Source organism: Gossypium hirsutum, chromosome D09 (assembly GCF_007990345.1).
Source record: "Gossypium hirsutum isolate 1008001.06 chromosome D09, Gossypium_hirsutum_v2.1, whole genome shotgun sequence".
In the NCBI taxonomy this organism is placed as follows: domain Eukaryota; kingdom Viridiplantae; phylum Streptophyta; class Magnoliopsida; order Malvales; family Malvaceae; genus Gossypium; species Gossypium hirsutum.
Genome location: NC_053445.1, coordinates 32,697,509 through 32,841,687, shown reverse-complemented (window position 1 = coordinate 32,841,687; position 144,179 = coordinate 32,697,509). Strand labels below are relative to the sequence as shown.

At 33.4% G+C, this 144,179-nt stretch overlaps 6 protein-coding genes, 1 non-coding gene and 1 pseudogene across 14 annotated transcripts; 4 read left to right on the top strand and 4 right to left on the bottom strand.

The window, feature by feature from the left end:
* Positions 1–14,380: 14,380 nt before the first annotated feature.
* On the top strand, positions 14,381–14,486 carry LOC121221462 (small nucleolar RNA R71). The gene has a single exon (XR_005918855.1). It is a non-coding gene; the product is annotated as a small nucleolar RNA R71 (small nucleolar RNA).
* A 38,078-nt stretch (positions 14,487–52,564) lies between these two features.
* On the top strand, positions 52,565–54,284 carry LOC107892662 (uncharacterized). The gene is made up of 2 exons (XM_016817723.1): positions 52,565–53,207; positions 54,280–54,284. Exons 1-2 carry the CDS (start codon positions 52,565–52,567, stop codon positions 54,282–54,284), a joined length of 648 nt encoding a protein of 215 aa, XP_016673212.1.
* Positions 54,285–66,453: 12,169 nt separating this feature from the next.
* LOC107891943 (enhancer of mRNA-decapping protein 4) lies at positions 66,454–74,529 on the top strand. The gene is made up of 12 exons (XM_016816868.2): positions 66,454–67,672; positions 67,775–67,824; positions 67,905–68,061; positions 68,198–68,416; positions 68,911–69,039; positions 69,224–70,735; positions 70,892–71,251; positions 71,811–71,930; positions 72,663–72,833; positions 73,591–73,755; positions 73,838–73,963; positions 74,075–74,529. The coding sequence occupies exons 1-12, from the start codon at positions 66,881–66,883 to the stop codon at positions 74,378–74,380; spliced, it is 4,107 nt and encodes a 1,368-aa protein (XP_016672357.1). The 5' UTR covers positions 66,454–66,880; the 3' UTR covers positions 74,381–74,529.
* Positions 74,530–77,917: 3,388 nt separating this feature from the next.
* Positions 77,918–84,774, top strand: LOC107891944 (CBL-interacting serine/threonine-protein kinase 1). Of its 2 annotated transcripts, none has more exons than XM_041100347.1 (12): positions 77,918–78,710; positions 78,852–78,914; positions 81,759–81,830; positions 81,937–82,044; positions 82,157–82,237; positions 82,328–82,507; positions 82,587–82,799; positions 82,899–83,003; positions 83,098–83,214; positions 84,104–84,166; positions 84,270–84,344; positions 84,436–84,774. In XM_041100347.1, the coding sequence occupies exons 1-12, from the start codon at positions 78,516–78,518 to the stop codon at positions 84,502–84,504; spliced, it is 1,341 nt and encodes a 446-aa protein (XP_040956281.1). In that variant the 5' UTR covers positions 77,918–78,515; the 3' UTR covers positions 84,505–84,774. The 2 variants fall into 2 exon arrangements, with proteins under 2 accessions (XP_040956281.1, XP_040956282.1); XM_041100348.1 differs by having other exon boundaries at positions 78,178–78,710; positions 84,475–84,774.
* A 2,476-nt stretch (positions 84,775–87,250) lies between these two features.
* Positions 87,251–89,473, bottom strand: LOC107892661 (mitochondrial outer membrane protein porin of 34 kDa-like; annotated as a pseudogene).
* Positions 89,474–97,134: 7,661 nt separating this feature from the next.
* LOC107891941 (probable sugar phosphate/phosphate translocator At3g17430) lies at positions 97,135–101,773 on the bottom strand. Of its 4 annotated transcripts, none has more exons than XM_016816864.2 (11): positions 101,508–101,773; positions 101,182–101,279; positions 100,949–101,050; positions 100,569–100,676; positions 100,151–100,182; positions 100,004–100,054; positions 98,890–98,951; positions 98,540–98,801; positions 98,056–98,321; positions 97,865–97,959; positions 97,135–97,632 (listed from the first exon to the last, which is right to left on the bottom strand). In XM_016816864.2, the coding sequence occupies exons 3-11, from the start codon at positions 101,030–101,032 to the stop codon at positions 97,462–97,464; spliced, it is 1,131 nt and encodes a 376-aa protein (XP_016672353.1). In that variant the 5' UTR covers positions 101,033–101,050; positions 101,182–101,279; positions 101,508–101,773; the 3' UTR covers positions 97,135–97,461. The 4 variants fall into 4 exon arrangements, with proteins under 4 accessions (XP_016672353.1, XP_016672355.1, XP_016672354.1 ...); XM_016816866.2 differs by having other exon boundaries at positions 100,949–101,044; XM_016816865.2 differs by having other exon boundaries at positions 101,513–101,773.
* A 1,437-nt stretch (positions 101,774–103,210) lies between these two features.
* LOC107891940 (protein GFS12) lies at positions 103,211–111,156 on the bottom strand. Of its 3 annotated transcripts, XM_041100345.1 has the most exons (16): positions 110,721–111,135; positions 108,526–110,622; positions 108,016–108,343; positions 107,858–107,930; positions 107,715–107,779; positions 107,518–107,590; positions 107,222–107,427; positions 107,066–107,128; positions 106,280–106,488; positions 106,084–106,195; positions 105,438–105,959; positions 104,613–104,923; positions 104,261–104,504; positions 104,107–104,180; positions 103,830–103,962; positions 103,211–103,677 (listed from the first exon to the last, which is right to left on the bottom strand). In XM_041100345.1, exons 1-16 carry the CDS (start codon positions 110,939–110,941, stop codon positions 103,528–103,530), a joined length of 4,881 nt encoding a protein of 1,626 aa, XP_040956279.1. In that variant the 5' UTR covers positions 110,942–111,135; the 3' UTR covers positions 103,211–103,527. The 3 variants fall into 3 exon arrangements, with proteins under 3 accessions (XP_040956279.1, XP_040956278.1, XP_040956280.1); XM_041100344.1 differs by having other exon boundaries at positions 107,715–107,930; positions 110,721–111,156; XM_041100346.1 differs by lacking the exons at positions 103,211–103,677; positions 103,830–103,962; positions 104,107–104,180 and having other exon boundaries at positions 104,274–104,484; positions 107,715–107,930.
* A 2,250-nt stretch (positions 111,157–113,406) lies between these two features.
* LOC107891939 (kinesin-like protein KIN-12E) lies at positions 113,407–126,579 on the bottom strand. 2 transcript variants are annotated; one of them, XM_016816862.2, is made up of 35 exons: positions 125,862–126,579; positions 125,614–125,769; positions 125,423–125,506; positions 125,197–125,316; positions 124,999–125,112; positions 124,818–124,910; positions 124,553–124,713; positions 124,403–124,477; positions 123,589–123,676; positions 123,442–123,500; positions 123,286–123,349; positions 123,105–123,170; positions 122,868–123,029; positions 122,675–122,779; positions 122,307–122,542; positions 122,167–122,236; positions 122,036–122,089; positions 121,881–121,939; positions 121,359–121,425; positions 121,211–121,270; positions 119,008–120,916; positions 118,852–118,913; positions 117,417–118,709; positions 117,231–117,338; positions 116,847–117,010; positions 116,676–116,763; positions 116,477–116,551; positions 115,703–115,942; positions 115,346–115,444; positions 115,177–115,251; positions 115,038–115,096; positions 114,776–114,887; positions 113,983–114,081; positions 113,727–113,902; positions 113,407–113,543 (listed from the first exon to the last, which is right to left on the bottom strand). In XM_016816862.2, exons 1-35 carry the CDS (start codon positions 126,360–126,362, stop codon positions 113,510–113,512), a joined length of 6,987 nt encoding a protein of 2,328 aa, XP_016672351.1. In that variant the 5' UTR covers positions 126,363–126,579; the 3' UTR covers positions 113,407–113,509. The 2 variants fall into 2 exon arrangements, with proteins under 2 accessions (XP_016672351.1, XP_040956277.1); XM_041100343.1 differs by lacking the exons at positions 125,197–125,316; positions 125,423–125,506; positions 125,614–125,769; positions 125,862–126,579 and having other exon boundaries at positions 124,818–124,905; positions 124,999–125,092.
* Positions 126,580–144,179: the final 17,600 nt, after the last annotated feature.

Here is a 144,179-nt window from a genome sequence, read left to right as displayed (position 1 = left end):
ATATGACATCTTGGGTAATATCTTTTACCATTAAAAAATATGTTTGATATTTTATACCTTTGTTGGATATTTCTGCATTGGGAATTTTGTAAGTAATTTTTAATTTTTTACCATTTGCAGCCTTAAGAGATTCTGATGTTTTATTATAATATTTTGTTGGAATTATTCCTTCTCTAATGCAGTTTTGGTCTGCTCCTGTATCAAAAAGGGCTATTGTTTCTAATTGAAATTCATTATTTATGACAATATTTATTTTTATTAAATATCTTTGAATAGATACTTCAGTTAGAACCATCATATATTCTTGTGTATTTTCTTCAGGTTCAGGTTCAGTTTCTGATGAACTTTTTTCTGAGGTTTCGTCTTTTAAGGATCTAATTTGTTCCTTCGTTTCTTGTTGTTCTATTTTAAGCGAGAAAGTTCTGATTTAATCTGTTTTATTTCCAACTGTAATTCAGAGTTTGTAATTTGTCTTGGTTTTATTTTTTCATATTTATTAAATATTATATCTTGTATATTATACATTTGTGATTGACTAGAAATGATTTCTTTTTCTTTTTCTGGTTTATCTTTTAATGAGGATTTTAATTTCAAAAGGTATTCTCTTTTAAGCTCTAGGTCTTGAATTTTATCAATAACTTCTATCATAAATTCTTGATCTTTAGTTAGCATATTAATTGAAGGTTCATTCTCATCTCCAGAAGACTGGGATGTTGTATGTAATTCGTCTATTTGTAATTCATCTGTTTCAGTAGATGTATCATTTTCAGAAGAAGTTGTTTCTAATAGGATTTCATTTAATTTTTGTTCTATCTCTTCTTCTAAATTTAAGTTATTGATTTTTCTTTTGATTTTACAATATTTTGAGATATGTCCTGGTTTTCCACATCTATAACATTTTATTGTTTTGTCAATTTTGTTTTCTGTTGTTTGTTGTTTCTTCCCTTTTCTGTATTTTTTATATTTAGGTTTTTTATAATATTCTGAAATATTCTTTTTCCTATTTTTTGGCTTTTCAGGGCAACATGTTTTTGAAGAAGAAGGCTCATTCCTGATGTCAAATTGGTGGCAGAATTATCCTAATTCCTTTCTACATTGATATCTTTCTTTCTTGAGTTGTTTTTGTAATTTTAAATCTTGGCAAATTTTTAATCCTTCTTTTTGGGTGAAACTAATTAGTTCACCATATGTAAGCTTTTCATATGGAATAATACCTTTGTAATTTTCTCTTATTTGATTCCTAACTTTTTCTCCTAATAATGTGGGAAGTCCTGCTAGAAATTTTTCTTTCCAAAATGGTTGCTGGTTATCAGATCTTTGCATGACTCTAGTCATAAAGACATCTTTATACCATTTAAATATTCCCCAAAGATTTTAGCCATGAATACTCTAGTAGATGTATTCATCTGAGGACCGGATTGGTAATGATATATTTTTAAGAAAATAGTTTAAGTTTGAAAACTTAATTTTGTAAATGCAATTTGAGAAAATATTATTTAATTTGAAATTTTGGAAACTTAAAATGAAACTTTGTTAATGCGAAAGTTTTGAAAAACTTTGAGAAACTTTTGGGAGAAACAACTCAAATGGGTAAAATCGAGTTCTGCCTTCCATTCACAAACTGATAGCCTTTTATAGAGGGCTATTCTCTCCTTACATCATCTAAATCGTTTAATCATTACATTTGAAACTTTTGAAAATAAATTTTCAGAGAATATATTCTCTGGTTACAAAATACAAATTACATAACTATTCACTTGTCTTTTCTTGCAGGGAATATTTCCTGTTCACGCATTATTCTGTTGCAGGGAATCTTTCCTGTTCAGATCATTTCTTGCAGGGAATCTCTCCTGTTCACGCATTATTTTGTTGCAGGGAATCTCTCCTATTCACACATTATTTTGTTGCAGGGAATCTTTCTTGTTCACATCATTTCTTGCAGGGAATCTCTCATGTTCACGGATTATTTTGTTGCAGGGAATCTCTCCTGTTCACATCATTTCTTGCAGGGAATCTCTCCTGTTCATGTATTATTTCTTTTTGGACCTGGTGATGGTTACCGAAGTGGTATCATCTGCAAGATCCACCGTTTTGATTGAGGATGCTGGAGATTCATCTTCAGATTCGGAGTCCAATGAGCTGAGCATTTCAGCCATGAGTTTTTTGTATTCTTTTTTGGTCTTGGCTTGAGCTAACATTGCACTGGCTGTTGACTTTGCTTGAAGAAATTTTGCTGTGGTTTGATCCGGGGCTGCAGACTTACATAATCTTGGATTCTTGTTGAAAATATTATCCAAATATTTTGAATCATTTTTCTCATCATTAAATTTGTCCCACCATTTAGTCCTATAATTGCGAACTAATAATGGAATTCCAGTGTGTTGGTCTTGCTCATAAGAATAATTCCATGAGACAATCCAGGAAATGCATAGTTTTGAGAAAAAATGGATTGTCCTGTAAATGTGTTTTTGATCTGGTTCAGGATGAAATTTGTCAAAGAATTTGGGCCATAAGTTTTGAATTTTTTCTGGTAGTATCTCAAAGGATGATGGTCCATACCAATTCCACCACTCTTGGAACCAGTTTGGGAATTTGAATTGGGTGCCATATTTGAAATATATAAGCCACGAATGTCTCATGTGTTGGTTGTTCATTAAAAAGGCATTGCACCATGCCATTTGGTAATCCCAATATGTAAAATATGGGTAATGGTCTATTTTGGTGGTAAATTTGGCTGGGAATTTCTTTGAAGCATTTGGGTTTTCACTCCAATCTCTTGGTCGGGGAATTTTTAATATTTGGGCTGTTGAATGGGTAATAAAATTTGGATCTTTTGGATCTGTGTAATGTTTGAACAAAACAGATCCAGTTTGGACCAGTATATTTTCATAATACTGTTGGGGTTTTTGAGAATCCAATGGTTTGAAATGCCATCCATTGAAAAGTTCTTTTGCCAGTATATGTGGAGGTTTTTCTGAAAATTCTTCCTCCATAACAAGAATTTTTTCAAAATATTTGTTTGGAAAATATTGTGAAGATTTTTGTGTAGCAGTTTGTGAAGATACCGCTATCTCTTTTGGAAAAACCTCTTGGAGAGAAGTCTCTTTTAAAACATTTTTAAGAGATTTTGGTTTGTGTAAAACAATCTCTTTATTTTTGAAACCTTTGCTGCTTCAGCAGCAATTTGTTTGAGAGGAGTTTCCTCTTTCATTTGCAAAAAGGCCAATGCTACTTCTAGAGATTGAGATAGGGACTCAATCCATTTTTTGATTTGAGAACCAATCTCATTTGGATCTTGTGCATCTTGAATTATTGTATTTTTGGAGGATTTTGACGATGATGATGATTTCTCATCTTCTTCTTGGCAAATTTCATACCATGTTTTAATTGGTTTTGATGTGATTTGGGTTTTGGATGATTCTTCTATTTTCCCTTTTCCTTTGTCTCGGAGTTTGGGGGGCATTTTTGAAGAAACTCTCTGGTGAGAAAATCAGGCAAAGAATTAGTTTCTCCTTTGATGTATTCAATATCAAAATCAAATATGCTCAAAATTGCCTGCCATCTTGCAAAAATCTGTTTTGAGGCAATGTTTTGAACATCTTTTTGTAAAACTTCTTTTGCTGATTTGCAATCGATTCGCAAAAGGAATTTTTTATTTAATAAATCACTTTGGAATTTTGTAATGCATAAAACAATTGATAAAATTTATTTTTTAATAGTACTATAATTTTGCTGAGTAGGATTCCAGTGTCTGGAAGTAAACTGGACTACTTGCTCTTTTCCTCCTTTAACTTGTTTTAGGATCCCACCATACCCTATTTCAGAAGCATCTGTTTCAACTATCTTGGGGGCATTTGGATCAGCTAAATATAAACAAGGAAGCTTAGTGATTTGTTTTTTGATTTGGGTGATAATATTGGTATGGTTTTTTGTCCAAGGTTGTGGATTCTTTTTGAGTCTATCATATAATGGTTTACATAATTTGCTAAGACCTGGATAAAAGTCTATAACATAATTGAGGCTTCCTAAGAACCTTTGTAATTGGACTTTATCAAGAATTTGGTCTGGGAATTTGCTAGCAAATTCTATGGATCGTTCTATTGGGGTAATGGTTCCTTGGGTAATGTAATAACCTAAAAACCTTACTTTGGTTTGGAATAAACTTATTTTGGATTTAGAAACTACTAAACCATTATTTCTTATGACTTTTATAAAGATTGATATATGTTTAAAGTGTTTTTCTAAATTTTCTGAAAATACTAATACATCATCGATGTATACTATTGTGAATTGAGAATATTGGTAAAAATATCATTCATTATTCTTTGGAACTCAGATGGAGCATTTTTTAACCCAAAAGGCATTACATTCCATTCATATTGTCCAAATGGTACAGTAAATGCTCTTTTATATCTTTCTTCTTCTTTTATTTGGATTTGCCAAAATCCAGATTTCATATCAAATTTTGAGAAAATATTTGCATTACAAAGTTTTTGTAGCAAATCTTTCTTATTTGGTATTGGGTATCTAATCCATTTTAAGGCTTGATTGAGAGGTTTGTAATTAATTACTAATCTTGGCGTTCCTCTTTCAAGTTCTGCATTTTTTATTACATAAAATGCTGAACAACTCCAAGGGGAACTGCTCTTTCTAATTAATTTTTTATTATGAAGGTCTTGTATTTCTTTTCTACAAAATTCTTCCATTTCTTTGTTCATTTGTATTGGTCTTGCTTTTGTGGGTATTTGTCTTTCATCAAAATCGTTTTCGTATGGTAATGTTACTTCATGTTTCTTTCTATTCCAAAAGGCATTAGGAATGTCAGAGCAAATTGTTGATTCTATTTCCTTTTTTATTTGATCTATTCTTTTTTGTATTTCTCTTTTTCTTAATTGTTCATTTAATTTTTTAAAACATATTTCTTCTTTTAGGAAAGAGATTTGCTTCTGTTTGTAATTAATTAAATTATTAATTTGTCCATTATGAATGGATAAAGATTTTAATAGGTTGAGGTTTCTTATTTTCGATTTTTCTACAAAAGGAAATTCTACCTTAGTGTTTAAAACTTTAGTGGAGATAGAATTATTTGTTACTTTATAAGGTTTGAGCAAGGATATGAATGGGGTTCCTAATATGACATCTTGGGTAATATCTTTTACCATTAAAAACATGTTTGATATTTTATACCTTTTTTGGATATTTTTGCATTGGGAATTTTGTAAGTAATTTTTAATTTTTTACCATTTGCAGCCTTAAGAGATTCTGATGTTTTATTATAATATTTTGTTGGAATTATTCCTTCTCTAATGCAGTTTTGGTCTGCTCCTGTATCAAAAAGGGCTATTGTTTCTAATTGAAATTCATTATTTATGACAATATTTATTTTTATTAAATATCTTTGAATAGATACTTCAGTTAGAACCATCATATATTCTTGTGTATTTTCTTCAGGTTCAGGTTCAGTTTCTGATGAACTTTTTTCTGAGGTTTCGTCTTTTAAGGATCTAATTTGTTCTTTCATTTCTTGTTGTTCTATTTTAAGCGAGAAAGTTCTGATTTAATCTGTTTTATTTCCAACTGTAATTCAGAGTTTGTAATTTGTCTTGGTTTTATTTTTTCATATTTATTAAATATTATATCTTGTATATTATACATTTGTGATTGACTAGAAATGATTTCTTTTTCTTTTTCTGGTTTATCTTTTAATGAGGATTTTAATTTCAAAAGGTATTCTCTTTTAAGCTCTAGGTCTTGAATTTTATCAATAACTTCTATCATAAATTCTTGATCTTTAGTTAGCATATTAATTGAAGGTTCATTCTCATCTCCAGAAGACTGGGATGTTGTATGTAATTCGTCTATTTGTAATTCATCTGTTTCAGTAGATGTATCATTTTCAGAAGAAGTTGTTTCTAATAGGATTTCATTTAATTTTTGTTCTATCTCTTCTTCTAAATTTAAGTTATTGATTTTTCTTTTGATTTTACTATATTTTGAGATATGTCCTGGTTTTCCACATCTATAACATTTTATTGTTTTGTCAATTTTGTTTTCTGTTTTTTGTTGTTTCTTCCCTTTTCTGTATTTTTTATATTTAGGTTTTTTATAATATTCTAAAATATTCTTTTTCCTATTTTTTGGCTTTTCAGGGCAACATGTTTTTGAAGAAGAAGGCTCATTCCTGATGTCAAATTGGTGGCAGAATTATCCTAATTCCTTTCTACATTGATATCTTTCTTTCTTGAGTTGTTTTTGTAATTTTAAATCTTGGCAAATTTTTAATCCTTCTTTTTGGGTGAAACTAATTAGTTCACCATATGTAAGCTTTTCATATGGAATAATACCTTGGTAATTTTCTCTTATTTGATTCCTAACTTTTTCTCCTAATAATGTGGGAAGTCCTGCTAGAAATTTTTCTTTCCAAAATGGTTGCTGGTTATCAGATCTTTGCATGACTCTAGTCATAAAGACATCTTTATACCATTTAAAATCGATTAATTTTTTACATTTTAAATTTGATAATAATTCTGAATTTCTATCTTTAAGATGAGAAGGATCTCCAATGAAGTGTTTAGAGATTGAGAAAATTAAAGTTGCTACTGCATCTTGGATTTCTCTTCCTTGTTCGTCTAAAATAATTCTATCTTGGTCATCTTTTTTTATTGCTTTTAAAAGTTCTTCCTGTTGGGTTTTAGTCAGTGCATGATCCCACCATCCTTTTAATTGACTAGTAAATCCAGCAACTAAAAGATTAGCTATAGCATGGTCATTGATTAATCCATTTTGATTTTGGGTTTTATAAACATTTGAAACCATTGTCATTTGTTGTAATAAACTAAGAATATTATATTCGGACATTCCATCTATATTCCATTCATAGATTGTATTAGCATTGTATTTATTTTGGAAAACAGGTTTTTCTTCTATGTTAAGATCAGGTGCAGTGATTTTTGGATAATATAATCTTTTTGGTTCTTTCCAAGCCATCTTGTTAATTTGTTGTTCATCTGACTGATCCGAGTCAGATTAGGAGGATTGGTGTAATGTATTTACTGAATATTGGGTTTGTATTAGGGTATCAGGGGCGATTAATTCAGACTTATGGTTTTCTAAAGCATTAAGTCTATTTTGGATTTCTGTTAGGAAATCATTTTGGGATTTTTGGAAAGCTTTTAGAATCTCATAAGGTGTGAATATTGGTTCTTTGGAACTTTTTTCGGTTATCTCTTTTACTGGTTCTCTCTTGATTGGTTGACTTTCTACCAAATTTTCAATATAATCTAATTGTTTTCCTATTGTATGAAGATTAATATTTGTATAATTGTTTTGTTCTACTATCATTTTGATATCCTTTGATGAGATTTGTTCTCCTGCATCGGGAGCTCTCATTCTTAAAGGGTTTGCTTTTATTCCAGTATTCTTATGAAGATATTGAACCTCCATTAAAGGGGGATGTCGAGATTCAACTTCTCCTTTATTAGTTTGCCATCTAGTATTATATCTTATTGTATTAACAGATCCTAAATAATATTCTTCAAACCATTCAAAGAATTTTATATGGACTCTATGAGTATTCATAAATCTATAATATTCTTGAAGAATATTTTCTTTTTTATCATTATAATTTTTAAAGTAATCTTCTCTTTTTGCTTATTTTTGTTGGAATAGAAGTGCTTTCTACACCATTCTTTATTTATTTCAAACAATTTTTCTAAAACAAATATTTCTGAATTTTCTCTTTGTCTTGCATTATTAGTCATTGATGAATAAGTTGGTGACATGTTAGGTGAATTTTGGGGACTCTCTTCTTGTCTGGCATAGATAGGTTGAGCTATATTTGAGGAATTATCTATTCCTTGTAAATTGGTCCTAAATGTTGTTGGGATAGAAGAGACAGAGGCTCTGGCTGTCCTAAAATCTACTGTTTGTGTTTCTGGATTTGACTCTTCTTCTATATTTAACCTCCTAAAAGCTGTGCTGGTACTTCCTATTTCGAAGGAGTGTCTTGGAGGCATTCTTTGTGGCCTATTGAATTTTAATTCAACTGTGCCATCTTGGTGCTGAGAAATTTCACTTAATGAAGTGTTTCTTATGGGGGTTGGTGCCACAGGGTCTGTAGCACCTTCAAGTTTCCACTTATCAGGAAGGTTTATCTCATGCCATTGTATTGTTCTGGGGATTGTAGTATGAGATCTTGTGGTGTCTGTCTCTATTAAGAGGGTTTCTCCTTTTGGGCTTTAGAGTAAAACCTTGGTATTAACTACAGAATACATGGCTTTTAAATGGAGTCTATAAACCAAAGTTAACACTTCTGTACCTGGAAGCATTTTGTAGTTATGGGTATGTATTTGAAGTGTTAAAGATTGTAAAATGTTTTTATCAATCAAAGAAACCATAAAATTTGGATAACAATTAAAATGTATTGGGCCAGTACATAGGCTTGTTTCTATAGTTCCTAATAATGAGTCATTAAACATGATGTGTCTTTGGTCTCTTAAGACTACTAATATTGAGGTATTTTTAGTGGCTTCAACACTAAGAGGTTTGACTCCAACTTGGACTAATCCAAAATGGATGTATTTGTATCTTTGTTCTTTGAGTTTATTAATGACGACTTTATCTAATAATTGGATTGTTTCATATTCTTTTTGAATAGGTAAACTCCTTTCTTTTGTTTTTATAACATAATTGCAAAAAGCATTTAAATTTTCAAAAGTTGTTTTTTTGTAAACTTGGTTTGTTGGAACTCTTGGAAGAGTCCAATTATCAAATATTTGGGGAATATTTTCATAATGTCTTCTTGTTCATTAACAGTATTGTTTGAGGTTTGGTCAGATTCTTGGGATTGATTAGAAACAAAGCTAGCAGAAGAATTGGTTCTTCTAAGGAAAGGAAACATTCTTTGTTTTCATATTTCCTACAGGGGGTTCTACTATCTGAATCTCTGAATTAATTAAGTTGCCTACGGGGATACTTAGTCCTTGACACGCCTAACCCATGGCTAACTAGACACTGTATCAATTCTCAGCAAAATAATAATACGATAATAAAGATAGTTAAACCAGAACTCAGAAATAACGAAAACAGATTGAATATTTTCTTAAACTTAAGAATACCTGCTCCTCATTGGCTCTAATACCTGGTATCTAAATTAATATATTAAATGAAATTATTAATTTAGATCAAGATTGGGTGGAAAATCAATGAGAATGAAAATTACCAAAATGCCCTTATACTTTGACATTTCTTTAATTTAACCAGGTAAGTTCGTACATTTCAATAGCATTTTAAATTATGTTTTAAATGCTATCATTTTATAATATCAAATTATGTCTCGGTGGAAAAATCCAACAATTATCTGCGATCATCAACCAATGAAAAGGGATAGCTTCGGCTATCGATTATGAAAAGGGATGGTGACGACCATCAACTATGAAAAAGGATGGTGACGACCATCACCTATGAAAAAGGATGGTGACGACCATTGAATATGAAAAGGGATAGTTTCGACTACCGATTATGAAAAGGGATAGCTTCAGCTATCGAATTATGAAAAGGGATGGTGATGACCATCAACTATGAAAAGGGATGGTGATGACCATGGATTAATGAAAAGGGACAGTTACGATCATCGTTTAGCACATTGTGTGAGCTCTGGTAAAGGTTCCAATTGACTTCACTACGAAAAATATGGAAAGGTATGATGTACCAACGATCAAAGCATGAATATTCATGTTTATGAAAGGTATGATATAAGCAATGTTATATTATGTACCCATATCTTACCATGTGACGATATTGCTAAGTTATGTGTTTAATCACTAGCTTGTGGCTATGGTTAATGTTATGTTTATGTCTTATGTGTATGCAAATGAAATGGTAAGTGTTCGATAAGAACTAAGACATGTTTAAATGAAACTCAATGGAATGGTGATACATGGAAAAACACGATATGTTGTGATGGATGATAAATCCAATTGAATCATACTCAAGTATAATGGTTATCCATGTCAAATTCATATGAATCATGTTTAAATGAACTAACATGTGTGGTTGATGTGCTAGGGCTTATGCCAAGCTTATGGATATGATTGATGTTTATGATTATGCTTGTACTATGCATATGAAACGGGTAAGAAAAGGAAATGAAATGGAAGATACGTAATTGGGATGTATTATGATGTATTATATATGAGCAAATTTCTTATGTTATGGATAAATACACTGAATCGAGAGTTAATAATGTTGTTTAGGCTTATAATAAGCATTGGGGACGGAATGGAAAGTAAGTAAAGGGATTGATGATATATATTATGTGTCATAAAATTCTATCATGTTATGAATGATCAATAAATATGCGACATTAATAAACATACTTATTTGTGAGTTGATGATCATATCGATTTGAGTCTTATAGCATTGGAATAGATTTATGTTTATTTTATAAAGTTTAATATTGAAATGAAATATTATGCTTAAAGTTTATACGAGCTTACTGGGCATTCATTGCTTACATAGTTTTTCTTTTACCTTACAAATTATCAGAAGCTCGATGGGATTGGAAGCTAGTCGGAGATACATCACACTGTCCATTGATTTTAGTGGTAGATGTTTATGCTTTGGTCGTGGTTATAATGGCATGTATAGGTGTTTTGTGCTTGATGATATGGCCACTATGTTTGGCTTGTAAATATGGTTTTATGATTGATGACATTTTGGCATTTTTGGACTTGATGGCTAATGTTGAAATGGTTTAGGGATTTTTGAATGGCCAAATTGGAATGCTTGTGTGTGATATTGGCATGTAATGTTGCTTTGAATTTGTGAAACTTATGTTATTTTGATGCCTTGATGGTTGGTGTGCTTTTGGCATTTTGATGCTTAATGGTTGGTGTTATATGATCAAATTGATGCATGATTTATGGCTAAAGTGGTATGTGTTGGCATGTTTGCAAAGTGATCATTTAGGACATGTTTTGATATAGGATTTAATGAAATATGTTTGGTTGAATTATGACCATTTAGACCTAAATTTGGTATGTATATATATTGGATGTTGTAACCATTTGGTAATGATTAGTTTTGTGTCATTTATATGGTTTTGATACATAAGGGAAGTGGTTCAAAAGGTAAAGTTATTTTGTTATGGTATGAATCTAAATTTGTAAAGTTGGTATGTGTCAAAAATGGTATGTTTTGGTATGGAAACAAGTTAGTTGCTAATTGGTTAAATAAACACATGTTTAAGTATATTTAATGTGTGTGTTTGAGGTGCCTTTATGGCATATTGGTTGAATGGAAATTGGTCATTTTATGCATAGTTGAACATCTTTCGATACCTTGGTCATATGTGCAAATGACTTGTTTAGGTATGTTTTAATTGGGTGAAAGAAATTGCTTGAATTTGGCCTATTTCTTGTCCACACAGCCTCAGACACGGGCGTGTGTCTCAGCCGTGTGTGACAGACACGACGTGTGTCTCAGCCGTGTGTGACAGACACGGGCGTGTGTCTCATCCATGTCTAACACATGGCTATGCGATATGGTTGTGTGTCCCCTATAGGTGTTTAAAGGTTGCATTTCGAGAGTTACACAGCTTAGCACACTGGCATGTGACTTGGCCGTGTGACCCAAGTCAGAGAGTTACTTGAGCAAGGACACAAGCTGCAACACGACAGTGTGTCCCTATTTCGAATGTCCACATAGCCTGAGACACAGGCGTGTGTCTCAGCCGTGTGACCCCTATAGTGTGAACTTTTCCATCTTTTTCCATGTAATTGTAAATGCTTTCGATTTCGGCCCGAATCGTTTCTAAACTGTTTCTAAGGCCTCAAAGGCTCGATTAATTTGGAATGAATGTTTTGATGTTAATGGAATATGATGTGATTCATGAAGTAATTTGGAATGAATGTTTTAATGTTCCGATTTTACGATAATGCTCTATAACCCTATTCTAGCGACGAATACGTGTTAGGGGTGTTATAGCTCATGTGAGCAAGCCCATTCCACAGCTTGTGTGCGCACTATTGTAAAGGAAAGGTTACGGTTATATAGAAAGACAAACTATGTGTGTAAGTATTCCCGAGTACCTGATGCAATTCTAAATGGTTCAATGGGTAAGTAAATGAAATGGCATGGTAAGCATACAATTGAAACGTTCATGATATTATGAAATGGTTGATGAGTTAAATGATGTGTATATGAAATCTACTTACTATATGATTAAACTCATATGTATCATGGATGAACCTACTAACTTGTGAGTTTGATGGTGCTTATATAGGCTTTTACTAACCTTATGGTCTTGTTAATGAAATTTGCATATTTTATAGTTTGTGCTAAACAAATGGTAAGTTATGTTTAAGTTTATACGAGCTTACTAAGCATTAGTTGCTTACGTAGTTACTTTCCTTTGTTTCATAGATTATCGAAAGCTCGACCGGCTGGAAGCTTGTCGAGGATCAATCACACTGTCCAGCAACCATTTTGGTAGTTCTTGTGTATTTTGGCCAATGTTATAAATAGCATGTATAGGACCTTCTGTAATTGTATTTCTTAAATGTGTAATGGATGTTTTGGTATGCATATGATTTGAAGTATATGTTTGGTTTGATGGACTTTAATGTCTTACCAAGTTAGGTCATTTTGGCCACTTTTAAGTGCTTGTATAAAATATCCTTTTTGGTATGTTTGTGATGGCATGTAAATGGCCATATGTGTTATTATTTGGTAGACAAAAGAACTAGGTTCTATGCTTGAAATGTGGTTATGTGGCTTTGATTTGATCAATGATGTTTTGACACAAATGGGGTGCCTTTGACTGGCATATTGGTTAGATGAATTAGGATGTTTGAAATGGTATGTTTAGGTGTATTTGAATGATGTTTAAATATCTTGAATGTGTGCACAAATGGGATGGTTTGTTAGGTGTGTTTTGGCCCTGAAATGGCTTGGTTTTAGGGTTAAATTATGGATCACACGGCCTAGGACACGGGCTGTTACACGACCGTTTGACACACACAACCTGGCTACACGGCCGTGTTTCATTTGTAAACTTCTAGTGTATTAAGTCAGTGAGTTACACGACCTAGCACACAGACACGGTTGTGTCTTGCAAGTCAGAGAATTACATGGTCTGGAACATGACCTACAACACGGCCGTGTGACCCAACACAGTGAGTTACATAGGTGGAGACACAGGCTGGGACACAGCTGTGTGTCCCTTTGTTCGATTGTTAGATAGCCTAAGTTATGTCACACGGCCTAGTAACATGGTCGTGTGACCCCTGTTTTCAAATTTTTGCAATTTTTTCTTAAATCTTCTATTTGTTTCAAATTAGTCATAAATTGCTTCTAAGTTATTTTTAGGGCCTAGAAGGTTCGATTTAAGGACCAAATTCATATGTTTGATAGGTTTTTAACTGAGATTAATTTATTAAATGATATAATGTTAAGTAATATTCTGATTGTTTGGTAATGCTCCGTAACCTTAATCTGATGACGGAGATGGGGTAGGGGTGTTACATTCTTCTTCTAGGGACTTATCTTGAGGTTCATAGTATTATCCACAGTTACTTCTGGGATAGGTATTTTTGGGCTACCCAATACTTTGCCCGGTCGGAGTGCTATAGCTTTCACGTGCTCCTTACCTTCCCTTCGTGCATTATCCTCTGTATTACTAGGGATACCTATGCCAATTTGTCTTTTAATGTCACCCATCATGCTCATCAATTGGCTCATTTGATCTTCGAGCTTAGTAAATGTTCTTGTTGAGTTAGTGCACTTAGATTGGATCTGTTTGGCATCAGTTCTCATTGACTGCATCTCTTCCTCAATTCTATCTAAACGTTGACCACATGCAGTATGGTCGCTTGGGTTGGTTCTATCTTGAGGTTCCTACAAGTAAGGATGTTGGTAATTAGTATTTTTAACTTGATTTGAATTGTTACCTCCCCATTGGTTTCCTCCCCATCTCAAATTTGGGTGATCTCCCCAGTCGGGATTGTATGTATTTGAATAAGGGTTTCCATCCTTATTCCTGATGTAATTTATATCCTCAGTAGAATTATTAATTTAATGGAAAAGTGACTTGTCTCCTCCATGCATAGACGGTGTAGAAGCAGATTCGATACGGTTGAGACTATCCACTATTTGTTGATACTTATCATCCTCTTGAATAGCTTTGATCGTAACAGGTTTCAGGCCATATGTGAATCGTTCATTCGGCCATTGACAGGAGTTGAATGCCATATTTTCAATAATTTCGTACCCGTCCTCGTACGTCCTATTCATAAGGGCTCCGCCTGGTGCTCCATCTAATCCAGATCGTACGTTTGCATCAACCCCTTTCTAAAATATTTGCAATCTCATCCAATCAGGAAATTCGTTGTGCGGGCATTTTTTAATCAACATCTTGAAACATTCCCACACCTCATAAAAACTTTCTCCCTCCATCTATCTGAAGATAGCGATCTCTCTTCTTAGTTGAACTGCTTTACTGATTGGGAAAAACTTCTGCAAGAACTTTCCAGCGAGTTCATCCCATGTCGTGATAGATCCTAGTGTCCGCAAGTCTAACCAGGAAAAAACATTATCAATCAAAGAAAAGGGGAACAGCCGAAGATGAATAGCGTCATCACTCACCCCATTGTACTTGAAAGCATCACAGAGTTGAAGAAACTGCTTCAAATTTTGATTAGGGTCCTCTATCATAGTTGTAATGGTCTAAATTCAGGGTTGTCAGAACAGTGGTTTCGTAACCACAAACTCGATTTAAAGCAAAATTTAATTTAATATTTTTGCATGAATATTAATCTGATAAGAAAATAATATGAAAATATCGATAAAAAATTACCAATTTAGTGGTAGTTAAATAAAAAAAGAAGAAATTATTGAATAAAATTGGGTAAAAACAAAGTATCGAGACCTCAATCTCGTAAAACAGAGTTAAAAATATTTTTATAAATATTTATGAAGTGTTAGTAATATGGTATTAAAATTTCGTTAGAAAATTTTTACGTTTTGGTAGTTAATTAAGTGAAAAGGACTAAATTGAAAAGGGAGTAAAAGTTACTAGAAGGATTAAATAGCTCAATTGTTAAATAAAGAGGGACATAAATTGTAAATAAGCCCAAAATCTTTGGGCTTCATAAGCTGAAAAAAAGGGAGAATTGGTGAAATAAGGGCAAAATGGGAAAATAACAAAATTTACTAAAATAAAGATCGGACCAAATTAGAATATCTAGAATTCTCATCATATTTTCTTCATTATCATCAGCCAAAAATGTCCTAAGGGTTTATTCAAGCTGGTATTTCCTAATTTTTACACCAAGAGAGTTAATCCTTGCCTTTTTCTTGTAATTTTTGTGTTTCCAAGACTTTTACAACTATGTCCTATTACTAAATTCATTAGTTTTTGATTTCATGGATGAAATTGAAAGTCATCATGGTTGAGTGTTGTAAGTTTATGATGAAATAGCATGAAATTGAAGCTTTAATTTGTTTATGAGATAATTTTATTAGGTAATTTCAAAAGAAATTGATTTGTAGGACCTAATTGTAGAAAAGTTTAGAATTAAAGTCTAGTCCTAAAATTTTGATTTCCAAAGGTTATAAAGTAGTTTAAAGTGATAGAATATAGTGTTAATTAATAAAAATAAGCTCAATTGAGAGGTTAATTGAGTAGGGATGAAATTATCATTTATTGAAAGCTTAGGGGAAAAATGGTAATCAACATCATGCACTAAAACAATTTTGGACAGTAGCAGTAGATTCACTTTGAAAAATCACCATGAATTGTGGAAATTGAATTAGAGGATGAAAAAATATATGGAATTAAAGCTTATTGAGTTTAATTTCTAATAGAAGAAACGGTGTAATCAATGGAATTGTAAATTATGAGATATAATAAATTTTGTGAGACATGGTCAGAATGACTTCGAAATCTCCTATTCTGACTTCTGAAAATAATTAAAAATTGTAAAAAAATAATTATGGGTTAGAATTTATATTTTTAAAATCCTTAATGAGTATATTTTTAAAAGAAACAAATGGGAACATCATCCAAATCTCGTACTCGGAGAAAGTAAATTTTTAGTGAAGAAGGGTTGAAAATGTCAAATAGCAAAACAGGGAGTACTTTAAAGAATTAACTGTACTTATTGGCTAAACCAAAAATTATAAAAATTTTATGGTAAAAAGATATATGATTCTAGTTTCAGAGAAAATTAGTGGATATTAATTTGAAGTTTCATAGCTCAAGATATAAATAATTTAGTGACTATAACTCAAGGAGACAGCTCTGAATGAACTATAAATAGTAATGGAATTATATAGAATGTTACATATGAACATGAAACGTATTAAATTAATGATTAAATTTATTTATTTATTTAAATCCAGAAAATTCAAATACGAAGCTAGATCGAGGAAAAGAAAAAGTTCGGGATTAGTAGATTTTTGTATACGAACAAGTATCGAGGTAAGTTCGTGTAACTTGAATTATATTCTTAAATGCTTGAAATATATTTTTCTTGATCTGAATATGATTTCGATGTTTATTGTATGATAATTGATGAAGTATTGATATTCTTGATGAAAAGTGAAAATAAATCTCGATTGAATGAAAGGAAAATTCGATAGATCTCTAAAAGGCAATTGATGGTAAAAAGGATCTAGCTCGGACGGGTGATCCTATCCTGATATAGCCCTCCTGAAGAATATGTGGATAATGGATTCAGCCCGGACGGGTAATCTGAATTAGGGTCTGAATTTAGCCTGGACTGGTAATTCAGATCCAAACTCATTAGAGTAATTGTCATTGCAGGGGATTTAGCCTGGACTGGTTATCTCGACAATACTCTATGAGTTTATATTACAGAGGATTTTGTCTGGTCTGATAATCTCGCTGTAAGGATGAGGTTCGGGGGAGTGTGCTCTCTGAAATGGAAATGTGCACACATGAATATGAATTAACGGACCCGGATTTGTACACTAAAGTGTACCCCTAAAAATCCAGCGAAATTTCGATAAGTTCAATTGGATAAATATGGAAAAATAACAAGGGAATAGAAATCATGGTATTGATGAGCTCATCAATCATGATATATATTATTGGTACATGGAAATTATTGAACTAACTTGAATGTTGAGTTTGTGCATGTTAGGGGAATAATGCATTGAATGGATGTATGAATGTTTATTACATTGTATTGAAAATATTAGGTAAGTATAATTCTTGTTACCTGAGCTTACTAAGCACAAAGTGCTTACCCTGTTTCTTTTTTCCCTGTTTTGTAGTGTTAAGAGCTCGGAGGTCGGATTCGGTCGGAGACACGTCACACTATCAACGTCAAGATTCCGGTATATAAAGAAACTTTATTTTGGAAATCAATGGCATGTATAAGCTAATAAAGTAAATGTTAATGTGAAATGAATGTAAGCTTAGCCATTGGTATGGCTAACAAATCTTGGTTTTGGTATGTGATGAGGTTATCTTAGGGATATGTTTGAATCTATCTTGAAAATATGTTGAAATGGATTGGTTGGTTTGGATTGGTCTCAGTTTAAAATTGCAGGGAAGGTTAGATATTTATAAAGGGGTTATATTGAGTTCATAAAAAAAAACTTTGGGATTTTGTGAAAAATTTCTTATGGTTTTGGTTTAATCTCAGTTTGGTCTTGATGTATGTTTTGGGCTTCGGAGGCCCATCTAAGGGACGTCATTACATGTTTTGATAAATTAATAGTATTTAACTCGTAATAATAGAAAATTAATTCGGTAAAATCTGGTAATGCCTCGTACCCTATTCCGACGACGAATACGGTAGGGGGTATTAGATTTGTTGGTATTAGAGCTACAGTTTAGCCAATTCTCGAATCGACGTAACAAATACGGGATTAGTTATATATGTCATTTAAATTATTATTGATAGTGTGATATCTCCTGACCATTTGAAATGTGATTTTCTTATAGTAAATGCCTGCCGACCGAGCTCAACCTGAGGAAGCCGGGAGTTATGCTCCGAGTCCAGAACAAAGAGAATTTGAAGCTACTAGTAGTAGAAGGTCTGAGATACGGGACCAAAGTGAAAAGGCTAAAATGGCCTTCTATCAAATGATGAATGAATGGTTAACTTAGTATATAAGAACTAACCTTATAGTGCAGCAAACTCAAGCTCCTCCTCTTCCACCGATTCCTGAGATTCCACAGGGTACAGGTACTGAATCTATCAGAAAAGAGAAAGCTCCGATTGATAAAATCAAAAAATATGGAGCAGAAGAATTCAAAGCTGCAGTAGATGATGATCTCAAACGGGCTGAGTTTTGGTTAGAAAATACTATGCGGGTTTTGGATGAATTATCATGCACACCAAAAGAATGTCTGAATTGTGTCGTCTCACTATTAAAAGACACAACTTATCATTGGTGGAACACTAAAGCTTCGATGGTTCTGAAAGAAGAGATTACCTGGGAGTTCTTTCAGAACGAATTCAAAAAGAAATATATCAGCCAGAGGTTCCTTGATCAGAAAAGAAAAGAATTTATTGAGCTGAAACAGGGAAACAGATCAATATCTTAATATGAAAGAGAATTTATTCGGTTGAGTAAATATGTTCGAGAATGGGTACAATCAGAAGCTGAAATGTGTAAACAATTTGAAGAAGGGTTGAATGAAGATATCAAGCTATTGATCAGAATTCTTGAAATTCGAGAGTTTACTACCCTTGCAGAGCGAGCTTATAAAGCAGAGGAATTGAGCAAAGAAAAGAAACAAGCTGAAAGAGAAGCTCGGGTTTTCAGTAAAAGATCGATGGGGAAATCTCAATCATCTTCAGTTTCAAAGAAATTAAAGAGGTATTATGATCATCGTACTTCAGTAACAGGATATTCTTGAAATGAACGGGGCTTCCAACGCACTAACCCGAGATCTCCCACACTGCTGTGACTAATATGGCTAGTGTCGGCAGTTCTAAATAGAGATGCCATTATTGTAATAAAACCCATTTTGGTAAATGTCGATTAAAGAGCATGGCTAGTTACCAATGTTGTTCTTTCGACCATTTCCTCAGAGATTGTTTAGAAAGGGGCGAAAAAGAAGCTGAACAGATATCGAAGTTGAGTAATCAAGTTTCGAGGGGCAGACCACCTCGACCATCCGGTAATGTCAGTGGTAGTCGAGGAGCTACGAAAGATACTACAGGCAGGTCTGAAATACCAGCACCTACTATGACATATGCCATCTGTGCCAGAAAAGATGCGTCATCACTCGATGTTATTACTAGTACATTTCTTTACTTGATACTGATATTACTGCATTGATTGATCCTGGTTCTACGCATTCATATATATGTGTTAAACTTGCATTTGTTAAAAATTTATCTGTTGAACCTACTGAATTTGTGGTTAAAGTCTCGAACCTCCTGGGCCAGTCTGTGTTAGTGGATAAAATTTGTAAAAATTGTCCACTGATTGTAAGAGGTTATTGTTTCTCGACTGACTTGATGTTGCTTCCTTTTGATGAGTTTGATGTGATATTGGGTATGGATTGGCTAACTCAGCATGATGCAGTAGTAAACTGTAGACAGAAATATATTTTGTTAAAATGTCAGAACGGTGACTTGCTCCGGGTTAAATCCGATCAGACAGAGAGATTATCTGATGTGATTTCAGTTATTACTGCTCAGAGGAATGTCAAAAAGGGGTATGATGCTTTTCTTGCTTATGTATTAGACACCAAGGTATCTAAGTCGAAGATTCAGGCAGTGCCAGTGGTATGTGAATTTTTTGATGTGTTTGCAAAGGAATTACTAAGGTTGCCACCAGAAAGAGAAGCGGATTTTTTTATAGATTTGGATCCAAGAACTACTCTGATTTCCATAGCTTCGTACTAGAGGTGCTCATGGGTTGGGTGGCCCAGCCCGGCCCGACGGCCCGCTCGAAATATGGGAGGGTTGGGGTAAAAATATAGGCCCGAAATATGGGTTTGGGCAAAAAACAAGGCCTGTTTAAAAAATGGGCCGAGCCTCAAGAAAAAAAATTTAGCTCGGGCCCGGCCCGGATATAATTAATATATTTTTTATTTTTAAAATTTATTATTACATTATTTATATTTCCCATTTCCCAGTTCCCCTCCCCATTTCCCATTTACCCGACCCTCCTCCCTATCTTTCCCCCAAATTGAAAACCCACCTCCACCGATCCACCATTCCACCTCCAGTGTCCAATCCGCAACGACTCCACCTCCGCTCTAACGATGCTGGTGCTTCTATCCTTCTACGTCTTCTACCTTTGAATTTCAAAGGTGAGTTTGTTGTTAACCCTATTTCCTGTTAACCCAATTTGAAGTAGTTTATTGCTTTTTGCTTTTTGATTTTGATTGTGATTTTGATTTTTGCTGTTAACGGTTTTCTGATTTTGATTTTGAGACACTGAGTCTTCGAGGGGGATTTTGATTGTGTTTACATATCGAGGGGATTTTGATTGTGTTTTCAAACTGATAAGAACATTGAATGCCCAGTTTTTAATGTCTAATGGAACATTTATAAAATTATTAAAAATTACTCAAAAAATAAAAAAATTATAATATATATATATATATAAAAGCACCACCATGAACTCTACTCTTTGCAACCTTTATTCCCCTGCCACTATCGTCCCATGCAAATCCATCAGCCAAGTAAAAAGAATTACTACTTTAACCAAGAATCATTTGCTGATACAAAACTAACCCAAGAGGAATTAAGTAAAAAATACCAACAAATTTACTGCACTTATATTTTCCTAAACAGATGTCCAAATTGTTGTCCCAAGATGTTGGAACCAAAAATGGAATAGAGGGTTTCTACATACAATGTAAAGAAATATTGAAACAGAAAATGTAGATTCAGTGTTTTGGACTGCTTAGGTCTCAACAATGGTAATTTTGGAGTCTATTGCATTTTGTATACAATAACGGCTGATATGTCTTAGTCTGAATGCTCTTTCAAGTTTATGTTTTACTTACAAATGGGTGTTTGTTGGTAAGTCCTTTATTTCAAGTTTTAACTAAGAATGAAATTTAATGTCTGATGGCTCCCTTAGCTATACAAATAAAACAAATTAAAATAGTTCAGTCAAATGAGTTTTCCTCACTTAATTTCTTCTTTATGTTTATTTTGTTTTCCTCACTTAATCATATGGTTACTCAACATATGCCACCTTGTATCAGTTTCCAAATAAACCTAAAATTTTGGACAATGACGGTAGATCTTTTTGAAGGCTCTTTCTATTCTCTTTCTAGTATGGTTGAGAATTGATTTATGTTTTATAGAGCATGTAATTTGCAAGGTTGAGATCAAAAGCTTAGTTTCTTCATTTAATCTCTTTTTTTTTTTGTGTGTGTTTGCTTTTTTTTATTGCAGAAACAAGCTATTTAGTGAGGCAGAAAAAACAATAGGCCTAGGCAGGTTGCTATCACTATCTCACACCCTTTCCTTCGAAACAATCAACCTTTGCGACTTTTCCTAAATGATGTGTGTTTTTTTAGTATTACTTAAAGACATGTGACAAGTTTGATCTTGTATCACAAGGCTAGCATAGTTAAATAACTAGTTTATTATCTCATGCAATATATGAGTTCGGTATTATACTATTATGTAATATGTATTTATTTTTATATGAAAATGGTCGAATATCATTTTATCCCTCTATTATGCTTACAACTAAACTTTAATCTTTATATCATTTTACCAAAATGATTAAATTTTAGTTTCTATACTTTATTTTTTAACATAAATTGGTGCTTATATTTTTATAATGTTATTAACTCAATAATTAATATTGTTAATTTTTTGATTAAAAAATTAATTTTTAATGTAATATACTGTTATAAAATTTGTAATATACTGTTTTAATATACTGTTAAACGATTTTAATATACTATTATAAATATACTATTTTAATATACTGTTATAAATATACTATTTTAATATACTATTTTAGTATACTGTTATAAATATATTGTTTTAATATACTGTTTTAATATACTGTTATAAATACTACACCTTAATTATTAATGTAATATATTGTTTTAATATATTGTTATAAAATTTGTAACTTTTTGAATTTTTCGTTTTAAGAAGTATTTTTCTACCAAAAAGAAATTCACACATGATGTCCTAATGTATTATAGTGTTACTTGTCAAACATTAAAAATATTTAAATTTAAAATAATTACTTGTCGTTTTTAATAAAATACTAGAAAACTATGTCATTAATTGCCCAAAATGAAATTTAAAATCCAATATTTTTATGATTAGATGTCGTAAATTGTAATTTACCTACAAATGTAGTGCTATTTTGAAGGTGCATGGCATTGATTAAATTTAAGATTATTTAATTTTAATACATGAATATATATAATATATTCAATAATCGAGTTATAAATAATATTATTTTTGGATTTCAGGACTTGAATTTTTATGAGTATGGCTAGTTCGAACACTCCTATACCTGTGGACGATGGGTTTAATGAATATGAAAGTGCTCTCAAACGTCAAAAGTCTACCACTTTAAAGGTGTGGGATGAAATGACAAAGCTTGAATGCGAGAACAAAAACAAATTGAAGGCACAATGTAATCACTATAAGACTATCTTCTCTGCTAAGTCTTCTAGTGGAACCTCTCATTTAAGACGTCATCTAAATAGTTGTTTGAAAAAAGTTAATAAGGACATCACTTAATACACCATAGGCATTCAACCATCACCAAAAGGTGTTCCATCTATAAAAAACTAAAAGTTTGATGCTGATGAGTGTCGTCAAGCTATTTCTACTTTTATTGTGTGTGGCAAGCATTCATTTAGAAAAGTTGAAGAACCGGGATTTAGATACATGATGAGAATTGCTAGTCCTAATTTTAATAATATAAGTAGACATATAGCTGCTAGGGATGTCCTAATGTATTATGCAAAAGAGAGAGATCATGTTAAAGAAGAGTTGGCTAAAGCACCTGGTTTAATTTGTCTAACTTCTGATAATTGCTATTCGGAGCATACTAATGATGAATATATTTGTGTTACAGCTCATTGGGTTGACAACTATTGGAAGTTACAAAAGAGAATCATAAGGTTTAGAGCTTTATTTCCTCCTTATGATGGTTTGAACATAGCGGATGAACTTGATTTATGTTTATCTCAATGGGTTATAGATAAGAAAATTTTTAGCATCACTTTGGGTAATGCTTCTTATAATGATGTTATGGTTTCTTGTCTTAAAAATCGTTTTCGTGCAAACCGAGCTATTTTGTGTTATGGTGCTTTTTTTCAAGTTAGATGTTGTGCACATATATTGAATCTTATAGTTAATGCTGGTTTGGAACTTGCTGATGATGTTGTTGGTAAGATTCGAAATGGGATTAGGTAAATAAAAAAGTCAGGAATTTGTAGGAAAAGATTTTATGATGTGGCCGACAAAAGTTTTCATTTGAATGTGACCAAAAAGTTGCGTCAAGATGTGTGTGTGAGATGGAATTCTACTTATTTGATGCTTGAATCTTCTCTTTACTATAAAGATGTGCTAGATTATTGGGGCCAACGGGATAAAGATTATCAAAAGTTTGCACTTTCTAACCAGGAGTGGAGAAATGTTGCTATTCTTTGCAAATTTTTGAAAGTCTTTTATGATGTGACTTATGGTTTTTCTGGTTCTAATTATCCAACGGCTAATCTTTATTTTAGAGGGGTTGGAAGGTTCACAAGGTATTTCTTGATACAGTTAAAGGTCCTTATTCATTTTTAACTCCAATGGTTAAGCAAATGCAAGAGCAATTTAATAAGTATTGGGCTGAGTATTCGTTGATATTGTCATGAGCTGCAATTTTAGATCCTCACAAGTTGAATTATGTGCAGTATTGCTTTAAAAAAATCTATGGTATTCATGCTTCAGATTTTGTTGAGACCATTCTTAGCAATCTTAGACTCTTGTTTGATGAGTATGTTAAGAAATCCAAATCCATGTCTTCCTCTTTGGCTGGGAGTTCTAATGTTTCGAATTAAAATCCTGTTGATTCTGGTTTGGAATTGGATGAACACAATGTTAATAGTGCTGATTTTGGGGGATATTTTAATGAGTGTGATGATTATAAACAATATTTAGATGAATTTAGCACTAGGAGTGAAAAGTCACAGTTGGACATTTATTTGGAAGAACCGGAGCTTGAGTTGAATAGTCAAATAGATGTTTCAGATTATTGGAGCAAAAGTTCAGTTCGATACAATGACCTTTCATTATTGGCTCGTGATCTTTTGGCAATTCCAATATCGACTGTAGCTTCCGAATCAGCTTTTAGCATGGGTAAGAAAGTTATCACACCTTTGAGGAGTTCACTTAAGCCAAAAACGGTTCAAGCCATTGTTTGCTTGGATGATTGGATGCGAGCTAAGGGATTTTCAGCAGGTAATTATTATTCTCGTTTTATTGTTCAAATTTTATATTATTTTTTCATCAATTTGAGTATCTAATTATTTATTCTTATTTCATGTTAGAAATTGGTTGCAAAAAGGACGATGAGGATGATGTTTTTGCGGTTGCTTTTTAAGATACTTTCTTTCTAAATGTTTAAAATTTAATTTAGCTTACAATTTATATTTTTTTATAAAATTAAATATGTTGATGGATTAATGTATGAATATTATGGTTTGTTGCTTATTGCTATAAAATTAAATATGTTTAAATACTTTGTTATAAAATTTAGGTGACAGGATAGAATTTCAATTTTTTTTATCTTTTTATCCTTAGTGTCGATGGCATTCTTAGCGTCAATGGCATTATCATGATATGTGCAAGTACTAGGATTTGGACTAGTTCACCTTATGACCTTTTTTAATCACCTTTTGAATTTGATATTGAGTTTTGGAGCTGGCGACCATGCTTGATTTCTGCAAATCTTGTTTGCAATATTGTTTTCATCCATTTTATGGCTTTTATTAAATTAATTTGAGTTAATGCAATTTTGGATGAATTTGCTTGCTTCTTCTTCTGCTCAAAAGCTCTAATTTGTCTTGAAGTACTTCCAAGTTAATTTCTTTCTTTCTTTTGCTACTTCCTCTATGCGATTTGCTTTTATTTTCTATAAAGTTGTTAAAAAAACAATAGTAAATGGTGGACAACAGGTTCATTATTTATTAAGAATCAAAACTTAGAGTGTAATACTACATCAATTCTAACATAATGTTTATAGATAACATGACAACTATGCACTTTGTTCTTCAAATTCAAGGTTGCAAATACAATTGCTATTCTTCAATATATTATGCATTTTTGCATCTAAATGGACTTTATTAGTATTACTTAAAGACATGTGACAAGTTTAATTTAGCTTACAATTTATATTTTGTTATAAAATTAAATATGTTGATGGATTAATGTATGAATATTATGGTTTGTCGCTTATTGCTAAAAAAAAGAAAAAAATAGACCAGGCAGGGCTCGGGATTCATATTTTTTCCCCGGGCCAGGCTTGGGAAAAATCTCAAGCCCATATTTTGAGTCGGGCCAGGCCCGGGCCTAAGAAGCGGCTAAATTTTTTTTTTGGCCCAGCCCAACCCATAAGCACCTCTACTCTGTACCAGATGGCTCCTACAGAATTAAAGGAGTTAAAGACACAATTACAGGAACTTGTTGATAGGGGTTTTGTTCGTCCGAGTCACTCACCTTGGGGTGCTCCGGTTCTGTTTGTGAAAAAGAAAGACAGGTCTTTGAGATTGTGTATTGACTATCGGCAGCTCAAGAAGGTAACTATAAAGAATAAGTACCCGTTCCCCAGATTGATGATTTTTTTGATCAGCTGAAAGGTGCCATAGTATTCTCAAAGATTGATCTCTGATCGGGCTATTACCAGCTACGGGTAAAAGAGCCATATGTGCCAAAGACAGCTTTCAGAACCAGGTATGGGCATTATGAGTTTCTAGTTATGCCGTTTGGGCTGACTAATGCACCTGCAGTATTTATGGATCTGATGAACCGGATATTCAAACTGTATTTAGACAGGTTTGTAGTAGTTTTCATTTATGATACTCTAGTTTATTCTCGAGATGAAAATGAGCATACAAAACATTTGAGAATAGTGTTGCAATTTCTGCATGAAAAGAAGCTTTATGCTAAATTCAATAAATGTGAATTTTGGCTCCGAGAAGTGGGTTTCCTTGGACATATTGTATCCGCCGAAGGCATCAAGGTAAACCCGAATAAAATCTCAACTATTATTAATTGGAGTCCACCGAAGAATTTATTTGAAGTTAGAAGTTTCTTGGGTTTAGCTGGTTATTACCGGAGATTTGTACAAGGGTTCTCTACGTTAGCTTCTCCGATGACCCATTTATTACAAAAAAATGTTAAATTCGAGTGGACTGATGAATGCCAGCAGAGTTTTGACCAATTAAAAGACTTGTTGAGGAAAGCACCTGTGTTGGTACAGCCTGAACCAGGTAAAGAATTCATTATTTATAGTGATGCATCATTAAATAGTTTAGGTTGTGTCTTGATGCAAGAAGGCAAAGTAATAGCCTATGCTTCAAGACAACTTAAGCCACATGAAAGAAATTACCCAGTACATGATCTTGAATTAGCTACTATTGTATTTGCATTGAAAATATGGCGGCATTATTTGTATGGTGAAAAGTGTCATATTTATACTGATTATAAAAGCCTGAAATATTTGATGACACGGAAATATTTGAATTTGAGACAGCGCAGGTGGCTTGAACTGATAAAGGACTATGATTTGGTTATTGATTACCATCCGGTTAAGGCTAATGTTGTAGCTGATGCTTTGAGCCAGAAATCTATGTTCACTTTACGAGATATGAATACCCAGTTGTCACTGACTGATGATGGTTCAATCATAGCTGAATTGAGAGCTAAACTGAAATTTCTACAGCAAATATGTGAAGCTCAGAAGAATGATGAGAAGTTACAGGTTAAACAGGCACAGTGTGAGTCAGGTATTGATTTAGAGTTTCAGATTGGTTCTGATGGTTTTTTATTATTCAGAGGTAGAGTATGTATACAGAATGATACAGAGCTCATATAAAAGATTCTACACGAGGCTTATAGCGGTACTATGTTTGTACATCCGGAGAGTAATAAAATATATAATTATCTGAAAAAGATGTACTCGTGGCTGGGTATAAAACGTGATATCTCTGAGTTTGTATCAAAGTGTTTGGTATGTTAGCAGGTTAAAGCTGAACATCAGGTACCTTCGGGGTTACTTCAACCAATCACTATACAAGAATGGAAATGGGAAAGAATCACTATGGATTTTGCATCTAGGTTACCGTTGTCTCCGAAGAAGAAAGATGTCATTTGGGTGATTGTTAACCAATTGACAAAATCAAAGCACTTTATTCCAGTATGTATGGATTATTCTTTAGATAAACTGGCTGAATTATACATATCTGAGATAGAGAGGCTATATGGAGTGCCTGTCTCCATTATATCAGATAGAGATCTCTGATTCACGTCTCGTTTCTGGGACAAATTGCAAGAAGCCTTGGGTATTTAGTTGCATTTCAGCACTGCATTTCATCCTCAGAAAGATGGCCAATCTAAGCATGTAATTCAGGTATTAGAAGATATGCTCCGATGTTGTATATTAGAGTTTGAAGGCAATTGGGAGAGGTATCTACCTTTGATTGAATTTGCTTACAATAACAATTATCAGTCCAGTATTAAAATGGCTCCGTATAAAGCTTTGTATGGTAGAAAACGTAGAACACCATTATATTGGACAGAGCTCGGTGAAAAGAAGATACATGGGGTTGATTTGATCCAGGAAACAGAAGAAAAAGTAAAGGTGATTCAGGATAGTCTAAAAGCAACTTCCAATTGTTAGAAGTCATATGCCGATCTTAAACAAAAAGAGATTGAATTTCATGTGGGAGATAAGGTAATCCTAAAAGTGTCTCCTTGGAAGAAAGTTCTCCAGTTCGGTCGAAAGGGTAAATTGAGTCCAAGATTTATCGGGCCATATGAAAATCATAGAAAGAATTGGACCAGTCGCTTATCAATTGGCATTACCACCGAAACTCGATAGAATTCATAATGCTTTTCATGTGTCTATGCTACGATGGTACCGATCAAATCCTTCACATGTTATTTCTCCGACAAGTGGACATTCAGCCGAATATGACTTACAGTGAAGAACTGGTCAAGATATTAGCACGGGAAACAAAGGAGCTTAGAAACAAAAAAATAAATTTGGTAAAAGTATTATGGCAAAAGCACGGGATTGAGGAAGCGACATGGGAACCAGAGGAGACAATGAGGAAACAACACCCAAACCTCTTTACTGGTAAGATTTTCGAGGACGAAAATCCTTAAAGGGGGAGAGTTGTAATGGTCAAAATTCAGGGTTATCGGAACAGTGGTTTTGTAACCACAAATTTGATTTAAAGAGAAATTTATTTTAATATTTTTGCATGAATATTGATATGATAGGAAAATCGTATGAAAATATCGATAAAAAAAATTACCAATTTAGTAGTTAGTTAAAAAAGAAAGAAATTATTGAAGAAAATTGGGTAAAAACAAAGTGTCGAGACCTCGACCTCGTAAAACTGAGTTAAAATATTTTTATAAATATTTATGAAGTGTTAGCAATACGGTATTAAAATTTCGTTAGAAAATTTTTTACGTTTGGGTAATTAATTAAGTGAAAATGACTAAATTGAAAAGGGTGTAAAAGTTACTAGAAGGGTTAAATAGCTCAATTGTTAAATAAGGAGGGACATAAATTGCAAATAAGCCCAAAAAGAGATATTTTGGGTGGCATAAGCTAAAAAATCAGGAGAACTGGTGAAATAAGGGAAAAATGGGAAAATAACAAAATTTACTAAAATAAAAATGGGACCAAATTAGAATATCTAGAATTCTCTTCATATTTTCTTCATTATCATCAGCCAAAAATGTTCTAAGGGTTCATTCAAGCTGGTATTTCCTAATTTTTACACCAAGTGAGTTAATCCTTGCCTTTTTCTTGTACTTTTTGTGTTTCTAAGCTTTTACAGCTAGGTCCTATGACTACATTCATTAGTTTTTGATTTCATAGATGAAATTAAAAGTCACCATGGTTGAATGCTGTAAGTTTATGATTAAATAACATGAAATTGAAGCTTTAATTTGTTTATGAGATAATTTTATTAGGTAATTTCAAAAGAAATTGATTTGTAGGACCTAATTGAGAAAAAGTTTGCAATTAAAGTCTAGTGCTAAAATTCTGATGTCCAAAGGTTATAAAGTAGTTTAAAGTGATAGAATATAGTGTTAATTGATAAAAATCAGCTCAATTGAGTGGTTAATTGAGCAAGGATGAAATTATCATTTATTCAAAGCTTAGGGGAAAAATGGTAAGCAACATCATGCACTAAAACAGTTTTGGATAGTAGCAGTAGGTTAACTTTGAAAAATCACTATAATATGTGGAAATTGAATTAGAGGATGAAAAAATATAGAATTAAAGATTATTAAGTCTAGTTTCTCATAGAAGAAACGGTGTAATCAATGGAATTGTAAATTATGAGATATAATAAATTTTGTGAGATAGGATCAAAATGATTCCAGAATCCCCTGTTCTGACTTGTGAAAATAATTAAAAATTGTATAAAAATAATTATGGGTTATAATTTATATGTTTAAAATCCTTAATGAGTCTATTTTTGAAAAAAATAAACAAGAACATCATCCGGATCTCGTACTGGGAGAAAATAAGTTTTTAGTGAAGAAGGGTAAAAAATGTCAGATAGCCGAACGTGGATGACATTAAAGAATTAGGTGTACTTATTGGCTAAACCAAAAATTCTGAAAATTATATGGTAAAAATATATGTGAGTCTAGTTTTGAGAAAAATTAGCAAATATTAATTTGGAGTTCCGTACCTTAAGATATAAATAATTTAGTAATTATAACTCAAGGAGACAGCTCTGAAAGAACTATAAATAATAATGGAATTATAGAGAATGTGACATATGAACATCAAATGTATTAAATTAATGATTAAATTTATTTATTTAAATCCAGAAAATTTTAATACGAAGCTAGATCGAGGAAAAGAAAAAGTTCGGGATTAGTAGATTTTTGTATACGAACTAGTATCGAGGTAAGTTCGTGTAACTTGAATTATATTCTTAAATGCTTGAAATATATTTTTCTTGATGTGAATATGATTTGGATGTTTATTGTATGATAATTGATGAAGTATTGATATTCTTGATGAAAAGAGAAAATAAATCTTAGTTGAATGAAAGGAAAATTCGATGGATCTCTGAAAAGGAATTGACAGTAAAAAGGATCTAGCCCGGATGGGTGATCCTATCCTGATATAGCCCTCCCGAAGAATATATGGAAAATGGATTCAGCCCAGAAAGGTAATCCAAATTAGGGTCTGAATTTAGCCTGGAATGGTAATTTAGATCCAAACTCATTAGAGTAATTGTCATTGCAGTGGATTTAGCCTAGTCTGGTAATCCCGACAATACTCTATGAGTTTATATTACAGGGGATTTAGCCTGGTCTAGTAATCCCGCTGTAAGGATGAGGTTCGCGGGACTGTGCTCTCTGAAATGGAAATGTACGCACATGAATATGAATTGACAGACCCGAATTTGTACACTAAAGTGTACCCCTGAAAATTCATCGAAATTTCGAGAAGTTCAATGGGATAAATATGGAAAAATAACAAGGGAATAGAAATCATGGTATTGATGAGCTCATCAATCATGGTATATATTATTGGTACATGAAAATTATTGAACTAACTTGAATGTTGAGTTTGTGCATGTTAGGGGAATAATACATTGAATGGATGTATGAATGTTTATTGCATTGTATTGAAAATATTAGGTAAGTATAATTCTTGTTACATGAGCTTACTAAGCACAAAGTGCTTACCCTGTTTCTTTTTCCCCTATTTTGTAGTGTTAAGAGTTCGGAGGTCGGATTCTGTCGAAGACGTATCACACTATCAACCTCAAGATTTCTGTATATAAGGAAAATTTATTTTGGAAATCAATGGCATGTGTAAGCTAATAAATTAAATGTTAATGTGAAATGAATGTAAGCTTAGCCATTGGTATGTATAACAAATCTTGGTTTTGGTACGTGATGATGTTATCTTATGGATATGTTTGAATCTATCTTGAAAATATGTTGAAATGGATTAGTTGGTTTGGATTGGTCTCGGTTTAAAATTGTAGGGAAGGTTAGATATTTATAAAAGGGTTATATCGAGTTCATAAAAAAAACTTTGAGATTTTGCGAAAACTTTCTTCTGGTTTTGATTTAATCTCGGTTTGGTCCCGATGTATGTTTTGGGCTTCAGAGGCCTATCTAAAGGACGTCATGACATGTTTTGATAAATTAATAGTATTTAACTCATAATAACAGAAAATTAATTTGGTAAAATCTGGTAATGCCTCGTACCCTATTCCAGCGACTAATACGAGTAAGGGGTATTACAATAGTGCCCTTAAATTGAATATTATTTTGGTTCATTTGTATCATTGCCGATTTGATCTCGAAATTATTAGCTATAATCATCAATCATGCTATACTTTTTTGAACCATGTCTAGAGTTGGTAGGGCATAGTCCCTTAGTGTTCTCTCATTTTGAGCTATATGCACATTTGCGGGTAGTTGTGGTGCTGGTGGGTCTCCCAGGGCGTTATCATCAGCGTCGTCGAACAATGGATTGTCACGTAGGACATTACCCGCAACGGGTGGTGATTGTTCTTGCATCTACTATTGCTACTGTTGTTGTTGCTGTTAACGATTCCTTTGAATTATTTTCTCTAAATCTGTGGCTACTACAATTTGTGTGCCCCTACTACAAGTCATACACTAAACCCAGAAAAAGGAAGTTAGTAGCAATAAATGGAAAAAAATCATATCTATAACTACAAATTTCTTAATTACTCATTTATAGTGCAAAAATTCAAATTAACCTAGTGATATTGCCTCCCCAGCAACGATGCCACCAACTTGACCGCCTCCAGACGTACTAACGTCCAGAGTGTGAATACTGCAATAAGATATAAAATGATGAGGCGGTATCCGCAAGTATACGGGTCGAGTTGTAATATAGTTTTACAACGAATTAGGTGATTACTCCGAGTATCATACCCGAGGGAGGTAAGTGCTTGATCAATTCTAACCTAAACACTAAAAGAACAAATCTAAATATGGGTGATTAGCTTGCTGCCACAATCTTAATCAACTGTCGTCTCAAGTTCTTCATCAATCAACTAGTCACTACCGTAGTAAGATCTTCCGATCTTCCACTAACATAACGAGTCAGCAAGAACTACTTATCTTCCGATCTCCCAGTCCAGACTTGTTAGGGGTCAAGGTTTTCACGAATGGGCAATACCAATTTTTGGGTTAATTCCCACCTTGATGACTTCCAAAGGTTGTCATACCTAGGGTTTGTTTCACGTTATTCCTTTCTCAAACAATTGCTTCGTTGAATAACCCTACAAAATAGTTAACAAATCATGCTTCCACTCGCTAATCCTCCATTGAAGTATAAGTTCCTCATGGCTTTCATAAATAACATGTAATAAATGGAATAATTAATCATAGGGAATGGACTGAAATAGAGAGTTTAAGAAAAGCCTGATTGATATTGATAATAAGCACGAATCTACAGAAGTTGATCTCCTTTACAATTAGATCTCTTAAAGAAAGAAAATAACTAAAACCAAGAAAACCTAAGAAGGAAAGAAAACAATACTAAATTTAATGGAAGAAAACTAGGTTAAAACTTATATGTCTTTTACATGTGCTAAAGGGACTTATTTATAGTCTTCAAGTGGTCGTGGTCCTTAACCCTAGGTTAGTTGATGCTTTCGAGCTTAAAGTTCAATTGTGCAAACCAAAACGCCCGTGCTTCGTGTTTTATTCCCGTCATAGAGTCAATGTCGTGACACACCAGGACTTGTGTCACGACATAGCAACTAGCATGTTCCTCTATAGTCATCTTTATGGATATGTCGTGACACCCTCAGCCTATATCTTGACATAGAAGGTAGTTTTACACTTTCTCCATTCTTCTCTCTATATTGTGACATTGGATCCCCCATGTTGCGACATAGCATCCATTATTGACCCGAAATGCCCTCTAATGGTCTCCTGCAAACTCACAAAGTACGTTAGCACTCCCTTAGGCCTTATTCGGCCTTTAAGGTTAATAAAAGACCCGATGCACATTTTATTTAATGTAATCAAAACAAAAGAAATTGAATTAAAAACATAACAAAAATGCTTGTATTAAAGTTCCTTACATATAAAAACTAGTTTAATCTATTGCACCAAATTACGACAGGTCACGAGCTAGAAGTGAGTGAAAATTGAAAAAATACTTAATAAAAAAGTCTTAGGCTCAAATCAAATCCAAGTCGAATAACAAAAAAATAAACTATTTAAAACTGAAATAGAAACTAAATTAAAAACCTAATTAATTCTAAATCTACTAGTTAAAACCTAATTTGTGGCCTCCAAGCCTATTCTCTCTAATTGAGCATAAGCCTCCTATTTATAGGCATGGTTGATTACTTAATTAGGTCAAATACAAGCCTTAATTACTCTAAATATTGATTGCGTGGATGTAAACACCCTTGATTATATACAAGTCAAATCCATGCAGTGTATCACCTAGGTCACATAAGACTTTTCGACTTGAAAAGTTTTGCGGCTTATGTTGGTTCAGATTTCAATAATCAACACAACAAAACGAGTTAAGCACGAAAATAATTTGGTACATTATATTGTTCCCAATACTCCCCCAATGTCCTAATTAAGCTCACCACCTTATAGTCACTTCTCTCACCTTCCTTTTCTCTTAATTTCCTAAGGTAAAATATAGTATTTGTGAGTACAATCATCTTAGCAAGTCTTTTGTGCAAAAAAAACCAGTATATATTTTATTTTTCTGTTTTTTTTCTTTTTACACCTTTTCTTTTTCTTTGTACTCATTTTGCTTTTATACATTCAAGGTTTTCTCACTTTGTATTTTAGCCTTCACAAAGCTTTTCTTTCAATTGATTTTTTTACTTAGGCACAAGCTTGCAAGAATCTTATGCTCATTATACCATATCGTTCCCTAGGTTCACTCTTAACTTTTCTATTTTTTATTTTGAAACCACCGTTATGTATCTTCCTAACCCTCAATACCAATGGTCTGACGTCTAAGTTCATGTTGGGACCAAGAAAAAAAGGACCAAGATAATCTAAAATAGGCCCATGGTTTCAATTACGGTTCATCAAGAAAATAGAGTTACGCTTAAAATAAGGTACTAGAGAATTAACATATCGGGTTAGCTTTTTTTCTCTAATATGTCTACCAAACAATGTCTTGGGTCATCCCTAGGTGTTTCAATACATGGATTCAATTAACTGAGTTTATCAATTTTTACAACCTATAATTCAATTCACATGCATGCCTTGTGTATTCATTTATCATAGGTATGCTTCACACACTTTAACCTTTTTATAGTGTAATGAAGTGAACTAATTAGTCTAAAATAACCTAGAATCAATTAATATAGAACTAAATTTACAGTTTATTCACGTAATCCTATTTACATGCTCTTAACCAATCACTTGTATTTCTACAAGCTCGAGCACAAACAAAACACATCATAAAAAATTTTAACTAACACAAACTAATAAATCTAACGAAAATAACCATAAATTTTAAAAAATTCTATGTCACCTGTAACACCCCACACCCAGCCTAGACGTTATGGTCGAATCTAGAGGAATTCCAGAAGTTTGTTCTAAAACAAGATTTTTAATTCAAAATCGTGTAATAGAACAATGTTAACTTTGTTAAATCACTTTCCAGATTTTAGGAAAATACTCATTAAAACTATTTATTTTATTACAGAAAAGCACTTGAGTGATCACCTCGTTTTGCAGCTGAAATTTTCTAAGTTATAAAAATATTGAAAACCGTGGGTTGGTTTATAAAATAAATAATTTTGTAGTTTAAAAATATAGCAGTTGCTAAATCCGTTAAAGCAAATCAAAAATAGAAAATAAAGTCCCAAAATAATTTATAGTTCAAAAAGTCCATAATAACCACAAAGTCTTTAAATAACCATTTTTCAGAAAATCCAACCCGAGCTCCCGCACGTCGTCCGATCCTAGGTTTGTTGATTACCTGAGAGGATAAAAGTAAAGGGTGAGCTAACAAGCTCAATGTGTAACTCAACCTATACAAACAGCACAGATACAATAACAGTAACAAATACGAATACAGATAAGTTACAGATATAGATACAAATACAAATACAAATACAGATACAGATACTAATAAAGGTGCAGATACTGATATTGATACGAATCCACCCCCATCCGCTACACACCATCTCCATCCATCCCTACACACCAATTAGGTTAATAAATACTCATCCAACCTCACACACCTATAATTGAGCGAATATCACTTTCAAAATAGTACAGTCAAGCTACCAAATATAGTGCGGTAATCTACCAAAATCAGATAAGTGTGGTCAAGCCACCAGAATAGATATGTGGTTTAAACCACCAGAAAAGGCATATCATTAAACTGCCAACACTTCCTCCATCATATCATTATCCCACCCTAATGCACATGCAAACACTAATCATATTACAGATGCATATATATCATACATTCTATACATATCAGAGCATACTGTCACGTTTTTAGAAATTGCACCAACACACACCTGGTCATTTTTTGATACCAATGTAACAGTAGTAATTTCAGAACCCAAAATGACATCCAATTTAACTGAATTAGAAAACAGATACAAAAAACAACCCTTGTCTCTCTAAAATTTTAATCAAAACTATAGGGCACTCGGCCCTAATAACCAAAACAACCCAAATTGTCTTTTGATCTCTTACCCTTAAAGAAACCGCAACTTCCAACAGAAACTCATTCGTCAGAGGATTTGACGTCTCATGATTTTCACCCAGAAATCAACACGATTAACGAATGAAGTTCATAGCACACAAAAATGTCAACTGAGCACAAGGAAAAACTACAAAAACCATCAAATAAAAACAACGATGCTTAAACTAAGATTTAATTACGATCAAATCTATTAAAACACCATGCAAATAATCGACAAAAGGCGGTAAAAAAACAAAAATGATGGCCAAAAACAGAAAACTAGAAAAACAAAAAGGAAAGAACAAGAAAAGAAGAAAGAAATGTGAGAGAGAAAAGGGGGAAAAAACTTGGAATGACAAGGTAAGGGAAAGAAAGTGTGGGATTGGACCGTGATAGAGATTTTGGGAAATTTTTAGGGATAATTTCAAAATAAAATCCCACTAAATCCCATTACCAACTACCTATAAGATTCTCCTGAATTCAAATTCAACCCAACTTCTACCTCATGAGCGGCACAGACAAGAAATAGCAAAAATATTTCTGTTTTGCACATACGAGATTTGAACACAGGACCTCTAGGTAAGTTGAAACCTTACCACTGAACCAGCAGGCTCATTCTAATTAATGGTTGGATAAAAATAATATAAAAGCCAGATATTCACAGATAGGGGTTGGAATAAAAATAACAAAAATTTAAGGGAATGGATTTGAACACAAGACATCTCACACACAAACACAACACTTAACCACTAAACCAGATCAATTTATTTAACAATTCAAAAACAAAACCCCCACACACTTTATTTGACACATTGTCTCTAATGTGCACCAAATATAATTAAGGAATGAGATTACCCATTTTGGCTTGAAAATGCCCCGAGTGTTGTCAGGCTGTCCCCTCCTTGCCGGTTTATCTCAAACGTGTTGTGCCGTAAAAAATACGGAGTTCCTACACAAAAAAGAAACATTTTTTTCATTAAAACAGTTAAAGATAAAATCTAAGTAAACAAAAATAATAAAAATCATCTAAGTAATAAATATTTACAATGCCCCAAAATTTAAAATTTGTTCATAATTAGTTGGAATCAATCTCCCACTCATCCATCACCTTTTCCTTGCCTCAATCATGGTCGCAGTTGTTTTTGTAGCCCTACTACCCAAATATTGAGTTGAGCTTTATTATCCTAGACTACAGAATATGACTCCTTGTGTCGATGGTAGTCTCGATTAGAACACTTGATTAAAGTCGTATGTCGAGAAAGGGGCATCATCATCATCACTGCCCTTATCGTCGTCATCGTTATTGGCCTCATCTTCCTCCTCTCGATCTCGTCGGATGGTGAAAATGGTGCATACATGCTAGGCGGTGTATTTGGAACACGCGTTCCAAATCTGTGTATGTAGTCAATGCCCAATGGGCCATCTCCTACTCCATGTCTAATAAATCTGTCAATCCCGTCAATAAAGGCTCATTGGCTTTACTATTTCTCTTCAAAATTGGTAGGGCATCTATCTTTTCCTTTCGCCTTTGGTTGCACTCCTTCACCTTCTTCTAAAGGTCAAAAAATTGAGCATACAAGTTATTACCGAGTACGCTTTTCGATGACATTATAAATTGCTCAATAGGTGATATGGGAACCTTCGCCCATTTGCATAGAGTCGTCACTAGGTGTGGGAAAAACATTCCCTGCTTCTAACCACTAATGCAGGTGAGCATTGACTGGTATATCAAATGTCCCATACAGACCTGCCTTTTCTTCAATATAGAACCAAGTAAAATCACTCTAAAGGTATGACGTGAGACATGCTCTGATTAGGGCAGATGCTGGTGCAAATGAATTGTATCCACATCTTGTCCATTGAAAATTTTATGGCCTAATTGAACTTAACAAGAATATTGGTACTGGCTTGGCGGGTCCACTCGCCACGCCTCTATGTCAAATATCTCAAAATTGTGTCCATATCAACGCCTCTATACACGTTTAAATCGAAAGACTCTAAAAAATTGAAGACATAATACGAAGCATCATAGTATAAGGAAATTTCTCAGGGTGTAACCAGTACTTGTTTACCCCAAACTGTTACATAATTAAGGTTATCACTTGAGAGTTTACGAATTTCTCGATCCTTTAGGAAGGAGTAAAACTCATAAACTATTGTGTTGACCGTCGATTCATTTGGGGTCGAGCAAAATTTATACCGATGGTAAAAACCCACGAACTCTGAAATGGTATCATATTTAGTTAATGAGGGATCGAAACCCCATTCTAGAATAAATGTGTGACCATTCATTTGTAAATAATATTGTTCCATTTCCAAACTATGGTGTCAAAATACATCGATGCCTCTTCGGTATGCCTTGCTTTTCAGGGTACCATTGAACAAATTTAATCAAGTACAATAAATAATAAAGTACCCAAACAAGTAATAGAGAATAAAATCGAAACGTCTAACCTTGTTTTGCGTTGGGTTGTTTCTTCTTGCTAAATGGGATGCTTGTTCTAGAAAAAAGAGAAGAAGAACCAATCAAAACGAACAAACAAGTAAAGAAAAGAGGAGTTATCGACGAAAATCAGATGCTTAGATGTGAAACCTTCAAGCAAAGGATCAATGAGGGAGAAGTAGTGGCTCTAGGATCTGTTGGGGTGTTCTGAAAGTGACTTTTAGGATAGAAACCGTCTGGTTTAAGTAGGAAATCCAACAGGCCCAGCATCGAAATTGGCTAAAAGTTGCAAAAAAATGATATCGTGTCGCGAAAAAGGGGTGTGTGTCGCGACACACAACCCTAATTTTCTAGATTGTTGGTTCAAAGTATCGTGTTGACCAACTCCAGACGTACTAACGTCCAGAGTGTGAATACTACAACTAAAAATGTGGAACTGAAGCGGTGTCCACAAGTATATGGGTCAAGTTGTAATATTTTTTTCCAACAAAATAGGTGAGTACTCCGAGGATCATACCCAGGGAGGCGAGTACTAAATTAAAGTTAACCTAAATACAAATAGAATTAATTAGTAATCTAAATAAATTATATTACGACGAAACATAAAGAAGGGTTTTGGGGTTTTTATAAATAATAATCAAAATTGCTTAAATAAAATAGATTTCTGAAAACTAATTTCTAAACCTAATCAAATGTAGGCATGGGTGATTAGCTCGCTTTGTTGATCGTAGCCAATTTCTATTTCAGGTTTCTATTCAATCATCTAATCATTACCCTAGCAGGATCTCTCGATCTTCCATTAAACTAATGAGTCAGTAAGAACTACTTATCTCTTGATCTCACAGTCCAAACTGGTTCGGGGTTAAGGTGTTCACGGATAGGCCATATCAATTTTGGGTTAATTCCCACCTAAATGACTTCCTAGGGTAGTCAAGCTTAGGGTTTAAGTTCTTCCTCTCCCAAACAGCTGATCCGCTAAGAAAACCCTACATAACAATTAGTCAATCACACCTCCACTCTTTAATCCCCTATAAGAGGATTAGTTCCTCATGGAATCCATAAATATAATAACTTGATAATAAAGATATGCATAAAGAATAAATCAAGAATAGAGTTTAGAGAATCCTGTTTGCATTCGATTGATGAAGTGCAGTAATCCTCAAATGTTTGATCGCGTTTACAAAGCAAGTTCCCTAAAGAACACGAACAAAAAAGAACTAAAAATAACCTAAATCCTAAAAGAAAGAAAAACTAAAACTACAATTATAGAGAAAAACTTATAATATTAAAAGTTGTCCTTAAACAAGTGCTAACTAAGCCTATTTATAGAATTAGGGTAGTCGTTGTCCTCAACACTAGATTAGTTGGATTTTTCGCGTTTAATTCCCATTGTGCGAACCAAAACGCCCCTAGCTCATAGTTGTTTCCCGTACATAGCCGATGTCACAATTCCTAGTGTTTTTGCCGCGACATCAAAGACGGTATGCTCTGGTTCAGGGGTTGCTTTAGGGATGTGTCGTGACATAGTGTGTCGTGACATCCCATGGCTATGTCACGACACCAAAGGTAGTATGGTAATTCTTATATTATGCTCCTTATGTTACGATATTAAACTTCTCGTGTTGCAACACAACGACCAGCCTTAAGTTCCTATGCTTTTGAATGGTTTCCTACACACTCACTAAGTTTGTTAGCTTACCTTTTGGCCTCATTTGGCCCCTAAAGTCAATAAAATACTCAAACTACATTTTTTTATTGAATTTAAACTAAAATAAGAAAACGAACTAAAACCTAATGAAAATGCACGTATTCAAACTCCATAAATATGAAAACTAATTTAATCTGCTACACTAAATTACAAAAAATCATGTGTCACGGTATAGCCCATGCGTATCACACAACGGGTCTTGAATTTTTTTGAATTTTTGCTTCAAAGTCTGTGTCGCGAGACAAGCACAACTTGGAATTTTTAGATTCTTTTAAGTTTGGAGTTCTATGTCGCAACACAAAAGAGTCTATGTCGTGACACATACTGGAAAGTTCAAAATTCACCCTTTCAGGTCATGTCAAACTCTTTGGTTTATGACTAATCACTTCAAATAACTCCTAAGGCCACTTTAGCTACTAATGAACCTTATTCCTACCCTAACAAAGTTAATGATCAAAAGTTAAAAAGTTCTAAAATTTGAAACATACACCATTTTACAATATTTACAAAATTAATAACGTTTGACGCTCAATTTTAGGTGTGGCTACCAGATTCGTCTAGTAACCCGTTAATTTTTGTCATCGGCTTTTTATTTCTCTGTCGATCATCGCAATCCGTCCAACAGATACCTTTCCATCCTGGATATTTCCATTTATCGCGCTCCTTTGAACCGTACATTCTTGCACACATGAAACTACAAAAATACCTTTGATTAAGGTTGTCAGTGATGATACAGTATAATGTAAAGCAATTTTCCTTTAATTTTTTTTCTAATCCCTCATCTTGGGAATCACGACTGCATTTGAATACATCTATTTCATCATCGATTTTCATAATTAACTCATTTTTTTCAAAATCGATGGTTGATCTAGTTGTGGCAAAAAATAGCCTACCCAACAGTATGGGGATCTCTTGATTCTCTTCAAAGTCAACGGCTACAAAGTTGATTGAGATTTTAAAATTCATTACTTTAACCAACATGTCCTCAAGTACACCTTTTGGGCGTACTAAGGACCTATCAGCCAACTGTAGTGTTATCAATGTGTTTTTCAACTCCTCTAATCTGAGTTTCATGTAGGTTGATAGGGGCATTAAATTAATAATAGCCCCTAAATCACAAAGGGTCTTACTAAAATATTTATCTCCTATCTCTACTGGGATTGTAAAGCTACCCGGATCTTTTAATTTTGGGGGTATCTTTTTAGCAATAATATAACTACAATAGGCGGCTATGTTAATTTGCTCGCCCTTTTTCATCTTTTTATGTCTCGACATAATTTCTTTCAAACACTAGGAATATTTGGGTATTTTATCAATTAATTCTAAGAGTGGCAAATTAACATTAAGCGGCTTAAGTAAGTTAAGAAAACTTACAAAGTCTATTTCATCCCTTCTTTGTTTGTCCTCTAGTCTTGACAGGAATGGTATTTTCAAAATTATCAGATTAGGGTTTTACGTATTGTTTGACTCAACTATCAGTTTGACTATGTCCTCAATCAGCTCTTCAGGCTTAGTTTCATTCAAAGGTTCATCGATACGCTTTTACACATCCTCATCTTTTTGGATGGGAGCATCACGGTTATCAAGTATCTTACCTGATCGTAAAGCGATGGCATTCACATCCTCCTTTTCATCCTTTTGAGGATTATTTTTCGTATTGCTCGGAATTCCAATATCACTTTTCCATTAAATGTTACTCATTATTTCCATCTTCTTGCCCATTTTTTCCTGAATCTCCATTTTCATGTTTGCATCTCCCCTTCTAGTTTGTCAAGCCTTTGACCACATACAATATGGTTGTTCCCCATAGGTTTTTCCTAAGATCTTTGTAAGTGTGGAGGTTGGAACGGGAGATTCGTCCGATATTGCACTGGGTTTACACCTCCTTGGTTACCTCCCCACTTTAGGTTCGCGTGATCTTTTCAGCTAGGGTTATAAGTGTTTGACTAGGGGTTTCCACCCCTATTGTGCAAGTAATTTACCTCTTCTGAATGACTCTCAAAGCATGATTGTAATAGCTCATTTTTCAGTGGTATCAAAAATAGTGGTTTTTTTACCATAATTCCGATGAATGGGTCTGTAAATATTATTATTTAATATTTACGAGTCAAGTATTATGATATAGTAAATTTTTATTTGTTAATTTTTATGTAATTGGATAATTAGTTAAGTAAAAGTGGTTCGACCTAAAAGTCAAGTGGTTTTGAAAAATATGGTATCGAAACCTCGTTTCTGTAAATCGAGGCTGTAAATATTTAATACTATATAGGTGAATTAAAGTTTGGTCTAAATATTTTAGTGATTGGATGGTTAATTTCAGTACAAGGACTAAATTGAAAAGTGGTAGAAGTTAATCACTATGGAATCTTAATTAATTGGAGGACCGAATGAGTACTTAGACCATTAGTAAATGGTCAAACGGTGGTGATAGCCAACTATCATCCCCAAAAGTGTTCATTAAGATTAATGTTAATGGATTAATGATTTATAAAAACTAATTATGATTAATTAATAAGTTAATCATACTATATAAGTTAAATTTAAAAAGAAAACAAACATGCTCTTCATCTTTTTCTTATGAAAAGCCGAATGTAAGAGAGGAGAAAACCCTTGTTCACATTGATGATTAAATCCCTAAATTGGTAAGTGATTTCAATCTCGTTTCTTGTAATTATTATATTTTTATATCGTTGCAATTACGTCTAGCTAACTCATATCTCCGTTTTCAAAATTGTTAAAGATTTTAAAACTTACCATTAATGAATCTTAGATGTTCTTGATAGAAAATGGTAGATTTGGAAGCCATGAATTGTTCAAAGACTATTTTATAAAGTGATTTTTATTAATTTTGAACAAAAGGACTAAATTGTTAATATCTTAAAATTGATATGTATTTTCTATGAATTTTTTATAATAGGTGCCTGTAATTGAATGTATTTTAAATTGGTATAAAGTTTGAAGTCCAAATTTGGAAGTTATGATAATTTTTATTTTAGGGACTAAATTGAATAAAATGTAAAAGTTAAGGGAAATTGTGTAAAATGAAATTAAAAGATTATAAGCATGAAATTGAGTATTATTATGAGATTGGTATTGATATTTTGAATCTTAACTATTATATAGATCAACTTGTTGACTTTGGAAAAAATGGAAAATTGTGGAATAGTCCTTATTAGCTAAACTGCTACGACTTTGTCATATAAGTTCATACTATCTTTCATAGTTACAATTTATTGTTAAATATGATTAATTATTTGTATATAAATTATTGAAATCAAAATCAAACTATGTGGTAATAAATTGAATTTTGAGATAATTCTGATGGATTGAGTAAAAGTCTCACACACGAGGTTTCTGAATGATTCCTATTTTGGACCAAGCTCCAGCATTTGTTGTAGAATTGGATATACATATGACACAAATTTAGCCCGAACTGGTAATCTGTTTTCATTTTAAATATTTAGTCTGGATTGGTAACCTTACATGTATATATAGCCCTAGCCAGGCTATTTTTCTATGTTGTCAATGGTTTAGCCCGGGTGGGTAACCTGACACATGTATTTCTATACTCGACTAGCTCGAACGAGCATTAAATGCTTCTCGCACTCATGCATTAATTTCTTTTACAAACTTCCATCGATAAATCAAAGGATATACAGTGTGAATTTGTAATGTTAATGTGGATGAGATATGAACTTAAATATATGTATGTTCATTATTTATTGACCTAGATTTGTTGAACTGATGATAGGGAAAATACTTATAACCATTACATTTAACTATGAAATTAGTATGGTAAGTATTGAATTGAATTATATGAGTTTACTAAGTATTTTATATACTTATTTTTGTTATTCTGTTTTGTAAATTTTGGATACTCTGAATGTGTCGATCGGATCAACAGGAGCTCACACCTACCATCTTTTGACTCGTTAGATGTTGAACTTTGAAAGTTTGGTTACTTTTGGCATGTATATAGGATGTTTATTTTACAAGTAATGATCATGTTCTGGTACCTTGTTTATGAATGAATTTATACATAAATTTGATGTATGTATTGCCTAATGCATATTTGGTATTTTGGTAATGGGTTGTTATAAGGCAAGTTTATATTATAGCAAGTTTTGGTATGAATATTACTAATTTTTTTATGCTAGAATTAATGAGTTAAACGATTTGGATGGTAGTTGTTTCATGGTTGTATTGTGGTACCATTGTGGGCATATTGGTTAGGCATTTAGGTTGTATGATATGGATTGTTTTAAGTATGTTAATGTTTTTTGAATATGTGAAAATGGTTACAAATGGTATAACTTGGGTTCTAAGGAATGGCTGAGAAGATGGCTTGTTTTTTAAGGTATTTTAGGTGCACACGGCCTGTGACACGGTTTGCCACACACGATCACTCCATAGCCGTGTCGCCTATTTAATTTTGGTGCAGGTTTTCCCACACGGGCACAAGTTGTTACGCAGTCTAGCAACACGATGTGAACCTATATTCGAATTGTACACGATCTAAGTACACGAGTGTGTGGAGTAGCCACATAGTCAAGCTTGGGGCCACACGGGCTGGTCTCTTTCACATGGTCTTGTGACCCCTATTTACACATTTTACTTAATTTTTTGTAGAATTTTCATTTTAACCCAAATTTGATCCCCATTTGTTTTAAATGTTTCGTAAGCTCGATTTAGGCCCTAAATTGATTGGTTAGCATGGAAATGATTGATAATGAATTATTTGATAGTTATTAAATACTTTTATGAAACTTTTTCAAAGATTATCATCGTAACACCTTATAGCTCAAGTTGGGCAATTGGATCGAGAATAGGGTGTTACAGTGTGACCTTGTTTTGCCTTTATGCCTATTAATTTTTAAATGTTTTAGATTGGTCCTGATTTAGTTTCGAATTTGCTCAAAGGCTTTCGTAAGCCTAACTAAGACTTGATTTTGATTGTAATGCATGTTTAACATGAAATTAGTTTGTATTTATTGATTATTGAGCATTATTGAATAAATTTCTTGTGAATGTTCTGATTTACTATTGTAGCATCATATAGCTTGGGTCTAACAACTGGACCGAGTACAGGGTGTTACAATGATACATAACTTCGAGCTAGCTCCCTCAAGGATCGTTTAACAGTTGTTTCCAAATGGTTCAGCTTTTCTAGTATTTGTTGATATTTGTCCCCTTCCTAGATAGCTTTCACCGTTTGTGGTTTTGGGTTATAAGAAAACCTCTCGTTGGGCCATATATATGCGTCCATAGCCATGTCATCAATTATTTGATAGGCTTACTCATACATGTGGTTCATAAGGGATCTTCTAGGTGTGCCATCCAATCCAGACCACATATTACTGTCCAAACCATTATAGAATATTTGCATTTGGATCCATTCTTGCATTCCGTGATAGAGAAAGTTCCTTAACAATAAATTAAATTTCTCCTAAGCCTCGTACAAATTTTCTCATTCGATTTTCTTAAAATTCGCAATATTAGGTCTGAGCTGGATGAATCTGCTTATAGGAAAAACAATTTGTGTAGAAATTTTCTCGTTAAATCATCCCACGTGGTTATGGAACCTGGATCTATTGAATCCAACCAATCAATTGCATTATCACATAATGAAAAGGGGAATAATCAAAGATGAACGGCATCATCGCTTACCATGTTATATTTAAAAATGTCATAAAGTTGAAGAATTTTTTTATATATTGGTTTGGGTCATCCATCGTGTTCCCTCGGAATTGCTAGGTGTTTAGGATCATTTGTATTGTAGTCGTTTTGATCTCAAAATTATTGGTGTTGATTGTCTATAATACCACAAACCCGGCCTAGACGTTATGGCCATATCTGGTGTGTCACATTGAAGTGTCTCTCAAAACTTAGACTTCTTGATAAAACTCGTTTCTTAAGTTTAGAAACCTCTTTAGTAATGTTTAACGAAACGCTTAACCAAATGTTTTCCTTATTAACTGCTATTATTATATTCAGTTCAATTAAAATGTGGAAGCATTTGAAAACTCTAACGTTTAAAGTCCGAGTCTTTGAAAACCATAGCTATTTTTAAAATTCGTTTTCACCCAAATAGTAGTATAAATTTTGTAAGCAAAGCCCAATTAAAGTTTTTAAAAAATATTAAAGGCCTTATTACAAAAACAAAACCCAACAAATTAATAAAATTAGAAAAAAAAAAGGCAAATGTAAACATCAGCAGTAATTGTGTGGCCACCTCCGAGTCCCTCGCAGCCCCAAATCGTTTATGGCTAAGGATTACCTGCACAGTTAAAAGGAGAGAGTGAGTTTTTGAAACTCAGTGTGTAATCCCCTACCAAACAGTCCACATACAACATGCAGTAACAGTCTGGGCCTGAGCCCTATTCAGTAACAGTACGGTGTGGGCCTAAGCCCAGTATAGTAACAGTGAGTAGGCCCTTGCCCAATGCAGTAATCAGTACAATGCAATTATGCAACCCATCCTAATCCAGCCAACACACCACTCCATACCACTAACACACCATGTGGGGATAAAATCGACCCACCCAGCTAACACACCAATATCGCAGTAGAGTTGCCAGTAATAAGACGCAACAAAGCTGCCAATAACAGTAATGCAGCAAGGCTGCCAGTAACAGTATATGTGGAAAAGCCACCAGTACAATATACTTCCCCTATATCAGAATCCCAACCCCATGCAGTATGTCATGTCATAAATCATACGTGTATGCAGTATGTCATGCTCCGTAATAGTCATATATATAACATAGAGCAAATCAGTCATACACTCATTTCAACTCCTAGGAGTATAACAGTCATTTTACCCTTCGGGGGTATTTCGATAATTTTACCCTTCGAGGGTATTTCCGTAATTTTACCCTTCAAGGGTATTTCGATAATTTTACTCTTCAGGGGTATTTCAGTAATTTTACCCTTCGAAGGTATTTCGATAATTTTACCCTTCGAGCGTATTTCAGTCATTTTACCCTTTGATGGGTATTTTAGTTATTTTACCCTTCGAGGGTATTTTAGTAATTTTACCCTTCGATGGTATTTTAGTCATTTTACCCTTCAAGGGTATTTCGATAATTTTACCCTTTGAGGGTATTTTGGTTATTTTACCCTTCGAGGGAATTTCAATCGTATTACCCTTCGAGGGTATTTCAGTCATTTTACCCTTCGAGGGTATTTCAGTCATTTTATCCTTCGAGGGTATTTCAGTCATTTTACCACGAATCATAAGTCGGGCTTACCACTCGAGCGTTCGCACGCCCGTGTGGTCTCAAACATCACGTTTTACGGCTTTTCAACTTTTTACCGATCTACGATTGCAGTGGGGTGATTACACACCTAATTGCGAAGGCGCACCTAGATCCACGAACACCCAAAATCTCGACTAACAGAAATGGATTAGCCCACTTTTACAACCGATGAAGATTGACTTCAAACTTGTTAACAGATATCTGCAATACAACAATCTCATTAAACAGTATTGTTTAATCATGTGGTTGAAATCCACACATGATCATATGCAGAACCATAGAACATTCGGCCTTCACATAAAAGAAGACCAGCCTACCTACCTTGACCGAGGAATGAGAGAGTGATTTCGACAACTTTACAACACTTACACTGCACCACTCCTCAAGGAAAACCTTAATACCGCAACAAGTAGCACATCGAGAGAAAGCATCAGTAGTTGGTAATCAAAGATTACAAAGGATGGTATTTGGTTTTAAGATAAGGAAAAGAAGAGAATAGGCTTACACAAGAGAGGAGTGTAACCACTTACCGATAATCAGAACCCTGTAGCACAGGAACTGCAAGAAGCAGCGGAGAAAGATCAACGTAGAGAACAATACTGCGAATGATAATGTTCGACTACACCACACTCAAACAAAAAGGAGATATGTCTTGGTCAAAAAGAATAAAAGAAGGTTGAAATCACAAACAGTAAAAGAAGGTTATTCGGTCAATGGAGAAAAAAGGATAATAGGAAAAAGATTCGGCACACAAAGTAAAAAAAAGAGGGAAAAGAGAAGGGGGAAAATGGGCAACAAGGGAAGAAGAAATCGGAAAGAAAGAAGAAAAGAAAAGATGAGGGAGGAGAGTGTGTTCAGCCGAAAAGAAATTAGGTAAAAACAACCCGAAAGGTACCCAAAACTAACAAAAAGCGGCACCTAGAAGTAGAGAAAAAAATATGCGAAACCGACCAAAACCACACAAGCAGAGGAAAAATAACTTCAACAAAGCCGATTATCTCAGTGCCACAGACCAAATTCGGCACAAGCATACTCCATTCGGCACATAACTCCTTCTCTCCCACAAACTCCTTGATTTTCTCCTAAAATCCCTCCCCTTATCCCTCCTTGATTTTCTCCATCTAATCATCCCCAACTCCCTCCATGACCAGTTCAAACTCCCATAAGCAGTATTCTAATCCAACTCCACCACCTACCCAGCTCAAGCAGCAAAATAGATACTCTATTGCGCAACCCCGGACTTGAACCTCAGACCTCACAGTTACACAACACACCACCTTGCCACCAGACCACAAGCTCTTTTTGTGTCATAAAACCAACACTAATATTTATAAGACCAACATGCCTATGTCCAGGTTCATTTAAGAGCCAAAATTAAAAATTCTGCAGAAGCCAAGACTTGAACCCAGGCTTCTCGAACACTCCCATACACACCCAAATCACTTAGCCATTAAAGCAAACAAGCAATTTGTCAAAACATGCAAAAGAATTAAAGACTTAAATTTTAGGGTGTTACATTGTCAGTCGCTCAATACTTCCTCGCACTGCATCTACTGTCAGTGATGCGTAGCCACGCGACATCATTTGTTGAGCCATCAATAGCTCTCCACAGATTTGTACTTTTGGTTCAAGTGGATCATTAAACAAAGGATTTTCCCAAGGTAAGTCAGCTACCATGGGTGGATCCTTTTGCATCAATTGACGATTACTGTAACACCCCAAACTCGGCCTAGACGTTATGGCTGAATCTAGCGATGTCACATGGAATGGGATTTGAAGACAAGATTGTCGAGTTAAAACCGTTATAGTTAGTTAGCTTTTATTTAATTCAGAAAAATAAGTACTAGTTGATTTAAAGTCCCAAATTTAAAGTCAACAAGTCCATAGTCCAAAAGTTACATCAAAAACCCCAAATAAGTAATAAATTCTAGAAATTAACAGAAAATAGTCTAAAATTTAGGTGTGGCCACCATCGAGTCCTCCGCTGCACCAACCCGTCAAGTCTGGGGATTACCTGTACAGATTAAATAGAAAAAGGGTGAGTTTTCGCAAACTCAGTGTGTAATCCCCACAGAAAACATACATACAGATATTCAACAGAATTCAGTTAGATACAGTCTGGAGCCTAGGCCCATCACAGAATCAGTTTGGGCCATATCCCGTTCAGATACAAACTCAAAAATACATTAGGGACTTGGCCTATATCAAATACAGAATGCAAATACAATAAATCTGTAATGGCCCAAATTTGAGGTTATCGGAATAGTGGTTTCGGGACCACAAATCCGATGAGAAAAATTTTATTTTTCTTATGTTTTTATGGTTTACAATTTCACAAAACGATTTCGTAAAAATTTTGTTCGAAAATTTCGACGTTTGGGCACTCAATTTAGTCAAAAGGACTAAATTGTAAAAAAGTGCAAAAGTTGAGTTCTACATGTTAGAGGTGTCCAATTGTTATGAAACTTTAAATTGGAGGTCCTTATATGGTAATTAGACCATTGGTAACTTGGTAGACAAAAATGGACATGAGATAAGTGAAATAGAAAAATTTTAAGTTAGGGGTAATTTGGTAATCTAGTAATTAAAAAGAATTAAAAGGGAAAAAGATGGAAAATTATGCTCATCTTCTTCATATGAATGAAATCAGCAAGGGGGAAGCCATAGTTAGGGTTTTCAAGCTTCCAAGCTCCATAATCAAGAAGTACGAAACTCGAGGTTAGACAAAGGGTAGAATAAAGTTGAAGACTAAGTTGGTGAATTTGGCTATAATTGGTACCGAGGTAAGTTTACGGTAAATAAATACAATATTTTAATAATTATTATTAATGTTGTTACTTTCCAGCAATTATATATTTATTTCATGAATTTATTTGATGATGATCCAAGCATGAAATGATAGAATTAAAATTAAAAAGTCTCGTTGATACATAAGGATGGTACTGGATATGAATGTCATGACATTTGGGTAAAGAGATCCCATGTAAGACCATGTCTGGGGCATGGCATTGGCATCCTTAAGATCATGAGAGGTCCCCTGTAAGATCATGTCTGGGACATGGCATGGGCACCAACATGAGAACATCCCATGTAAGACCATGTCTGGGACATGGCTTTGGCATGTTATTATCAGAAGAGACCCAAGTATCCTTATTATTCCAATGTAGCTCAACGGGCTTGTAAACGAATCATGTTCATGAAAGTTCAATTTAAAGCATAAATGGCAAGCTCAGGTAAGTTATAAGAGTTAAGAACTTATTATACTATCAATTGATGTTCAACGATGCAGCAAGAGATGAGTAAGTTATGCACACAAGTATATTAAGTAAACAAGCAAGAGAACTAGTATGAGATTAACTAAAGAGTAAATTAGAGATATAGACATTTGAGTTTAACTATTTGAGTTAAATATTGTTATTTATTTGCTAGTAAACATACTAAGATTTATGCTTACGTCTTTTATTTCTCTTTCTCTTATAGTATTACAAGGCTACTTCAAGGATCCTAAAGAAGTCGGAGATCGTCCACACTATCAACCACAGCAACTCGGTATTTTTATGTTGAACCATGTTGAGTATGGCATGTATAGGGATATAGTTATTCTAAATGTTTGTATTTATAATTTTGCTAAAGAATGATGTGTAAGTATTTGATGATGAATGGTTGCTAAAATGGTTAAGTATGGAAGTGTTTGTTGTTATAAAAGTTTAGGTGATAAACTATGCATGGAAATCATAAAAGGGTAAAATTTTGCAAAGAAACAGAATTCAGATAGCACTATGACGTGACTTTAAAAAATCACCTAGGATGGTATAAAATGAATTAGAGGGTGAATTATATATGGAATTAAAGCTTGTTTAGTCTCTTTTCATGTAAAAATAACAGTGTAGCAAAAGGAACTTTATATTTTAAGATATGTGAATTTTAGTAAGATAGGGTCAGAACTGTTTTTGGAGTCCCCTGTTCTGAGTTTAGAAAATAATTAAAAATTGTAAAAGAATGGTTATGAGTTGAAATTTACATTCTTATATTCCTTAATGAGTCTATTTTCTGTAGGAACAAGTGGGAATAGCATATGAAAATCCTATAATGAGAAAAGTTATTTTTAGTAACAAGAGGTCAGAACAGTCGAATGGTGAAATAGGGGAGGCTTTAACTAATAAAATGTACTAATTTGCTGAACCAAAAATTCTGAAAATTTTATGGAAAGTAGATATATGAGTCTAGTTTTAGGAAAAATTTACGGAGTTAAATTTAAAGTTACGTAGCTCGAGTTATAATTAATTTAGTAACTACTGCGCGATTGGACAGCTTTGCTGTAAATAGTGAAATTAAATTGCAAAGTAAATTTTTTTTATGCTCCGAATTAGTAAGATAAGTTAAGTAATGCCTCGTGCTCGACTCTGGAAACGGTCTCAGGTAAGGGGTGTTACATTTTGTTGGTATCAGAGCAGGTTTAGTCGATTCTCGGAAATATACAGTATGAATAAGAGTCTACCTATACATGCCATACTTATATATTTTGATAGTGTGACGACTCCTGACAATTTTAAAATGTTTTCTTTTATAGTTATGGATCCTGAACGAGCTAGTACAGATGAAGTAGAGAGTAATGCGCCTATTCCTGCAGAAGGGATGATGCCATCAGATGTTAATGTTAGTGAAAGACCTGCATCAAATAGACAGGGAGAAGGAGCTAGAGAAGCCTTCTTCCAAGCCATGACTGATTGGTTTGCCGAGTTCGTTCGTACGAATCCGGCTATAAGACCTCCACCCCCTTAAGAATCACAGGTTCCCCATGTAGCTTCCCCAGCTGCAGGTATAGTTATCAGGGAGAGACCACCTGTTGATAAGATTAGGAAGCAAGGGGCTGAGGAATTTCGGGCTACAAAAGATGATGATGCAGAAAAAGCAGAATTTTGGCACGAAAACACCATTAGAGTTTTTGAAGAATTATCTTGTACACCGGAAGAATGTATGAAGTGTGTGGTTTCACTTCTTCGAAATTCAGCCTACCATTGGTGGAAGACCCTTGTTTCAGTAGTACCGAGTGAGAAGATTACTTGGGATTTCTTTCAGGAGGAGTTCCGAAAGAAGTACATCAGCCAGAGATTTATAGATCAAAAAAGGAAGGAGTTTCTTAAGCTAAAACAAGGTAAGATGTCCGTGACTTAATATGAACGTGAATTTGTCAGACTTAGTAAGTATACACGGGAATTTGTGTCCACTGAAGCTAACATGTGTAAGAGATTTGAAGAAGGACTTAATGATGATATTCGATTATCCGTGGGTGTCCTGGAAATTAGAGAGTTTATTGTTTTGGTTGAGAGAGCTTGTAAAGCAGAAGATTTGCTAAAAGAAAAAGAGAAAGGCAAAACTGGAGCTGAAGCGCAGGATACAAAGAAGAGACAGATGAGTAAATCATTTCAGTCTATGTCTAAGAGGCCTAGGGAGCTCTCTAGCGGATCATATTTTCCAGCTAGATATCCTGGCCGAAGCAGGGGCAGAAGATTTGAGGGTTCTAGAGCTCAAACCACTACAGTTGCAAGTACTGGCAGTACTCGACCTCCTAGGCTGGAATGTCCTCAATGTGGGAGACGCCACCCCAGAGAGTGTAGAGCAGGTGAAAATGTTTGTTTCAAATGTGGAGCGTCCGATCACTTTATTCGGGATTGTCCTGAAACAGCTAAAAGAGAAGAGATAACGAGTGTGAGATCAGGAAATGCTCCTACCAGAGGTAAACAGCAGAGAAACCCAGGAGTGGGAGCGAGTAATAGGAGTGCATCCAGAGATTCAGCAGCGAGATCAGATGTTAGAGCACCCGCGAGAACACATGCTATTCGTGCTCGTGAAGAGGCGTCCTCTCTTGATATAATTACGGGTACATTTTCTCTTTATGACACTAATGTTATTGCATTAATTGATCCTGGCTCTACACATTCATATATATGCACGAAATTAGTATTTGTTAAAAATTTGCCTGTTGAACTTACTGAATTTGTGGTTAAAGTCTCGAACCCCCTAGGCCAGTTTGTGATGGTGGATAAAGTTTGTAAAAATTGTCCACTGATGATAAAAGGTATTTGTTTCCAGTTGACTTGATGTTATTGCCTTTTGATGAGTTTGATGTGATATTGGGCATGGATTGGTTAACTCAGCATGACGCAGTAGTAAACTGTAGACAGAAATATGTTGTACTGAAGTGCCAGAATGGAGAATTACTTCGGGTTAAATCTGATCAGACAGATGAATTATCTAATGTAATTTCAGTGATGTCAGCTCAGAGGTGTGTCAGAAAAGGGTATGATGTTTATTTGGCGTATGTGTTGGATACTAAAGTATCTGAGTCAAAGATACAGGAAGTGTCAGTTGTATGTGAATTTTCTGATGTGTTTCCAGAGGAATTACCGGGGTTGCCACCTGAAAGAAAAGTGGAATTTTCTATAGATCTGATTCCGAGAACTACCCAAATTTCCATAGCTCCATATTGTATGGCTCCTACAGAATTAAAAGAGTTAAAGGCACAGTTACAGGAACTTGTTGACAGAGGTTTTGTTCGTCCGAGTCATTCACCTTGGGGTGCTCCAGTTCTGTTTGTGAAAAAGAAAGACGGGTCTTTGAGATTGTGTATTGACTATCGGCAGCTTAATAAGGTAACTATAAAGAATAAGTACCTGTTGCCTCGAATTGATGACTTACTTGATCAACTGAAAGGTGCCACGGTATTTTCAAAGATTGATCTCCGATCGGGTTATTACCAGTTACGAGTAAAAGAGCCAGATGTGCCAAAGACAGCTTTCAGAACCAGGTATGGGCATTATGAGTTTCTGGTTATGCCGTTTGGGTTGACTAATGCACCTGCAGTATTCATGGATTTGATGAACCGGATATTCAGACCGTATCTAGACATGTTTGTAGTAGTTTTCATTGATGACATTTTAGTCTATTCTCAGGATGAAACTGAGTATGCAGAACATTTGAGAATAGTGTTGCAAATTTTGCGTGAAAAAAAACTTTATGCTAAATTCAGTAAATGTGAATTTTGGCTTCGAGAGGTAGGTTTTCTCGGACATATTGTATCCGCAGAAGGCATCAGGGTAGATCCGAGTAAAATTTCAGCTATTGTCAATTGGAGTCCACCGAAGAATGTATCTGAAGTTAGAAGTTTCTTGGGTTTAGCTGGTTATTATCAGAGATTTGTACCGGAGTTTTCTATGATAGCTTCTCCAATGACCCGTTTATTACAGAAAGATGTTAAATTTGAATGGACAGATAAATGTCAGCAAAGTTTTGATCGATTAAAGGAGTTGTTGACGAAAGCACTTGTGTTAGTACAGCCTGAATCGGGTAAGGAATTTATTATTTATAGTGATGCATCATTAAATGGTTTGGGTTGTGTCTTGATGCAAGAAGATAAAGTAATAGCCTATGCTTCAAGACAACTTAAGCCACATGAAAGAAACTACCTGGTACATGATCTCGAATTAGCTGCTATTGTATTTGCATTGAAAATATGGTGGCATTATTTGTATGGTGAAAAGTGTCATATTTATACTGATCACAAAAGCTTGAAATATTTGATGACACAGAAAGATTTGAATCTGAGACAACGCATGTGGTTTGAACTGATAAAGGATTATGATTTGGTTATTGATTACCATCCGGGTAAGGCTAATGTGGTAGCTGATGCTTTGAGCCGGAAATCTCTGTTTGCTTTACGAGCTATGAATACCCGATTGTCACTGACTGATGATGGTTCAATCATAGCTGAAATGAGAGCAAAATCAATATTTCGTCAACAAATTTGTGAAGCTCAGAGAAATGATGAGAAGTTAAAAGCTAAACGGGCACATTACAAGCTAAATGATTCAGAATTTCAGACTGGGACTGATGGTTGTTTATTATTCAGAGGTAGAGTATGTGTACCGAAGAATTCCGAGCTTATACAGAAGATTCTACACGAGGCCCATAGCGGTACTATGTCTGTACATCCGGGGAGTAATAAAATGTATAATGACTTGAAAAAGATGTATTGGTGGCCGGGTATGAAACGTGATATCTCTGAGTTTGTATCAAGATGTTTAGTTTGTCAATAGGTTAAAGCAGAACACCAAGTACCTTCGGGGTTACTTCAGCCAATCACTATACCAGAATGGAAATGGGAAAGAATCACTATGGATTTTGTATCTGGGTTACCGATGTTTCCAAGGAAGAAAATGTAAAACACCATTATATTGGACAGAGCTTAGTGAAAAGAAGATACACGGGGTTGATTTGATCTGGGAAACAGAAGAAAAAGTAAGGCTGATTCGAGATAGTCTAAAAGCAGCTTCCGATCGTCAGAAGTCATACGCCGATCTTAAACGAAGGGAGATTGAATTTCAGGTGGGTGATAAAGTATTCTTAAAAGTTTCTCCTTGGAAGAAAGTTCTCCGGTTCGGTCGAAAGGGTAAATTGAGTCCAAGATTTATCAGACCATATGAGATTATAGAAAGAATTAGACCAGTTGCTTACCGATTGGCTTTACCACCGGAACTCGACAAAATTCATAATGTATTTCATGTATCTATGCTACGACGGTATCTATCAGATCCTTCACATGTTATTACTCCAACAGAAGTAGAAATTCAGCCGGATATGACTTATAATGAAGAACCGGTTAAAGTATTAGCACGAGAAACAAAGGAGCTTAGAAACAAAAAAGTAAATCTGGTGAAACTGCTATGGCAAAAGCACGGGATTGAGGAAGCAACATGGGAACCGGAAGAGACAATGAGGAAGCAATACCCGAATCTCTTTACTGGTAAGATTTTCGAGGACGAAAATCCTAAAAAGGATGGGAGAGTTGTAATGGCCCAAATTTGAGGTTATCGAAACAGTGGTTTCGGGACCACAAATCCGATGAGAAAAATTGTATTTTTCTTATGTTTTTATGGTCTACAATTTCACAAAATGATTTTGTGAAAATTTCGTTCGAAAATTTCGACATTTGGGCACTCAATTTAGTCAAAAGGACTAAATTGTAAAAAAGTGTAAAAGTTGAGTTCTACGTGTTAGAGGTGTCCAATTGTTATGAAACTTTAAATTGGAGGTCCTTATATGGTAATTAGACCATTGGTAACTTGGTAGACAAAAATGGACATGAGATAAGTGAAATAGAAAAATTTTAAGTTAGGGGCAATTTGGTAATCTAGTAATTAAAATGAATTAAAAGGGAAAAAGATGGCAAATTATGCTCATCTTCTTCATATGAATGAAATCAGCAAGGGGGAAGCCATATTTAGGGTTTTCAAGCTTCCAAGCTCCATAATCAAGAAGTACGGAACTCGAGGTTAGACAAAGGGAAGAATAAAGTTGAAGACTAAGTTGGTGAATTTGGCTATAATTGGTACCGAGGTAAGTTTACGGTAAATAAATACAATATTTTAATAATTATTATTAATTTTGTTACTTTCCAGCAATTATATATTTATTTCATGAATTTATTTGATGATGATCCAAGCATGAAATGATAGAGAATTAAAATTAAAAAGTTTCGTTGATACGTAAGGATGGTACTGGATATGAATGTCATGACATTTGGGTAAAGAGATCCCATGTAAGACCATGTCTGGGACATGGCATTGGCATCCTTAAGATCATGAGAGGTCCCCTATAAGACCATGTCTGGGACATGGCATGGGCACCGAGACGAGAGGTCCCATGTAAGACCATGTCTGGGACATGGCGTTGGCACCGAGATGAGAGGTCCCCTATAAGACCATGTCTGGGACATGGCATGGGCACCAACATGAGAACATCCCATGTAAGACCATGTCTGGTACATGGCTTTGGCATGTTATTATCAGAAGAGACCCAAGTATCCTTATTATTCCAATGTAGCTCAACGGGCTTGTAAACGAATCATGTTCATGAAAGTTCAGTTTAAAGCATAAATGGCAAGCTCAGGTAAGTTATAAGAGTTAAGAACTTATTATACTATCAATTGATGTTCAACGATGCAGCAAGAGATGAGTAAGTTATGCACACAAGTATATTAAGTAAACAAGCAAGAGAACTAGTATGAGATTAACCAAAGAGTAAACTAGAGATATAGACATTTGAGTTTAACTATTTGAGTTAAATATTATTATTTATTTGCTAGTAAACTTACTAAGCTTTATGCTTACGTCTTTTATTTCTCTTTCTCTTATAGTATTACAAGGCTACTTCAAGGATCCTAAAGAAGTCGGAGATCGTCCACACTATCAACCACAGCAACTCGGTATTTTTATGTTGAACCATGTTGAGTATGGCATGTATAGGGATTTAGTTATTCTAAATGTTTGTATTTATGATTTTTCTAAAGAATGATGTGTAAGTATTTGATGATGAATGGTTGCTAAAATGGTTAATTATGGAAGTTTTTGTTGTTATAAAAGTTTAGGTGATAAACTATGCATGGAAATCATAAAAGGGTAAAATTTTGCAAAGAAACAGAATTCAGACAGCACTGTGACGTGACTTTGAAAAATCACCTAGGATGGTATAAAATGAATTAGAGGGTGAATGATATATGGAATTAAATCTTGTTGAGTCTATTTTCATGAAAAAATAACAATGTAGAAAAAGGAATTTTATATTTTAATATATGTGAATTTTAGTAAGATAGGGTCAGAACTGTTTTTGGAGTCCCCTGTTCTGAGTTTAGAAAATAATTAAAAATTTTACAAGAATGGTTATGAGTTGAAATTTACATTATTAGATTCCTTAATTAGTCTATTTTCTGTAGGAACAAGTGGGAATAGCATATGAAAATCCTATAATGAGAAAAGTTATTTTTAGTAACAAGAGGTCAGATCAGTCGAATGGTGAAATAGGGGAGGCTTTAACTAATAAACTGTACTAATTGGCTTAACCAAAAATTCTGAAAATTTTATGGAAAGTAGATATATGAGTCTAGTTTTATGGAAAATTTACGGAGTTAAATTTTGAGTTCCGTAGCTCGAGTTATAATTAATTTCGTGACTGCTGCGCGATTGGACAGCTTTGCTGTAAATAGTGAAATTAAATTGCAAAGTTTTTTTTTATGCTCCGAATTAGTAAGATAAGTTAAGTAATGCCTCGTGCTCGACTCCGGCAACGGTCTCGGGTAAGGGGTATTACAAAATCAGAATCCTACCCACCAGCCTCTACACACTATCTTCGTCCAACCCTACACACCATGTGGGAATTAAACCAACCCACCAATCCTTACACACCATGCTATACCGAAATGCAGCACATAATCAAAGGTTGCAGCTGAGCTACCAGATAATAGGCTTAATAGCCTTTCAGACACTTCCTCCAAATATCATCAACCCACCCCGATCCAATGCAACATACAAAATATGTCATGCCATTATGCAATAATAGTACATACATTCAAATATCATAAGTCATGCTCGGTATAGCAATTAGTCAGACAGATCACACATATAGGGATCTAAATAAAGCTTACCGACCCTACAGTAGGTCCACAGTCGACTTGGGCGACTCATGCAACCTTATAGAACTTTTCAGAAAAATGGGCTCACATGCCCATGTGGCCCACTCAGCCAAAATTTGCCTTGGCCGCGTGATCCATTTTTAATGTAACACGTGCTAGTTAATTATTCATATATATTTTCACTATTTACTTATATGTTCCTTCAAAGCTATCTACTTGAGTCACTATTACTAAATTATTTATATCTTGAGCTACAGATTTCCGAATTAAGGTTCACTAAATTTATTTGAAACTAGACTCAAATCCTTTCTTACCCATGTTCTACTGTCTGACAGCTTCGACCCTTCTTTGCTAAAAATTAATTATCTCTTAGTAAAAAATTTGAATGAAGTTTCCATTTGTTTTATTGAAAATAGACTCATTAATAATTTAAACATGTAAATTTTAACTCCTAATTATTTTTCTACACTTTTTGATAATTTTCCAAAGTCAGAACAGGGGAACCCGAATTCATTCTGACCTTGTCTCACAAAGTTTATTATATATCACGATTTACAATTCCATTACTTACACCGTTTCTTCTATGAGAAACTAGGCTCAATAACATTTAATTCCATATTTTGTTCATCCTCTAATTCGATTTCCACAATTTATGGCGATTTTTCAAAATTAGCGTACTACTATTGTCCAAACAGCAAGCAATTTTGACTTTTCGTCGAATCCTTTTTTTTTTGTATTTCGGGTACACACCTGATTTTGTTTTATGCTAAAATAGTCCCCGAGCACTCCAAAGCCTATAATCAAGATACTCAACATCAATTTAACGGATTTAGAAGAGAATTGACAACCAAGAACGAACAGAAACCCAACTTACCACCAACGATAACCCTCCGTTTAACTATTGTTAAGATGAGAACACTGAATTCACCAGTTCGAGCCTCCCCTTACGCCTAAATCGCAGAGAAAAAACATTACCACTTCAGTCACTAAGATATTCATGACAAAAACGAAGAGAAACATTTACCGAAACTTAGCGAGCACTAACCGCGTACGAAAACGAAGGAAAATAAATGGATTAGGCAAAAATCAAGAAGAAGAGAAAGATGGAAAACTTAGAGAATTTAGGCAAGATGAGAGGGAGAAGAATAGACGGCAAAAATTTTTTTTGAAAAAGAGAGTCAAAATTCGATTATGGGAAAAAAATCCCGATAACCCCCAAAATCCCTTAATCTTCTCCCCTAATTCCCACTACTCAGAATCCCCCTATTACACAACTCTATCTCGAAATTTGAGCAAAAAAAATAATACCCTTGCCTGCATAGGGATTCGAACACAAGACCTCCACCATAATAACACACCATTTAACAACCAAACCAGTAGCCCATTCTAATTTAATTTACCTAAGAATCAAATAAAAGCCTACTAAACAAGAGTAAGGCCTAATTCATTCAAAATACCAAAATTTTCCCAAGCGAAGGCTTGAACTTGGGAACTCCCAAACACTCCCAAAACATATAACCACTAACGCTGATAGATATTTGTATCATATTTTCACAATAACAAAATTAGAAATTTTGGGGCGTTACAGTTACATCTTAGAAATCACTTTGAATTAGGATGTGACTAGATTAGAGTGCTTCCACTTCGGGTCATATATTGAAATCAAAGACAGAAGAAAAATCAGTAAATAGAAATTAAAATTAAAATTAAAAACGGAAAAAATAAAATAAGATAAAAACCATTTCTATAATTTTCAATTTTCCTATTTATCCTACTAATTGTAGAAAATAAAATTAACTTTTATGTCAAAACCCCCCCGGCAACGGCACCAACAACTTGATCACTGCCAAACATGCGAACATTTGGACTGGAAATACTACTACAAAAGATAAAGAATTAAAACAGTGGTGTCCGTAAGTATATGTCGCAACTTAGATCGATAGTGAGCGGCGTTGAGACGTAGAGTTTCCTGAAGTCATGACGGTACTCAATAATTGATGAAATCGCGATGCGAAAACTGTGATGTCGTGACGTCAACCGGTAAATCTAAAAACTTTTCGATTAAGTCATTAACCAATCTCGGGTTAGCAAAAGAGCTTTCATAAGCTCTTATAAAACCTAAAAAAGATTTTACAACATATCGAGGATGTGTTTTCAACTTGAAAGCATGCTAGAATTGTTGAATTGTATTGAAATTTATTGTGGTTGCTTCGGTAATTTGACTGCTGCTAGACGCACGAACATCTAGATTGGAAATACTACAAAAAAAAAGATATAAAATAGACATCGGTGTCTGCAAGTATACGGGTTAAATTGTAATATAGAAAAGTTTACAATGAAACACTTTGGGAAGTATTCCAAGGATCATACCCAATAAAGGTTGAATTAAACCAAAAACTACTTTCTACACTAACAGGGCTAAACAATAATAATATAAAATTATAGTACGAAAAACAAAATCAAAATTAAACAACAAATATAGCATAAATCAAACAAAATTAACAATCGAAATTCACTCAATGTTCATAATGTCGACCTCGCAATTTAAACTAAATTAAATTAAGAGGTGCTCGATAAATTATTCTCGACCTTATTTACCTAGATTACTTCCTAGGGTTTAAGCATACATAATTCAAGCAAACTAATTATTAGGCAAACCATAATTCTTCCGTTAATTAATCCCACCTCTGATTGTTAATCCCCCTATGGGTTTAACTACTCATGGATCTAAATACAAGATTTCTTAAATTCAATTTAAATGTGCAAAGCAAATATTAAACTAAAGAGAAGGGGAAAGAGAAATTGATATGTTTCAATATGGGATGCACTTAGAAGTCAAAAATCTTTTTACAGTCATCAAGATAACGTCAATTGCAAGTGAAAACCAAAGAAAAATTATAAATTACTGAAGAAACGAAAGCTTGGAACCAGTCGAATCCAAGTCTGAAACAAAACTAGAAATTCTATTGAGAAACTAAAACTCATACATATTCACACAGTCTCAAATACATGCAACCATCGTCACTTTCAAATATTCAGAGGAGTAATGAGTCTTAATCATCTTAGGCAACATTTAAAATGACTTAACATACCTTAGTCAACATTAGAAATAATTTAAAAAACATGCGTAGGGATTATTTGATACGTCATCACAAGTATCGATATTTTGGAAGATAAGTATTGATACTAGTAAGAAATCGATGCCAAACTAGATTCTGTCAAATTTTAAACAAAATCATTTTATCGATACATGGGCAAAAATATTGGTATTTTCACCCCAAGTATCGATACTCGTGATTGAGTATCGATACCAAATTAAGCTACTGACTTCACAAGTATACAATTCCACTCCAAGGTATCAATTTTTATGTCCTGAGTATCAATACCTTTGCTCAGATTCGCAAAAGCACAGCAAAATAGAGTATTAAACATGCTCAACATATCTTTATTCTAACATGCATTAACCACCACAGTGTGAAGCATCAAATTTACCAAAAACACCGTCCAATGCAACATCTTTACCTTGTCGATCCAAATCATGGTAATAACAATAAAAAATAGTAATAATTACCAAAAAAAATTCTAAAAGTTCACAATCATACTAAACCAACAAGAACATAATAATAACCAGCCAAAGTTTTAACCACATTGCATTTATTTCCACAGTTCAACGAATAATAATAATATTACCTACTTAAAATCTAAAGCCTAACTTGGATCACTTCCTTGGAACTACACCACACACCACCAACGCTAAATATCTGCAATGGTTAGAAAGAGTGAGTGAGCTTAAACAAGCTCAGTGAATGTCGGAATAACCACAAAGCATACATAACATCAAAAGTTAAAACAAGAGTACGCTACAACATATTCACAACCATATTCTAATCAAGTCAAAATAACATATTGACGCTTCATTAAATCATAAAACTAGCATATACTCTCACATGCAATTACACTCAACTCGTATATATATGATCCATTTAACAATAATTCATTAAGACAAAACAACGTATTCATGCTTTAATGACCCTTAAGTCTAGCTTATATATTCACATGCATTTACACACAACATTTTCATATATTAATCAATTAATGATAATTTGGCAACTTGGATACATGAAACATAAAAGTGGGATCTATACCACATATTGGATACACGTATCTCTATCACACTAATTACTTAAAGAGTCTAACATATTCCATAAGTGTAGTATTAAGCTAAACACTCTTCAACACACCAACATATCTCAGTGAATGGAGCTTGGCTCAACATTCCCTTATCCCTCCAATCTGTCTCGGAGCCTCAATGCCCAAATCACAAAACATAAGGGTGAATACTCACAATCCTATGGCATGCCAACTATATCCAACGGTTTTATGAGATCACAAGACCAAAGTATCCACAAATACATACATTTAATTAATGTTCTTATGCACTTAATCTCTGTTCATAACATCAATTCACATCATAATTTGTACACATAGCACACTTATTAGATTCATATTTAATTACATTGTAAGTGTCACAACTTTGCTCATTGAGCCATCACATAGCTATTTACATATGAATGCATTAAAAATTAGATTATCATATACCACATACCAATATTCACTTACTTTACCTGTCACATCATCATCACATTTCACAATTCAACACATATGTACTTACCGTTTTCTACACACTTTCAGTGCATATTTATATTGCTAACACAACATCATCACTATCATTCGGCAAGTTTAATATGCCTACAACTAACACATTCACAAGAGCTATCACAATATATATCACATGTCTCATTATCACAACTTAATACTCAATCCACTTCACAATATCACATACTTTACATTAAACAAGGGGTATAAGAAAGCTTACACTCGAAACTTAGGATAGGGGTTTAGGCTATTCCTAAGCTTTCGATTAACACTAAATCATGTCTACAAGCAGTGATTCCAAACACTCACTATTCATCCTTTTGCCTAGATGCCAAAAGCCTAAACTAGCTTTTTCTTTCCTTTTGCCTTACTAGTTGAAGGCTCCAACGGTTCCAAATCCTCGCCAAAATTGGCCACACAACAAACATAATTAAATTACAGCTATATACACACCCAAACAATCAAAAACACAAGTTTAAGGTTTCTTCCTCTTGGAATTGAAATTTTCGACTTGCAAATTCAAAACTCAAATATCTTAAATCCTACTAGTTCTCAATGCTTACAATTGATTCCAATATCTAATTATTTATCTCAGAATGATTCTCAACCTTCAAACCACTCTAAACTACTCTAACTACTCATTCAAAATCCCAAATTCCACCATTAACAACTCAAATTTTGACATCTATTCAAAACTTCTGATTCAATGAATAAAAACTCAATTTAAAAGGCTAAATATCATTAGCAACTAATAGAAAAACGAAACATTACCTTCCTTGAAAGAAAAACAAGCGTTTGGTTGACAATCCAAAAAACCCACAAGTTGAAAAATGGTAAAATCAGTGATTTTTTTATGCTTTTCTTGGAATTTTAGGAAGGTTTAATGCTTGGAAGATGATGAAAATCAAAAGAATTGAAGTTTGGAAATTCAAATTGGGTGAAAAGGGATAACAATAAAAGATGAGGGGAATAGTTTTAGTGAGTTTAGTGTAAGTGGGGGAAAAGAAAATAGGGCAATTTTTAAACTTTGGTATATTTACCTTTGTGATACTCCTAATTTTAGCCCCTTTCCAAAATAGTCCATATTTTAAAATTAAAGTTCTTTTCTATATCCTTTTCAAAAATTGATTTAACTTTCAAAAAGCCATAAATGAAGATGTTTTTGGGTTACCACATTCCAAATTTCCAAACTCATTTCGTACCATAATTCCAAAATTACCCTCAAAATTTCTAGACCTAATTTTGGGATGTGACACACTCTTTATACTCTTATACTATGCAGGTAATCTGGTTAAGTCATTAAGAATAATTCCATCATATTGATTAGGGCATCATGTATATTTTTATCCTAATCGCAAATTAACTCGTTCATCGACACTAATCTATTCCTTTTAGAACTTAACCTTAATCCTAAGATAAATTAAGGTAATCAAATTAATACGACTTGATGATCAAACATGCAAATTAAATAAGTACAAAATTGAATAAATAATTAACATAAATAAAAATAATTGAAGAGATAAATAATCAATCAACTAAGATGTAATCCATCATCATCCGAGGAAAATATAATTTAGTTCATTTGAAGTTAGAAAACATCGCAAAGAGATACTCATAACAATCTTGCATTAATAAAATGTAAAAGAAAGAATCTAGAGAGAAAATATATAAAGAATTTGTACTAAACTCTCCGGATCCCCTTTTTTCATGCCTTTGCAAGCTTAAAGTTTCCTTTATGTGAAAAAGTTTTCTTTTTGCCTCCAAGTAAGTTCTTACTCTTATTTTTCTTCAAAGTTTTTAATCACAAAACCCTTAAATTCTTTTTTTATTATGGTGCTCCATTGAATAAATAATTGTAGTGGAATGGGTTATTGGTGGAATAGAAGACATCTTTTCACCATCTTTTAGTTTATATTCTATCTCTTTCATTCTTCATTTCGAGCCTCAATGGAAAAGAAAAAGGAAAATAATAATTAATTTCGACCTAACCCTAAAAATAATGAAAAATAAATAAAAATGTAAATAAAATATAATTAACCAAAAATATATAAAAACTAACCTAAAAGCTAGAAAGTACTCTTAATATATTATGAAAATTATACTAAATAACTGGCCGAGAGTTATCATCTTAAACTACAACCTCGAAATCATTAACCTTAGTTAAGGCATATGTAGAGGTTAGACTATAGGACTCAAATAATGGAAATGAACCCAACACTTTAAGCCTCAACCCGAAACCTTAAAACTATTAATCCTTAAGTCTTGACCCTTGAACATCGACTTAAGTCTCAAACTTAATTTTAAACTTCAACACCTGAACTTTGAATGCAACCGATGAATCTCAAACACCTATCTTCAAACCTCTAACTTTGAACATAAAACTTAAATCCTAAATAAAAATCTTAAACATAAAATCCTAAACTCAAACCTAAAATCTTAACTAATAATCCTGTTTCTATCCCAAACCTCAACTTTTGACCCTAGCATTATATCTTTAGACAATGTGTAAGGAAGGAGGTAAGGTAGGATCCATTTTCGTCCCTTTGTATTGTCTTCTAACTTTTTTTAATATTTAAGTATTTTTATATTTAAAATAATAATAAAAATATTTTGACCCAAAATTTATAATTTAATTATTTTTATTACAATCAAAATAATAATAATAATAATAAAACTCTTCCCTTTAAACCTTAAATCTCAACTCAAAATTAATGTTATATAAATCGAATCAGATCGATTAGATGGATGAAGAATCAATTCAAATATTAGTTTTGAGAATGATTTTGAACCAGTTGATTTGGAAATCGGTATGAACTGATTAAATCGAATAAAAAAATTGATTGAGCTGAATTTTTTAATTTTTAATTGAATCGATTGAATTGATCAAACCGAATGGATTGAATTGATTAAACCGAAGAAAAAAAATTGCCCAAAATCCTAAACTATTGAGTGTTTCCTTTGAGCTTTAAATCATTGAGTTTTAACTAGCAACGTAACTTGGAAATTTAGTATTGAAATAACTTGATTATATGATATTTAACATTTTGGGTGTAGTATCGAAATTGCTTGATACCACTTTGGGTGTAGTAGCGTTCATCCCTGGTTTTCTACAGTCCTGAAATGGTCTACTAATAAAATTACTTGACTAATAAAACTGAAAGCCTCGCCTCCCCTGTTGGTGTTTTTCATTTTTATATAGTTTATTGGCGTCTTCGAGTCATCATCCAGTCTGGGCCACCCAAAGGAGAAGAAAGTGGGGAGCAAGAGATTCAAGATTCGATATAATCTAAAAACTTGGATTCTGATCTGAATCGAAGCAAGCGGATCCATGAAACCCTCTTGTTCCTTGTGTTTCACATAAAGTAAGATCTCAACAAGCCTTTGATTTCATCGTTTTCTTTTTATTTTCTCTTTTTTGGATTTGGGATTGGATGGCTTCAAATCCCAATCCTCAACCGCAAAGTGGCGGTGGTGGCAGCGGTGGGTTTGATTTGAACAAGCTGTTTAAACCCAGTTCTAGCCCTATGTTGCAGCACCAGCATCTTCAGAACGTGAACGTGACAGCAACTTCTCCAAGTCCAACTCCAAGTCCTAACACTTCAAACCTTACTACATCCCCATCTTTCCCAGCCCAATCCTCAACGCCGCCTCCACCGCCCTATTTGACGCCTTCTTCCTCTTACCCTCCGCCTACTGGGCCTTACCCTTTCCACCACTACCTTCCTTACCCTCCTCCTCCTCAACCCCAACACCCTTTGCATCCTCATCCTAATCCTACTGGACCCATTCCTTATCATCCCCAACCCCAACTCCCCACCCCTCCTACTTCCGGAAACGACATTTTGATGGCCTTCTTTGGCACTCAAGCTCAGTCACTAGCTCCTGCTCCTGTCCCTTCTGCCCCGCCTCTTAATATGACTGTCACCCCATCTGCTCCTTCGCCCTCTCCCTCACCTGCCCGACTGTTGAGCAGCAAGGTCCCGAAGGGCAGGCATCTCTCTGGGACCAATCTCCTTTACGATATTCATGTCAGGCTACCCAGTGAAGTACAACCCCAACTTGAGGTCACTCCCATTACCAAGTACGCATCTGATCCTGGCCTTGTTCTTGGTCGTCAGATTGCTGTTAATAGGAATTACATTTGCTATGGTCTCAAGCTTGGGAATATACGTATCCTCAACATCAACACTGCCCTCCGGTCCTTGCTTCGTGGCCACACTCAGGTATATATCTCTTTATACCCACTTTTCTATTATCAAGTTCCTATTGTGAAACATCTTATTACCAGCTCAACCTTTTCATTCATTTTGTTTCTCCAAATATAGAGAGTAACAGATATGGCTTTTTTTGCTGAGGATGTCCACCTTTTGGCCAGGTACTCTTTTCTACTTATTTCATGGGATAAATTGACTTCATTTGTGTCATCAAAAAGTGCTCATCTTTCATTTTCTGCAGTGCAAGTGTTGATGGCCGGGTTTTTGTATGGAGGATCAATGAGGGACCTGATGATGAAGATAAGCCGCAAATTTTTGGCAAAGTTGTTATTGCCCTTCAGATCGTAGGGCAAGAATCATCAAAACATCCACGAGTCTGCTGGCATCCTCACAAACAAGTAATAAATCGGTTTGTATTTGATGTTATCAGATAGTAACTATTATGCCAAGTCTTTGTATATCTTCTATAGTCTTGCTTTTCCTGTCCATATTTTTTTTCCGTGTTGTAAATGTTCAACAAATATTATCTAACAGGAGATTTTGATGGTTGCTATCGGAAATCGTATCCTGAAAATTGATACAATCAAAGTTGGAAAACTTGATGGATTTTCAGCAGAGGAACCTCTTAATTTCTCTGTTGATAAGCTTATTGATGGGGTTCAGTTTGTTGGCAAACATGATGGTGAGATTACTGAGTTGTCAATGTGCCAATGGTTGACTACCCGTATAGCTTCAGCTTCAGTAGATGGCACGGTTTGTACTTACTCTTCTCCTTATTTACTGATTTATTCTCTCTATTTTAGTTCTTAATACAGTTGCTCCTGGAAAAAAATAAAGAAGGAAAAATTGAAAGTTGAATGATTGTCATATCTCTAACACAGACAACCTCTTTGAAGTTCAATGGTTTTACTACCATGACAGAACTTGACATGTAAACCTGATAATGTTTTATTTCCATCTAACATGATGGTTGTAGTGATGCATGTTGAGCCATTTTAACGCATGTAAAAGGTTTTTGGCTGTCCAAAGCGATTTTCTCATTATGACCATAAACTACTATTAATGCGGCAATACTGCAAATCAAGTACCTGACAGCTATTGACATTTAAGGCCCAGAAAATTGAAGTTTTTGGTCCGACTTGTGCAGTTGTTCCATTAAGCAGTATGCTTAGATTCACAGCAGGCCATATGTATTCATTCTTCAATTTGGTAATGATATTTATGGAAACTGTAAATTTCTGTGACAGGTGAAAATTTGGGAAGATCGTAAGCCCATACCACTTGCAGTGTTGAGGCCACATGATGGACATCCTGTTTACTCGGCAACATTCTTGACTGCCCCACATCGCCCTGATCATATTGTTCTTATCACAGGAGTAGGCCTCTGTTTCTTTTCCTTTTTAGATTGTCTTTACCTTTTTTATAAAACATTTTCTATGACCATATGAAGCTTTTGTGATTTCGACAGAAAATTACTTCTGCTTTTGTGTTGGTAATGTGGCATAAATTCTCTTCTCATTATGCCAAGTGTCTAATTTTCTATTGTCTTTTTACCTATAGGGCCCACTAAACCGTGAAGTGAAGATATGGGCCTCTTCAGGTGAAGAGGGCTGGTTGTTGCCCAGTGATGGTGAATCATGGCAGTGTATGCAGACATTGGAATTGAGGTGTTCTGCTGAGTCTGAGGTTGACAATGCATTCTTTAATCAAGTTTTGGCACTGCCCCATGCAGGCCTGTTTCTGCTTGCAAATGCCAAGAAGAATGCTATATATGCTGTACACATAGAATATGGGCATAATCCTGCAGCTACCTGCATGGATTACATAGCTGAATTCACTGTCACAATGCCTATATTGAGTCTCACGGGAACAAGTGATAGTTTGCCAGGTGGAGAATATACTGTCCAAGTCTACTGTGTTCAAACACAGGCTATTCAGCAATATGCTTTGGACTTGTCTCAGTGCCTACCACCACCCCTGGAAAACACAGACTTGGATAAAACTGATTCTAATGTTGCTCATGTTTCTGATGCCATGAACTCTGATGGTTCTGCTTCTCAGGAATTATCTCATGGATATAAACCAACTGAGAAGACTATAAACTACAGTAGCTCTGAAAGCGCTGCCATGGCGAGCTGTCCACAAAACGTAGCTTCTTCAGAGGTTACATTCATATCTGAGAGTGCTGTGTCTGGCATGGAAATTAAGCCAAGTGCTTTGCTGTCTGGTAGTAGTGCTGAAAATGTGCACATTGCAACACCTCCACTTCCATTAAGTCCAAGGTTATCATGGAAGTCTTCTGGTTTTGGAAATCCATCAAGTGTTGATCATGTTAACCGCTCAGCACCTGATCATTCTGTTGATCACAAAGTAGACACGGTTAGAGAGAATAATGTTGAAGTGCCCTACGCAGGTGAGAGCTTGCAGAAAGGTGAAGATATTGCAGTGTTCAAACATCCAACCCATCTGGTAACACCATCAGAGATATTGTCTACCGTGTCTTCATTGACAGAAAATGCACAAATCAGTCAGGCTATTAATGAGGGTGAGGCAGCAATCAAAGATGTGGTCAAGAATGATGCTGAAAGCGTAGAGGTAGAAGTTGATGTTCTTGGTGAGACTAAATATTCACAAGTCTCTCGTACTACAGTTGGAGATAACAAAGAAAAGGCCTTCTACTCACAGGCATCAGATCTTGGCATTCAGATGGCTAGAGATTTTTGTGTAGAAAGTTATGGCATTGAGGGAGCTCAACAAGCTAATCACTTGGGTGTTTTGGTTCAAGCAGATAGACTAACTAATGCTGGTGATGGGGGTGACCAGAATGTGATTAAAAATGCCCCTCCAAAGGTTGGTGAAACAGACACTGCCATCACTGGTTCCCCATCTCCAGCTTCTGCTAAAGGGAAAAAGCAGAAGAAGAAAAATTCTCAAGTATCTGTCCCATCTTCCCCTTCAGCTAGCCCATATAATTCCACGGATTCATCTAATGAACCAGGTTGCAGTTCTGGGGCTCTGTCAGCTGATGCTAATTTCCCCCAATTGCTGGCCATGCGGGATATGCTTGAGCAGGTAGTTTTTTAAAAAATACAATAAACAACTTTTTGAAGAAAGAATCGTTTCTCTTAGAATAAAATTGAAGAATCTCCTCTTTAAACACGCTTATTTGTGTGTGTTAATGTTTGTGGTATAGTCTTCTTACTATAATGTTTTTGTTGCACCAAGCAGTCCCTTAGCGTGCAGAAGGAAATGCAGAAGCAGATGAATGCAATTGTCTCTGCTCCTGTTAACAAAGAAGGGAAAAGACTGGAAGCATCCTTGGGCAGGAGCATTGAGAAAGCTGTAAAGGCAAACACAGATGCTTTGTGGGCCCGTATCAAAGATGAAAATGCAAAACAAGAGAAGTTAGAGAGAGACCGCATGCAGCAGATAACAAATTTGATCACCAACTGTTTAAATAAGGACTTGCCAGCCATGTTTGAGAAATCCTTAAAGAAGGAAATAGCTGCAGTTGGCCCTGTTGTGGCTCGTGCTATTAGTCCCACTCTGGAGAAAAGTATATCTTCTGCTATTACAGAGTCATTCCAGGTAAAAACAAAAATCCAAATTCTGTTGACATATCAGATTGTTTTGTGTCCCATAAGACTGCAGTGGTCATTTATTTGGACAGAGCACCATTATAAACGATGACATGATAGGAAATGCAGCAATTATATCCTATGGGAAATGCTAACAGGTGCCTCTTGGCTTGGTTCAATGTGATATTTATAGTAAGAATTTTATATTTAATATATTGTTTTCTGTTGAATTTATGATACTGATGCGTTAAAGAAAAATATACCTAAACACTCTTTTGTTTGGGGAAACACATGCTAAATAACACTTTAACTGATCTTAAATAGAGCTGATCTTATTATTGAAAATATGCTGTAAAGTTCGTTCTTGTCCTATCTTCTACCTTGTTTCTGGGTAAATTTTGGTGAAGCCTCAAATGTTTCTACACAATCTGTTGCTGTTCATCTTTCAGCTTCATTCATAAGTAGTGAATTTTGTCCTCTAAATGCAGTAAAATGTGGTATTCAATTGCCTTAAGCCACTAAAATTGTGTTTGTTATATTAATGGGGTTTTTAATTGGGTATTTTGCAGAAAGGCATTGGGGAGAGGGCAGTGAATCATTTGGAGAAGTCAGTCAGTTCAAAACTTGAAGCAACAGTGGCCAGGCAAATCCAAGCACAATTTCAAACTACTGGAAAGCAAGCACTTCAGGTGATTTCTTGTTCAACTATTTTCTTTCTTATGTAGTTGGTTGTTTTTCATTATTGAGCTGATTTGAACCTTGCCATGCTTTTCTTTTTCCCTCTTTTACAACTTGATAATGAAGGATAATTTATTTCTAGATGATAAAGGTTTATTTATAAGAATTTAGATAGCTAGGATTGGTGACTGTATTCTTGTTTGGCAAATAAGAATTCAAATTACTTATGGACAGTTCTAAAAGTAATTCATAACCTTTCATAGAGATGTCTACCTTTATTGTAAAATGCAATTACATGTACTGTCCAATATCACCAAATTCAATAGATCAATTTTACCTTACTAATTGTATGAGCTTCCCTTATGGACTGGTAGCAACTCTAAATTCCATTCTGCATAAAATTCCTGTTCCTATTTTTCCCTCTAGTTTATGTTGATATAGGTGGTTGAACTTAGACTACTCTGATTTAAAGTTGAATAGTTGATAAGAGAGGTGGGTGGGGTGGGGGAATAGACACCTGCCTAGTGTCTCCTAAGGAAAACTTTTTGGCTTTAGAATCCATCAGATGAATGTCCAAAAACTGTGCTGAGTTTTCTAGTTATTTCTTTTTGTTTTTAGTCTCTAATGGTCATCCTCCCTAGTGACATTCTGCTAACTTTTTCTATTGGAATGAATGTTCATATATCTTAAAATTTAAAGTTGGATAATGTTGCTGATTAGAGAAATTCTGGATTTGTCCACAGGATGCACTGAGATCTAGCTTGGAAACTTCTGTTATTCCAGCATTTGAGATGTCATGCAAATCAATGTTTGAGCAAATTGATGTCACATTTCATAAAGGGCTAATAGAACACACAGGAACTGCTCAGCAGCAATTTGAAAATTCACATTCTTCCCTTGCTGCTGCTCTACAGGTATGGTAGATTGTTGACAGTTCAGTGGTTTCTCTCATTGTGACTTAATTCCCACTTTAATGTATTAAAAATGTCAAAGGTTACCTTTCTTGTAGCATAACTATGATAAAATATAATTAAATATCCTTCTCATTTTATATACTAATTTTACTGGGCTTGGTTACAGTTGCCAACTTAATATCTTTTCTTGGACAAGTTGCATGAGAGTATTTTAGCCCTTTTTCTTTATAGCTAAGATTGAATGATTTTGCATAATGAGTTGCATACAGCAATAGAGGTTGCCTTTAACCGAACATATTCCGGGAAAATCTTATTGCCAGCTTAACCATGTGTGCTACCAAGATAAATTCTGAATGGGAGATTCTAGGAATATAGTATCCTAACATGGTTCTTTTACACTGACATGCATAGAATTGAACCATAGAAGGATGGCCTTTAATATTTATGGAGAGTATTAGGCTTTAGGGTACTAGACTTCTTTGTTCCCAAGAGCTTTACATCATTAATGGATGATTGTTTCGGGAATATAATGTCGTTACCAGCCAGCTTTAATGATGTCCAATATGATGAAACGTACAAAGGCAACCTTTCCTGTTTATGCAAAGTTTTTGCCTGTATTACTGACTTTGCTGGTACAGCTAACTCTTTTAAGATGACCTGCTTTATATTTGCAGGAAACTATTAAATCTGCAACTTCAATCACACAAACCTTCTGGTACAGCTAACTCTTTTAAGATGACCTGCTTTATATTTGCAGGAAGCTATTAAATCTGCAACTTCAATCACACAAACCTTAAGTGGTGAACTGGCCAACGCGCAACGAAATCTTCTAGCTATAGCAGCTGCAGGTGGCAACTCCAATGCAGGAAATCCCTTGGTTTCACAATTGAGTAATGGACCACTGACTCATCTGCATGAGATGGTATGCTCCCCTCTCTCTGTTTCTCATGAATCTGACAGTCACTATCCATCTGCCTCACACCGATGTTATACGTGTACCGCAGCCTGAGGCACACTTAGATCCAACTAAAGAGTTAGCAAGATTGATAGCTGAAAAGAAATATGAAGAAGCATTCACCTCAGCCCTGCATAGAAGCGATGTCTCTATAGTTTCCTGGTTGTGTTCTCAGGTAAGTTCCAATAACTAGTTGTACTCTTTGACATTATTTTCCAACAACCCTTGTTGTGCATGACAAGAAAACTCTTTGAGACCTGACATTGGTCTGATCTGAATTAACCAGGTTAATCTGCAAGGGATATTGTCAATGAAACCATGTCCACTGAGCCAAGGAGTATTGCTGGCACTTTTTCAGCAACTGGCTTGTGATATCAACAAGGAAACAAGTAGAAAGCTTGTATGGATGACTGATGTAGCTGTTGCCATAATCCCCTCGGATCCGACAATAGCCATGCATGTGGTATCAATCTTTAGACAGGTGTCTCAGATTGTGGATCATTTACAAAGCATGTCCACGACATCTGCCTCAGAAACCGCCAGCATCCGGGTTCTTAAGTTTGTCATAAACAGTGTGTTGAACTGTAAATGATTTTTGTGCTAATTTTTGCAAGAAGATTTTCCCTTTTTTTTCCCCTTTACATATAGAAATTTAGGAACATACGGTGAAAAAGGTGGATATTTCGTAAATTCAGTTGTATGTTTCAATGTGTGAAATAGTTGAGTTTATTTGTTTATCAATTTTCAGATTCTGGCCTTTTCATGTTGAAGTTTTTTCGAGCTTGATATTTTCTCAGGTTTGATTCTTTTCGTGTTTAGGATTCAGGTTCTTTCTTTTTTCGGATTTGGATTTTTTTGGATTCTATTAAGTCTATGCCAAGGTTTATTAATGGCCGAACGGTTTTTAATTTAATTGATTTGTACGATTTAATTGAATAAATTATTAAAAATAAAATCTATATATATATTTAAAAAGTAGAGAAAATCAGTTCAATGGGTGTAATTATTGGTTTAATTGATTTTTTTTAGCTCGGTTTAATTGATTTGACAGATTTGACAAATTAGTTCAATCAGTTTGTAGGTTGGTTGATCCAACCTTTTATTTTAAATTGATACCTTAATAGGTTCTTGAGTCATTCAACTAGTTGGTCCAATTTGGTTATGAAACGTGGCCTATGCACATGCACTGCACTGAAATAATAATAGTTGATTCAATTAGTGCATAGATTTTATGCACCATTAGTTAGTTAATAATAAAATGATATATCATTAATGTTGTAAAACAAAAAAAAATTGAAGACTTTAAAAATCAATATAAATAACTTTATTTTGAAAATAAATATTAATAATAAATATTAAATCAAACCTATAACCCGAAAGAGAAATAAAATAATTATAATTAATATTAAATTATGTTTAAATAAAGCTAAATGTATTTATTTTCAAGTTCTTCAATTTTTTTTTAATTTTACTCTAATGATTGATGTGTCTAGGGTGAGCGTTCGATCGAATCGAGTGAAAAAATTTTGAGTTAATCGAGTTGACAAGTCCTATTTATCATCCTTTTTTCGAATCAAGTCGTGTGAAATGAAATTATTCGAGTTAAATTAAAAAATTAAGCATGTCAAATTAAAATCTTGTTATAATATAACTAATTTGATATTAGAGCACATAAATTTGAAACCATATATATTTGAAAACTTTTTCAAAGCAAAATAAGAAAAAAAAAGATACTTTAATATGTTTAACTTGAATCATTAATTTACCTATTTAGGTCCCAAAATTATTGTTTTAGAAATTTTTAAAAATTTTAACTTTCTTTATATGTTGTTTAAAAAATTTAAATTTTTTATTTTTTAAATATAAATTTTAGAATTTTTATAAATATTTTGAAAATTTGAAAATTATTTTATCTTTTTTTTGTAATTTTTGTTAAGAGATACTAATTTGCTCATTTTCAAAATTGATAGGGATCAAAGGGGTATTAACACTAATCTATTACTCAAATTGTAAAATTCAACCTGACTCGAACTCAAGTTGACTCGAAAAAATCGAATAACTTGATCAATTCGATCAACTCGAAATTCGATTTTTTCAATTTTTTAGAATCGAATCGAATTTTGCTTACCCCTTAATGTGTCTGTATGAGACGTATGCACTGATAATGCATTAAATAATAATAATAATAATAACGCTTTATTACCTAATTGATTTCCAAATTATACCCAATTTTCATAATGGTATTTGAGGTATTTAAAAAAAGAGTGGTCAATAAAAAAAGTGAAATTAGAGTATAGTTTAAATATTAATTTAAAAATTAAGATATGGCTAAGGGTGATTTGGGCAATGCGAACCTGAATTGATAAAAACAAACTTTGATCCTAAAATAGGATTTTAATAGACAATATTTTAAGTTGTGTGCACTCAATTTTCATTTGTCTATCAAATATAAACTTAAGCAACCACACCAATTCCTGGCTGCTCACCAATCTTTGTCTAATTGTTCGTTCATTTATGGCCATATCACAGGTCAAGGTGTCTTCATTCTCTGTTTCTATTTTATTTTATTTTTATACTAACCTTTTCTTTTTATATTTAATTTGAAATATTTTAAGCCAAACATTTAATAATTAAAATATGATTAAAAGGAATTATTAAAATTTTAGATAAATATCTTATCCTCAAAACATTTATGACGCAAAATAATATGAATCCATCGACAAATAATTTTATATTTTCAGGTATAATGTAATTAGCGACGAAGTTAGAAATTATCTTTAAGAGGTTGAAATTGAATTATGAATTTTTTTTAAGAGTTAATATGTAATTTTATCATTTTATTAATTTATATCTTTATAATTTTGAGGATAAAGTACAATTTATCCATTTACTCATTTATAAGCTTATAAAATATAAATAAGTTAATGTAATATTTTTTCCAGGTGCCACCCCTGAATGTAATTATCTAACATACGAAAATAATTAAAACACCGCATAACAAAAATAAATACAACATAAATCCCACACAAATAATGGCTGAGGTCCTAAAATCTTAATACTCTAGGTTTGACTTCCATCCTACACAAATTATGTCCCGGCTTAAATCCCACTATAGGTGGGTCATCGCCGAGATCTATTTTGGTTTGATTCCGAATATTAGTTTGTTGCGTTTTATAATTTTATTTTGTCGTCAAAACAAAATTTTGATTTTGTAAATCAAAATTCAATTTTTTTTCCTCCAAATAGATCAAAAATTGCGGAACCAATAATATTTTTTCCAACAGCAACAACAAATGCATAGCATATAAGTTTGATCTTTTGGTAAGTGATTGACGAAAAGCTGGAATAATTAGGATAAGAATGCAATTATTATGTAACAGTACCACCGTTGTTCTTTCCTTTGCTTAAAAGCTACCAAAATGGGTAAGTAAGCATTTAAACGTGGGCTTGGCCTCTTTGTCCTATATCCATGGTCTAATTGTGGTTTTAATCCTTCTATTATACTGAAAAATTGGATTTAACTCTACTATTTTAATTTGACATAATTTGGTCCTTTATGTTTATAATGTATTGTTAGTTCCCGTAGTTAAATTGAAAACTTGAAATTTTCTCTTTTGTTTTTGTTATTCAATCTTAGTTAGGGTTAGATGAAAACCTGATCAACCGTATTTAATTATTAATAAATTTACATATCAGTTGAATACTTATTTTTTCTAAAAACTCCTTGTCAACACCGTAATGAAAGCAGTTAACAATACTATCAAATTGGACCTACTAGTAAAGTTATAGGAGTAGAGGAATCATCTATTGAATGTTGGGTGGATGTGGGAAAGGACTTGATACCAAGTATTCAGTTGACACTAATTTTGGGTTTAATCATTGAACAATAACTTTGTAAGATCGAAGTGATGGTTGAACAATTACACCATTAAACCACCGATTCAACAATAATTAGATAAAAAATGGATTGAACCCTCTATTTTTTTTGTCTCAATTTTCAATTTTTGCTAATTGATAGCAATTTACTTTATAGTTAGTTATATACCACTAGTTTAATTGATCAAATCACTGGTCCTTAGTTCAATCTGTTTTGAAAATACTTACCCTTTTCCTCATAAAAAAAGGAGGCAAGAACCAATTTATGTGAAATTAAAGTAGAGATTAGTAATTTGAGCATTAGTTCAGTTGGCATTGTTACTGTTACAATAATATAAAGATTATGACTTCAAGTGCACTTAAGCATGCAACATTATGGATGGAATTTAGATTTTGTATAAATTAAAGGAAATGGAGGGATCAAAACTCAAATTTTAGTATAGTAGAAGGACTAAACCAGAATTAGATATACTTTTATATTAAAATGTTTTGTGTAATAAAATATTTTAAACGAGGAGAAGCATAAAAAGGAAGGTTTCAACGGTTTCATAAGTTAAAGAACAATATTTTTGGCGTCTAAACTCCTCTCTTCCCCTTTCTCTCCTCCATTATCTTCTCTTTCAAGGCTTCCTTCGTTTACCACTATTACTTTTCCTACTCGTTGCTTAGACTAGTATTTTTTTCCATTTATATATTCATTTTTCTCATAGACGTTCGTTTATAACAAGAAATTAGATAACAGTGCGAGAGACAAACACAGAGAGAGAGAGAGAGAGAGAGAGAGAGATCTTTGATTGATTGATAGTTTTTTTATTATAGATTTAGATTTACAGAGATCAAAGGAGGAGTGAATGGGCAGCAAGAGAACAGCGGAGGAGAACAAGAAGAAAGGAATTTTGCAATTAGGAAATTACGAATTAGGGAGGAATCTCGGCGAAGGAAATTTCGGCAAAGTTAAATTGGCTAAGAATCTCCATTCCGGCCTCACTTTCGCCGTTAAGATCCTCGAAAAGTCCAAGCTCATTCAACTCAGCATCGCCGATCAGGTACCTTCCTTTCTTTCAATTTCTTTCCGATTGATGTTTGTTTTGGTTAATTTCTGCTTGTGATTGTGTTCTCTGATTTCTGTTTATGGCATTTTTCAAATTACAAATTTCGAAAAATCTTGAATCTGGAAACTTGCGCAGATAAAGAGAGAAATCGCTACTTTGAAACTCCTCAAACATCCTAACGTGGTTCGCTTACACGAGGTATGTCCTTTTTGTTTATCATATCTCAATCATTTGTGGTGTTGTTGAATGCCGATTAATTTATTATTTTACTCTCTGTGATAAACGCATTTTCTTGTTTGGACTTTTGATTACGTGGTTAAAAAAGATTAAATTAATTCCTGATTTTGTGCCGTAATTTTGATGGATAAGAATCCATTAGTACTCTGCTTTCAAACTTCAATTTTGTATTGAAGTTTGTATCCAAACAACTTCCACCACCTATAACCGGAAATGCAGCACCATAGATTTAAAAAAAATAAAAAATGGACCGTCCAATAAAGTTATATAAATTTAATAAAAAAAATTAGAGAACCGGTTAAAAATAGATAAAATCAACATCTTTGTTTTTTCTTTTATTATGAATTTTGGAATTTTTGACAAAAGGAATTTGAGTTGCATATTGGTTTTTTTTTCATTAAAATTTCCGATTTTTATTTATTTATTATTAAATTTTATAATTATTATTCATTTATGTTTTAAGATTTTTCAAGATGATTAAACCAATTTTTTCCCCAAATGGTTGAAAGTTTTAATTTTCCCACTTATTTTAAAGTCGATTTTTTAAAATTATTATTAATCAAAGTGAAACTAGGAATTTCATTTAATGGGCGTAGATATAATTATAAAATTAAAAACAAATGTATTAAAATAGCTTAAAGTAATTATTAATATTTCATAAAAACTAAAAATGTCATTCTTTTATTTAATGAAAAGTTAAAGAAAAGAACATCAATTTAATGTTTTAATTTTTGGGGGCCTGCCTGCCCCCTTCTACACCCCGTTATTAATGTATGTTTCAAATTTGTCTAAATGATTGAACTTGTTAGATCGTTTTATTCAAAAAATTTATTATTTTTTAATTATTATTAATTTATATTTTAAAATTTATAAACCATTCTAATCCATCTATCAAATCAATTAAATAGAAAAATAAAAATTTAATCCTATGATTTTATTTTTATTTTATTTTTTCTAATCATAACAATCGCACTCATATGATACAAGCCTTGATCAGACAACCTGCACCAGATAAGAATTGGATTGCCTCGACTATATTTGACGGGGTATCAAATTGGACCATTCTTCCGTCTTAATCCACTTTACTTTACCACACGGATCATTTTTCTTCTTTTTTTTTCCCTGACCAACTAAAACAAAATTATCGCCCACTCAAATTAAGCCACGTGTAAAGAAAGTCACATCACGCTTTAGTTATGCACGTGAACTACATGTCTCATCTGAACCTCATACCCATAAAATCTGGTCGGTTAGTTACTATTTTTTTAATCTATATTATTTATTTATTGCTACCGTCGCTGTTTTTACTATGGACCACAAATACGTGACGGTGAGATACGCAAGCGCTAGCCACATATTTAAAACCTACTCTTTAATTTTTAAATAGGAAATAGCCAATAGGAGAATGGCCAGCAGGTCAAGTGGGGCCCATTTCTCTCGTTATAATTATTATTTTCACATATATCCAGTTACACGTTTTCTCATGACTTTGATTCCTGTACTTATGAAAACATCTGTTTGTATTTAAATATAAAGTAGAGTAAATAATATCTGGTACAATACATTCGTAGCAACATAAACTAGCCAACTACTGGTCAATATCAGACTTATTCTAAACGAGTCTAAGGGGGAGTCGAATTGAAATGCCAAATAGGGAAGTTTTGTATACAATTAAAATTTATTATTGATTATAAAATTTTCTAATAGATGATAGAATCAACTGGTCCGATTAACTTTTAATATATATGTATATTTATTTATTTTTTAAATATATAAAATATAATATTTTAATCAGAATTCCAATTCAACTTTTAATTTATTTAACTAATCGATATTAAATCAGGTTAGTTAAATCAGTTAAGATCTAAATCAATCGGTCAATTAAAGTATAAGTTTAATTAAATTTACTATCAAGTCTTGAAAGATTTAAGTAAGTTATAAAATTTTTCTACTTTGTATTTCAGAAATTTTTTTATACAATTCCAACTACTACTTATAAATCAGAAGATAATATGTACTTAAGCAGACTTAATCCATATTCTTCCTTTTGTTGTAAAAATAACAGAGCCAATTGATTCAATTAGCTTAATTAATAGTATCTGATGTCATACTTTATGAAAATTGAAAAATTAATCTTTTGAGTAACACCACTAAATCTTACTGTTAAATTAGTAAAAATTTGTATTTCAATAATTTATTTGTATTGAATTAATATCATCAGTCCCCCACCAGCTGGTAGCCCACAACAATCACCACTTATTTTTTCTGGGCAATTTCTATTTGTCTACACAGTAAATAACAAAATAATTAGAATCATTAAATCGAATTTTGGGGGCCGCAATTATGTATTTGAACCCACCAATTTTGCAAGTGGTAGGCGTTTTCGTAATGGGTGTCATTTTCTTCACTTGTTTTCTTGGTTAATTTTTACAACATATCCTAGGCTCTATGTTGTTATTTTATTTACATTTCCACCAGGAAGAACAAAAAGAATTCATTGATTAATTTGTTGCAAAACTAATGCTAGAATCATAGAATGTGATTTAGGTTCATATGATTTACGTAAAAATCTAAGTATTCCATGCCATTCCATTAGTCAATAAAAAAGGGTAAAGGTCAACTTGTTAAATCATCAAAAAGAACCGATCCCTTTTATCCTAATGTTTTGCTTCTAGATTTTGACAATGTATGTGATATTTGTCCTAATGTTGTTAATCTCTTGTTAATGATGACAATCACAATCATAAGATTAAGAGTGGTACTTAGTTGCTGTAATGATGCCTTTGCTTTATAATAAACATGCAGGTGTTGGCAAGCAAAACCAAGATTTACATGGTCCTAGAGTACGCAACTGGAGGGGAATTGTTTGTCAGAATTGTAAGGGACTTGTTGAAATTACTTTTAGGGGTCCTTTCTGCTGCAATAATATTATTTAGTTTACATTGATTTGTTTTGCTTAGCTGCTTTTTTAAATCATGTACAGGCATCCAAAGGGAAGCTATCAGAAGCAGAAGGAAGAAAGTTCTTCCAGCAATTAATTGATGGTGTTAGTTATTGTCACAACAAAGGTGTTTTCCACAGGGATCTTAAGGTCCTTTCATTACCTCTAAACCTATCATATATTTGATTTGTTAAAGCATTAAACAAAGGTCCTTTCATCACCTCTTCTTTCCATTATTAATATATATGTTTATTTATTTCAGCTGGAAAATGTTCTGATTGATGATAAAGGGAACATAAAGATATCTGATTTTGGCCTTAGTGCATTGCCTCAACATATTAGGGTACGTAAAGTGCTCATCATCTAAAAATGAAAATCACCCAAAAATAATGATATTCTTCTATTTTTAATTTCGTTTTCAAAATATTTTCAGGAGGATGGCTTACTGCATACAACATGTGGAAGTCCAAACTACGTCGCGCCAGAGATTTTGGCAAATAGAGGGTATGATGGTGCCACTTCAGACATATGGTCATGTGGTGTCATCTTATATGTCATTCTCACCGGTTATCTCCCTTTCGATGATAGAAACCTTGCAGTTCTTTATCAAAAGGTAATCGGATTGTGCTTTTTTCTTTAAAAAAATATTAATTTCCTTTATGTGTAACCCTTTTGTGAGATTTGGATTTCAGATTTTCAAAGGGGATCCTCAGATCCCGAAATGGTTGTCACCTGGGGCTCGGAACATGATAAGAAGGATTCTTGACCCAAACCCTGAAACCAGGATAACAATGACGGGTATCAAGGAAGATGACTGGTTCAAGCAAGACTATACTCCTGCTGTACCTGATGATGAGGAAGAAGATATATATATTGATGATGAAGCTTTCTCAATGTGTGAAGTGGTATGTACAACCCCCCCTCCCCCCAATATATATAATCTTTGATGAGTCATTTGTTTGCAAGTTTTGAACATAACGGAGAGAAACACTATTTTGATGAAGGGTTGTGATGGAGGTAGGAGTCAAGAATCACCTACTCTCATTAATGCTTTTCAGTTGATAGGAATGTCATCGTGCCTAGACCTTTCTGGTTTCTTTGAGAAGGAGGTACCAGCCAAACTAATTAAGGCCTCCTTTCTTTAATGTAAGCACTGTATCATGCAATTATATCTGATAGCAACTAGTTGTTATGAATATGCAGGATGTATCTGAAAGGAAGATCAGATTTACCTCAAATCGTTCGGGTAAAGATTTGCTTGCAAAGATCCAAGACACCGTGACAGAGATGGGATTTCGAGTCCAAATGAGAAACGGAAAGGTTAGTAAACTGATTTATATAGTTGCTTTGCTTAATGCACTGCATTTCTCTGTTTACAAATTAAATGCATGATTGTGAGGCTTAATTTAGTATAGTTTGGTGAATAATGCACATATAAATTGTTTGAAAAGAACCATTATGTTAAAACTGGTACTGTATTAGATTATTTTTAATAGTAATTGAATAAATTATTAGCATTAAAAATATATAAATATGTTGTGAAAATTTATGTAAAAATATAGTTTTAGATTTTCTTTAAAAAATTATTTCATTCTAATAATTCTTTTGTTTTTAATATTATCATCAAAAGTTAAACATATGATTATTTAATGAATATAAAAAAATCATTAAACATTCAAAAAGTGTTTATGGCAACAGCAAAAAAAGCGCGTCTTTTAACAGCTTTTGCTTTTGGTTCAAGAAGCACGAGTTTTTTTGGTAATAGTTCAAAAAGCACGAGTTTTGGATGATAAATTCATCTTGTTTAATACTTCGGCTGCACTTTTTTGAATTTTGATAGCCAAAAGTACTACTTCATATGTTTTTTCCAATATAAATTAAATACCTCTTAGATGGTTTAGCTTCAATCATATATTACATATACCTATATTTATTATAAAGTTTTTAATTGAGAGAGTATAATTTTAACTTGTAAGAGAAAAATAAAAAAGATAATAGAATTTTGAATCTATATTCTTTTAGTTTTTTTTCCATTTATACTTATGATTAACCAAAACTTTAATTATTATTTATATTAATTTTTTTATAAATATATTTATTATGTAATTTTATGGTTGACCCATATCATACATATGCTATAATCTAATTTGGTATATATGCTTGATGGTAATGGCAACAATAACACTATAAAATTTCATGTTGATTTCAGTTGAAAGCAACGCAAGAGCACACGGTCCAAAAACGTCTTGCCAGTCTTTCAGTTGCAGCTGAGGTATAAATTCTCGTGCTAAAATACGAGCAAAATTCGTTGTGAGCTTTTGATTCAAAATTCACTATATCAAAGTGTAATCGTGTGATTAAATTATGCACGCCAGGTGTTTGAGATAAGTCCGTCATTGTACGTAGTTGAATTAAGAAAATCATATGGCGATTCTACAGTTTATAGACAGGTACACGAAAGTATACAGTATTTTGCTCTGCTTTAACCACATATATTTAAATAAAATTAAGATGTGACATTTATTATGTATATAATTGCAGTTATGTACAAAGCTATTTAATGACTTTGGCGATCCTCAGGGCCAAGGCCTGGTGTCCACAGAAGCTTGAGTGACACACAGGTTGGGTTGGCTCCACCAACATTTAAGGATCTCAGTTAGATCTGTGAGCCTTAGAGGGGATGAATTTATTTAGGCTATATATTTTATGGTATAGGTGATGTTTTTTTTTTTTTTTGAACTTTCACAAAACAGAGATTCAAAGTAATAGTATTTATGTCGAGGAAGCAGCAGTTTATGCTCTAGAGACTGCTTTCCGCATGTTCATATTAGATTGCTTATGTTTTATTGGAAATAATTTTCAATTTTTTGAAAAATGTTATATTTTCTGGTGTTTAAATAATTTTATGTAAAATATTTTTTTTGTTTAATAATTTTTCTTAAAATCATGTAGCTAAATAAGCCAACGTATTGTTGAAGAGCACCAATATAAACCTCCTCAAATATTAAGCTTTGAAAGGTTGAAGGGCGCATTACCAAGAATTCGTACTGCCCTTAATGTGTTTTAAAAGTTGTTCATCTTCATGCATTAGATTTTTATGGTAGCCCGAACTTAAATAATTGACATGCCCTATTAGAGGGATATGGTGAGTTGATTGAGTTGTCATTAGTTCACACACAATCTCCAACTCATATCCTCCTCCTTAACCATCACTGTAGGTGATGCAGAAGACCTAAACCCTAATCCCACCATCTCTCTAAACCAATCTTTCTATTTCATTATTTTGTATGGCAGGATATTTATGGGGTCAAATTTCTTATAATCCTTCAAACGAATTTTTTGGTCTTACGGCCTATTAGTATAAAGTCCTTGTGGCTCGAAACAGCTCCTTAAATTCCTCTAGCAACTAATCTAAATTAGTAGCATTCCCCTTCAATGGTGCTAGAAATTTGTTTAGTAACCGAGTTGGGGATTATTGTAAGTACAAGGTCGTAGTTGTTAGAATCAGGCCAACGGTTGGACCGAGAATCAATCGATATACCAGCACAAATAAATGGATTGAATTGGTTGGACCGTAAACCACTTTAAACCGGAATAAAAAAATCAATTGAGCTAACAGTTAAACCATATTTTATAATTTTTCAATAATCTATTTAATTGAAATTGGACTGAGAATAAATGACAACTACCTATCTAATTCTAAAAACCTTTGGACAAGGTTTATACTCCTTCCTATTGGTTAAGGACAAGTAACAATGGAGAAGGTTGTTCGGAAGGAATTAGTTGAGCTGCATAAGGATTTATTCCCTGCCAAGTAAGCCATCACCATTCCGCTGGAACTCACAAAATCCCACATGATGGGTCCTAGGGTAGCCAACCATTGCATGCCTGGTACTAAATCACACCCTGTCAAAGGCTACACTATAAAATTACAAAGTATACGACTTGTGCACTTTCTAAGGAATATTCTGACATTTTTCCTAAGTATAAAGAATGCCTCCCTTCATAATGGTAACATTAAGCTTGCGTCCTTGCCACATGGGTTGTATTTGTCTTAGTGCCTTAGCAAGGTCCTATCAATGAAGTTATGGGTGCTTCATGAATGAACCAGAACACTAACGGCACGTTCAGTTTATTGGAATAAAATAAAGTTGTAATAGAATAGAGTTGTAATCAATAATTAGATTGTTTAGTTGAATGGAATGGAACTGTAATAATATTCTTGTGTTTGGTTGAATAAAATAGATTTCTAATAGCATAAGGAAAAAAGCTAAAATAACTAGAATACCCTTAGTAGAATTTTTTTAGATAGATGTTTGTTATTATTAAATTTTAATAGTATTATTATTAAATTATATTTAATAATAATAAATATTTTAAATATATTTTAATATAATTATTATTAAATATAATTTAATAAAAATAATATATAATTTAATAACATTCTTAATATAATTATTTTTGTATAAAAGTATATTAAAATATTTTTTATTTTTATATAAAATTACATTAAAATATTTTAAATATTTTATTTACTATATTTTAAAACACTATTATTTGAATCCATTGCTTCTATGTTCATTATAGTTGATAGACAACAAATACATTCTAAAAGCTTAATTGTTAATGAATTTAAAATCTTTAAAAATATTTTTGGATTCGAAAATTTCATATCTTTAATCCTTTTTTAATCTAATTTTATTTGTTTAAAAATATATACATTTTATTCTTATTATTTACACCTTCCTTTTGTTTTTAAAAATAATTAATATTAATTGTTAAAAAAATGTTTAAAATTTATATTTTATATATCAAAATATTAATAAAGAGCCAATAATAAATTATTTTATTTTATATCTTTACTAAAAAAATATAACATTAATAATTTAAACATTATATAAATACATATTTTATATCATAACATCACGTTAAAAGTAAACGTTTTATCTATTAAAACTACTTTTTGATAGCAAACTAAACACTTTTAAACTAAATTCTTTAAAGTGTTCATCCTCTTTTGTAACACCGTTATTTCGAATTGTGCCGTAAAAAATAATTTGCTCTTTACTTAAACATAAATATACTAATTTGTCTATTTCTTAAATAGAGATCAAAATACAAGTCGACTCATAATATAAGAGCCCCCATGATAGTTCTACTTTTAGCAATCTCACCGCCAATAATGAAAGCTTTCCATGGCCGAGTTTTATAAGCCGATCCAATGTTAGACTTTATGCCTATACCTGTTACCAAGTTCTATATCAAGTAAAAATTGTCCTCAACAAAAAAAAAGTACAACCTTATTTTTCTTTATTAGCAAATTTCATGAAAAAATAAAGAGAGCCTCTAAAAAAAATTTATGGGGCAAACCAAAGGTACTTCACCTCATTTAAATAAGGAATGACTAAAACCAGTTATCACATTTTTTTCACTTTATTCTTTTTTAAAATGAAAAACCATTGACATAAAAGGGAAGATGGCAACACCATGAAAGTCAACAACAAACTAAAACTTCAAAAATCTTTTTAAGTCTATCATACTCTTACTAAAATGAGCTTCTCTTTTTTTTTTAAAGCTCTCAAGGCTTGAGTGCCAAAGCAAGTCCGACCTTGGGGCTCTTATCGATGGACTCTGTATCCACCTCTCCAGAAATGGTAAAGAGGGATTTCGAGTGCCACTCGTGCTGGATGAGTGCGTTTGCGTTGTCGACATTGTTCACCCGTACCTTGACTGTGGTTAATGGATCTAATGCATGTTGTGTACCCACGGTGATGATGTTCACATTGGTAGAGAAGCAATGGGTCACCTCAGCACCAACAGCAGTGTTGGTCGATGAATTTACAATATGGTAGTAAGATGCGTTAACTACATCACCCTTTTCATTCTTGCATTGACAAACAAGGTACTAAACTTGAGATTATATCATTTGGAATGTTCAGCCGTAGATAGGTATATAGAACATAACCACATGCAAAGCCAAAGAAGCAATGAGGTCTGCATTGGTGAAGCTCAATCACGCGTTGCATTTGGTGAAATTCCCAGTCTTCATGTCGAATTAGATATCGGTACCTAGTGCAATAACATTTGTTCCAAGCACAGCCGAGAAGTTAACTATCGGGTTGACAGTCAATCCAATGCTTGAGCTTATCCCAACATACTCATGCAAATACTGGAGTTCAATCTGGTATACACAAAAGCGAAAAAACAGACATGTCCAACAGCATCTCAAACACATTCTAAGTAACACGTTCTCGCGACAAAAGCCAAAACAAGAAGGAAGTTTCGAAGGATGCAAATTGAAATATGAGATAGAATTTTGTACCTTGTCAGACCTCTGATCAGGGACTCTGAAGCCAAAGATTGCATTTAGCACGGGTGCAGGTTCATCAACTGTTATGGTGGTAAATAACTGATAAACATAATGTACTTTAGTACATCAAACGATTTTCAAAAAGGCTTACGAAAGATGGCAAACATATATATCAACAACAAAGGAATATAAGAAGGTAAAAAAGGAACTACGAACTCAACCAAAGAGATCCTTCAATTGAAAAGCATTTCCGCCAAATAGGACAGGTCCCAAGCAGTATGATGTTCTAAACAATGTTATAAAGCAGAAATTCTCCTGGTTAAAGCTCGAGTTTCAAACATAGAGGGGACAAGACATGATTACTAATTTTATTATAATAGAAGTCGGATGAAGGCCAAAGAATATATGATGGAGGAAAGAGCATCGTATCTAACTTGCAAAAGAGAAATTTCGACCAAGAATTCAAACTTATGCATAAAACTAGAAACCAACAGAAGGAGCAGATGAAGTACTTACATTGGAGCTGGTGTCCACTTTGATATCAATTGTAACATTCCTAAACTTCAGCTGAGTATTAACATTAACCAAGAAAAGATCACCTTTCTTTGTTCTGGCAGAGGTAATTGCCTGAAAATAAAGGGAAAAACAACAAAACAAGGCCAAATTAATTTAAGTTCTCATAGCAGATTGAGAAATCGAACATCTTCCATGATACATTGCAGTTAAAAGATTGAGATAACCATGATGAAATTCAAGAAAAATAGCTGTTATTATACTTCAAAAATTGAACACACACACACACATGTTTGAAAAGCATACACCTTACCTTTAATTTTAGCTTAAATTAAACATTCTTTTTTGTAATTAACATAATTTTACAATAAGACATGCATTTAATATAAAATTAAATATGACAAAAATCACAACTTGAGTTTCACACGACAAAGCATCTCAAATGTATTCTTTAATAATAATTAAAGAAAACATAATCTAGGCAAAAAAACTTTAAACAAACCTAGAAAATATGAACCAAACTTACCACACCAGTGGGAGAGCTAGTGGTCAAAGTAAACTTTTGGTCAGTCTGATAATCCTTGTAAAGAAGATCTATAAAATCCCAAAAATTTAAAAATTAGATATAAATATTACAACTTTAAAGCTTTCTTGTTTTAAAAAAAGTGGTAATTTTATACCTCTGGCTTTCTTGCCGATTTTCAGTGTAGAGGCCAAGACTAGACCTGTCCATGGGCCGGGCCGGGCCCATAAAAAATTTCATCCCGTCTACCAGGCCCGGGCCCGACCCCAAACATAGGCCTAAAATTTTGCCCAGGCCCGGCCCGATGAAAAAATAAGAAGCCCAAGCCCGGCCCGGCCCTGCCCGTTTTTAATTAAAATTATTTTTTTAATAAAATTATAAACAAAGTTAACAAGTTTTTATTCTTTTTAATGATTTCTTCTGTACATTTGTTTTCAGGGTCTAAAGTTCAAATATACCCTTTTCAAATTCAATTTTTATATTTTTATTATTAGAAATTTAATTCATCTCCTTTTCGGATTTTAAAATCCAGATGTGATTGTTAACATTGTTAATTATTTTTTGTTAAATTTGGGGATCTGATTGTTAACAATGTTGTAATAAAGTTAAATTTAACAAAATAATTTTAATATCATTAGCAATTGAATTTAAATTCCGGAAACGTAGTAGGTATCAATTTGAATATTAAAGTAAAACTGAGGTGCCACATTGAAAAGCCTCTGATTTAACTCGGTACCCGACTTCTCTTATCTTAAACCTCACTGAAACACTCTCTCGACTCTCTAGCTTTGTCTCAAAACCCAAAAATTTTCTCAGAAATGGCTTCACTTTCTCTCCAACCCAAATTTTCTCTACATCCAAACAACTCAATTCTCCATTTCCACCCCCAAAACAAACCTCAAATAATCTTCTTCACCAGAAAAGTAAAAATAAAAACAAAAACAAAATGCTCTTCTATAGACCCCCAACAACAACAACAAAAGCAACGAGAAAGTTTCACCAGGAAAAAGAAAAGTGTGACTGAAACTGAGAAAGGAGTTGACCCAGTTGGGTTTTTGACGAAATTAGGAATTACCCATAGGCCTTTATTTCCAAATATAAACATATAAACAAACAAACCCAGTTGGGTTTTTGGCGGTTCGAAAGTTTCGATTAGCCATATTTGATCATACAATCACAAGGATTCATCAACAACAACAACATTAATATAATTTCCTTCCCAAAGTGTCATTAACAAGGAAGATAACATAATCGTAACCATTGATTCAGAAGAAATGAAGTATCTTAAAGAGAATGAAAACGAGGAAACCGAAGAAGATGAGCAAACTCGTACCTGTACCAAACTCCTCGTTCTTGTATGCTTGCTTCTACTTGGCTATTCGAGAATAAACAAACCGACCGTAGGTGGATCGGTGGAGGTCTTGACGGTGGAGGTGGATCGGTACTAGAAGACTGTCGATTTTGGAAATGGGATTTTGGGTGAGGCACAGCACAAGGGTTAGGGATTTTGGGTGATTCTTCTGACGAGGAAATGAAAGTAAAGTATTAAAATAAAAAAAAACTATTATATTTTAAAAATAAAAATATATATATTTAATATATTTTCGGCCCAGGCCAAAAAAATTGTGCCCGAGGCCCGGCCCGTTTTCTAAACGGGCCTAATTTTTTTTCCAAGCCCATATTTCGGGCCTATATTTTTACCCAAACCCTCTCATATTTCGGGCGGGCCTTCCGGCCGGGCCGGGCTGCCCGGCCTATGGACAGGTCTAGCCAAGACCCTTGCCCATGATATTTTGTTTTTTGCTTCGAATTTCAGTGATAAAGAAAGGAAAAAGAAATGAAGTTCAAAACCATAGAGGTGGACAAAATAAATAGGAGAATCCAAAAATTGAAAAAGGCTATCGAGTTGAAGTGTCACGGGGCTAGACCTTTCGTCTCTCAATCCATGCGGCCTTAGGCAATCCGTTCGTCCCAAACTTGCCTAAGTCAGCCTTTACGCCCAAAAGTGAGGATTCTTTAGAACTCCTCCAAGGCACCAATTTGTATAGCGGAAGCGGTTGTGCCAAAAGAAGCTATAAGTGAACAACAGAAAGCCAAAGAAAGAATGCACACAAAGTGTTTAAGTAAATGCTCAAAGAATTCTATTACTCTTAAGAATTCAGCTTACAATGGATGAGTACAAATGAGGGGGAGGCTCTCTATTTATAGTTGAGCTCCCCCAAAACCGACGGTCAAGATACATTTACATTGACGGGCGAGATTCACTATATCCCTTGATTTTAGGGATTTACAAGATTTGCCATATCAAATCTAATCTAATCTTTACAAGATATGATTCCCTCTATCTTCTAAGATTAGTTACTAAAATTAGCCTAAGTTGCCATGTCTTCATCATCGGGCCAACCAGGCTTCAATCTGATAGGCTTTTTCAATAGTTCTCTGAATCGGGCCAGTTCTCGTGGGCTAAATGATCCTCATCTAATCGATAGACCTCCATGGGGCACTTCTTGTGCCATGGTCACGGGCCTTGCACTTTGGCCCGTGACAGAAAGAGGAAGGTAAAGGTGAGGGCAAAAATTGAAAAGGCAAAAAAACAAATCCTATTCAACAACTATTCAGTGGTGAGCGAAGGGAATGACTATGCAGCCTCTTCCTTGAATAGGAACGGATTCAGTGTAGGCCGTAATAAGCATTACAGCCAACCAAACATTAGTTTGGTGGTGGGCCCATCGAATTGGGCTATAATTTATTCCTATTCCTCCCAACCAAACATGCCTTAAGGGAACGCTTGCCAATCGTGCATTGAATCTTCATTGTATTGTAATGTCAAACATAACATTCAAATATAGAATGAGCTGCTCAAGAACATGGTCATGAGCTGTCAATTTTTCCTAATGCTTAACACAATAAGAGAACACCTAATGTTCCTTGTCATCTTCATCTTGTTCCGTAAGAAATTGATATAATTGTGATTTCACACAATAATGGAAAACAATGGACTTGTTTTCCACATCAACAACAGAGTCAACGTTTCCTTCTATCCTCCATTTTAGCACTATTAAATCCTTTAGATGTAGGCTTAGGATAAGTAGTTGAAGTTGCCTTAAAAGGTCTCCTAGAAATTAGTAAAGGTAGTAAGGTATTGGCTCAGTAGTAAGTGTTTGTTATATTGGGGGTAGGATATTATGAAGCATCAACACTCTCACATTAGAATTTTCAAGTATCTTCTCTCTCACAAAGTATTACTCAATTTTTATTAGTTATCCTTTAAAATCTCTATCGTTAAATTTTATGCATTCCCATTTGTAAGGTGTGGAATATGGGTACTCGAATAGATTAGGCTACAATTGTAGAAGAAAACTTATTCATTATAATTGTTTCTTTGCCCAAGCCGCCATGAGAGGAATCTTCATGGGTAGATGAATCCCTTGGAATTCTACTAGTCATAAGCTCAAAATATTTCTTGAACTTAGACCTCACCTTCAACCTTAGAGCATTCACCTTCTCATTAAGTTGTTTGAGGCCTATTTAGGTACATGCTAAGTCTTGCTAAGTTTGATGAACATTTTGTAATTTCGTCAAAGATGGTGTCAAGATTGTAGTCTAATACCAACTTGATGTAGGATAATTTTCAAAAGGAAGAATCAGAATGATTTTTGAGAGAATAAAGAAGGAGAAACAAAATAGGGAGAATTTTAGAATAACTGAAAGTACTTGTGTATATTTCCTGTCATCATTCAAACATTAACATCTCTCTCTCCCCCCCTACTGGAGATTATCGGTGACAAGTACGTATTACAAAATAAAATATAAAAGAATGAAATAAAGAAACTCAGTTGGACTAAGCGTAAACCCATTCCAAATGATAAAGCATTAAAACATATCTGCATCATAATCCATGAAGCAAAGTGAAAAATTTCATACTTAGATAATGAGAACGATAGGCAGACTCGAATTGTCTTCGATGCAAATCTAACGTTTTTTATGGAGAAGAGGGTCTTTAGCTTTATGAGAAGATATTACTTATCTTTTTTTTTTCTTTTGTTATTGTGCTTAATTATGTAAATAGTTTATACATACGTTCATCTTTCTACATGTGAAAACAAGTAATGTCATTGCCAACGCATTACGCAAGTTCTAGTGGTTGAGATCTACAAACGACTAAAAGATCAAGATAGATCATGACTTTAAGGAGTTTGATATGAAGAAAAATTTTAACTTTTGAACAAATTTAATTGGTTGGAATGTAAAAAATTGTTTGCTTTTCTTAGAATGTAAGTTCCCATAGGAGTTACTTCCTCACAAACAATAGAAAGTAATTCTCTTGATAATAGATGAGAAAATTACTTTTCCACATTTTTCCAGGTAGATGAAAAGTAAAATAAAAATATAGTTAGGCAAAATTATTTACAATATTAATTTCTTTAGTTTAATAATTAAAAATAATAATTAGTGGCAAAGTTACTCTGCATTGTTTTTAAAGTATATAAATATATATGGTTATATTTAAAAAGTATACATATGTTTATTTATTACTGCAAGAAAAATAGAATTATAAAGAAATGTCGTCAAGTAAAATTATAAGTTAAAATGATAATTTTTAAAATTATCAATTAAAATATATTTAATACAAATATTTATTAATAATAAAAACTATTGAAAATATTAAAATACATGAATATTATCTTTTAATTAATAACCACAATTTCATAAAAATTTACGGGTGCAAAAAGCCCTCAAACTTTTTCAAAAAAAGTAATTAACTCCTTTTTTTTTCCACTCATTTAGGTACTTGAACTTTCAAAATGCATCAAAAAGACTCTCAAACCTTTTAAAAAAATAAGTAATTTAGCACCTACTTTTTTTTACTCAATTGGGTACTTGAATTTTTAAAATGCATCAAAAAGACTCTCAAACTTTTTCAAAAAAAAAAAGTAATTAAGCCCCTGATTTTATTAAAAATTAGAAAATAAAATTTATAAAAAAATTAAAATCTATAAATATTATTAAATGTTAATAAAAATTCAAATATTAAATTTTTCTTAAAAATTAGAAAAAAAAATATAAAAATGGTAAATTTTTATAAAAATCGTAAAAGATTATAAAATATATAGAAATATAAAAAATTATTAAATTTTATAACGTCGTAAGAAAATTATAGAAAATTTAAAAGAAATATAAATTTCGTAAAAAAATTTATAAAAATTATCGTATCAAAAAATTTTCATAATTTTTCTATAACTTTTATTGATTTTTTTTAATTTTTTGCTACATGTCACACTATGTTGTGACACATGATGACTTTAATTTAAACAAACTAGGGGTCGTTTAACTTTAATGATTAACAATTAAAGTTAATTGTTAAGAAAAAATTATAAAAATTACCATACCAAAAAAACATTTTATAATTTTTCTATAACTTTTATTGATTTTTTATCATTTTTTGCTACATGTCACGCTGTGTTACGACACGCAATGACTTTAATTGAAAAAACTAGGGGTCGTTAACTTTAACGATCAATAGTTAAAGTTAATTGTTAAAGGGATTTTTTTATGCATTTTATAAATTTTTTATTATTTTTATAAAATTTTACATTTTTTTATTTTTTACAATTTTTATAAAAAAACTCATTTTTAATAAGTTTTACATTTTTTATTTCTATCAAAATTTAATAATTTTTCTAAAATTTATTATTTATTATTTATTATTTATAAGTTTTTTTTTCTAATTTTTAATAAGAGCAGGGGCTTAATTGCTTTTTTGAAAAAATTTGAGGGTCTTTCTGATGCATTTTGAAAGTTTAAGTACCCAATTTAGTGAAAAAAGTGTGCTTAATTGCTTTTTTTGAAGAAGTTTGAGGATTTTTTTGATGTATTTTGAAAGATCAAGTGTTTAATTGAGTGCAAAAAAAAAAGAGCTTAATTGCTTTTGCTTTTCTTTTTTTAAAGTTTAAGGACTTTTTACACCATTAAACCTATATTATCATCAAATTCTCAAAAAAGTATTTAGTGAGCCCAATGTGTTAACAACTTTCGTGGAACTTTAATCAATAATTTTCATTGCATACCAAACATTGAACAGTATTTTTTCCTTCAATATGATAATCACATTTCATTGAAATCTTTTTATGGGAAAGTACCAAACACTACCTAAGTGCAACCTCTAACTTACATAGCTTAGAATCTTATGCATCTAAATTGGTAAAAAAAACCTCTTTGATCCCTCACAATTTCGATTTTGAGTACTCTAAGAAAAATTGGAGCAATTTAATTCTTATCAAATTTGAAAGTGCACCCTAACAAAAATTAATCATATCATTAATGTTTTTCATCAATTTTATATAAATTTTATTGATACAATAATAAATTTAGCCATCGAAGCTTATACATTCTATCTATTATACATATATTTGAAGCTAAAGTATTTATACATATCTTTTTTGAATTTTTATATATATATATATATTTAGATAATTTTTAAAATCAAGACAAAATTGATAAAATATATAAATATTAAAGGCCCAATTCATTATTATATCAATCAAAATTATGCATTAATGGGAAACATTAATTGTTGTGATTAATTATTTTTAGTTGCTCACTTTTAAAATTAACAAAAATTAAATTATTTTTTGTTGGAATGGGCTCGACTGTGAATTCAAAGTTGTGAACGATTCTACATAGCTTAGAAATAGCATAGATTAGAGGCCACAACAAGATTATTATTGAAACTGATTGTATGATTACAATAAAATAATTAGAAATTGATTGGAAAGTACACCTTCAATGACTATTGTCAGAAAAAGAAAGGCAATATCTTGATAATTTGCATCTATCAAATTTCAATTTGTGAACGGGAAAAGAAACATGGTTGCTAATTGGTTAGCAAGAACATGTCCCCCTAGTGAAGTTAATTTAGCTACTATTGATATTCCCTCATTCCACATTAAAAGTTTACTTTTAGAAGATAAATTTAGTGATTCTCGTGTAAGACAATATGATATCTTCTCCAAAAAAAATAACATTACTCTTTTTTTTATTACCATCAAATAAAGAGAAACCGAAAAAATACTCTACCCACGAAAACGGTTTGGATCCTCACCTTTTTAAGCTTTTTTTTTTCCTCCTTTTGGTTTTTTTCCTTAGTTTGCCTTTAAATATTCACTCTTAGAAAAGAAAAAGCCCTATCTTAATGTACCATAAAAAATACTCGACTTGTGTTTTTATGTTGCATAAAAAACCTTATTCCATAAAACGAATGATACTTGTGATTAAAAAAAACATATTTTTATTTTTCTTTCTTTTTCATATTATTTTAAAATATGACAAATCAGTGTTTTTTTAATGTTCAAATATATTATATTGTTTAAAGTTTTACCTAAATATAAAGACTAAAATAATTGCTTTTTTGTAATGTCAATGTAGACACTAATTTACTCTAAAACCTATATTACAATGACATGCCAGATAATTTACAATGTCACATTTTTCTGTTACATGACTACAGAGTATTTTATTTATTTCAAAATATTTAACAAATAAGAATTTCAACAGTGTTAACAATTAGACCTGAATTTCAAAATTTGAAAAGTAGAGGGACTAAGTTCTTAAAAATAATCATAGAGAGGCTAAACTCAAATGTACAAAGAGTTTAGGGACTTTTTAGTATAATTTTAACCTTATATATACACACATTATGCATGAATTTCCATCTCTTCACTTAGAAGCCATGCAATTGCAATCTCAGTTGCTAAATGAACCATAATCACAACCAAATGTGCTAATGTGAGTGAGCCTACAAAGTATTGATATGGGAGTTTTAATCATACATGCATGAGATGACCGTGATTCTTTTTGAAGGAAAAGAAAAAAGAGAGGGAAAGACACTGTCAACTTGATGAAGATAATAAATATCGCTACCATTTCTAAATCCATAAAATGTTTCAGCATCACCGTCTGTCAGTTAGCAGAACAGAGGTCAAAGAATGCAATTCTATCAAAATATGCATCAACTGCTATATTACTGTAAAATCACTTTTAATGCGAAATGATCGGTACCTCTTCTGAAAAAAGGATTATCTCCCTTACCTTACCTTACCTTTTAAGTAAGAAAGGCAGGCCCTTGCCAACTGCTTCAATTTCACATATCCTTTTGCTGTCCAAATAATTTGCTCTCCACATTCATTGGTGGTGCACTAGACTAGAGCCTTCATCTCGTCACTCATTTGGTATGGTTGCTGAATGAACGTCCAAAATGTGATAGCCTTGATGAAACTAGAGGCGCTTCTTCATCATTCATTTCTGACCCATTGAAGTTCCCTTCATTGCTATCACTATTGCTATTGGGGTTGATTATGGCTGATGATCTCTTATCCAACTTCCAATCCCGATCCTTTATTTAACAACATATAAAGAGATGATGGATGTGAGATGTTCTCTCTTTCTAACCTTATAAACTGTTGACTTAATATTATCTTTATTCTATAACTTGCTCATTTATCTCAATCTCAAATCTGCACTTCATATTGCTTAAGCAGGTAGGTTTACTGGAATTATCTTTTATCAGAATAGGTTCTACTCCCAAGAAATAAAGCATTATATCAAGGGTTTTTGAGACGACTAACCTTCGTGAATCTCTCTGGGATACTATCCGAAGGTAGCTGAGAAGCACGACCATCCTTAACCTTTATGTAATTATACATAACAACGCCACAGAGAGCTGGGCAGAGAACAAAAAGAGTTTTCATTAAACTAACTGCTAAAAGAAAGCGGAAAAAAAAAAAACATAACAGCATGATACTGAGTTGAGAAGTACCGATGGCATATCCAATTATATTGAGCCCAGTTATGGTAGACTCCGGAAAAATAACAGTGGAAAGGGCAATCAGTATCCAGTCTTTTAGAACACCAGCCACCCTGATGGTGACAGCTCCAGTTCTTCCAATTACTAAGAATGTTGACAAGTTCAGAGCTAGAGCACAAAGAGCATTGGAGAAGAAGATCCAAAAATTGAACTGTATCAGTGAAACTGCCATCCCAGGCTTCTCCAGTAAACACCAAGGCACAAAAAGAAATACAAAACTGCAAAAAGTAAAAAAGAAAAGAGAAAAGGATCTTATATTGTCTCTTGTTGTCATGCAATAAAACATCAGTTGAGCAATAGTTGCTCTTATATCCAACATTAAATATTATATGTAAGGGAAGTCAGTCATGTGCTAAACATGTCTCTTTGAAGAAGTACAAGTTGCAGATAGTGAAAGTAAAAATAGAAAAAAAACAAGGGGAATACATAAGTGTACCTGCATGGTGCAATGTAATATAAACTGGTAATTGGATTTAGAGTCAAGCCCTTCTTTTGCAGGAGTACTTGAGTTAAGACAAGCCTAAGAGCTTCAGCAAAGATGCCCGTGACCTGATAAACTGTGCCAACTATATTAAAATGAATTTCCCCATATGAGGAAATGACAACTCCAACGCTGACCAGCACCATGTTTAAGAACACATCGCACCTTGGTTTGTCAGTGCCACACAGAACACCCATGGAAATGGTTGCCACTGGCACTGTAACATAGAAACACAAATAGCCAGTCATTAGAACTGGAGTGATTTTGTGCAGTGAAATTAAAAAATGCACTTTGTTTCAACTTACTTAGAGCTTTGAGCATCTGGATAAAAGCCACAGATATATGCAAATAGGCAGTGTTACCCAACCTGTATGGACCATAGGAATAAAAAGTGATGCTGAGCACATACATGACACTACCCACAGTGAAGAAACATAAGAAAGCTGTCAACATTCTTTACAGCAAACTCACAACAAGCTCTATTTTAAGCAATCTGCAGTCTATAGCAGAAACCTTTAGGAAACTAAATAGAATAAGTGTATGACCTAAAAACTAATCATCTAGGTTTAGTGGGTTAAAGTTTAACTTCGAATATTAACAAATTCACATCAACCTAACTACTTTGGTTGTGGTAACTCCTTCACAATTTCTAGAAAAGACAAGAAAACAGATCCATTCTGGATCAATTATATTAAAGAAACAAAAAAAAAAGGTCTAACACATCAAACGGGGGGTTGCTCAATGTAGGGGTTAGCATTCGATCAAGTCGAGTCGAATCGAGTAAAAAAATTTCAAGTTAGTCAAGTTAATGAATCCTATTTTAGCAATCGAACTCAATTTGAAATTTTTTCGAATCGAGTCCAAAAATTTCGAGTCGAGTCGAGTTAACGAATCCTATTATTTATACTCAATGTTGCATTTACATGGACTAATTATTTAACTAGTAGATGAAGTACTAGATTATTTAACTGCATAGGTAAACATTTATCAAAACGACTAATGGTTTTGACTTTTAACTTTGGAAAAGGTAAACATTTATCAAAACAACGTAGTTTTGCCTTTTCTTATTTGGATTTTTGGATAATTTGAATTGTGTAATTCATAGTCGAGTTAAACCAAAAAATTTGATTTTTTTATTCGAGTTTATCCGAATAACTCAAACTATTTAATTCAAAATTTGAATTTTTTATCGAGTTTTTTGAATGGAATCGGATTTTGCTCACCCCTAGCTCAATGATACAAGCTGCATAACAAATACCTAGAACAAATTAATCAAAAATGATGAGCAGGGTTCTCAAGCAATGTGCTTGGGCTTGTGACCCATAGAAATGACTAATTACGCAAGACAAATCATACCATCTTAATGAGGAAAACGCTATATCACACAACAAACAAGTTCAGTCATAATTAACTGCTTACCAAAGACTTGATGCAAAGAAGGCACTTATGGGTACTACACATGTTGCATATCTGCAACACCAAGAAAATTTGTTTAAGAAAGCAAAGATGAACACCGTAGCAAGAATAAAGAATGATCATGGAAATTCAGATAAAGAATGCACTTACATTTCAAATGTCATTTTAACAGGAGCTACAACCTGCATGTCGAGATTGAAGAGAAGAAACTTCTTTATCAAGCTAAGCACAACTATGAAAATGAAGCTTGCAAAGAAATATAATAATAGTCTGTAGTAACATAATCACTAAAAAGAAAGGACCTATAGTCCAATTCCAATACATTGAGATGCTACTATCTCCTAGAAATGAGGATAATGCCATCAACAAACACTACTTAGTTTTCTTTTCCTATGGTTATTTGCATATAATGACGAGATGGGAGATGATGTGGAGGGTGTTGTTAAGAATTGACTAGTTTATCATTAAGATATTCCTTAGGATAGAATACTTAGCAACATTTGAAGAAAAAGGAAAAATAGATGGATGAGGGAAATGACGAGGAGAGAAACGTTGAATTTAGTCATACCTTGAAAACACGGATAAGAAAAAATGCAAAGAGTCCGGAGAACGCCATGTGAAACATTGTCAACGTTATAGGGAACGGAAAATTGAAGTACTTGGGAGAGAGAACCCACTGCAGTAAAAGTGAAACCGACGAATTACATAAAAATGAATGGTCCCTTGCTAAAATTAAGCAGGAAACTCATAGTTTACTTCAGTTTTAGCCTAACCATTACAACAAAAGTTTCAAAAAAGCTTGATCAATTTTGGGTTTCTTTAGTATGATACCACTGAAACGTACTCCAACTCAAAAATTACAGAGACCAAAAAAGCAAGCAACAATTACATTTGACATAAATAAACACACACATAGACAAACAGAGAAATGGAGGAAGGCGGCGGTACCTTGTTGTACAGTATAACTCCGGAAGAAAGCAAAACGTAAATCAATAGGTAGAGATAAGTCAATACAAGCGGCTTGTTTATCATTTCTGCTGCTTTCTGTTCCTTTAACCAAAATAAAATTAAAAAATTATTATTTAAAAAAAAACTCTTAACTGTTCAGCGAACCATCATCATCACAAGTTCTTAAACACAGAGAATATATAAATAGCCGAAAACAAGATAAGAATACTCACTAGCTTTTGCTTGCAGTGTAATAAATCAGAAAGCAACGCAAACTATGTTGGGCGTGCGTCCAAAGCAATTAGTGCTAATAGTAGTATAGCATTATCACCTGAAAATGATAAATCCAAGAAATTAGAAAGCGAAAAAAAATGCAGAAAGCATTCATAATAAATTAAATCTAAGTTCGTAGTGAAAGAAAAAATAGTGAAGTAGATCGTATTTGACCTAATTAACTAAAAAAAATCTTTATAAATATAAAAAGAACAGAATGGGGGAGGCTGAGATCGGTTCTGATATAAGAAAAAAAAAAGGAAAGAGGGAGGGAGAGAATTGTTACAATACAATATAATGCAAGGAGCTGTTGTGTCCTGCAAAACTGAAAGAGCTAAATTGGGTGAATTGATGATCAAAGTGAAGGAATTAGGTTAAGGGAAGTGGAGAATTTGTGATTATGAATTTGATGGGAAAAAGAAATGACCAAAAAGAGAAGATTGAAGAAGGAAGGAAGGAACAAGGATTTGAATATTCAAAGATTTTCAAAACAATATATATCATTTTCTTATTAATTTTACAATTCCCATAAATGATATCAACACACTCAAATACCTAAAATAAAGATCAGATAATATGTATATATAGCATAGAGATAACCAACGGAAACTACTGTATTCTTACCGGTCCAATTCGAATATCAATAGTAAAACTTTAATTTTTTTAAATTAAATGAGTGGTGGAATAAGTTAGACTGTCGGTTTGATTAGTCTAATCGATTCAATTGGTTCGATTAAAAAATTATTTAAAAAAATAAATAAATTTTATTCAACTGCTTGCTTCAACTAATTTTTTATTCGATCCAATCGTTTCGTACCAATTTTCGAATTAAAATCTTTTTCTGAATTGATATTTCAATCAATTTTTAATCTAATCAATTTGACCGACCAGTCCTTTTATATTCTAATAACATTCACAAAAAGAGAGAAAATAAAAAGAAAATTGTCAATTAGTTTTGTAGTTCTCAAGTTTGGGTTATATTGCACCAAAATTATGTGTACATTCTCTCTCATATTTTAGTTTTTATTTATTTATTTTATTTTAAGTTTGAATATAATTCAATGTTTGATCTATTGTGTTTAGACATGTATTACTTGTAATTATAATTATATTTTTATCAAAAATTATGTTTAAACTTGAAGCTAACATCATAGTTAGAATTTGAAAAAATTGAATCGAATATTGATCCGATTCAACTTTTGAGTTAAATTCAGTTCGTTGAATTAGATCACTAATTATTTTAAAAAATATATAAATTAATAATAATTTGAAAATGTAAAAATATTTTAAAATAAAAAATTACTATTATATTTATAAAAATACTAAGGATAAAAATTAACTTGGAAAAAATAATTTTTTTGTTAAAATTTCAAAATTAACCCAAAAAAGAAAACAACTTTATCAATTTGCATGGGGAATTTGCCATAAAAGGTGAAGGCGGCTTTATGCTTTCTTTTGTCATTGTATGATTCAATTATTAACTCAAGAAGAGGACAACTATATCCTCTTTTGCCACTCATCATGAATTTTAAATAAGGCATAATTTCAACTTTAGCCTTGAATATTTACATTTTTTTATCAATTTGATCCTTATTTTTTTTAGCCAAAATTGACTATAAACCTTTCAAAAACAATCAAATCACTTTTTTAACATAAATCCCAATTAAAACATTAATTTTTAGCAATACTAGCTTGACAAACCATGTGATAATTCAAAGGTACTTCATACTAACATGGCACTAATTATCTCATATGCCACATCAATAAATAATTTAAAATTAAAAAAAATTAGTAAAAAATAAAAAATTGATATGAAATATATACAAATTGTAATGTGAGCTGTCATATTTAAAAATTTTAGTTTTAGTCAATATTTCCATTAAAAAAAACTTAAATTCAGCTCTTTTTGAAATGTCGAATTTGAGTCTTTTTAAAATGTTGAGAAACAAATTTAGCTAAGAAAAAACAAAGGCATAATTGACAAAAACGTAAAGTTAAATTTGACCTTATGAATTTAAATAACTACTATTACATGAATGTGATAAATCTCAACACACTATCATTAGTTACAATTAGCAACTCTGTGTCACAATGACAAGAATACCCCCCCATCACCCCCCCCCCAAAATATATATATGTAATTTGACTAATTTTTGTGCTCCTATACCTAACATGATTAACAATTTGGAACTTTAATTCAGAGCTGGCACCAGAAATTCTGCCAAAAAGAACCATTTTTGAATGAAACATTCATCATTGCATCTCACTAATTACAGACATTGATGATTCATGGAGGCATCTCCCATCTAACAACAGATTCTGAGATAACCATCTTCAGTCCCAACTAGAAACAGTCTTGAGAAGGGTATTATACTTATGCTCGACAGCACCGACACATTTCGACTTCCATGATCTGATGAATACAGTTTCTGAGGTATAATCCGATGTTGCCCATCCTGCCACATGCTTTTCACTGTCACTATGGGAATATATATATACACATGTATGTATAGCACCAAATATATAGCAAAGAGGAGGCATGCATCCACTACCAATCCAAGAAAAACCAAACGCTTATGCAAATGAGAGTATATTGTTGTTTACATACCTCATCAGCGGAATTAGCTAACGAGGAAAGTCCAATCTTATTTCTAGATATTGAAATAACATCCTGTCCCCAAACTGAGAAACTGGATACTCCATCGGTATGTCCCTTGAAAGTGACAGCTGTCGGTATGTTTCTACAAGAAACAATTAGGGAAACTATCAAAATACATGGATAATTAACCCCAACTGCACAATATTTCTTATAAAACCTCGTGCATTTCTATTTCGAATATTCTAACTCTTAAATTTTCAATTTCAATTTCAATTTCAATAATTACCTTCTCAAGTCCCAGATTTTCAAAGTCCTGTCAAGAGAGCTTGAAACTAGCAGATGATCTTCTGGGGCAGCCAACTGCATGTGTGTAAACGTAATGTAATGTAAGTACATATTAAGTTATTTTGTCCCTCTAATTTGGTGAATTGAACATATACCTTTGTAACATATCCATCATGAGCCCGCCAACAAGCAGTAACAGATCCACTCCTCACATCAAATAACCTACAGTGACCAGAACTTAATCCAGCGGCAATCCAACTTGGTGAAGCAGAAGCTCCGTTCCCTTGCTCTTTGTTAGACCCACATGAGCATATGGCAGAGACAAGAGAAGGAAAAGCAGATTCACTGAATTCACCTTTCCATAAATGAAGCTTTCGACCTTGAGAAACATCAAGGAATCTGTGTCATGTAGTAGTACATAAAAAGAGGGGCATTATAACAAGATTCTTTACATAAATAAGCTTGATTTAACAATTGACTGTCTCACTCTTATTTGTAAGTAGCTACCTGAGAGAACCATTTCCAGTGCCGACCACGAGCTTTTCAACCTCCTCTAAATAATGCATACAAGTGTACAAGCTTTCATCAAATGGACTACTAAGTACTCCACTTGAAGAAGTGTTTGAGTTCAACATGTCAACATGATCAGCACCGATCTTTGTTGAAGAAGATAAAGGGCTCACAAGATGCAGGGAATCTGTGGATGGTTCTGAGAATACAGATATCAGCTTCCCTGTTTGGCTATCCCAAACATGTATCATTCCATCACAAGATGCTATTCTTCCGCTCAATGATAAGATGCATATGTCATTTACAACCTGAAAGTTCCACAAGCAATTGGAGAAATCAGCATAACCACACTTATTACCTAAAGCATAGCCACACTTAGCTAATTAATGTATCATGTAGAGAGTGAAAATCAAATAAGCTTAGCCAAAGAATATAGACAGAAATGTAATAGAAACTTAGTCTCTTCAGCTTTTTCACCAATTGTTAGTTGAATATGACTCATCAAAACATGGTCAGTATAATATAGCAAAATGGTGACATCACATTCAAAGAGACAATAGCCTAACAAATTAATAAATTACTTGCATACTATAGCATGACTAGATATGAAGACTGTATATTACCTGTATTACAGTAGATATTTAGCTAAACCTAAACCTAAACCTATGCATTCTTTATCTCATCTCTCTTATATAGTATTAAATCCCTGAAGACTCGACGAAATAAGGGATATCAATCAGAAAACTTACTAGACACCAACATATTAACACAAAGAACAGGGAATATCGGAGGTCCTTTGAACATAATTACAGAATAACCAACCTCCTCATGACCATAATATCCAGATACACAATTTATTCTAGTCAAATCCCATTTCTGAACAGTTCCTTTGAACCCAGGACCAATGCCTGCAGTGAAAACTGTATTTTCATCTTGGCAAACTGCTAATGATCTCAATGCCCCTTGATGTGCACGAACTGAGGATAAAATAGATGCTCTTATCTTCCATGGAAATTCATCTTTAGGACTCACAAAGCGTCCAAGGTGGTCGGAACCATCCCAGCTGGCAGCTGGACTAGGGAACCAAAACCAGGGTTCAGTCTTGAAATGTTTTGAAGCTGATTCATACGTTTGGACAGAACTCTGATGAGCATTGGCCAAACGTCTCTGAGGCATTAAGTTTTTGGAGCTTCTAATTCCCTGTGATTGTGGAATTGACCAGCCAACCCCATTAAGTAACAGTTTAGCAGGACTGTAATCAGATGTTGACCCCTTGCTCAATAAAGGCACTTTAGCAATTACATTCTCTACACCACTTCGAGGTGATTCCCCTGTATATTCCCACTGAACAACAACTTGTTCAGAAAAATGATATGCAAAAATGTTTGCATGGTAGAGCAATTGAGATGAATCTTCAAATAAAAACAAATGAGTACCACACCACTCTTCAAAAGCAAAGCCTTCATACCTTCCAATTGTGAAACCGTAAAAGAAACTGCTCAAGAAGCAACCACGTAGTACAACACTGACGAAGTTTCTCTATTCCAAGCAGAGAACAAAAAGAAGGATATAGAAGCAACCTGCATTCAGGAAAGAACATGTGATGAGGTAAAGTAATTCATGCCAACTTGGTTTCTAACTAGAGAAAACAGATTATCACCCACACAAGATCCATGCGACTCTCTAATTGAAACTCTCCATTAACTTTTGATTTTGAAACCTTCAAGCTTTTACCAAGAGAACCAGATCCATTGGAAATTTCTTGTGAGAAGGCCAGCTCATCAAAAAGAACCTTGAGTTGTGGCAGGACATGCAATGCGGTCAACTCCGGTCCAATCCGCTGACAAATTGCCATTAAAGTTGTAGCAGCAACCTGACCGGCACACCACATAGGGAATTAAGAAAACTTCAACTATCTTGCTGTAATTTGAGATGTGTGACATAGAAAACATACATACAACTAGTCCTAGAACCAAAAATTGTTATTAAACATAAATGAAAAGACAACCAACAATAACAACAGCAACTAAGCCTTTTCCTGCTAATTAGTTACAAATGATAGAAGTAATAAGCTTTATTTTTTTCCCCTGCTAATTAATTAAGACCGATTACACATTCTAAGACACTCACGCAGGCTTCGAAATTACAAGGCAACCAGCAGAGAAATAGTGCAAGCAAAAGCTGTCCTATTCCTTGTAGGTGCTTAGAAGAATGTGTTTTCACGTAGATTCATAATGAGTAAGTAGATCCATGATGCTTCAGTATAGAGACAAACTTCACTTTTAGCAAGACAAAAATTATAAAACCATAATATTAGACGTCAAAATATAATAAACAGTAAGAACCTATTCCCTGCTACGTGTACTCTATTTTGTTATGTGTTTAATTCTTCAATTCTGAAGTATGGTTAACTGCAATGCGGTGAAGTGAAAATAGAAATTTTAAATCACCTGAAGCACTGTGATCTCTAAATTCGTTTGCGTAAGAGCCAGAACATGTAGACAACTCTGATCCTGCATGATAATAGGAGATGCATTTAATAGTAACACCACCCAAGATTGAATATAAAGCACAGGGAAACATTGATTTGAGAACCAAGTGCGTACCTCAATCAGGTCTTTTACAATAGCTTCCCTTGGTAAGAAAGCTACAAGACCATCCAATGTCATTAGACAATCAACAAGTGCTGAACTACACCAACTATGCATAGGCTCAGGCTTATTCATAGAAGAAACACCAATACAAGAATGAGCAACATGTTTAAGCAGTGGTAGCATCTGTTTGAGAATAAAGGTCTCTCCCAAAAGACCACCTGAATTGTAAAAGAATGACAGTAAGTACATGGTAAACATGCCATTTCTATAACAGACATTAGTCAAAAAACCCGATGAACTGTAACTACCAATCCTGACCAGCACATCAATTCCATCAGGGCATAGTCCCTTCCCAAAGCAGTGAATCAGAGGCAGGATTGTCTACATTAAGAATCAAACTTCATTATTATAATCTCAAAGAGGAATGGATTTATTACCCACAAAAATGTATGGCCAAACTTTATTTTCTTCTAAACAAAACCAAGAACCTTGGAAAGAGGTTAACCTGATGAACAGTAATAGGCACACCAAGCTCTTCACTTGAGCAAATAAGCAGAACAGAAGCAGCAGCTGCTGAAATCTTGTGAGGAGAAATATATAGATTTGATATGACCAAAGGATGTATTGTTTCCAGATATGCTTGTTTACCAATTTGATTCCATATCTCTCGAACAAATGAGTCTTGAAGAAGAGAAACTTTCAAATGAGAATAACCTGTGGTCTGCAACAAACATGTTCATCTGCATGGAGTCAAATATGTATCTTAATATAGAAGCAAGGGCAGAAGAACAAAGTTTGTAACTAGCCTGCAGAATCTTCTGGATAACAGGTAAAACTGATGCCTTCACTGCTTTTGGGGTCAAACATTTTATGAATTCTTTCAGCAGTAAGTAAGCCCATTCAGCTTCAGCATCAGATAAAGGAGCTGAAGCAAGTGACAAACAGTATGGAGCACACATTTCAGCTGCAAGAGTTCCCATCGCTTTTAGTGCCCCTTGCTTTGCAAAATTAGCTGCATATTGAAGTCGGGATCCATTTGTTGCCATAAGTTGAAGCGGAGCAGTAAACAAGTATACTGATTTCACTGTTGAAGGAAAAAATGGAGATTCCAATAGACTTTTGGCAGATGGCCTCCTGGTTATTGTAAGTTTTAAATAAAGAAAAAAAAGGTAGTTTAGCTAAACAAATGCAAATAGTTGATGTACAGACCTAACAAAATTAATAGAATAACATAGTAAAGGAATCAATAGAAGCATAATTAAATCAACTTAATTAGAACAAAATATCAAAGTAAAACTAAAAAAGAAAAGCAATACCTCATCGAGTCCTTCTCAATACAAGCTTCAACTAGTATTTTAATATGAGATGGAAGCTCCTGCATAAGTCCAGGAAAAACACCACTTTCCAAGTACATGCCTAATGAAGTTGAACAAAAAAGTGGCCTCCTCAAGTAAAGTTCAGCCAAGAGACAACCAACAGAAAATATGTCCTCTGCATCCTCTTTGGAGGAAGTTCTTGATAAACATGATTTCTTCCTCCAAAGCAATAATTCTTGATAGCCTGTGGAATCGTCATCCTGCATATCTATATGCTCAAGAAGATAATTCAAACCAACATCGGGTGAAAACCTGCAGTAATTGCTAATATCATGTGGATTTGAAGCACTCTCCAGATTCTCAGTTTGAGACTCTTTGAAAGAAGGGTTTTGCTTCAGAAGGTTTTGTTGAGCATGGCAATAGACTGGACGTAAATGTTGGGCATGTTCGGAAAATGAAGATGCTTGTTCCAATTCTTGTAAACAGGTACTTTTATAGAGAAAATATTTCTCAGTTTCTACTTCATGTGCTTGGTGCTGACCAACAGCTGACTCTTTCATTCTATCTGGTATTCCCTGCATAGAAACTTGACGTGAAGGGTGTGGTTTAGTAAAGAGCTGGCGCCGTCCAATTGACCTTGGCTTTGCAGGCTCTGATGAAGACAGCATAACATTCTTTGCGGCAACAGCTGCTGGCCCTGACATTTTATATCCAAAGTTTATATCAATCCAATGATGGATTTGACATGAGACTCGGTTACTCTCTAAAGCCTCTCGGTGCAATTTAATGAATTCTTCAGGACTACCCGCCCATGATGGAACAGCCAAATCAGTCATACCAGAATGTTGAGAATAAAATATTCGAGGATCACAGTAAAATTCAGGGATGCACTCATCAGGTGTCCATTGATAAAGTCTTTGCATAGTTGAAGGGTACTCGTTAGGTTCATAGACAGAGCGAACAGCCATCCGCAAAACACTTAAAGGCAACCTCCTCGCTTTATAGCTGCAAACAGCTAATTCTGATAGACACTCATCTGAGACATGGTGTGGAACTTCAGATGATGAATATGTAAAATCCAACTGTTCATCACCTTTTGCCAACCTCCATTTACTCTTGCTTAAATCCCGCCACCCAGAATCAGAATCCTCATTTGGTTTTGTGCTAAAATCTATTACCCATGGCATTACTGGATGAAAGGTGTGATCCCCCCACCTTCTGCCAACCAGTTTGTTTAAGAAAAGCAAATACTCAAAATTACTCAGCTCTCCCCTCCACCACCTATTGAATTGAGAATTCCAATCTAAAGGTGGGGAGAGCTTCAAATCGGCATATAATCCTTGAGAAGAACAATCTTCTACAGAGCAACCTACTCTAGAAGGAATATGGCTACTGTTGGATTTCCCATGCTCGAAACATAAATTGAATCCTAGCCTATGGTAATCCCAAATGCGCAGCCAAGCCCAGCATGAATCAGTAAGCATCACATTTGATGGGCATAGATTACCATGGTGAACCCCTAATCCATGCAAGTAAGTAAGGGCAGACAGCAGCTGATACATCAAAAACCTGATATGCCAATCGGACTTCAAAGCATTCGGGCTGTAATGAAGAATATTCTCCAAAGTATATGGAGTTCTAGGGAGCAACAAATTGATATATCCAGGTGTTTTCAATAACCCAAGAACAGGTGCTATATTGGGATGCCTGAGACAACCTGGGATACTATTCTCATCAAATGATGGAACCCCAAGTAGACGCATATAATTAACACCATCTCTCCCAGAAGCTTTTTCTTGAATAAGAAGATTAATCGAGGACAATATATGATCTTCCAAAATCCCAGATAGGAAACTAGAAGCATGTTCTTGAAAACCAGAATAAGATGAAATACCAACATAAGCAAGAGGGGCCAAAGCAGTAATTGTTCTTAAACAAGAGAATTTACCACAATGGTTACAAGCACAACATTCATATCCCATCCCATTAGACAAAAACTGAGATTCACCCATTAAAGTATCTGATAAATAAGTACCGCCAGTACCAGTTCCAGAACTAACCTCTGTTTCTTCTCCATTTTGCAAAGTATATTGATCTCTAAAAAGCCACAAAATCAAACAGCATTTAATTTATATATCATCAACTGAGAAACACCTGAAATTAAGCAAAATACATAAAGAAATTGATGAACTTACATGTATTTGGAGAAGCAATGGTGTGAATGAGTGGGAAGATAGGACAAAATGAATTGAGAGGTGGGTGAAGGTGAAGAATTAGAAAGAGAGAATTGAACGATAGCGGAGGAGCCAAAGGGGAGAGGAGAATCGGAGATGCCATAACAAAACTGTAGCTGATCCGACCAATCAGACTTGATTCGGCGTTCAAGGCATTCAAAGCACGTTTCCTTTTCTTCCATAATCAAAATCTCTACCTTTTGCTTTTGTTTTGGTTTCAATTACGATCTACTCCATGGGTTTTGATTTTGGTTGTGATTAGTTGATGAAACTAATTTGGTTCGGCAATTGATTTGCTGATAGTCTTCTACAGGTAGCCTCTGCTATGCATAACAAATGGCAACGCTCTTTGCCTCATTCAACTCACGGTTGTGCCATCCGTAAATTTATAATTTACTCCCTCTATTTTTATTTTGTTCAATTTATTAGTACAATATTTTGAAATAAAAAAAAATAGGCTTATATATTTATAAAGCACCCAAACTATAATGACTTGTTTAAATAAGCCTTTATAGTATTTTTGTATTTAAATTAGCCCTTACTTGGACCCTTTTTAATGAGAAGGAATTAAAATTAAGTATTGATACACCTTGAAATGCATCTTTAAAATTTCTAGGCTTAAAAATATATCAAACTATGGAAGAATGAACTAGATTTAAGGGCTTATTTAAATAAGTCATTATAGTTTAAGGGCTTCTTTAGATTCAAAAATACCATAACGACTTACTTATTTAAGGGCTTTTTTTAATATATAAGTCTAAAAATACTTATTTCATAATCATATAAAAATAAATTTATAATGGATCTAATTTTAGCAGATGAAGAATTCCAATAATATTAACTATTGTGTTTAAACTCATCTTTTAGTTAAATAAGCTGCTTTGCTATTATTTTACCCGTAGAAGTCCTTGCTTTTAATATTACAATTATTTTGAATTTTGGGCTTTTATCTTAGTTTTTTATTGATACAATATAAATTATATACACTTTCAACATCAACATAAGATTTAACATAACAATCAAAAAAATTTCAAAAGAGTGATTAAGTATATCATATATATATATATAAGCATTGTAAAAAAATTTATTATTTTGTTTTAATTTCAAAAAATATTTTTTTATTTTTATTTAATAAACTATTCTCACCAAATTCATGTTAGCATAAAATATAAATCAGTTTAAAAGTTCAAAATATTTTTACTTTTCAAAAACCAATTTATTTTTACTTTAATATTAAATTAAGGATCATTATAGGTTAGGGGCTTGTTTAACTACAAAAAAATATAAGGACTTATTTAAACAAGGTATATTGGTTTAAGGATTTTTTAAATATTAACCTTACTTTTTTAAAATAAAAAGATTGTTTTTAAAAAAATTAAAATTAAAATTAAATTTTAAAGGAGTAAAATGTACAAAAATTTAAGGTACAATTACACTTGAACCATGTATTCATGAGTTGTAATGGATAAAAAGCCTTCCTTACTTGAAAAGTGTCCAATTCCAATTCCATTCTTTTTTTTGACATAGTAATATAATGGCTAAATTTTATTTCTAATCCTTTGTTTTTTCTTTAGATATATAAGAATAGTTAATTTTCAACTTTGATTTTTATACTTTGTTCAAATTATTTAATGTTTATACTTTAATTTTGAAATAATTTAGTACATCAACTCTTATAATGATATTAGTTAATTTAAATATTTTATTCCAATTAAAATATTTATAGGAATTCTTTAAAGAATTGTTAATACTATTAAAATTGTCTAATAAATTCAAGTCATTTTGTTACATACATACCAAGTAAGTATTCTTTTTAATTTTAAATTGTCAAACCAAAAAATTTAATAAATGAATTTTAACAGAATTAAGAAATAGATCTACATTTTTAAACTCAAAAAAGTAGAGAATCTAAATTTCTAGAAATAAAAATATGAAGACTAAATTCACAATAACTTAATTAACAATAAATAAATAAATATTTACCGCTTTGGGTGAGAATCATATTACTTTTATTTTTATTTTGTTCTTTTCTTCCTTATAAACCACAACTAATTTTATTTTTAACAGTTGATCTTGATTTTATATATGAGATTTGTACACAACTATGCCGTAGATAAAAAAAAACTTATGTAATAAATTTATTGAAGAAATTATATAAAAATTAAATATAACTTAGTGAAATTAAAATAACAAAACTTATGATATTTGAGTTCACATATATTTTGAAATGAATTTTTGATAATTTAATAATTAAATAGACTTAATTATTAGTGACACTAATTTAATCGAATTTTTAATATATTATAAATATAAATAGTAATAATTAGTACCTATTTTTTAATATAGTCAAATTGGTCAAATTATCAATTCTTAATTCAAAATTAAATTTTTTAAAAAGTTAAAAATTATAAATATTAAATGTTTTTTAATATAAACCAAACTAATGATGGAATCGGTAAAACAATTAATTCCAATTCAAAATTAATCTTTTTTTTTTAAAATTCAAAAATACTTGACAAAAGAATCATAAAAATAAAAAATCTATAAATACTAATAAATGATGATTGAAATATAAACCTTCAATTTAAAATTTATAAAAATTAAACTAAATATTGAAACTAATTTAAATTAGAAAAAAAAAGAAGGCAAACCAAACATTTCAGTCCATAATATTCAGAGCGATAAAAATCCAATCCAAACAAAACAAAACGAAATTTATTTACACAATAAAATCAAAGGCTTCACTAAATTTACATGAATCTCTCTCTCTCCGTGGAATTTTCCCTGGAAAGATAAATAAAGGGAATAACGATACAAATATATAATGTGGATTTTTCCCAGGAAAGAACAAATTGATGTAATCACACAATGTTAACGCACATTGATCTAATCCTTCTATTAAACAAAATCACAAATTAAATTCTCCTCATAAAAATCTGACAAAACCCAACACAACCACTTACCTACCTATATTTTGCATCAAACCCTTGTGATGATCCACATGTTTTATCATGATGTTGAAGCCGTCCATTAGTTTTACGAAATTGACCCATTTCATTGTTCATTAGAGAAACAAGCCTTTCAGAATGTGGTAGCCTCTTATTGTTCAAATTGACACTTCCAAGGTTTAATGAACCATTCTCCTGTTATAAATGGGGTCTTTTTAAGTCTTTTAACATTTATAAGCAGTAAAAACTTGTACTGATGATATAAAAGCTCAAACCTTAATCTGTAATGCCTGGTTTATTTGCTTCTCTTTACTTGATGTTGTTATCAACTCATCCAATTCTGCAACCTTCTTTATCAAATTGCTCTTATCCATCTGCGGGGAGAAACAGTAGAACTTGATTACAAACTTAAACATCATCAGAAATTACCGCTCAAATTACGGTTTACTTCCTCTATTATACTCAATTTGGGGATTTAATAATTTGGCCTAATTTGCCTCCTACTATTTGGTTATTAAAATAGTTATTTTTCATAATTAAAAAAATTAACTCAACGTCCTAATATGAAATGTCTTACAACAAATTGTACATTACCCGACTAAATATCATTAATAATAAGGTTAAAATATGCTCCGAGTCTCCGTATTCTTTTATATATTTGAAATTTAGTCCCTCTACTTTTATTTCTAGAAATTTAGTCATTTATTTTTCAGATTTCAAAATTCAAGTCCAATTGTTAATTCCATTAAAGTTCTTCAATTAAATTTGCTGATTTGACATTTTGAAATATAAAAATACTTACTTGATAGTCATGTAACAAAAGAAAAGACATAACGAACCTGAATTTAACAGAAAAATTTTAATAGTTTTAACAATTAGACTTGTATTTTTAAATCCAAAAAGTAGAACTAAATTCCTTGAAATAGAAGTAAGAGGACTAATTTCAAATTTACAAAGAGTACAGGGACCTATAGCATATTTTAACCTAATAATAATAAGAGTACCAAAATATGTCAAATCAAAGTATAGGACTAAATCCTTAGTCGAGTATAATTTGACTGGAATTACCTTTAACATTTCATTCTGTGCAGAAAGCAACTGATCTCTTTGTTGAAGTTGCTCTAAAGTCAGTTGTGCAGTGAGTATATCTGCATCTTTCTTATTTATTTCATGCAAGCAACTGAAGCGCAAAATACACATTCAACAACACATTAAGAGACAATCCATAAAGAGATGATGCAGATCTTCAAAAATATAATCTTTTCACAACCATTTCAATTTTTCTACTCTTGTACATAGTGCTTTTACTCATAAAAAAGGGGAGTCTAACCTCTCTTTTTCCTCCACGAGATCAGTGACCTGCTTTCTTAAGTTGAGAATTTCTTGCTCCTAAAAAAATGAAATGAAATTTACGTTAGGACTATTAAGTATAGTCAGAAAAATTATGAATAACTTTCAATCATGCATACCTTTGCAAGGAACTCTTCTGCTTGCTGATTAGCCTCCTTCAACAATTTTTGAACCTGGTGCTGATCTATTAAGTTCTGGAACATGCAGGCAAGTATAATACTTAAATGAGCAATATGCCTTGAAATATTCGTGTTTAATTAGGCAGTAATCAGAGTTTCTGAGTCTTACCGCATAATTAGTCATGTCCAATTTGACACCAAGTAAATCCCTGATGACATCATGGGTCATGCTTTCAGCTGCAGCTAGCCTAGTGTTTAGCATATATATCTGATCCAGTAAATAACAAGTTAGAAACTTAATGATTAGTCACAAGTAATCCAACTACCAGCAGAGAAAGATGTATGCAAGTGGGCTTAGCCACCTGTTTCACATGATGTGAGAAGGAAAGATGCCATAGAAGTAATGACTAGACCGGTGTAAGACAACATTGCTAGCGAGATTGAAGTAGACATAAACATGTTACTTCTCACTGTACATTAATGATAGGGTCAGAAAGTCTCCTTAAAAGGCACAAAATGAGAATACCTCTTTTTGCCGACTAGCTGACAGTGCTTCCAGTTCTTCAATACGAAGTCTGGCATTTGATAATTCTTGATCCTTCTCAGAATTCATTTGTTGTACCAAACTTGAAATGCACCGGAATGGTGAGCTTGAACCCCTGCTTCTTGTTGATGTCTTCTCATTTTTGTCCGATATTGGTACTGTTGAGGTTGAAGTTGGCAAGTCTGTTTTCAATTCACGAATCATGGCTTCCAACGTCTTGTACTGTTACAAAAAAAAAAGGTGAAAAAGATGCAGTATAACAAGTTTGACACGGAAGACATTCTATAATTAGAAAAGAAGGGAGAAGACAATAAGGATTAACAGTACTTATAAGAATAGGAGGCTGTTATTACATTTTGTCTAAAGCAAGTGAGGCAACAGGTGTTGGTTTTCCTTTTTGTTATGGCAATTCTTATTGATGATAGGACGTAAAAGTATTGGGCTTGTAAGCATGATATGTTTTGAGAATTAGACTGGTGCCAAATATCAGGAAAAGTGTTCTACCCCTTTGAAAGGTCATAATCCCTTTCTTTCCAGTGGAGAGAGGGTAATAGAAATTTATGATACAGCATTTCCTATTTCCAAATTGCTCAAGTATTATGATATTAAGGAATGAAAGATCCCAAGTAAACACTTTAAAATCTCACAGAATTAATTATCTAAGTGAACTCCTGCTTTAGAATCTTATGCATAATACAAACTGGCACAATACAATTTGTAAACACTAGTGTTCACAGCAAAGAGTATAAGTGATACCTTCAGTTGGTACTGTGATGCCTGGGCTTCAGAATGTAATACAATTTCCGAGATGTACTCTTTGCATTGTTTGATCTACAACGCAATTGAAAAAGTCCATTAAAATACAATAAAAGGGGATGAATTGTAATAAGATGTTCTACTTTTCAGAAACTTATCCAATTGGAATGCAGTCAATAGGAAGTAAATAGGAATCCACCTCTATACTCAGCTCTTCTTTTTCCCTCTCTAGAATCCTTATCTGATCATGTGCCTCATGGAGTTGGAGCAACTTATCATGCATTTGCCTGCATCAAAACCTTTTCCTGAATCACTAAAGAAAAGCAGCAGAACCCAGAATCATAATGAAAAAGCATATAGTGGTCTTGACCTAGGAAAAAGATCTTCAGTTTGTTCAACGTTTGAGTTGACTGAATGCACAACATCAACAAAGCTATCTACTTTTGATAATCTATCTCTAAGAAATTGGAGTTCATGCTCCAATGAAATTCTGATGAACCGATGCCTCTCTACCTCCTCGTCCAATTCATATACCTAGGAGTAAGGCAACAAGTCAGACCTTTCAGTTACAGTAGGAAAAGATTTTTAAGTAACCAAGACAGCAGAAGGCATTAAGGGAACAAAATGGAACACAATTATTACAAAACCAAGTTGTATACTTGCTATAAGGAAGAAAATACTTAAGTGACAATATAATATCTGATCTCTATTAATTCAGCAATGTCAGTTCTTATAGAGGTGAAAAATTCCTAACCTTTTTCTCCAATACATTTACAGTAGATTCAAGTTCCTCAACAGAATGCTCAAGGATCTTGACCTCCTCCTCCTTTTGTTCAGCATATATTTTACTTGCTTCTGACTCCTATAGAAAAGAAAAATCCAAGGTAACTATAAGGAACACTGCCTATATTATTTGATAAGATAATAAACTAATATGTACCTGGCGAGCTTCAACTGCGATAGCTTCATTTTCATCTGCCAGTGCACGGACCATCTCAAGCTGATCATTTAGAGAGAAAATTTCTTCACGGAGCTCATCTCTGTCGCTAGTGACCTTTCTCAAGTCCTCTTCAATGCCTTTAATGGATGACAGTAAGTCCTTTTCCAGTGAATAATTCAAATGAAGAATTTCTTTTTCCAATTCTTTCACCACCTCCTTCTGTTCTTCCAGTCCTTCTTCAGCCTCAGATTTCTTGTGATAGAGGTCTTCTAAAAGCATTCTCATCTCAGCATTTTCATCTAAGAGAGAATCTATTGTTTGTTTAGCCTGCTCCAGAGCATTTTCAGCATCACTTAGACGATTTTCAAGTTTGCTGTGCTGAACCAACAAGTCATCAACTTGATTTGTTTTTATCTCTAGCTGAAGGCAAACTTCCTTCAAACCCAACATTAACTTTTCACTTTCATCTTTGATTTCCTGGCTATTGGAGGCTGATTCTTGCAACAAGTGAAGATCAAAAAGCAAACCCTCCAACAAATCTTCTTTCCTTTTCAATTCTTTCTTCAGAGAGAAATTTTCATATATCAAATCATTCTGTGAGAGATCTTGGTCTTGATCTTCTAAATTTTTAAGTTGCTTACGTCCATCTTCACCCTCTGTACTTTTCTTAGGATGATCCACATTTTCACCTTGACTAATGGAGGGACTCTTTACTAAAGTATTTATAGCCGAGTGAAGTTCTGGTCTTTGCAATGGATGAGAATATAATTCACTGCTCAAGTTTAAAGTTTTGGGGACAAAGTCTCCAAAATGGCAGTGATACAAAACAAATAAAGAGAGTTCTTTCTTTATCACCTCAGAACAAATATCTTCTAGTGATGATCTTGAGTTGCAAATCGTGAAAAGCATCTCCTGACTCATAGATAAGGCATCAGAGTATAAAACCTTAAACTTGTCCTCAATTTGTCTTTGCATTTGCTTGAAACACCCTTCAAGCAAAGATATTGAGTCAGCTGTTTCAACCAAAGTATAATGTATTTGATCCTGCAACAATTCATTCTCTCTTTCTTTCAAACTGATCGAGTATCTGAGCTTTTCAAGTTCATCAATCAAGTTTGATTTCTCTACCATCAATTCTTCACTCGCTTGCCTCCATATATTATTCAAAACTTGTGCATTTTCATTTGCTTTCAGCAGTGCTTTTAATGCATAATCAGCTTCCTTCATGGTAGTATGGGCTTCCTCAAATTTTTTAAAGAAACTTTTGGCAGGACTAGCATCATCGGGAAGTGCCTGCATATCAGAAAACATTGCCTAAAATTAAAGATAAAATTTTCACGTGTTCTAAAAAGTATAATGTTTAGTTATCATATGAAGACATTTCGTATGCCCCAGTTTTCCCATTGGAACAAAAGAAATGTTTAGTAAAGCAGACCTCTATATTATTCTGGGATGCTGCATCATAAATCTCCATTGTCAACCCCAAGGAAGGAAGCTCTGCCATCATTAAGTTTGTTAGTTTAAATTCAGGTATATATTTATTTCATTAAGTTTTTTCTTTTACATACATAAAATCCAGATAAATTTGTACCTTCAGTATGAGAATGTTCTCCAATTTCACTCTCATTGAGGATTGTTGTTAACCAAACATATAATTTATGGAAAACATCCAATTGCATCCACAACTCGTTTCTTAGGCCAAATGTGCCTGAACTTTCTGAGAATCCTGAATCAGATTGAGGTGAGACTTCTTCAAGTTTTGTATCATCCACCACCTCAGTCATGTTCACAGAACAGTGTGATCCAATCAAATTGTTTCCAGAAGCAATACTTTCTATTGAATAATCAGAGCTTGATGTTAAAGAAAGAGAACTCCAACTGGCCTTTTCAATCGCATCTTCGTCATTTGGCAGGTGGACAGGCATACTAGCTTTTGTTTTAATGCAATCTTTAATTGATTTAAGACTTTGATTTGCCTCAGCAATTTCACATTTTATTTGATGCAGAAGGTGACACTTCAAAGACTTAGCTGCTGCCACTGATTGCAATCCGGTTCTAGAAGTCTGAAAACCTTTACAGTTCTCTTTTATATCAAGAATTTCTCTCTGCAAATCCTGAAGTGACTCCTTAAAAACTGAACAAGTTTCAGAAATGTCTGTTTTGAGGGTGGATAAATGGGCTTCTGCATCTTCATAAGATTTATTGATAACATTCTCAGACTCCAATATTACTAACTTCGCCAACTCTACTTGAGCCTTAAGATTATCTGTTGTTAGAAACTTCATATGAGCCATCATTCCTGCCATTACATCGCTTTGCATTCCCTCAGAAGTGGCTACTGGAATGTCCATCTCAGCATGATCTCCATAAGCAACCTTGTCGCAATCTACAAGCCATTTTGCAATCAAGAAAGCAGCATTAGCCCTTTTTTCCGCCATGATAAGCTGATCCTCCTTAACTTTGAGTTCATTTGCTAGAACTTTTTGCAAATCTGTCTCGTCGTTAAATAAGATGCTTAAACGGGCTGCCTCATCTGTTTCCACATCAGTACCTGAATCCTGAAACTCATTAAAAGCAATTGTTGCTCCCTTCAAGGAACTTAACTTCATCTCCATTTCCACTATCATTCTCTGTGCGTCTTCCAAGCTTCTCTGCAGAAGTAGAATTCTTTCTTCTTTTTCAATGCAAACTCTTGCAGCCCTCTCAACATTTTCACCAACCCAAACATTAACTTGAGGAAATGAACAAGAAATGTTTTCTACCAGCCGAGAGGCATCTTTGAGGGATTTAGAACCATCTAGAAGGAAGCTAGTGAGTTCTAGAGTTGCCCTTTCCCAATCGGCACAAATTGACTTCATTTCTTCCTCTTTAGCTGTGATAGTATCTCTTAGCCTTATATTTTCTTGAGTAATGGAAGCTAGTTTCTCATTAAGTTCTGACTGAAGTGCAGCAACCTCTTCCTGCAAATGAAGGATTGTCCTAGCTGCTTCCATTTCAACCTGTTCACGGACTAAATCAGCTTCATGCTGACAAGATAATTGTGATGCTTGAACCTGTTGATATTGACAATTAAGTAATTTGGCATTCTCCAGGTCTTTAGTCAATATATCCAACTTGTCATGTAAACCCTTTACATTAATTAGTTCACTCTCCATGATCTGGCCTTCCTTTTTAGATGCTAAGTGATCTTGCTCAAGGCAATGAATTTTAAGTTTATGAACAGATTCACTTTCCAGCTTGCCTTCATTGCTTATCATTTCCATGTATCTTCTGTTCTTTTCCTGGAGATGCTGCAGCTCATTAAATAGATGGATATGCTCAGCTTCCATTTCCTTAAGTAACAATCTTCCTTCTATTAACTCCTTTTGAGTGGCACTATGCTCCATAACTGAAGCAACACTTACACTCTGCTCATTTTGATTTTCTAATGCCACATCATTCTCCCGTGAACAGGATGCTACCTCGTCTCCAGAGTCACTATGGACTGATATAGTTTCAACCTGTAAGATAGTTTCAATTTGAAAAGAAAGATTAAATGTTAAAATTTTTTTTTACTTATAATACATATCTATATGCTTCTGTTGTTCATGTTGGTGTATGCTTCTACATCTGAGCATAGATTTTCCTTTACACAAAACTTATTGTGGCCTTTCTCTTTAATGCATCTACCAGTATGAATAACCTTAAGCTCTGAAGGAAACAGAACCTAAATACAATAGCAAGATACCTATTTTGCAACAAAATATACCATTAATAAATTAACATGGAGCAATAGAAAACTGGATTTTTCTTACCAATGAACATTTATCTGTTTGCCTGCATTCCTTGTGATCCTTGGAGGGAAAACCACCAACCTATAAAGGATGGAACTTGTATAAGCTACCTTAGGACATAGATTAACCTATCTCAACCCTTCATTCACTAGTTCATAGGTGTTCTTACAGAATCAAATGCTCCATGACTACAGTTCAAGTATTTACTCAGTTCCATTTGTAACTCTTCTACTTCTCTGAAGACAAAAACCTTTAATGAGATTCCATGCAACAGAGTAGGAAATACTTCTTCAAAGAAAAGACAAATAGAAGCCATATTTTAGGCCACCACTCAATTCATAAGAAAGAGTAAATAGAAGAGAAAGAACACTGTGAAAACTGTAGATACAAGTTGAGGCGACTGGTCCACCTTGCATAAATCATATAAAGGGCTGATACAACTCATACGCCCAAATAGTCATTAAAAAGAGTACCATTTGCACAAGCTCAGGAAAACTGATAAAACCACAAGTAATTTGTTTCCTTTCCTTTTCAACCTTTTCATTTTCAAATATCATGAACATAAAATTAGTGTTGCTGCCAAAGGCTTCATTTTCAATCCAGTAGGAGCCAAGTAGAAAATAAAATCCCACACATGCACTGCAAACCAAAAAGCAACACCTAGGATAAAGTGAATTAATTTATTAAATACCTCATCAACTTGGAATTCATATTCCTGCAATCTTCCAACTCCTTCACAGTGTTCCCATCCTGTGATTCATGCATCATCATTTTGGAATTATAAAAGATAAAGCACAGATCAGTAATACAATTCATAACATAAATAATATGATAGTGCATTCCAACCTGATTCTCATATCTAGAGGAGAATCTGTTCTTTCCTTCAAGAACTTCCTGAAGCTGCATGTCGAGAAAAAGTTTCAGTCTGCTTTCAACAGCCCAAAATCAAATTTTCAATAAAATTACACTGCCCAAACCTGGTCCCGCAGTTCTGAAATTTCACCCAGCAATGTTTCTCGCTCTCCTTGCTCATAAAAATTTTGAAATCTGGCATAAAAATATGTAAAGTCAGTCACTGGAATAAAGAGAGGGGACAGAATGACAATAAGAGGTTTACATTTGCAGCTGTTCAATAAGTCTAATATTCTCTAAAGCAAAACGTGTCAATTCTGGATTTCTGTCAATCTTTGTCCGAAGCAATTGAATTTCTGCCTTCAAAGCTTGATTTTCCTCCATGAGATACTCCTCAGTTGATACTAGACCAGTTGCCAACGATTCAAGATTTTTTATCTTCTCCTCCCGAAACCTAAGCATCATTTTAGTACGCTGAACATCTTCTTCCTTTTGGCAAACCTGTCGGAAACGACTTGAGAGTTCAGTAACCCCATATAAACAGTTCTTATTGTTACTGCTTTACCAGAACTGATAAAAGAATTCTTGAAATCCATCCCATATAAAGAATTAAGAATTGATCCTTAGACATACCAAGCGGTTCATTTGCTCAATTTCTGCTTCTAATTTCTGGTTTGCAGTTTCTGCCATCTTTTCTCTCCTGAAGGAACCAGCTAAAGTAGCCTCCATGCGTCTCATCTGCTAGACTTTATTAGCAATTATTAACTACCAAATTCTCATATTACCCTCACAAATATAAGTTAATAAAATGGCCATAAAAAGTGACCTTGTTACTGTTGATGTTTTGTATCTTAAAATCTGCAACCTTTTCGCTAGTGTATTCATTTTTCCTCGAGTAGTCTCCTATTTTCAGTTCTTCATAACTTGGCACACAGCTATTTGGAGAGTTTGGGAAGTTATGATGCTTCAACAAGGAGGACAACTGGCCCTATTGAGATGGTAAACGATTCAGGTTCACAATTTTAGAGCATTGAGGAAGACACAAACTGCGGCTAGTCCATACCTTTAGTTGTTCGATTTGTTGCTGCAGTGCATTAACATCACCAGAAGCATCTTCATTCACTTTAGCCTGGAAAAAATAAAAAGGTTAATAAGAACATCAACAATTTGTAACTTTACATGATAGACATGAATAGATATGAGGAATTTTGATTTCTTTAGTTGAAAGCATATAAAGTACATACATTATTCTGAATAAGCTTGGCTCGCTGAGCAAACTTCAGTGTGCTTAGAGTTTCATTTGCAGCACTGCGCGAAACAAAAAAAAAACCAAGTCACATAAGAAGCTGAACAACAAAAGTTTTATGATATCACAAAGAAAAATGAATTGTTAAACAGACCAAATGGATGGGCTGACATTTGCTATCATTGTTGTTTTTGAGTTTCCACCTAGGGAATCCTGCATTACATATCATGGTTAGGTGAAACCTTTAAGCAAGGTACCAAGACAATGAAATTGTCTCAATTGAGAGCTTTCATTATCTAACCTGAAGCAGAAATGTTAGCCGAGAATCTCTGTACGGAACATGTCTATGTTTCCCATGTGCCAGATCCACCAGAGACATTATTACAAGGCTAAAAAGGTGAAAACAGCAGACCATGAAGTAAATACATTGCAGACACACCTTCTGTTTAGAATACATCAAAACATAAAATAAAATAACCCCTTCTGGATTTAGTTTGAACATATGATTTGTTCATGATAAGCAACCATCTTATACTAAAATTAGGCGTTCATACAACATATACTATTGCTGTCAAGATCAAATCCAGAAGGTGGTTGGGGAAAACTCATTGATCAACTGTCCAAAAGTAAAAATTTGTGTTTGAGAGAAGCTTAACTGCTTCCTTGCTGTCTACCATACATTTAAGGTAATTCGGCAATCAAAACTAATGTCAAGAATATGCTAACCAGTGAAAATCTGAATCGTCCCCTAATGGAAATTGTAGTTTTATGTTTTTTGAATACCACTGTGCTTTCAATCACCAAGAACATCAGTGTGCAGAATAATTTTCGTGGGATTATATTGTATAAAGACATCCATGAGTGGCAGTTGAAAAGATCTGGCCTAAGAACCATATCAAAAAGAGTCCCCATGAAAGCTAGTTTAAAGCTGCCTCAGAGGCAGTAGAAGAACCACATAATGTGATGCCTTTTCGCACTGACCAAAATGACTAAGAATGAAATAAAGCGTAGAAAAGATAACATTGCATTGCAGGGAATATGTTGCAACAAACAAGTTAGGAAGCTGCAACATCTTCAGAGCAACTATACTGAGTAAAAGAACTGAGGTTAATTACCCAAGAGTTGACAAAGATTTGTTTATGTTTGCTGCTTCTTTCAGACGATCTCCTTCTGCACCGGAGCTCTTTTGCCTAAATTTTCAAGCCAATTATCTTGGTATTCAAAACAACTTTATTGAAAAAAAAATGATTCCATGAGCATGTTACCTTTCAGAGCCAGCTAAATCCACTAAATTTAACCTTGCAAATCTGAAGTGTGTCATAGAATCTTTCTCCCAATGGCTTTCGATGATACAAGTGAAAACACTATGGGATCGGCTGCTCTCACTGTTCATATTGGTTGCTGCCATTCTTCTGTTTGAAGAACCCTGTATGTAGGAAAATAAAAAATAGGAGCAATTATTTTCACAGTCCTAATCTCTATATAAGGTAAATAGCAAAGAAGTACAATTTTCCATTATATATTTATTACCTGCAATAGAAGCTTGAGAACATCATCAACATTCCGCACATTATACTCCATAAGATTTTCCACATATACGCCTTTCTTCAAGTCTTCTCTGAGCTACAGCAGGGAAATCAGTTTTATGATCTATTATGGTGTAATGTATATGGATTACAAACATGAATCAAGAAGAAAATATTTCAATTACTTGCAGATTAGTTGATGAAGGGTCCAGAAGATCCGTTATTTGCTCATTATATATTTCTAGAAAGGAACATTTGCAACTGAACCTCAATTTCTCATCCTTCCTGCTCTCTTCTTCCTACAAATACAAATCTCAACAAACATTTCCTACAAAAGTATAAAAAGAAAGTAATTTTAACAGAATCAGGAATAACATTCTCACCATTCTAATCCTTGAAAATAAATATTCGAATATACGAGGAGTTAGTCCACAATCTTCACTGAGCTGACTTTCCACCTCATATATGTCACCCATCATAGTATATGTTTTGCCACTACCAGTCTGCAGGTAAAAGTTTTCAGCATGCACAATAGAAATCCCAATTTTCATTCATCCCCAATGCCAATTACTTTATGAAAAATCTTTAAATAAAATAATAGTAACTTACCTGACCATAAGCGAACATACAGCTATTATACCCAGACATGCAATTCTCCACCATGGGCACTCCAACTACTCTGAACAGCTTTTCCTACACCAAATTCAAGAAAATATCCACATAACTCTGCATGCAAATTATACATAATTCTCCTTCTAAATAGCAAAACGAGATTACTAGTTCTTATGTTAAAATGGAACCTGCGATATGGTCTCGCAAGCTACATGGTCAAAGGTAAATCTGGTCTCGGCATGTCCAAGCCACAGTAAAGTTTGAGCGCTCTCTTGCTTCAAACACCGACCGTGCCCTTGTGAAACCCTCTCCATCGTACTCAGTGGCCGAATTCTTATCAGCACCTGAGACTCAACAACTCAACATGACTAAACAAATGGAAATAGTAATTGTACTATTCCCAAATTAAACAACAATTAGATGCATGCACAAATACCTGCACATTCCGATCTCTCCAAAAGGAAGGATCCTCAACGAGCTCGAAATGTGGAGCTTCGACCGAGAAATTGGTGCCATCGATCATCGAAACCCTTCTCGGAACCCTTGAAGAAGAAGCGGAGCTCAATCCACATCTTCCTCCGAAACCTTGAGTAACTTTACTGATAAAACAAGGTCCAGCGCCGCCGCCAAGCGAAAACCGGGGAGCAGTCCTTGAAGGGGTGCTTTGAGCAGATTTGGACTCTGAATGTAACTTCCCATGGCGATTTGTAACCGTCGGGGTTTTATGAAGTGCTCTGAGAGATTCCGATTTGTCTTTGGAATCGACAACATCCTGTTCGTCTTGATTCCGCGATTCTTTCTGGTATTGTGATGGATCTGGAATTGAGTTGAGCGGAGTTCTTGGAGGAGGGAAATGAGCCGAACTCGAGGAGATCTCGAAATCGTTCTCGTTTGCGTTTTTAGAGATGAAACCAAAGCTGGAAACGTCTCTCGACATTGTTGAAACGTGGAAGATAAAATTACAACAAAAGAAAACGATTTAATCACTCAAAAATAGACAAAAAGATGAATTCATAGCTCTGGATTTAGGATTCGCAGTGATAATCAATGATACAGTAGAAGACTACGCTGCTTGAGCTTGAGCTTTTGCTTTAGCTTGAAACGGAGACAAAAAAAGGGCCGCTCATTTTTTGAAATTGAAAAGATTTTGAGTCAATTGCATAGACGTCCTCAAACTATGGGTTAAATTCTATATTGATCTTAAACTTCAAAATAAAGTATCCTACCAATCAAACTCCTTTTTCAGCTTAGCAGCCCTCAGTCGTTGTGTTAAATGCCTGTTTGGATTTTATGAAGTTTTTTTTTAACAAATATAGATTAAACAAAAAAAATTTTTAAGCATGTAAAATCCAAACCTGACATTAAATTGATTATGCTGATGAAATCACTTTAATTAAAATGTTTTAATGTTTAGCATCATTTTAAAATTTAGTTTTATAATTTTTGAGACAGGCTTTGCTTTATTGAAAAGATTGTAAAATTAAAGAGGTTAAACATTAGAGATGAAAAATATATTTTTCTTCGTAAGACTGTGTGGTAAGAAAGAAAATAAAACATTTGAAAAAAAATACGTAATTTTGAACTAATATACATATATATCTCATTTTCTTTTCTCACATCATTAGAATTTGGAACAATTGATTTTTATGTATTAGGATGATCACTCCTATTTAATTCTTTGAAAAATAGATTTATTTTAAAAAAAAGGAAATGGATAATGTAATATTTAATTCTTGAATCCTTAAAAAAAATTATCTACATTAGTCTTCAAACTAAACAACTTTTTTCACTCTTGTCCATAACCTAAAAATATATAATTTATATAAAAATTAGGGTTTGGCGTGACACGACCTCAGATGTTATGTACTCACATGGATAAAAATTGAAAAAAGTTGTCAAATTCAATATTAATGTAGACAAAAAAAATTTAAGAGACTAACTTGAAAAGAATACCAAAATTAGGGAGTAAAAGTTATTTTATCCCAAAAAAGAAATTCAAAATTGGGAATGGGAAGTTTGTTTGAAAAGAGATTGTTAAATTGGTGTGAATGGGTCCAAATGGGCCATAAATTTTAGTGAAAAAACAAATGGAAAAAGCGAATGAAAATTAAAAAAATCCAAATGGGGCATGCATGCTATCAAACCATATGAAAAAGGGAATCAAGATCTTACGATTTGGTTTTGATTTTTATTTTGAATGAAAGTTAGCGTTTAAATTTTGAAGATGATGATAATGATGATGCCTTACTGTACTAACAAATTATGAGTATACCCTTTCAAAATATTATTATACTTAATTGAATTTGAAAACAAATGATTATTTGGTGTATATATATTATTTTAATTTTATAAATCCGATATTTTTTTTAGTATTAAAAATTTTCAATTTATGTTAATAAAATAATTTATCTTTATATTATTATTTTATACACTACTGATATGATAAAAAATTCTAGAAGTGAGTCTTATTATAAATGGATAAATATAAGAATTATACATCAACAGTGTAATGTTATATATAAACTTTGGTTTTGTGTTATTTTATATATATAATTTTGATTTCATTCAATTTTCATAAAATCACTAACAACATTATCGAATTAGCATCGTTTTTACATTGATATATTGTATACACAAACAATTATATTCATCCGATATGAAAATAAATGTATGTATCTATTTCTTTAAGTTTTTGCAATTGAATCAAAATCAAAGTTTTATGTATACATATGAACCACAATTTAAGTTTCATGTGTATAATTACACCAAATCAAAGTTCATGTATTAAATTGAACATTTAACTAAAGTTTATATAAAAATTTAATATTTATCTCTATTATAAATTTAAAAAAAAGTCTTAATATCTCTTTTGATCTTTGTACTATAGTTAAATCATCATTTTGGTACCTTTTTTTATCAATTTGATCCTTGTAATATCATTTTGTATGCCGCATTATCTCATATATGTTCTCTGTTAAAAAATACTCCATCCAAGCAAACGTTGCCATAGAAAAAAAACTTCCAAGTCCCTTAAAAATATCAAAAATTTCATAAAAATGGTAAAAATATCTCACCAGTCTCTCTTAATTTGTCAAATTTAGCCTTTAAAGTTTACACATTTTATCAAATTGGTCCTAATTTAACAATTTTATCTCGCAAACATTTGTGTAAATGTGTAAATATTGAGGCTGAATTTATTAAATTTATCAAAATTAAGGTTAAAATGATAAAATATGTAAATATCGAAGACTAAATTTGTTGCTATACCAATCAAAATTACATACAATTGATGGAAGACATTAGCATCATGCTTAATTGTCATTAGTTACTCACTTTTGATATTGATGGGCTTAAAATAGTTCAATTTTTTTAAGAGAACCAATTTACTCAGGTTCAAAATTGAGAGCAACCGAGATTTTTTTTACCTATAAAAATTACAAAAAAATCCCAAATTTTCCAAAAAAAAACCCAAATTTCTAAAAAAGCCATGAAATTTAAAAATTTCTAACAAAACCTAAAATTCCAAACAAACTAATTTTTTTGAATACAATGAATTTTTTAAAATTTATTTTTTAGTTTGGTATATTTATATACATATATTTTTAATTTTTAATAATTTTCAGAAATAGATTGTGATTTTTTTATAATTTTCTAGGTTTTAAGATTTTTTTTTGGATTTTATATATTTATGATTTTCTAAAGTTTTTAATATTTTGAATACTTTCTTATTTTTTTTAAAAAAAATTAACTTTTTTTCTTAACACGTTAATATTTAAAAAAAAAAACTAAATTCACTTGTAATGTATTGAGAGTGGATAGAATAATTATAGTGAGCAGTAGGAAAGTTGAAAAACGTGGGTCATCCTCAATCCTCATCATCACAAAGGGCGCGCCTCTTTTCCCTTCTTGCAAACAAAATTATAATTTCATCAATCAATTTCTATTTTTACACACAATTTGGAAAATGGAATCTGCCAAGCCACCAAAACATGATCTCAACGTCTTATATATATAAATTTCCTCCTTTAGCAGCAATTTTAGTAAAAAGAGTGGAAGATTCTGATTAAACTTAAATCATTTTCATCTAACTAGACTGATTTTATCATAAAAAGTCAACAATTCGAATTTAAAAATGATATTGTTAACAACTTAAAAGTTTTTGAGCTACAATATCAAGAGTGATTTATCTCAAAAGTGGAGAAATGTTGATAAGTGAGAGAGTGAAGGCAAAACATCCCGAAGATTGTCAAAACCATTTTTTTGAAATCGACTTTTATTTTAAGAAATGAAAATGAGAGTCGCCACCTATCCTTTTTTATGAGGTGTGAGCGGGTCACTTTGTAATTTGATCGTTTTAATAAATGGTTTGATTAAGACAACAATTTTTGGTTTACGAAATTCAAAAATTGGGTTCGGGTGTCGGTTACACACGGGAAGGATTAACACCCTCGTAATGCCCAAAATTGGTACCTAGTTGATTAATTAATGTCTTAGTGTCGAAAATTAAAAATTTGAAGAGATTTAAAATACGATCTTTTATGAAAACATCACTAAATTCATTTTTATGAAAAATGGCTTATTTCAAGTTAATCTAGAAAGAAATGATATCATGTCTCGTAAGTTAGGATACAATGCCTTAAATCTTCATAAACAAGAACAAGCACTAAAATCTTGTTTGTCATTTGTTTTAAAATAGGTATTCAACTATATTGGTTTTAGAAAGAAGCCATATTTCGTAAGTTAGGAACACGACTTTTCTAATTCCAAATTAATGAACAATAACCTCGTTTTAAAATTTCCTTTTTATTCATCGCTCGAGAAAACGAACATGACACTTAAAACGATAGGCATTTTACTTATTCGGGCATAATATAAAAATGGATAAACGTTTAAATATAACGTATGGTATAATGATAATGAAACAATATGAAATGGCTAGGTGGGTAAAATATTGGAATAATAAATAATAAGTAAATGAAGGAGTACTACAATAATAATAACAAGAACATAAAAAAAAAATGGGAGATGTTTAAAAAATAAATGGACGTGACATGAAAATGCCGAAAATAATAAAAAGAAATAATAAAATAACAAGAACATAAAAAAATAAAAAAAATAACAATGACAATAATAATAAAATGTGCCAATAAAAGCATGTGTATAATAAGTATGTGTAAAAAAATTAAATATATTGACGATAATAAAATAATAATAAATAAATAAAATAATACTACTAATAATAATAAAGACAAAAAGAAAAATAAAAAAATAAAAATGAATACACGACAAAAGAAAGAATAAAAAATATTAAATATTAAAGAACAAAGAAGTAATAACTAAGTACATAAGTAAATAAATAAACAAAATAAAATAAAAATAAATAATCTAGGAAGGGTCGAAACTATATAATAAGGACTAAATTGAAACTTAAATAAAATTTTAGGGGAGAAATCGAGATAAAAATAGAATATGGGACTAAATTACAACACGCGAATGAAAGAGAATGACCAAATGGGGAAATATTCCCTATCCTTATGCGCACCGTTTCATGATGGACTGAAATGAAACAAAGCCAAAATTGCAAGGTAAAATTAAAAAGAAAAAAAGGAAACATGATTAAATTGAAACTGGGCAGAAAAGCGGAAGGGCCATCAGCGTAAATAACTCATGCGCTATGAAAACACGCGAATCCTATGCTTGTGGGTCGGGTTTCGGATTGGCCTCCTAAAATGACGCCGTTTTGGGCGTTTGGGGGGCTGAGTGAAATGGTGTCGTTTCATTACTGTTACTTAAGTTAATTTTTTAAAAAAAAGAACACTTCAGCCCTTAAAAATAAAAATAAAAATAATTTGAAAACCTTCTCTTTTTTTCTCTGAATTCGTCCCTTGGCCGGCCATAGCTCCGGCAGACCACTGCCGCACCGGCTGCCGGTCGTCGGCGATGGCTCTGCCGTCCACGGTGACCGAGAAACTTAAAAGTCCCTCTTTTTTAAAAAAAACCCTAATCTAAACCAAACAGATTTTTTTTTAAATTGAAAAGAAAACAAAAAAATACAACGCAAAGAGAAAAAAAAAAGAAAAAAACTTTCGATCTCGCCTCGTTCCAGACCCTCGTACCAGAGGTCGCCCTCGACGGCGGTGGAGGGTGGACGGTAGGTGAGAACCCTTCTTCCTCTCTCTTTTATTTTTTATGTATTTATTATTCTTTTTCAAAAAACTAAAAATATATAAAGACTACCTTTGTATTTTTGAAACTTTCTTGTTTCTTTCTCTGTTTTTTGTATTTTATTTCTTCGTAAAAATTACATGATTATTTTCATGGCTTTTATAGCCACGATTACACTGTTTGTCTATTGTTCTATTACTGCTTTTTTCCATTTCTTGCGCTGTTATTGTGTTTTTTGTTTGTTTGTTTGTAGGTATCGGGGAGGTCAACGGAGGTAGGAAAGGCAGTCCTTTTGCTTCTTTGGTGAAACAGCGGCAGCAAGGGTGTCAAGCCTCGGGACGAGGCACAGGTGGTGTGATCGAGGAGGAGCAGCGCACATGGGGAGCTAGGGTTTCTTGCTAGCTTAAGATAGTGGGCTATTTGGGCCGTCTAGGGTTTTTAAGTTTGGGTCATTTGGGCTTGTAGCATATTGGGCTGTATTTGTTGTAAATGGGGTGTTGTATATATGTAACACCCCTTACCCGTATTCGACACCGGAATAGGGTACGAGGCATTACCAGAACACATACACTTATAAACATGTTAAACCGAGTTATAAAATTTCATTCAAATTTAAACTCTTCAATTTTTTAACATGCTTTTATAAATCTTCACGTTATAACTTTAAAATACTATATTTGTAACAAATAGGGCTTCTGAGACCCAATACATACTCATGCAATTCAATACTTCATTTCCATTTCATTTAATTCACGATTCTCATGTTCACGATTCAATTCAATTTCTCAATCCAATATACATTTCAATACCACAATAATTCATTTAATTCAAATCATATCATTTGCAATTTCCATTTAATTATCGTACAGTTCAATTTCATTAAGTTCAATACTAATACATATTTATTGTTTAACTTAACGTCCCCTTTTTGCGTCATTTTACACTTCAAGCATGAACTTAGTATTTCATTTCTTTTCGACTCTCATTTCCTATGCATATCACACAAGATATAAACATTACACTCAACCATAGTCGCAAGCTAGATTTTTTTGAAGACTAACCACATGATAAAACATTTTAATAATTATTACAAACTTTAAACATTACCACCCTTTTATGATCACAAGCATATTTCCATCTAGGCATTTACCATCTAAATGCATAATTTTATAAATTTTGATGTGGCGTAATCGAGTCACAACTTGGCCAAAGCCTAAGCATACACATCAAACATGCTAGCCAAATAAACATAGAGTATAAGCATTATGAGCATGGATAAGCACCACATTTATTTATGTATCAAACTTATCAACATGAGTTAATTCATAAACCATTTCTGACATTGCTACATACCAAATCATATACCAAGTATACCACATACACATACTATGAAACATTATTTTCTCACATGAACTTTAACCATAACTAATAATGCACAATTATAAACATCATTTCTTTTCAATCGTTTATCGATTATAATCGAGCATATGACCAATTATACACAAATCATTCATATGTTCTTCCAATTTACCTCCTCCTCCTCTTCATTCCACATCCTTAATGTACATAACACTCTTAGAAATAACATTTTCTATAGTTTTACTATTCACTTACATGTATACTTAAAACTGTCTCTCCGAGTTAGAGTCACTAAATTATTTTTACCCAGAGCTACAGAACTCTAAATTAAGAACTGTTAATTTTCCCTAAAACTAGATTCACATATATTCTTACCATAAAATTTTTAGAATTTTTGGTTTAGCCAATTAGTACAATTTATTCTTTAAAGTTTCCCCTGTTTCACTACTCGATAGTTATGATCTCTCTTCACTAAAAATTAATTATCTCATTATACAGAATTTGAATATTGTTTCCATTTGTTTCTCTTGAAAATATATTCACTGAGGATTCTAAAAATATAAATTTTATCCCATAATTATTTTTTGTAAATTTTTTTACAATTTTCCAAAGTCAGAACAAGGGATTTCGAACTCATTCTGACTCTGTCTAACTAAACTTCAAATATCTCAAAATATATAACTCTTTTGCTTGATATGTTTCTTTTATGTGAAAATAGACTCATTCAGCTTCAATTTCATATATTCAGCCTCTAATTCAATCTCCACCATTTTTGGTGATTTTTCAAAGTCACACAACTGTTGCTGTCTAAACTATTTTATTGCTAAATGTGCTATTTCATAATTTCACTTTTTCACTTTCAATCACAATTCAATTCAAAATTCACATTTTCATTTCTAAGTCGATATTCAATACAATTCCACACCTATATTCATTATTCAATTACACTTAGTCAATTTCTCGATGAACACTTTGGAATAATAACATATACTCGGTGGATTCAGCACATAGCAACCACCTTATTAATCAATGATGTCCGGTGGAATCAGCACATAACAACCACCTTACTAATCAATGATATTCGATTCACATAGTAGCCTGCACATAGTACTACACATGTGACCATTACCATCTGATACACGTAGTAGCCTGCACATAGTACTACATACGTGATCGAAACTATCCGATACACATAGTAGCCTGCACATAGTACTACACATGCAACCTATCATTCCGGTACACGTAGTAGCCTGCACATAGTACTACACACGTGACCATCACTTTCACTTTTACATAGTGGCCTACACAAAATCCGTGCCACACATGTGATCATTTCTGTCACTTCATTCGTATCCCTTTTTATTCCAAAGGTTCATTCGAGAATTTTTTCACTTTTTCTCACTTTTCTTTTTATCGATCAATTTCAATTTCTCGTCTTTCTTGATTTATAACAATACATTTAACTTATATAACCTTCACACTATTCATTCCAGCCCAAAATCATACTTTGGAAAATTACATTTTTACCCCTAAAGTTTCACAAAATTACAATTTTACCCTTGGGCTCGTAAAATAATTTTTATTCAATTTCCTTACATTTTAGGCCTAGCTGAACCATTTTTATAACTATAGCAGTCCACAATACTCACTTATTCACACACTTGTGAAATATTTTATAACTTTTACAAATTCATCCTTTTAGGCATTTTCATCGAAAATTACTTAGTACAAATCGTTTATCACACTTCAAACATTCATATTCTTCCATAAAACATCAAAATACATGCATATCATTCATGGGTAAATTTTTAAACACAAACACTAGTTCAAAACAATGGTAAAAATAGGTAAATCTTGCTACGATTATTTCAAAAACGTAAAAATCATTAAAAACCGGGATAGAACGGACTTACAATCGAGCTTGGAAGCTTGAAAAACCCTAGCCATGGTTTCTCCATGCAATTTTCAGCCTAGGGGTTGAAGATGGACAAAAATTGGCTTTTAGTTTTGTTTTTAATTCATTTTAATAACTAAATGACCATAATGCCCTTAATAAAAAACTTTGAAAAGATGCCTAACCATACCCATTTTTGTCCACCAACTTAACCAATGGTCTAATTACCATATAAAGACCTCCAATTTAAAATTTCATAACAATTGGACACCTCTAACATGTAGAACTCAACTTTTGCACTTTTTACAATTTAGTCCTTTTAACTAAATTGAGTGTTTAAACGTCAAAATTTTTGAACAAAATTTTTATGAAATCATTTTGTGAAATCGTAGACCATAAAAATATAATGAAAATAAATTTTTTTCTCGTCTAATTTGTGGTCCCGAAACCACTATTCCCACTAGCCCCAAATTCGGGCTGCTACAATATATATTTTTATTTCTATTTTTATTTTTGTTTAGGGCCCGGGCAAAAATGGCCAATTACAGTTGCCCTTCTTTGCTCGTTGACATGTAACGGGAATGGAGCAAAAACCTTAAAAGGGCCAACTTTGCCTGGTCTTGCCAAATCTCGACTTCGATGGAGTCTCTTTTTTCAAATAGCCTCGTTTAACCCACTACAACTTCAGGGATATAGAAATTGTTGCTTCAATCTGCTCCATTGCAACTTCAATGAGATAAGATTTATAACTCGTAGCTTTAATCTATTCCACTACAACTCTAGTGAAATAAAATTCGCTATCTTCCATCTGCTCCACTGCAACTTCAGGGAGATAAAATTTGTGGCTTCAATCTGCTATACTACAACATCAGAGAGATGAGATTTGTAGCTTAAATCTGTTCTACTGCAACTTCATAGAGATAAGATTTGCTATCTCCAATCTACTCCACTGCAACTTCAAGGAGATAAGATTTGTGGCTTTAATATGCTCCTCTACAACTTCAAGGAGATAATATTCACCATAATGACTTCAATCCGTCCCATTGCAACTTTAAGGGTATAGGATTTGTGGTTTATAGCTTTAATTTATTCCGTTGCAACTTCAGGGAAATAAGATTCGCTATCTTCAATCTACTTCACTGCAACTTCAGGGAGATAAGATTTGTAACTTGTAGCTTTAATCTGTTTCACTGCAACTTCAGGAAAATAAGATTCGCTATATTCAATCTATTCCACTGCAACTTCAGGGAGATAAGATTTGTAACTTGTAGCTTTAATCTGTTGCATTGCAACTTCAGGGAGATAAGATTTGTAACTTGTAGCTTTAATTTATTCCATTACAAGTTCAGGGAAATAAAATTCGCATATTCAATCTGCTCCAATGTAACTCTAGAGAGATAAGATTTGTGGCTTTAATCTGTTCCCCTGCAACTTCAGTGCGATAAAATTTTCCATGATAACTTCAATCTGTCCCACTACATCTTCAGGGGCATAGGATTTGTAATTTCACTGATTTGTTACACCGTTTTTTGGGGAACATGACTTGTAAAATCCATTTTATGGGTTTATATTTATGCCAAGTGATTAAAATAAATCAAATGCTCCTACCTAGATGTGTATGCATGATATTTGCATGAATGTAGAATGTCATTTTTTGAGAATGATCCCCTTTTAATGCTTAGGTTGACATTGTTGTTTGTTCATCAAGGTTCTATCAGTGACGTATTACCCTGTCTTCTTGTTCAGTTGGTATTTTTGACAGAAAATCCGAAGAAATAATCACAAGTTTAGCAATTCATTATTAAATGTTTCCAACTCTTAAATTTGGTTAGTTCTGACTAATGGTCCTATTTCAGGTCCTCGTACTATTTAGAAAACCTTTTAGAGCAATATGCAGAACTCCTTTTACTTCAATATTATTAGTCCATTAATTGTTATTTCAATGTAAAATGCTTAAAAAAGATCATAACAGTGGACAAGCTTGAAATTTATTGAGAGCAAAACTCAAAATGAATAAATTAATCAAAATAGAAAATTTTGCTGAAATACAAAATGAATAAGATGAAAATAGGTGCCCCAAATATCATGGCATAAGCTTCTTCGTACTAACTTCTCGAGGACTCTTTGAACTTGATATGTGTTTTGGAGATCTAGAGTACTTTGTTGATGCTCTAAGATGTAGCATCCCTCCTCCTTGTTAATTCGGAGAGGACAAGACTACCACATGCCCCATCTTTGATCAAAATTTGAATTGCCCTTTCTTGGGTTTTCAACTCAAAACTCCTTTGGTCTCAAAGCGCCCTTTTACAAGTTTTCGCCTTGGCCTTTTCTCTTTTTTTAAGTGAAGTATTTTTTGACTGAATTCGAATTCACAGGATTAGGTAGGTTCTTACCATCCATCTCGGTCAAAATAAACGCTCCTCTAGAAAAGACCTTCTTTACCACATAAGGTCCTTCTCAGTTTGGCATCCACTTTTCTCTAAAGTCCTTTTGTATGGGAATGATCTTTTTCAATACCAGGTCCCCCTCATAGAATTCTCTAGGGTGAACCTTTTTATCGTAAGCTTGCATCATTCGTTTTTGGTACATTTGACCATGACGGATAGCTTTCAACCTCTTCTCCTCAATCAAGTTCAATTAATCATATTGGGATTGAATCCATTCTATTTCATCCAACTTCAACTCTGCCAAAACTCGAAAAGAAGGAATCTCAACTTCAATGGGTAAAACCGCCTCCATTCCATAAACCAAAAGAAAAGGCATTGCCTTGGTAGAGGTTCTGATTGACGTTCGATAAGCCTAAAGGGCAAATGGTAACTTCTTATGCCAATCTTTATAAGTCTCAGTCATTTTCTCAACGATCTTCTTAATGTTCTTATTGGCTGCCTCAACTGCACTGTTCATTTTTGGGCGATATGGTGACGAGTTGTGGTGTTTGATTTTGAACTGACTGCAGACTTCTGATATCGTGCTGTTGTTCAAATTTAATGCATTGTCAGATATAATCTTTTCTTGCATTCCATACCGACATATAATTTCTTTCTTCAAGATTTTACTGACTGCAGACTTTGTGACATTGGCATATGAAGCTACTTCTACCCACTTGGTGAAGTAATCGATGACCAAAAATATGAATCGATGTTCGTTAGAAGCTTGTGGCAAGATTAGCCCAATGGCATCCATACCCTACATAGAGAAAGGCCATGGAGAAGTCATAACATGAAGATGTAAAGGAGGTACATAAATTTTATCTCCATAAATTTGGCACTTATGACATCTCTTAGCATAACTGATGCAATCTCCTTTCATGGTGGACCAATAATATCCAAATCTCATAATTTGTCTAACCATTGTGAAACCATTAGCATGTGTTCCACAGACATCCTCCTGGACTTCTTCCAAGATCTTCTTAGCCTCAACAGCATCCACACATCTTAGTAGCACTTGATCTTTTCTTCTTTTATATAGAATCTCTCTATCTAAGACGTAGTCACTGGCCAGTCTTCTCAACGTCCTTTTATCATTCTTAGTGGCTTGGTCAGGGTATTCACTATTCTTCACATATGGCAGTATATCGTGGTACCAAGGGTGATCATCTTTTTACTCTTCTTTGATGTTGCAAAAATGAGCCGGAGCCTCATAAATACTCATCTAGATAAGTTTTACATCTTTTTATTTGTTCACTTTGACCATGAAAGCTAGAGTAGTCAGGGCGTCGGCCATCTGATTTTTATCTCGCGGAAGGTAGCAAAAGGTGATGTCATCAAACTCCTTAATTAGTTCAAGGACCAGCCTTTTATATTCAATCAACTTGGGATCTCTTGTCTCCCATTCACCATTGAGTTGATAGATCACCAATGCAGAATCCCCATATACCTCTAGCACTTTGACTTTGTGTTCTATGGCCGCTCGGATACCCATGATGCATGCTTCGTATTCTGTCATATTATTTGCACAATCAAAATCCAATTTACTGGTAAAAGGATAATGATCTTCGTTTGGAGATACTAGGACTGCCCCGATTCAGTTATCCATAGCGTGTGACATTGTCAAAATTTAGTTCCTAGAGATGTTCTTTTTGAACATCTTCTTTAGTAGTTGCAACATATATTAGATTTTCATTTAGGAAATAAAAGTTCAAAAGCTTGTAATCTTCTAGAGCTCTACTAGCTAGAAAATCTGCTCTTGCACTCCCTTTTACTGCATTCTAGTTTACATAGATTACATCAAATTTAGAAAGCAGAATTTGCCATGGGGTCATTCTTCCATTTAGAGCAGTCGACTACATAATGTACTTTAGAGGGTCCATTTTTTAGATTAGCCAAGTTGTATGGTACAACATGTACTGTCTCAATCTCTGGGTTGTCTAGATTAAGATACAACACAACTTTTCAATTGGCGAATATCTTGTCTCACATTCAGTAAACTTCTTACTAAAGTAATATATCGCTATTTCTTTTCTCCCTAACTCATCATGTTGGCCCAGCACGCATCCCATAAAATTCTTGAATATTTTAAGTATAGTATCAATGGTTTATCTAGGTTAAGTGGTATCAGTACTGGGGCATTGGACAAGTAATGTTTGACATTGTCAAAAGTTTTCTGGTACTCTTCATCCCATGCACTTAGATTATGTTTCTTAAAGAGATGAAATATGGGGTCACATTTCTTAGTTAGTTGTGAAATGAACCGGGCGATATAATTTAACTTCCCTAGGAAACTTCGAACTTCTTTTTGAGTACGCGGCGGAGCCAACTCCTGTATAGCCTTGACTTTATATGGATTGATCTCAATCCCCTTTTCACTGGCTACAAATCCTAGCAGTTTACCCGATCTAGCCCCGAAGGTACATTTTGTTGGATTGAGCTTTAGTTGAAAATTTCTCAACCTCAAGAATAATTTTCTCATGACTTGTATATACTCATTTTTTGTTCGGGATTTTGCGACCATATCATCGACATAAACTTCGATTTCTTTATGCATCATATCATGAAACAGGGTTACCATGGCTTTTTGATACATCGCTCCCACGTTCTTCAGTCCAAATGGCATCATCTTATAATAAAATGTTCCTCACATTGTTACAAATGTGGTTTTTTTCCATGTCTTCAGGATGTATCTTTATCTGGTTGTATCCTGAAAAGTCATCCATGAAATAAAACAGTAAGTAATCTACCGTATTGTCCACTAGGGTATCGATATGAGGTAACTGGAAATTATCCTTCGGGCTGGCCTTGTTTAAGTCCCTGTAGTCTACACACATTCGTACTTTTCCATCTTTTTTAGAGACGAGGACTATATTAGATACCCACTCCGAATATTTAACCACTTGTAATAAACTAGCATCGAATTACTTTTTGACCTCTTCTTTTATTTTCAGTAAGACGTCGGGCCTTATTATTTGGAGCTTTTGTTGAACTGGCTTGCACTTTTCCTTTATGGGGAGCCGGTGTATGATATATCAGTATTTAGTCTAGGCATATCTTGATATAACCATGCGAAAATATCTTTAAATTCTTGGAGTAACTCAATGAGGTCTCACTTTGTCTCTGCGGTGATACAAGCTCCGATCTTCACCTCTTTCTCTTTACCTAAGCTCACAATTTCCACTGATTTTATGTAAGTTAGGATTTGTTTCTCATCTTGTTCTACCATCCTTAACAAATCAGAAGATAAGCTACAGTCTTGATTATCTTCAAAATCCTGAGGTTCCTCTAGACACATATCTTGCTCAAAAGGAGATTCTGAGCCAGTAATAGTGTCGCTCATGTCATTGATATCTGGAAACCTGTTATTGGAACGAAGGAAGACCCAAAGAATAAAAGAATCTAAGAATGATTATTTGTGTGGTATGCGTATGAATGAAATGGAAAAATAGAAGAATATTTACCAAAATGAGGCAAAAAGATGCATTTTATTGAAATAAAGATATTGGGCATATGTTTATTTCACAAAAGGATTATTATTGCTTCCAGACTTAGAGTAGTAAACGTGTTTTGAAAATTACTTTGAATTAGTTCTAAAGATTACATGTTTCTCTTCTGTAGTCTAATTGTTTAAAACACTCCCGGGTATGTAAGGGCAAATGCCTGATAAATTGTCTTCCCCAATTAGAATTTGCACCAAAGCTTTGAATTTAGTGCACTCTTGGATTTCATGACCTTCTTCAGTGTGGAACTCACAATAGCTCATCATCCCTTTGGGTATCTCCTCTGAATCCTGAATGATTAATCCCATGTCTATCATTTGTTTCAAAACCCATTTTAGTGGGGTTTTTACTTCTTCAACACTGGTTTTGGCTTTCTTTCCTCCACTCTCAATTATCGCTTTTACCCTTGGCTCTGAATGACTGGGTAACAGATTTCTTGCCACATTAGGTCCCGATGGATCGTCAAACTTCACAATGCCCATCTCAATGAACCTTTCAATTAACTTTTTAAATGCAGTGTATTTTTCAATTGAATGTCCCGTTATTCTTGCATGGTACTCGCATTGAGCATTCGCATCATAACATTTTGGGAACGGAGGTTACATGGGTTTCAAGTAGAATGGGGATACCACATGCACATAAAACAGATTCTTATATAACTCCCTATATGTTGTCGGGATTGTTGTGAACTGGAGTCTTTCAGTGTTTGGCCTTGAGTTAGATTCTTGCCTTGAAGGGCCCTGATGGCTGGTTGTTACGGTCCTTGATTAGCCTACAGTGATCGATTTTGAATAGTTTTTGTTATATATGCTCGTGGTGTTCACTTTATTTTCTTTCCTCATCGGGGCTAATTTTTTGGTGTTTTCCCCTGTGTCTATCTTCCCACTCATTATTACATTTTCAATCATCTCACCGGACATTATTATATCTGAGATGCTCTTGGAAACGCTTCCCAACATATGGATAATGAACAGGGCTTTCAGAATATTTATGAAAAGCATGGTTGCTTCCTTCTCTAGAAGAGGTGGTTGGACTTGCGTTACCACCTCTCTCCATCTTTGAGCATACTACCTGAAGCTTTCATTTTGCTTCTTTTCCATATTCTGCAATATAATTCTGTCAGGTGTCATGTCTGCTACATGACTGTATTATTTCATGAAAGCCTGTGCCAAGTCTTGCCAAGAGTTAATTTTGGCACGGCTCAATTGGTTGTACCACTTGGCAGCTGACCTAATTAGACTATCTTTGAAGCAGTGGATTAACAATTGGTTATTATTGACGTATCCCATCATTCTTTGGCAAAACATAGTGATGTGGACAACTAGTCCCGTTATACTTTTCAAACTCTAGAGTCTTGAATTTTGGTGGGAATACTAGATCTGGGACTAAACTTAAATCCTTAGCATCAACCCCGTAACGGTAATCAGTATTCTCTATTGCTCTGAATTTTTCTTCTAACCACCTGCACCAATCTTCTAGTTGTTTCGGCAATTCAATTCTTGCCCTATCCATTTCAGCCATGTCACCCAAATCAGACACAATTGGATTGGTCAGATTGGAATCTGAACCCGTTGAGTAGTTCATTGGTGCTGAGGTATCGACTTAATATTGTTGAGGCCTTATGGTAACAGGTACCCTTTGTGGATATACTTCTGGTGGGGTTTGGACATTTACTAGGATAAAGCCTAGGGGATTTGTAGGGTCATCATTATCATCCCCTGAGTTAACCACAGTGCTTTTCCCTTTTTTGACCCTTCCAGCCAGTAACTCTGTCAACTGAATTATCATACTTCATTAGGATTCTTATATTTGATCCATCATATCTTGCTGAACTTTGGCTAATTGCTCTTGTAGCCACGTTTGCAACTGATCTTGCATGTTCTTCTGAATTTTTTCTATTCTCTCTAATTTTTGGTCTATTGTTTTGGTTTTTCCGCGGGTACCGTAACGATATTCAGTTGGTAGATTCTTGTTGGTTTCCAGGATAGCTGTTGTTATTTTGATTAATTAAGGTCTTTTTGTGAAATATAATGCATATGATGAAATGTAATGCATATGAATGAAATGAATGCAAAAAGAGGCGTTGATTCTGATTCAATTCTATTAGAATAACTTTACTAGAAAACAAATCTCTTTATATAAAACAGATACATATACGGCCTTGCCCTCATACTTCAAGCGAAGACATCGACCCTTTTTTCATATCCGAATATGCCAAGATCAAATCCCACAAACTTGTCCAAGGGATACATTCACTATCTCATTTTTGTTTAATCTGGGCTGCGACCCGTTACTTGATCATTCCCGTTATGCTCATTAGTCTTTTCAAGAAAGTCGAGCCGTTGGCAGCTCTCGAATACGCTTTGTCGGCTTGGACCCTCAGGCAACGGAGTAGAGTTGTGTACTCTTTTACAGTGGGAAGCAAGTCTCTTTCAACTCTTGGAGATTATTCTCAGCCACATCGATGCGAGTGAAATCCCATAATTCTAACATATATCTTTCCGTCTGGCTGTGTCCCTTCTCTTATTGCATTTTCTTGGACCATATTCGGACGACTGTATTATCTTCCACTTTATCAAGAAATCCCTTTTCCATGACAAGCTCTCTATTTAGCAACTAAACGTGAATCAACACCCCTTTTCTATGATGAAAATGTAATGTAATCAAAACCAAAACAAAACAAAATAAGTTAGCACATTTCAAACAAAGCTAGAATTTAAAGCCAGCAAGAAATAATAAATAGAGCACCTATTTGGCTTACCACTAAGGGTTTGGTATAGTTCTACCTAGGGTAAGCTCTTAAGGTTCATTATATGCGGTTTGGTTCTAAGGTAAGGGCACCTGAACTGGCAGATTCTTCAATCCTCACCCATTATAGGCTCATACGGACCGAGTTTAGTTCAGAAGCATACATTTCCCTATGGTTATATGGAGATGAAGATCTCACGAAGAAATAGGTATGGATATATCCCGAAAGCGATTCACTATCCTATACAGAGGTGAATACCTCACAAAGGAATAGTTTCTCACTCTCATTTAAGAAGGGCAAAATCGAACGATTATGCAATGCAATATGCAGAAATATACCAAGAGACTCGAACTAATAAAACAAACATGAACAAAATGATGAAGACCATAACAATGACGGATGAAATGCAACAAAATAATTGTAAAATTAAAACAAATCATCAATTTTCGATAAAAAGACAAAAAGTAATCAACTCACGGCTTGACTCTCTTATTTTGTCCCCAGTGGAGTCGCCAAGCTGTCGAAACTATATTTTTGAAATCGACTTTTATTTTAAGAAATGAATATGGGAGTTGCCACCTATCCTTTTTTATGAGGTGTGAGCGGGTCACCTCGTAATTTGATCATTTTAATAAATAGTTTGATTTTGACAATAATT

Bases quoted from the DNA above. Each gene is read 5' to 3' on its own strand.
- LOC107891944 (XM_041100347.1), top strand. From the start codon at position 78,516: ATGGGCAGCAAGAGAACAGCGGAGGAGAACAAGAAGAAAGGAATTTTG. The intron at 82,508-82,586 runs GTAATCGGATTG...TTTGGATTTCAG, and splicing joins TTGCAGTTCTTTATCAAAAG to ATTTTCAAAGGGGATCCTCA. The intron at 83,004-83,097 runs GTACCAGCCAAA...ATGAATATGCAG, and splicing joins CTGGTTTCTTTGAGAAGGAG to GATGTATCTGAAAGGAAGAT.
- LOC107891943 (XM_016816868.2), top strand. From the start codon at position 66,881: ATGGCTTCAAATCCCAATCCTCAACCGCAAAGTGGCGGTGGTGGCAGC. The intron at 68,062-68,197 runs GTAATAAATCGG...ATTATCTAACAG, and splicing joins GCTGGCATCCTCACAAACAA to GAGATTTTGATGGTTGCTAT. The intron at 70,736-70,891 runs GTAGTTTTTTAA...TGCACCAAGCAG, and splicing joins TGCGGGATATGCTTGAGCAG to TCCCTTAGCGTGCAGAAGGA.
- LOC107891939 (XM_016816862.2), bottom strand. From the start codon at position 126,362: ATGTCGAGAGACGTTTCCAGCTTTGGTTTCATCTCTAAAAACGCAAAC. The intron at 116,764-116,846 runs GTCAAGACCACT...GTTTTGATGCAG, and splicing joins ACTGAAGATCTTTTTCCTAG to GCAAATGCATGATAAGTTGC. The intron at 113,903-113,982 runs GTTTGAGCTTTT...CATTTATAACAG, and splicing joins ACCAGGCATTACAGATTAAG to GAGAATGGTTCATTAAACCT.
- LOC107892662 (XM_016817723.1), top strand. From the start codon at position 52,565: ATGTGTAAGAGATTTGAAGAAGGACTTAATGATGATATTCGATTATCC.
- LOC107891941 (XM_016816864.2), bottom strand. From the start codon at position 101,032: ATGATAAACAAGCCGCTTGTATTGACTTATCTCTACCTATTGATTTAC. The intron at 100,055-100,150 runs GTAAGTGCATTC...TTGGTGTTGCAG, and splicing joins GTTAAAATGACATTTGAAAT to ATATGCAACATGTGTAGTAC. The intron at 97,960-98,055 runs GTACTTCTCAAC...TTCTCTGCCCAG, and splicing joins TATAATTGGATATGCCATCG to CTCTCTGTGGCGTTGTTATG.
- LOC107891940 (XM_041100344.1), bottom strand. From the start codon at position 110,941: ATGGAAGAAAAGGAAACGTGCTTTGAATGCCTTGAACGCCGAATCAAG. The intron at 107,428-107,517 runs GTAGTTACAGTT...TTTACAATTCAG, and splicing joins TGATGTGCTGGTCAGGATTG to GTGGTCTTTTGGGAGAGACC. The intron at 104,181-104,260 runs GTATATGTTCAA...ACACACATGCAG, and splicing joins ATGATGGATATGTTACAAAG to TTGGCTGCCCCAGAAGATCA.